General features: G+C 37.1%; 1 long non-coding RNA gene across 1 annotated transcript; it reads right to left on the reverse strand.

The window, feature by feature from the left end:
- Positions 1-840: 840 nt before the first annotated feature.
- Positions 841-73581, reverse strand: LOC131419552 (uncharacterized). Its single transcript, XR_009223279.1, has 3 exons — positions 73260-73581; positions 58284-58568; positions 841-1245 (listed from the first exon to the last, which is right to left on the reverse strand). It is a non-coding gene; the product is annotated as an uncharacterized LOC131419552 (long non-coding RNA).
- Positions 73582-144179: the final 70598 nt, after the last annotated feature.

Raw genomic sequence — 144179 nt, forward strand, 5'->3', positions numbered from 1 at the left:
GGGAGCTCTCACGAGGAAGTGAATTGGCCAGAATCTTGATCTTGAATTTCTAGCCTTCACAACTGTGAGAAAGTCCTGTTGTTTAAGCTACCCACTCAATAATACTTTGTTATGGCAGCCTGAGACGACTAATACAGAGACCGCATTTGTACTCTAAGCTAATGAAATAGGACATAATGGTCACACCAAAATAATGAAGAACTTTTTTCTTGGTTAGAGGTATAGGGTGAATTCGAGCAGGAGCAACTGTATACAATACCACGAGTAAAACCGGGAAGTTATGTAAATGCTCCCTGACACCCACATGGAAGCCAAAGAGAAGTAGGAATTTAAAGAAAAATTCTGAGTCCTGGTGACCTTGTTACTCAAAGTCAGCTTAATATTGGATACAGTAGGCCATCTGTTACCTTGGGCTAACTAATATGGCATTTTAAAAGGCCAGCCAGAAAAAGGTAGATTTTTCTTTGTGGTCTGAATATTGCCCATATGAAGTCCTAGAGTTATTTTTAAGAATCTACATCTCTCTGTGATGACATTCACACATGAGAATTTTTGTAAATGTCTTTTTTTTCTTTATTTTTAAAGGAATGGAAAGTGGAATAAAAATAATCTATTGAAATCAATGGTCTCTAGTTCAATTCTGAGATGATTAAATAACTTAAGCACATTACCTATGACCATATAAGGTGATATAATACCTCTGCTGTGGGAAACCATATATAAAATTCTATTACATTACAATGTTTCTTTTTTCTTTATAAACTAAGATGGACTCTGTCTTTCTTTACTAGTTAAAAAGGGCACTGTTGGTGACAAGGTGGTTGCACAGAGTGACAGGATCAATGCAGTGGTTCACTGATGTCTGAGCGATATTATTTCTAATTCTCTACCTCTTACCTTAGTGACAGTCTGAAAGAATACAAACATCATGAAAAGATTTACTGAGCTTAGGACACAGGCAATTTATTATTCATTTCCAGCATTGAGAGAAGGCAGTTTTGATTCAAGCCTGATTTCTCAGTCATTTGGAAATTTTAAGCACTGGAATGTATCTTTTGAGGGAGATTTTGAAAATTAGGCTTTTTGAAGAGCAAGAAAAGCAGTAATTCATTCCTCTGGATAAGTTGTAACCTGCTCGGTTCTCTCTGCTTGTAGCAAGGTCACAGGTTCTAGGTCAGCGAGGTATGGCTTTGATTCTGGGCTCCACCATAGCTATATGGCTTTGAGTATGCTTCTTTTCCTTATCTGTAAAGTAAGATAGGATGATAGTGAAGATTAAATGAGAAGATACATAGAAAAAGTTTAGCACAGGGCCTGGAACACAGCAGCCTTTCAATAAATCGTAGCTTCTGTTGTTGTAAAGATCCTGCTGATGCTGCCGATGGTGATGAGTCTGCTAAGGCAAGAGGAGAAAGAGCTTCCTTCCTGTTTTTGTCATATTCACTCATAATTGATTCTGCAAATATTCATGAAGCATCTACCATGTGTATGACTCTGGGCTAGACACCTGGTGTAAAGAAATAAACAAAATAGATGTGACTCCTGTGTTCATTGTGCTTACAGACTAGTCATGAGGCAGATATTAAACAGAGAATCAGAAACATAAATATAGAAATGCAAATAAAGATAAGCTTTCTAAAGGAAAATTCCCTGTGCTATGGGAGAATATGAACAGGGAATGAAGACTGAGGCGTGAAGAAGGGCTTCTTTGAGGAAACATGGCTGAGACCTGAAGAAATAGAATGTGATAACAGGCAAATAGCTTGGTGACGAGCACTCCAGGTGGAGGGATGTCACGTGCAAAGGCCCTCGGGTAGGCAAGAAATACGTGCGCCTGAAGAACTACAAGAAGACCAAGAGGCTGAAATTTCATTGGGGGTGGGGAGAAATGGTATGATGTGAAGAGGGAGAACTAGACAGGGGCTATGTTGCATTGCTAAAGACTAGAGATTTTCCTAAATGCAATGAAAACTCATTTTGAATAGAAGAGTGACGTGATCTAGTTTACATGTTGTAAAAAACACTTTGACCGCTTTGTGGATAATAGTAGAGAGATGCAGGGGTAGAACAGGATGATGACCAGCTAAAAGCTGTTCTATTATTCCAGAGAGGGTATAATAGCAGTTTAAGGAAAGATCATGGCAGTGGAGAAGGAGACGAATGAATATTTTATATATAAATAGGCTGGCATATTATATTATCATTATCATAATTATTGTAAATTTAATATGCAGCTGAAAATGTATGTATATACATATTTGAAGATGTATCTATACATCTTCAGCTGCATATTATATTTACAATAATTATGATGATGATAATATAATATGCCAGGCAATTTATTAAGCTCTTTCAGATGCATTATGCCACTTAATGCTTAGAACCTCTTTAAAAAATAGATATTACTTTATTAATCCTCCTGTTTTTAAATCGATAAAACTTTTAACAGAAAAGTTAAAATAACTTTCTCAAGACCACACAGGTAGAAAGTAGTCTTGTTGGGATCTGACCTTCTATCTGTCTTGATTCTAAAACCCTCAGCCTTAAGCATTACCCTAGTCTGTCCTTGCCACCTGATGTAGAGAATATGTCTAGATTCCATCCCTCTGTGCTGGTACCAAGGATTCCTTTCAGCTTCCGAACCCTCAGGCTTTGGAGTGACTGCGGGACACTGGCAGCGCCAGAAGCATTTGTCTGAGGCACCTGCAGGCAATTTTAAATCTGCTCCAACCTCAGTACCACCAGTGGCTCTAGGAGCTCTCCTCCAGAGTGCTCTAGTGTTTCAGAAAAGTGGCTTCGATAGAAAGTGAGAAGCTTTACCCTGGTACATTAGAAAAGTGGAATGGTAATTGCTTATACTGTGTGATGCTGCAGATAATCAAGCAGAGGAATTGGAATAAGTGGTTTGAAAGGAATGTGGAAGATCACCAGACCAGGAGTGTTTTAATGAGAGGAGCAGGGTACAAAGTCTGAGCGGTATCAGGTGGTGAGCCAAGATTCAGAGCAGATTGCTAAGAGGGTATGCGTTTTGTGGGGGGAAAGGGAGAGGAGAATAGACTAATAAATAAATAAAATATAAAGATCTTGACGTAATTGCAGAGAGGAAACATGGAAAAACGTCAGATATTAGAGAGTGGAAAGTACAGCAATAATTGATACCACTGTTACAAGGTTACTACATGCAATTAATTAATTAATTAAAGCTCATTTAATTCACTCTCACCATAATGCTTATTTACTGAAGTTCAAAGATATCAAGAAAACTGCCTTGCATTACACAGCTAATAAATGGTGGAGTCAGGATATTACATCTGTCTGCCTCCCATGTTGAACTTGAATACTATATTCTCCTGACACAAAGGGGAGGAGAGGGGCATGGATTTTGAATGAATCCTCTCTATGGTCCTTGTCTGTAATCCTAAAGGGGAAGAAAGCCCATAAAAGAGAGTACAGAAGAAGAGAGGAAAATACATTACCTGTATAGGCTTTAGAATGACCTCTCTGTAGCAGACAACTACTCTGGCTGAGAGATTAAAGTGAAGGCTGCAAAGCTTGACAAACAGCGCAGGCAAATCCTCAAAGGCTGTATCTTTAGTGACAGAATGAGGTTTCTTGGGAGTTATTGCAGATACCAGACAAACGATAGTGCATTCTGAATCATGCAAGGGGAATAATAAGAGTGATGAGATTTCTGTTCTTGCTGTCCCCTTTAGTTTGACATATTCTGTGGGGGGTGGGAGGGGATTTACACTAGAGCTTAGAAATATTAAAGTGTGCATGATGCCATCAGTCAGAATTTAACTGATTGCCATTTGGTCACGGGAGCCTATTTCTAGTGAGAGAATATATTATCCGGGACAGAGGGACTTTTAGATCAAAGGCCAATGCTGTTTAAGGAGGAAGATAGTGGGCTCCTGAGGTCTGTGACTTGCAATAGTCGCATAGTTAGTCGCTGGTTACAATGACAGCTGCCGTTTATTAAGCACTTCTTATGCTGGGCACTGTTCTAAGAGCCTCCCATACTTTAATATCATGTCATTCACTTCTCATAAAACCCCATATACTAGGTGCTATAATCACAATAAGTCCCATTTTACAGATAAAACAGAAGCAGAGAAAGGTTAGGAAATTTGTTTAAGATTGTACTGCTACTAGGTGTCACAGGTGGGATTTGAGCCTAGGAGATTTGTCTGTCTTTCTTGTAAGTCCCACATCTGTTTTTCTACTTTTTCTTGGTGTCTGTTTGGTTTGGGGTATATACATCTCACTTGCTCTAACATTCTAGGATTCCTAAAGGGAGTATGTAGATTAGATCTTTTTTTGAGACCCTCCTCACTTTGCCTATATTAAAAAATCATTTTTAAGCAGCATTAAAAATTGGCTCCAAAAAAACTTCTTTACTATGGAGCATTCTACAAAAGTCTTGTTCTCTCATATATGTAAAACAGAACCCTAGATAGAAACTTAGGGATTGAAGTACTTATTGCAGAATTTAATACACAAAAACACGTATTAAACTTTGTTTGAAGAGAGTAGGTGGGAATTGCCATACTTGAACATGTCTAATTCTGTAAAAGTTTTTAACTTTTCCTTTTAAAAGCTTTAGGCTTAACTTTCCCTCTATGAGTGGGTATGCTGGGGATTGGCTTGATTAAAAGTGTCTAAATGGACTGAGACTTAAAAGAGAGCCCCATCCCTCAAAGCCGTTGCCAATGATGACATGAGAAGATGAGACAGAGCCAAAGGTTAAGAGGGACATTCATTCCACTAAGCCAGAGAAGGAAGGCCAAATGTGCCACTTTGGCTCTGCACTTTAGCCAGAGACCAAAAACTAGAATGGAAAGCTGGAGTCTAGAGTCACCATGATTAGGAAGAAACCAGAGTCAAGGTAAGGAAGAATTATTTGGACCGGTTGGTGTTGTCACCAGTGCTGTTACATGGAGGCTGCTGCTCAGAGTTGCTTGGGAGAGCTGACTCTATTTAAAGGCAACAATGGGTCAAGTTGAATGTGTCTGGCTCCATGTTGAAAATAAATAAATACAAGTGGAAGAAGAACATGGAGTAGAATGACAATACACTTTCCTTTAGTCAACTGTGACAGTTTTTCCTTCAAAAATCCACTTTCGTCACTGTACAATTTCTTGCTGTCTCTTCTCTCATCACAGTCACTCTCAGTCAAGTCATCTGAATCTTCCTCCCCTACACCACACATGGCAGAAATGAAATATCTGTCTTTCTACTCTCAGAGGCATTTCTATAGCACCCTGTAGAGCCAAGTGGGAGACAAGCTTTTCTAATTTCAGCCAAAAATATATTAAATCAAATGGGAGTCAAAAGAGGGTAGTTACTGTATTGGTTAAGAGCAAAGAATTGAGATCAGACAACCTGGGCTCCACCTATGCTCTACAACTTACTTGCTACATGCTCTGCTGCTCTGACTGTGTGCCCGTGGGCAAGGTTATCTGATCTGGAAAGTTATACTCATTCCAACTTCATAAAATTGATTGGATAATTGAGTTAGAGAATACAAGTGAGGTTTGAGCCTAGTAGGCACTTAATAGATGGTGGCTCTTATTTTTATTGATATTATTGTTATCATTAAAAATGGTCAACACTTGCAGGATTCAAATGGTAGGAGAGAAAGAACTTATTTAAAGCACCTCGAGTCCCTTCTGGCACACAGCAAGCATCATTAAATGAGCATTATCAATATATTATCATGATCAATAGATTATTATTGTTCTGAAATGCCGATATTTATAGGACAGCCTAAGAAGCAGCTTAGGATCTATTTAATAAGGTTGCTTTCATCCTCACTGCACTGAAATTGTCTCTCACTCTTACATTTAACTACATTTCAAGCACAGACATTGACTATCTCTACCTTGATACAGGGCTATTTTCTAATTTAATGTGTTTGGTCCCTTAGTGGAGTAAAACAGAGAAAAAACATAATGTACAATGCTTGATTTAAGTATCATGCAACTCTGTTAATATTATTTCATCCCCCTCCTTTGGGATGTGAGGACTGGGTACTGCATTCCTCCAGCCTCTGTTAAGGGGCATCTGGCTGATTTGAATTATGCACTATGCTTTGACAATGGAAAATATGAAGCTCATCTATCTCAGTGAGCTTAGAGAAACAGATTGATAAGCTTCAGGATTAGAACGGGGCAGTGGGAATATAAAGAAGAATGAATTTATGAGAAATAGTTTGGGAAATATAAAAATTATTATATTATAAAAATAGAACCAAGACTTTTATTAATCTAAATTTGAAAAATTCCAAATAGATGATTCAACCAATTTTCCCATTCAGTCATTTATTCATTCAACAGATATTTATTCAGTGAGTGCTTACTGTGTCCTCGGTGCCTGAAATTTACCTCATCTTAATCTGCAGCAATGGATCATAGAATAGGGCTGAACAACAACAACAAAAGTCTAATGAAGTGAACAGTTTTACAATTGCCTCGGGTTATACTCCATAAGTGATATTTTTATTTAGCAAGTTTATTTCTTCTTGCCTTGTACCCCAATCCCTGCCTCCTTGCCCCATTCAACTTCTGCCCAAGATGATCAGTGGAGATTGGAGGGCAGGGGTAGAGAGGCCAAGGTGTTTCTACTCCCATCTTGCTTACCACTCTTCTTGCTCTCACCTGGCTGCAGGAGCACTATTTTCTCTTCTTGATCCTTCAGGCTTAGAGGTGGTAATGCCTTCCGCTTTTCGATAGTACATGAGTGCCTCTCCACCCTCAGCTAGTTTCCTTATCTCTGTCCACTCCTTTGTAGACCTTTCATTACGTTTTCTTACATTTCATTACATTTACTTCGAAATCCCATCTGTTTGAGCCTTCTCTTTCCTGCCTGGACTTTGATTGATAGATAAATAACTGCACCTATATAGCTGAGATAAGAATTTATTTGTTACCAACAATAAACAAAAAAAATCATCTAAAATAGTTTTAATATTTCAAAATAGATACCACTTTACCACTGAGTATCATGAGGTGAAACTACTTAGCTATTGTTGTAATTCACGTTAATATACACATATCTAGGTGTGTTTATAGGGCATTGGCCATCAGTGACTTCCACACAATTTGTCTGCTCACTTTTATTGCCCTGAGATTTTTAATTAACCCACTCATTGCTTTGTATAGGTGAGCCCTACATGCCAAAATGTGTCCAGGCGAGTACATCAAGATTTTTCCATAAGAGATTGAGTTACTCCTACTCCTTGCCTCACAATTTCTCTTGATTGTAGAGAATAGTGACAATAAACCAGAAAGGAAACACCATGTTTTACAGTTTAGCAGGAAAATCAAAAGGAACAGACAGGCAATCTGCTGCTCCTCTCCCATATGGGTGACAACAATGCAATTGGAAGAATAAGTACTAATTAGCTAAATGAAAAGCTCAAACTGTGATTGTTGAAGAGTTTAATTTTAGGGCAAACTGAGATGCTTTCTCAAATCCTTGAGAGGTAGAAACAGAGAGAAACTCGAAATGTCTCGCCTACAAAATCTCGTCAATAAAACCCTGTATATCACAGAGGGAAGTTATTTAGAGGAAATTCTAAGAAAGATTCTGGTTGAGGACTGAGTAATTTGATTATTTACACATATCTTACTCTGAAAATCAAAGTAAAAATATTGTTCTGAAAATTATTCTTTAGTTATATTCATTAAGAGCAGGTTATCAAAGTATATATTAGAATTAGGTTTGTTGAGTAAATTATTTATTGAAAACTCTATAAAACCCACCGTACAAATATATTGTTATGAGTTGAACAGTGGGAGAGCTTATTTCTGCCTGGGTCAAATGGCCATATTGAAAACCAGTGGAAGAGTATCTACAGAATATTTATTGACATATTCTGAATATTTATTCTCTCTCTGCCAGATTAGTAAACACAGTTAGAAGAAAAACAATTATGTTTTCTCTTAGGATCATCATTTCTAATCTAATAATTTGTAGCCCATTCCTTTTCTGGAATTAGGTAAGTAAATCTCACACATGGTTCCCAGAATATTCTTTCAAGACATTCACATCACCTCCGGTCTCTTGATTTACTTTCATTCTTTGTTGTAACTCAAAGACTACCAGAAGAGAATAAATAATCTAATTTGCAGTTTTTCTTGGTACCCTATGTTATAATTTGATTATGTCAGGAGACAAACTCAATTGAGACTATGTACTATCGCAAACAACTCACTTATCTTGGGATTCAATTCTCTTTTCGTCAGCATTAGATCCAGCTTTTTGTGATCTGAGGCTCTTTCTTACGGGCATTGAAAACACAATCAAGACAAAGAAAAACAAAAACAAAATCAGAGTTGGATAATTGAACGTTCCCTTTATCCTGTTGATTTTTATTCTCCTTGATTGTCTGCTTTGGGCTTCAATTAACTCCTATGAATACAAGAGACCTGACTTTTAGAAAATGAAATTTCAGCCTCCTTTCTTATTCTGCCTTCAAACAAAGTAATTTTGATAGGGACAATACTGGGCCAACCACATTTATCTTGGTAATTCCCAAATACCAGCTTTTGAGATAGTTTGTTCTTATACCAAAAACGTGTTACACCTGATATCAAGCTTACTGACTAGGCTGGCTGGTGTTTTTTAACACAGGCAATCCCTGATGCTAATGTGTGCACAGATCTGAACCAAATATAGTTTGTTAGTTGACATCACGATATTAGGAGATCCGCATGATAGAACTGGCAGTAATTCTGAAAAGGTTTATTACATTGAAAATCTCGTTTGAAAAAACTGCTTCCTACCGCTATTATAACAGGGATAACTACATTAATAAGAGATGGAAATTCTTGGTTACACTTTTGTATGATTATAATCTTCAAGTGCTAAATAGGCTTCTGGTTAAGCCTAAGTGGAATTTTACTTGCATTTCTGATTAAGGAAGAAGTACACTTGATTATTTAATGATGAACACTTTTTTTTTCTCTTTCCCTAAAGAAGATATTTTGGATTCAGGTGAGAGTCATCATTTTCCACTTCACTTTACTCTGAACTTCAATATTGTACCTGATCTGGTAAAGCATATAACTGAAACAGTGAAAGCAAAATGAGACTCTAGAATTTCATAGTGACCTTAGGAAGTTAAAAAAGGCCCAATATTCTGCTCATGATTCTTCTGAAATTTTTCCCTCTAAATACTTATCAATATATACAACCTACAGAATAGCCCAATATAGGCAACCAAGGGCTCAAAGGAGTAACAGAAAGAAAAGAAAAAAAATACTAGTAAGTCTGTGAAATTAGACCTAAGAAATAATCTCAGATAAAATTAGAATTAATATCTTATTATTTAATACATGAATTCACTAGAAGTCAAAAGAAAATTTGTCTCCAATATAAAAATCAACACAAAATTAAGATTAGGCAATAGGGTTACCCCTGTATGACTTCTGTGAAAAAAACCGTAAAAGCACAAATCCCTTTTGATGACCACATAGGATATTTACCCAAATTTATTCTTCAATTCATAGATGGTTATGTTTTGTACATTAGGCACTAAGTAACTCTACTTATTTTTCAAGATAAAATCAGTTACCTAAAAGTTTAAAGGACCCACTAGTAGATTTATTATGTTAGGAATAGTTTGAAATTTATCCTTAGTGGTAGATGGAAATCCTTACTCTTTTTTTGTGAGGAAGATCAGCCCTGAGCTAACATCCATGCTAATCCTCTTTTTTGCTGAGGAAGACCAGCTCTGAGCTAACATCTATTGCCAATCCTCCTCCTTTTTTTCCCCAAAGCCCCAATAGATAGTTGTATGTCATAGTTGCACATCCTCCTAGTTGCCTTACTCTTTATCTTAATTAATACATTGAGCATAGTTCTATACAGACAGGTATGATGTCTACTCCATCTTTAATATATACTCAAGTTATAAATCTCTTAATCTACTCACCTTAACTCTAAAATTTAATACCATCTCCCAATACAACCTATGTTTGATTCTAGCAAAGACAAAATGAGTTGGTTTTATATATTGCCCCATTTTTTTAAATTAGGATATGAGGCCTGACGTTTAAGTAATTTTCTCAATGTCTTAACAAATTTTAAGACTTACTTTTAATTGTAATATTCCATGGAGGCTAACTTCTTAGACTGTAAGCTTCATACAGGCAGAAGCTGTGTATGTTTGGTTCACTGGTAAATACACAGTACTAGCACTGTGCCTGTAGCTTGTAGGTATTTGTTGATTGTACATGTTAGTCACAGCTATCATGGAAGGACCCCTGTTTCATTTTCACCAAGAAAATAGCGTAGGATAACAAAAAAATTTTTTGCCATATTCAATGACCTTTTCCAGCTCTTTGATTTCACAGAATAATAGAATTTTTTACCCTGAGAAAGCTTCAGATTATACACTTAGTTCCCTCATCACTGAATGTTTCCCCTCTTATTTCCTACATATTTTGGTGTAGCTAATGGTTTTAGAGTTACACATCATCAGCTAGCAGGAGGAAAATCAAAGAAACTACCTTCATCAATGTCGATGACGTGAACTAGACATCTTTAACTAGTTATTGTCCCAAACCAGCTTAACGTTAATATAGTAACCACCAAGCAAGCACTTTCAATTGGTCAGAGTGTCTTGAAACACAACCAACCTTTCATACACACAATTTCTCAATTTTTACTATCTGCCTAGCACCTGAACTATTTGGTTAAGGTGTTTATTAAATGGCCTCATTTTTAATTTCAAATATAAACTTTCTATTACTATTTATTTGGAAACTCGTATCATAGATTATAAAGAGAAAGCAATCATAAAATTAATATTCTGAAAACAAAACACTGTTATCAAATTTTAGCTACCTTCTGCTCTGGGCACTCTGGATAGGAATCCAGAGTCAAGTACTAACTATCTGGGTGGTATAAGACAAGTTCCTTAACTGATCTTTTCACAAGTTACCTCATTTATAAAATGAAGATAACAATCATTCCTATCTCAGAGGATTTTAGTGAAAATTAAATGAGATAAAGGTGTCAGTTCTCCTCTAACTCATCTACCGATTCTACGTTTTTCTAGTCAAAATTTCTGCAGATTTTTTCTTTTGAGAAAATTGACAGCCTGATTTTAAAGTTTATATGAAATGCAAGGTAATTTATATGCCAAGGCAATTTTGAAGAAGCAGAACAAATTTGGAAGCTTTCCACTGATTATTATAGAGCTCTATTAGTCAAGACATTGGTGCACTGGAGAGTGATAGACAAACTGATCGATGGGACAAAGTACAGTGCCTGAAACAGACCTACGTAGATTCAGTGACCTGAAGTACAATGAAGATGGCAGTACAGTGAAGTGGGAAAGGGATGATTTTCTTATTAAATAGTGCTGCATCAGTTGTATATCTATGTGGAAAAATATGTATTGTGACCCCTACCTCCCACTATACAAAGAAAAATCAATTCCAGGTGAGTTGAAGAAGTAAATATAAAAGAGAAAACAAAGCTTATAGAAGGCCATCTTCATGACCTTGGCATAAGCAAAGATTTCTTAGGCAGAAAACAAAAAGCACTAACCATAATTTAAAAAAATTAAAATGGAATTATATTAAAATTAATAATTTTTGTCCATCAAAACACTGATAATAGTATCTAAAAGCAACCATGGATAGGAAGAAATATTTATAATTTTTTATGTGCCAAAGAACTTGAATCTGTAATGTATTAAAAAAAAACTCCTACAAATCAATAATCTCTTGCATATTTGACAAACCAATAGAAAACTGTACAAAAAGGCTTGAACTTTTCTCAAAACAGAATGTCCAAATGGCCAATAAACATGAAAAGATGTTGAACTTCATAAGCCATCAGGGAAACAAGAATTAAAATACCCACTATGGAAGATGATATATTTGTAATATAAATGCATGATGAAAGACTAGTATCCAGAATATATAAAATGTTCCTAAAAATCAAATCAATAAGACAGACCATCCAATAGAAAAATGGGCAAAAGATTTAAACAGGCCTTTCACAAAGGAGGAAATCCAAAAAGCAGATAACTTGCAAATGTGTTCAAATTCTTCAATCACCAGAGATAGATCAGTTAAAAACCACAATGAGATATCACTACCTAATGACTACTTTGCATAAAGCCTAACAATAGCAAGTGTAGACAAGAATTTGGGACAACATCTACTCTTGTAAACTGCCAGTAGAAGTTTAAATTATTGCAACCACTTCTGAAAACATTTACGCGTTAGCTCTTAAAGGTGAAGGTATGTGAACCCTATGACTATCTCCAGGTATGTATCATAAACCCATCCACATGTACAAAGAATGCATATGAATTCTTATAGCAGCATTGTTTAGGATGGGTAACAACTCGCAGCAACCCAAATGTCCTTTTATAGTAGAATGGATAATTTCTAGTATATTCACACAATGAGGTACCATAAAGCAGTGAAAATGAATGGACTACACTACATGCAACTTGTAAGAACCTCACCGAGAAGCATAAAAGAATAGATCAGCATGATTTTCTTCAAAAACAAAAAACTAACATGTTTACAAAGATGTGGTAGAGCTATTAAGAAAAACAAGGAAATTGTTACAGAACTATCATCACAAAAGTCAGAATAGCAATTACCTCTTGGATGTAGAAATTTGAGATCAGAAGGGACAGACAGGGTCTTCTAGGAGTTGAAGGCAATGTTTTCTTTCTTAACCTGAATGCTGCTGAATAATGTTCATTTTGTAGTTATTTATTAAACTGTTTACCTTTTCTATAAATATGTTAATTTTACACTTTTTAAACGTTTAAAAAAGAAAGAGAGAAAAGCTATCCATTCTGCTGGTATGGATCATAGCAAAGACACTGATCACTGGGCAATCCCTTTCTTCAGTACGGCTACATTCCTAGGAGCCAAGCCTAGCGTATGCTGTATGTTTCTCCAGCTCTTCTGGAATGGCTAAAATGAAAAAGCTGAAAAGTACCCAGTATTGAAGAGGAAATGGAATGCTCATAAACTCTGGGTGCAAAGGTAAATTGATATAACCACTTTGGAAAACTCTTCTAATGAAGCTGATTATATACATATCTATGACTCGACAATTCCACTCCTAAGCATATACACAATAGAAATGTGCTCATGTATTTATCAAAACACATGTACTAGAATATTCATAGCAGCACTATTCTTAATAGCTCCAAATTGGAAACTGTACAAATGGACAACAATGGAGTGAATGATAATGGAATGGATAAATAAATGGTGTTATAGTTATATAATGGACTACTATTCAGCAATGAAAATGAATAATCTATAATTACACATAACAATATGGATGAATCTTGTAAACATAATGTTGAGCAAAAGAAGTACACACAGATGTGTCTATTTATATAGTGCCTTAATAGGCAAAATTAATGTGTGCTGTTAGAAGTCAGGCGATAATTATCCTTGAGCATGTAGAAATTGGAAGGGGTCACAGAGGGGTGCTTGTAATATTCTGCTTCTTGATCTGAGTGCTGGTTAAAAGCGTGGGTCAGTTTTTTAAAAATCATCACGGTAAACATGATTTATGGACTTTTCTGTATAGACCCATTAAACTTCTCTAAAATGTTTTTAAAATGAGATCACATATGTGAAGTTCTTAGAAGTGTACCTGGCATGTAGTAAACTCTAAAAATCATTGGCTATTATTATTGTGTTGTTATTGTTGTTCTTGCCTACAAAAAGCAATAAGCCTAGGTCCTGCTCTTCATGTATTAAAGAAGGAAATTAGGAAATGTTAGAAAGACATGACAACAAGCACCAAACTGAGGCTATATCACTAACATAATTAGAAGAATTGAAAAATGCATAACTTTCTTCTGAAATGAGTCAATGTGTTGTAGTGCTGAGTCCATGGGCTACCTGTGGTACACATCCATCAATGTGGGAAACAGTTCAATTGACCAAATAATTTAGCTACTTTGAAGAGACTGTTGACATCTTACTTTCCCCGACATGCTCATCACAATGAGCTCCCCTCCTAACCAGTTGTTCTTTTATTTTCCCCAAGATTTATTTATGTCCACTTGATCTTAAAATTGGCCAAATAATGTTGACTTCTAGAATCTTCAATTCAATGGTTACCTGAGTACTTGAAGAGTTGCAAATTTCAATTTTAGCTCACTCTATGGCTTAATCCTATGTAGAAAGAGAATAACATTTTATCTGAAGAATATAAGGCATTCTCCTACATTTTCAGAGAAAATAGTTCTGCTGTCTGCATGCTTGGTATTTAGACAATAGAGTGTCCTTTTAAATCAACAATAGAAAATATCATTATCAATATCATATCAAAGAATATGATAAAGACATAGAATCATATCTGCTCCTTAACATTTATGGCAATATGGCTCTTCACCTAGAAACCAAAGAATTAGCTAGATCGAAAAGAGAGCTATGAAAAAATTCAATATGGCAGAGATTAGTACTAGTTTAGGACCCTATCCTCTATAAATGCATGACTTTCCATTTGTTTAGCAACTTTTCTCAAACACTGATAGTTGCACAGGAGATGACCTCAACTACTTTGGGTTTAGTTTCAGTAATAATACAAATCAGTCTTTTTAAATAGCTTTCCAAGCTAAAAATGATGCATTTTTATGGACTCAGAAACTGAAGTTATCACACACAAATCACTGTGTATCAATTCTAAAGTGGATGAAGTGGAAATCTCTGGTCAATGAGTATTTACCTAATGGCTTTCAATTATCGAGATCAATCAATGTATTATTTTCCCTCTTCTTGGTTTCTGTGTTGTTAGAAAGTCACTGAAATCTAGTGGTTAGGAGAAAGCAAAAAACAAAGGATTTGGGGCTTGTAGCTCTGCTTTGAAGTGAGGCATTTCCAAACAGTTCCAGTCATTCTAGGACCTTCCTTCTTTGCTGCTCTGGACCAGACCCTTTGATAAATGCCAGGCGATACATAAAAATGAGCAAGACTAGATTACGGTATAAAGCCTCAGATATAACTGGGTTTGAAACCAAGCCTTTCAATGTAAGAGCAATATGCAACTTCTTAACCTCTCTAAACACCAGTTTCCTCAACTACGTAATGGGGATAATAGTGGAACCTATTTCATAAGAATGTTGTAAAGATCAAACGATATGTGTAAATGCTTTTCATAGTGTTTGGCATAGTATATGCTTATTAAATAATATCTATTATTATTTTCTCTGAAAATGAATACTCTGTCAAGAACTTAAGGTGAGGTACTGGCCTTATTCTCATGTATGTGTATATGTACTCGTGTGCTTGTGTCTGTATGTTTTGTTTTTCACCTGAAGGTAAAGATGTGAGAGGGAAATCTCACCAATTTACTCATTTGAGCTGGGTATTGCCACAGCAATGAATGTTCACAGGTGTAACCTGACAGCATGATATAGCTGCCGTTTTTGACTTGCAGCAGCATGGAATGGATGTGAGCATTTATTAACACTCTAGGAGGCACATTTTGACTGATGGTGGAAGGAATCTGGTCCTTTCTCTCACTGAAATAGACATTCTGAGGCATATTCTCTATTCTGAGGCTTATTCAGGACACCTCAGAAGGTCTTGGCTGGATCGAGCTTCAGTTGCCCACTCCAGCGATCAACGTGGCATATTACCAAGGAACTGGCTCTCTCTCCCTTTCTGTTTCACTCTATCTGGTTCCTCATTCCTGTTCTCTCTTCTCATTTCCCTAATAAACTATCTGCATGAAAGCCCTTGTCTCAGTTTCTGCTTTCAAGAGGATTTTGGGCTAACACAAAAGCATAAATAGAAAAAAAATTAAAAGTTGGAAAAAAGAAAGGGTGTGAATAAGAGGAAAAAGGTATAGATATTTACCTTACATTAAAATGTATCCAAAATAGGATTTGAGATAGTTTATGATAATGGAATAGCTGTAATAAACCAAAAACCATTAATACAATCAAAAAGGCAAAACTGCATTGTAAATGAGAAGACATATACATCAAGTCTCCAAGTTTGGATAAAATTGCAGCAATTGAATGAAATATTTATATCTAGGTTTTCTAGCAGCCAGGGCAAAAGTGGAAACATGTAGCTCTTAGTGCTTAGTGGTCGGGAGCAAACCAATTAGTCAGTAGATGTAAATGTGTTCCAGATGCTGGACTCCAGGAGAAATTGTATCAACATCTTTTTTTTATAGATGGGACATTGAATAATGTAATGAATGGTGTTCTTAATAGCAGAGTTATAATAAAAATTACAGAGGTATTCCACACTTCATATATCAGTTCTTCATCAATGCCAAAGATATAATATCTAAAATCCTAGAACTTTTCTAAAAAAGTAGTCCTGGGTTATTTAAAATGCACAAAAATGTGCTCAAATGCCAGCTGACTGGAGCAAGAAAGAAATAACCATTACTTGAAAAATAATTCAGAGATCAACACCCAAACTATATAGTAGAACCAGGATATAATCCCAGTAACGGTAAATTTTGAGCAAAACTGCATCCTGATGAACTTTGAGCAAGATAAGATAGTTCAATACTACACTCTCAGATAACTAAATAAATTAACATGTTAAACAATATTTCTTAATCATGCAAATATAAGATTTCCTAGCTCAAAGTTTTCCAAACTACATTCTTTGGAGAATGGGCTCCTCAGATATGCCAGGGGTCTGCCCACACAGCTCCTCACCTCCACTTTGGCTACCCCAGTTATATTTTTTACTGCTTTATGTAGTGATATGACTTGTAAGGTTTCACTTGAAAAAAAGAATTCTGCTTCTCAAAATTGTCAGATTTTGGGTACAGTCACTGTACTCCCTCATTTTACCAATAATAATTGTAGAATTCCATGATATAAAGAGACTTCACCAAGAAGATGGCTGTTTTGGTAGTACAGCCAGATGCCAATGTCCTTTCTATTCAAGTGTGGCTCTTTTTCTCCACAAAATTTACAGAAACAGCTCCTGTTTGAAAATGTTTATAGTGTTTTTAAGTTTTAGAGCTAATAAAAGGGTGAAACTTCCAAGTTTAGGTCCAGTTTTTATGTGAGACTATTAGTTGTTTTAGAGAATAGAAATACTTGGCTATTTTGGTAAATTTGATAAGCCATCAAGTTTGAAAAGAAAAAAATGGTGTAAAACAGAAAGTAAAAGAGAGAGAGAGCGATGAGGAGGAAGGGAGGAAAGGAAAGGAAGAAGAAAGGAAGGAAGCAAGAGAGAGGGAAATGAAAAAAAAAGAAAAGAGAAAGCTAACTGTTTTGATCAATATGGCTATATTTGGGGCTGATGGCCTCAAATCTATTTTTTACATCGTTAAAATATGAAACTTACTTTACCTAACACTATATAAAAAATAAACATTTGATGACAACTTCTTTGAAATGGGCTCTGACTCTTTTACTTTTAAATTCTATGTACCTTTTCCTATGTGTGTAATGGCAAACTGAACTGCAAGTTGTCCTAAAAGAAAAAATATGAAAAGCTAATATAAACTCAAAGAAATACCCTAGATTGGACATTCTCAACAAAGAGAATGTATCTAGAGCAAAAGTAAAAAAAGAAAGTTGAAATAAAATTATCCAAGAATTTCAAGGACACTTGTTATATATTTATGAATTAAGATGTCCAGTTCCTTTGAATAGGAGAGAGGTGTTAACTTGCTCTGCAAATCAAATAACCTAATTTGTGCTTATTATAATGCGTTTTATGTTACATTGATGTAATTTCTTTACTTGTTCATCTCTCCTCTAAAGCTGCAGGTTCCTTAAGGGCAAAGATTTTACCTCTTACTAATCTATTTTTGACACCTAATAACTCTCATAGGCACATGGTAGATGTGCTATTAATGTTTATTTAGTGAATGAATGCATGAATGAATAAATATGAATGACTCTACATACTGAGCTTCTGGGTTACTTGTACTTTCTGTTTTTTCTCTAAAAGTCTGCATTGTTTAGCATATTCTCACTTCAAAGTAACTAGTGGCAAAAGTAGAACTATAAATCCAGAGTTCTTCCTCACTGCTCTTCACAGCATGTTAGCGACTTCCAAACACTATTGAAAACCAAGTTCACATTTATTCTAAATCATCTCTAATGACACAGAAGGGTAGAATTCTAGCTCAGATGAGTATATTGGTGATTTCTCTTACACATCTTCACCTTTAGTTGAAAAAAAAAACATACAGATAAAAGCACACAAGTACACATATACCTTTTTAAGTTCTTGACAGATCACTCACTTTTAAAGGAAAGTTATAATAGATATTATTTAATAAGCATATACTATGCCAAACACTATGAAAAGCATTTATACATATTGCTTGAACACAACATTCTTATGAAATAGCTTCCACTATTATCCCCATTACGTAGTTGAGGAAACTGGTGTTTAGAGAGGTTAAGTTGCATATTGCTCTTACATTCAAAGGCTTGGTTTCAAACCCAGTTGTATTTGATGCATTATACCGGAATCTAGTCTTGCTCATTTTTATGTATCGCCTGGCGTTTATCAAAGGGTCTGGTCCAGAGCAGCAAAGAAGGAAGGTCCTAGAATGACTGGAACTGTTTGGAAATGCCTCACTTCAAAGCAGAGCTACAAGCCCCAATCCTTTGTTTTTTGCTTTCTCCTAACTACTAGATTTCAGTGACTTTCTAACATATAGAAAAGAATATTTGTGTGCATTTTTAAAGTCCCCAATTGACATTTTAACCAAAGCCTGGATAAACTGGTGGTCTTCTTCCCACATATGCAGACTTTATATAACAGCCTTCTTCTTTTTAGTAGGTAATTCAGTTTAGGTTCATTTGAAACAGAGTCATCTCTTTTGTTCGTTTACAAATTTAAAAGATCAGTGAAGTGTGAGAGCTAAATGGATATAAAAATACAAGAACATATGCAGAGGGTGTTGAAAAGAGTCAGACAATACAGTGTTTCTCAGCATGAGGGCTGCTCTGTCGCATTACTACTTGGGACATCTGTGCCTGCACCAAGCTGTCTCACAGAAAGGCTGCAAGCCAAACCATCGCACAGACCTCGTCCTCCACACAGAGTCGTGGCAATCCTGCTATTCAGAAGCACCTGCCCACAAATACAATTTGCTCACTGATGCTGCAAGGGGCATCAGAATTATGCACTGTCTCCATCTAATAACACCTTTGCATTCTCTCCACAGCAGGGGCCCTACACGGCTCTTTTAATCTTCTTACCCTCTGTAGGAAATAAAAACTATGATTTCTCTTCCCCTCACAAATTAAATTGTATTACCAGGTAGCAATGGAGCAGTGCCAGCTGAATAAAATTGATGACAAAAGCAGGTAGAAGAATTCCAATGTCCTCAGCTGTGTTCAAGGGAGAGCGATTTTATTTCAAAAGCAATAACTCAATGAGGCATGAGCCCCAGTGCCATGCAAGCGCCCTGGTGTTGCTCACCAAATCTAAAGCCAGGAGTGGCACAGAGCAGACATCCCTTGCTAACAGCCGACTTATCTTAGTTGTGTCCATCAGCAACCAAGCCTTGCTTCCCTTGTCCCCTTGCGAATCTGTACAGTCACTCTCCTCCTGCATCCTTAGATTTGCACCTATAGTTTAATAAATAACTGCCTAAAATCGAGTGTTGCATTTACCTATTTAAATATTCCCAAGCACAGCCAGTAGGGCTGGCTTTCAGGTTACTAAATTCCAGCACATCAGGCAGATACATAAATGACGTATAAACGAGGCATGTTGTGAGAAACGTTTTCAAACTGCAGGAATCCTGCTGCTTGTTTCTGACAAGATGTAATAAAAGGTTGAATAATATCTTTGGGATTCATAAATTATGTGGTATGTATGTTGCTTACAGTCTTTCAATTCCCCATGACTAATGCACGTATTGCCAGCGTCATCACCACCATCTTAATTTACAGTAGGCACTAAGATAGCTTTTCCCAAAGCGCATTCCTTGGAAGACTAATACTGCATAATAGGGTTCCATGGAGACACCCAACGGAGAAATATTCCTGCAAATCTGTAGGAACAAGATATTCCCTGTTGCATTTTTCAAAATTATTTGATTAGGAATCCCTCTTTCACAAAACATTTTGAAGGATAAATACCCCATTAGAATTGCCATTTGAGGGAAGAATGGACACAAATAGTAGCGTAGATTATCACCACCCAAATGTTCATGACGGGGTATGGGGGAGAAAGAAGCACAACTTTTTCCCTGTCTGAGCATCACCTTTCCTCCATGCTGGTTAAGACCCTGTACATTGATCTTCATCACAGTTTCATTATATCATATATCAGGCATGTAGAAAAAATAGCTAAGGCTATATCTATGTTATCCACTCTTGTATTTCCAGTGTTAGGCACATAGTTGGTGCCCAGTAGGTAAATGATTGTTGAATGAATGAATGAATGGATGGATAGCTGAAAGAATGAATGAATCTGAATACGCTTCTTCATGAGTGTGGATACCTATAATAATGCACTGTCTATTTTTCAAAAGTAAGTAGGCAGAATTAAAACAGATGTTTCTAAGCCACCACACTGGCTCTGCTTTCCTCCCTATAACTTGTAAATAATGAAATCACATGTGCGTTTCAAAATGTCAGCCTCTGTTGCTGGCTGTGTTGTTGCCTTGGCAACATAGACTGTGACATTATAAGCTATGGTCTCTGCCATGGCTGCTATTTGAGAGTTACCCTGCAGAGTTCCACAAAGAGATATCATGACTATGGATCCCTAACCGCCCCCTGGTCTGAACCTTGATTGTGTGTGCCTCTGAGAATGAGGTTTACCTTATGCTAATTCCCCTTGTTATTCAGGGCCTAGTATTACAGCTGCTAAATAATCATTTTATCCTCCTCCTTCACTTGCTTCAATTATGGTCACAGTAGATGGCATATTGTTTAGAAAATATCCTCAAGAGCACTGATGATCAGACTTTGACATTTTACAGACTAGAGGAACTCAAACATCAGAGAAACGAATATGTGCTTGCCCACTGTTATTATTGCTATGTAAAGAGAAAAAAAATAGTCACACATTTTCCTAGTTTTATTAAAGAATGGACATTTTGTCCCCCAAAAGTAGGAATGACAATTTTAAAATAAGAGACGTTCTTTAATTTGAAGAGCCCTATAAAATATCAATCGTGTTGTCTTTATTTTATTAGATAGTTGAACATTTCATCATGGACATACATTGTTCCATAAACACATATTTGAAAACCTCTTCTCAAGGGGACAGTAGGAAAATAAAAATGAGTATAAAATACAAGATTTATTCTAAAGGCCAATGGTCTATACAGCCTAAACTTCTATCCTGTCAATGGCACAAAGGAACTCAGAGCAAAACTTAGCTCGCCATGCCAATCTCCAGAGTGTATGTGTTGAACCTCACAGGCATTAACCTTCTCCACCCTCCTCCAGCTGCCACTCTCTGCACTCTCCCTCTTAGCATGCAGCCTCTCTTCCTCTCTCTTGAGAAAATTGAGGTCATAAGTCTCCTAATTCCATATATACAAATTATTGAAATCCCCACCCATCTTCTCCAGCTTAGGCCTTCTATTATGTCCACTTGTCTGAATTTTCAGACTCTACCCCTTCACTGCACCTTTGCTTTAGCCTGCATCTTCTCCTTGCTCACTCATCCCTGGTAGAGTACCAAATCTTATTTGTTTTGATCCATATTAACTGTGCATATAATTACTGAGGCCCCAAAGAAGAAATCAATTCCATTGCATTTCTCACTGCAGTTCTCATGGATCTTTAAGGCCTGGGACTCTTCTCATTCCCTCTCTCATGGTGTAAGCAAATCAGGCAAGGTCTACCTCTGGTAGGCCCACCCAGGTATGCACCCTCACTGTGCCAGCTCCTCATTTACCACAGATAGAGTAAATCAGGCCAGACCAGTGCTTGTGGACCAGTGTTGTATGTGGAGGAGGTCAGAGACCCACTGTCTTTTCCAATCCAGCCGTGTCCAGTGAGCCCTGAATAAAGCTTCACTGTGATCTCCATCTTGCTGCCTGCTCTTTGTGTATGTACGGCACTGGCTAGCATCTTGGAGAGTCAGAGTTAAGTGGTAGGATTAGGACACCAGGCTCACTCCAAACTCCTAACAGTTTATACCCCTCAACTCCACCTCCTTATATATCACCCCCTGCAATCTGGTTTCCCCACCCACAGGACACCCTAACCAGTCTGGCAAAATTCACCAGTGTCTTTCTAATTGTCAAATTCAGTAACATATGTCAATCTTGAAATGTTTTTTACATCTTTAAAATCTTGAATGTTTTAAAAGTAAAATATAAAGTTTTTTACATCTTGAAATCTTGAAGTACTTTAGCTCTTATTTTATTCTTCCTTGTTCTGATACTTCCGACCATTTTCTCTTTGAAATTTGACACTGAGTCTTGTCTTCCTTAGAAAACACTCTTTCTTAAGTTTACTTTTACTTCTCTAACCACTTCTTCCCAGATTCCTTCACTAAATCCCTTAAAGGTTAACATTCTTTTAGGTTCTGATCTTGACTCTCCTCTAACTCTGTTTCTCTTCTACTGTTACTTTTACCACTAGGTTGACTTTCAAATCTACATATCCCTCTTAGGTCTGTTCCTTGACTCCAGTTCCATACATCTTTCTGCCTGTTCAAAATCTCCATCTAGATAAATGATAAACATCCCAAACTCTACATATTAAAATTAAATCAATTGTTCCATCATGAAAGCATGAGGAGCTCCACTGATATGCTCCCAAATGAAACTGGTAAAAGTTATTCTTAAAAAGAAACCATTTAAAGCCTCTGGACTCCTGGTATATATCCAAAAGAAATTAAAACATACATCCACATACATACTTGTACACAAATGTTTGTAGCCGTTCATATTGTTATTCATATTATCCAAAAGGGGGAAACAACCCAATTGTCCATAGGTGAATAAATGGATAAACAAAATGTGGTATATCTATACAATGGACTATTATTCAAGCATAAAAAGGAATGAAGTACCAATATACACTACAACATGGATGAACCTTGAAAACATTATAAGTGAAAGAAGCTACTCATAAAAGACCGTACACTATATGACTCCATTCATATGAAACTCTAGAGTCTATAGAGACAGAAAGTAGATTAGTTGTTGCTTAGCACCATAGAGGGAGGAAGAAGATATGGGGGATGATAGCTAAAGGATATGGGCTTTTAATTTTTGACAAAAATATCATAAAATTGACTGTAGTAATGGTTGCACACATCTTTGAATATACTAAAAACAGTTGAATTGTACACTTTAAATGGGTGAATTATATGGTATGTGAATTATATTTCAATAAAGCTGTTTTAAAAAATGAATCAATGATTTCCACTTGAGTCTGTTTATGCTTCTGTCTTTCCCCAAGACATCCTCTTAACCACTCAAGGCAGGAAGTTATTCTAGACTTCTCCCTTTACCTTTCCCCCAGTGTCCAATTCTTTATCAAGTCCTATCTAGTCTACTCCCTGACCAGTTCCATTCTCCCCATTCCACTGTCATCTCCTTAAATAAGGGTGTCATATGTATGATTTCTCTTGATATACATCCCTGTCTTAAAAGTTAAGTATGAAGGGAATAGTATTGGAATTGGGGGGTGGGGGGAGGATTAATTGAGGGATGCAATTACTTGTCTTCCAGTAAATTCTTTTTTTTTCTTTTGCTGTTTTACTTGAAATATTTTGTAACATGATAATAACGGCAGGGTCCTACTCCCACCTCTACACCTTTTCTCTGCTTTTGATCTCTCTCTCTCTTTGTATTTATGTTGTTTTTTTTTTCATATTGATGCATTTTAAGCCAAATGGGGGAACCATAGAGATCATCTAGCCCAACTTGGTACTTTTGATCATATACCAGGGGATCATTTTATTTCCTCCTTTTCATTTACTCACTTCCAAGCAACCAAAAATTCTTATTTATTTTACTTCATTAATAGTGCAAGAATTAGCAAAATATGTATTTCTCTACACACATACATGTATAATTATTTGGAGTTACTATATATAATAGTTTTAATTACTTGCAGAAATTATAAATCATAAGACAGGGAAATCTTGGGAATAAATAAAGTAATTTGGGGAATTTGACTTATAATTAATTTTTGGTAAAGGAGAATATTGTGAAGGTAAAGAATTTTACTAATATACGGTAATATTGCCTATGGAAAAGGAATTGTGTTTGATGATCAGACCTAATGACAATGATTCATACATTAACTGTTAAAAGACAGCTATTTTATAATGAGTATTATTGTCGACTTGTTTGGAAAGAATGTACAATGTTCAGTAGGTTGGAAAAGATAATTTGGCAAAACAGAGAGTAGCTCCAGAAAGTTCAAAATCATTAAGTACTCATTAAACAGTTTTAGGAAGAATACTGGATTCACCACATCTGAGGAACTGGGTCTTCAGTTTTGCAAATATAGTAACTAGATTTTTTTTTTCATTACCCAAACATTATATGCCACAAGAAAGACAGCTCATTCTAAATTGACAGGATTGTTCCTGTCTGCAAATATGTGCACCCTCACTGTCAATAAGCCATGTGGATAGGCAGGGTAAAATCAAAGTTTTGCCTGTTCAGTATAGAAACAGAAAAAAGGGATTTAGTGATCTTAAAAAGTCTCTCAGAGGTAAGATAACATGTTGCACTCCTTCCCACTATAGGGACAACTTGTCGAGGAGACACAGTGCCTCAGTTCATCAACCAAAGCTCTTTCCCTACATGGAGAATGGGTTTTGCTTCTTTTCAAGACTCTGTCTTCCCTATGTGGCAATATATAGCATCTATTCATATATAAAACAGCACGCAATTGAACTGATGTTGCCTCAACCTGAAAATAACAACTGATTGTGATTACTCTAGCATCATGTGTCCTGTGTCTGATTAGATTGCAGCTTGCTTTGGTTACAAAGCCAGACGTGTGGGTCTGGTACCAAGAGACTTTAGTATTATCTATTTCCTCAACCCTTAACATGTCAAATCTCTTCCATTGTGCATATGCTTTACTGGTTAAACTTTCAGAGGACACATTTTTCTCTCAGTTTTGAAGGTGTTTCACTTTAGAGCCATTAATATTCCTTTACTGTTTTTCTCTCTTTATGCAAGAAAATGCACTTTACTATATATTCCAATATATAAGAAGCATAGTTTGACCTGCACTCTTATCAAAACCTTAACACATTATTTTTCATAAAATAGGAAACTAATTTGTTTTATTTAATAACTGTAGTTATGTATTTGCAAAGAAGATTTATATTTAAATCTATATTTAATTAATAGCCATCTCCATTAAAAAAAAACATTTTGTTAAGGGCTTACCCAAGAATCTAATATCTCTGTATGATTTTTAATCATCTGTTCGTCCTTATCCATAATAGAACATTCTCAGTCTAAGGAAGCTATAACACCAATTGTCAGATCAATCAGTTATACCCAGGATGAACAATTCAGGCAATGAAAGCAATTGGCCAAACACTGCATGATTGAAATGGGTGGCTATTACAAGAGAAAGTACTCTCTAGTCCCTGCCCCCTCAAAAAAATTTTTTAGGCTAATATTGCAGGAGACAAGAAAGCTAGAGAAAACAAATCAATGTTTTGCCAAGAAGTGACTGAATGTAACCAAAGGCAGCAAATGGACAAGATTGGAAGCAAAAAATACATTCAATCCAGTTAGAATTGATTTATCTTCAAAATAGAATCAGCAGCTAAAAGATAGAGACGCCACTTTTGTTATATTCCTCTGGCACTTAGGCAAGCCTGTATAACCCAGGATGCCTAGTTCAACAATACAAATGGAAAGAATTTGCTATTTGGTAACAAAAGATCTGTGGCCATGATCAGTATTGTGAGAAAGGCAAAGAGTATAAATTGATCCACTGTGTGTGCGCATGTGTGTGTGTATGTGTGTGTGTGTGTTTTACAGTAAGACATTGGCCTCAGATCTCTGTGTGGGATTTCTGGCCCTGGCGTGTGTCTTGAGATCTCCTGTTGTCCTTTTAGCCTAACACCCAGACCAGAGTTTCCCAAACTTGGTGTCCCGTGGAATACTATTTAGCAAGAAAAAACATGAATAATAATGTTCTGTGCTCAAATAAGCTTGGGAAACTATTAAGCAAAGGTAAGGAGGCTTACTTGAGATTTTCCAAGGGCATTAAGGTGCTGTTGTACATTGTAAATACTCACAACTGATATGTTATGCTCTCCTTTATTTTAGACACCTTTAACTTGGGAATTTTCATTACTATGTAAGTAAAACATTCAGTGGAACACAGCTGGGAACATCTGACTTAGAGTAAACTGTGGGCTCTTAGAGCTTTTACCCAAATCTCACCCCCTGTCTTAGCCTTTGATATTGTGCCACTCAGGAGGCCAGAGGCACAGCATAACCAAATTCAGTTGCCCACCCTGAGGCTTTCCAGGCCTACCAGGAAGAGACAATCCCTGACCTATCTTACCATATGATGCATGGTAGGAAACCCTTCATAAGTGGAGCCAAGAGATCACGATCCCCAAATGAGAAAAGGGCTCTTCATATTGAATTTCTACCCCCCAAGTGTTGTGATGCTTGACCTTGACCCATACTCCCATCCCCCACCCCCAATCCTCCACACCTCTACTGGGAGAGAGTATAGTCTGGTCTTTTTTACATCCCCTGTTAGTCATAAGACTGTTACTACAAATGTACTCCTTCAAAAATACTGGATTACAGCTATCCTTATGGTACTATTATAACCACAGTACAATGTAACCTTTGCAATTTACAGAGAGCTTTTAATGATACTTTATTTAATTAATATTTTCTTTTAAAAAGGGATCCAAAACTAAGGCGTGGAGAGGAGCTCAGGAAATGAGTGTAGTCTAGCTGGAACACAGAAGAATGTCCCACTGGCATCAGGAATCATCTAAGGCCTCACTTACAAAGAGCGCCTGCTGGCATGAGATGTTCAAACTTCCTACAGATTGGCAGAAAAAATAATTATTGTGACTCTGCTGTGCAAGATGTGCATGGAAGCAAGGGTTCTGGTCACAGAGAACTTCGTTTTCAATAAAGTCTCCTAAAGAGATAAAAGAGGGCAGCAACTGAACACTAAATTTTATTGTTTATTCAGCTTGGTGAGTCACAAGAAATGCTTCTTTCTGGATTACTTTTTCTTGGAAAATAATAAGACCCTCAATGTGAAGCAGACTGGAAGAGTAGGAAGTACACTCATTATGGAATCAAACAGACCAAGGGTTGGATACTAGTTCTGCCACTTCCCAGCAGATTACCTTGAATAAGGTTATTTATCTTTCTCAGCTTCAGCTTGCTCCTCTATAACATGAGGATTAAAATATCTAACTCAAATGATTAATATGTGAATATTACCTTATAATGTTTCTGGCTCATAATCGGTATTCTATAAATTAGATGTCTTCCAGGCTAAAATGAAAACAAAGCAAATAAGCAAATACCAAAAGCAGAATAGCACTAACAAGAACTATCAATCTAGTGTCTATGACGGTTGTTGCTCTACAGTAAAAGTCTTTTACCTAATTTGATCATGGGTCATATCATAACTCTCATCTGATGAAGTGTAGCATTTTTATGGTTTGAAATGAGCTATGTCTCTGACAGTCAGATCTAGCATTGGCAAGAGTAGAACTAATCACTGCAGTTGGCGGACAGGAGCCTTACTCAGGCCACCTTTAGGGAGCTTTTGTAAGACAAAGGATTCACCAACTGGGTAGTAAAGTTTGGATTTATTTTAGGTTTTATTTTAAAGCCAGTCTTGAAAACAAAGTCCTTTACTATTTGGCAAATAAGAAGAAACTGATGAGATGATATTGTAAAATATGATTGAAATGATACAATCAAACATCCAGTAGCTAGTTTAAATGCTAGTGTTAATTGTTCTTTGAAAACCTCCACTTGCAAGTTTAGGACAGAATCCACCCTAAGCTTGTTCTGGCCTAGACTGCACTTTTAGTGTGGCTCAACAGTCATTAACGTGGCACACCCAACACTCAACTTTTATGAAACATAATAGTGGAGACCTACATATTAAAAATGAAATACAACCAGGCTGCCCCAAAGCAGGTGTATTTCCATGGAGGTACTTGAAGAGAATTGGAATGTGGGTTACGGAGATCCTATGTCAAATAAGCATTTGTTAGAAAACATATTAGCCAGAAAGTATAACATTAGAGTAAATGCCGGGGTACTCTGCTATATCAGTCGGAGTTTGGGTAAAAGCATTGAACCGCTGTCAGTATCGCTGGAATAAGGACAATAATAGAGGAATTGAAGTTTACACAAATGTGGAGGGAGCTAGGGAGGTGATGGTTTGGCATACGGGAGGACTGGGAAACAGTCACTGATGACTTCAGCCTGAAGCACTGGAGTAGGTGGAGATCTAGAGCTCACACAGGAGTCTGAGAAACCACTGCTTCTGGTCACCGTGACCCAGAAGAGGGCAGCACAGAGATATCTGTAGAAAGCCACCATGCCTCACTGACATGCTATTTGAGAATATGGCTTCCTCTTCATTTTTGTCTTCCAAGTCTCATCGTTCCTCTCGTTAGCGTCTCTAAGCTAAAATCACGCAGGAAAAGGGATTGGGGAAAAGTAGTTCCCAGCCTTGGAAGGGAGTGGGGATGGTGCTGAGTTGGTAAGAGACAACCTAGCTGACCTGGTTACGTTTTGTGCTGAGATGTCCTGGTTCTCCCTGGGGGCGGTGAGAGTTGCACAGAATGTTTGGAAAGATGTCAGTGCTTTGGTATCAATTTTAGCATTCTTCCCATGAGAACTTTCTACAAGAACTATGATAAAAAAATAGAAGCAAAATGAGTTAGTCAAAAGACTAAATCTAGAAAAAAGAGAAATCAGGCATTTATTGAGTACTTTTTGTGTGACAGGCATTGGGTGATTTACAGCTATTATTTCATTTACTCTGACAGTATAGATTGTTGCTTTATTTTTTAATTTTCCAGATAAGGCAACCTCATTCTAAAGATAAAATAAATGTCTCCTGAATCATTTAACTGGTAGATGATGAAGTAGATGGAACCTAGGTTTGGGTCTAAACACAGTGCTATTTCTACCACACCATAACACATCCCATGAAGAGGATAAAAAATGTTGACATTGCTTTCAGCAAAACACAAATATTTTTGATGCTAATAAAAACCTACATTGGCATTTATTTAACCCTCAATGCATATTTTGTGGCCTACCTGCATCAGAAACTAGGAGAATTTACATTTTAAACTAGTTCTGGTGGGTGATTCTTATTTACTCTATAGTTTGATAATCACTGAATTAGATATTTCCTCAATCATCTGGGTGAACACAGAATTAGTTAGGAGAAAGAGCCAATTTTGCTGCAACTGATATAGTAGGATATATTAAAATACAGAATTATGCAAAGTTTCTGTAAAATACAGAATGAGAGGCAGTTCAAATTCCTACCCTCTTTGTCAACATCGTTGCTTTACATAATTGCTTTCCTAGAATTCAATAACATGTTCTGGCTATTTTCAAATAAAAGGAATCTCAAGCAAAAAAGCATAAATGTTTACTTCTTTCTAGGAAACATCAGTACAGTTATCTAAGGGTATAACATTTTCAAATATGTATTAAAGTTGTCCATGATTATTTTCATGCCCAGCTAATTGTCACATGTTTAGCAAATAGCCACATAGTGTAGTCAAGTAGGAAGGCACTTGAATTCATTTTGATTTCCTACACAATGGCCTAGTACACTCAGCCCTCCAGTGACCCAGGAGACGCTCCAGTATTTCATAGTACTTGCAGTCATCACTCAGGAACTCAGTACATCCTGTGCCTCTGGTCTCAATTTCTAAGTAGAATGTAATGATCTTAATTGGAGAGATATCTCTTTTTGATGGGGAGATCTTTGCCAGATTGCAGTTTATGTTCTAAATGAATGCAAGAACACACGGAAAATTATATTAGGGTAACAACCATAAAACTTCAAATGTATCACCTAGAGGATTTGAACAAGGAGGAAATTCCTAATCATGCTGTTCTCTGTGGAGCTAAGCAATTGTGCTACAGATTTTCTTGTTTGGAAACCAACACATTTTAAAAACCAGTTCTTAGGCCCAGGATGTCTGCACAAAATGAAAACAAAATATTTAGACACGATAACCTAAGGGGAATATCGGTAATTTTTAGCCAATTAACTAAGCTTTATAATTGAGAAACATAGTGGATATGATTTATTTCAGGGCTTCATGAAGCAAATACAAACTAAAAGAAATTCTTATAATTATAGACCTTTCAAATTGGAAAAAAATTGATTTATCAATGCTGTTAATATTCCTCTTCCCAGAAGCCGCATCCCTGACTCATCTGTTCCCAGTTGCCTGATTCCTTCCTGCAGGATAAGTTTCTACTGCCTGGAGACTATGAAAAACCAGAACCGTGTTCCAGAACTACCTTACTGAGAAAGTCTTCTTAGGGGTGATTTGCTTTATGCTCATTGTGACCCTGTTTTCTCAGTTCCTACAGGATCTTTCTTTTTGATCATTTAATCTGGATTTCAGAGTGTGCACATCTGCTGCCTTTTTGTCTTTTGTTTTGCTGCACCCACCTCACCTGCCTCTTGATATTCTTGATCTTTCCTGCCACTCTTCCGCATGCCCCAGATGCAGACACCGGGCAGTCTGTTCTACCTGGAGGCCCCGTGGTTTCTCTAACCCATTCAATCACCTTCCCTATTGCGGTCACATGGAAGTTTACACTTGGTTCTAATAGACATTGGACTCACAATTCACTAAAGAATCAACTGAGAAAGACTGGTTAACCAGTCTTACCCCAAACCTCTATTTCCCGATGTAATGTGGGAGTTTTCATGTCTTTCTCCTAAGGTGGCTTTGAGAATTAGATGCAATGACACATGGAAAGCATCCAGTGCTCATACATGTATGGCACCTCTCCTTTAGAGAGAACTAGGCACTGAAGCTAATTTTTTTCCATTTTGTTGCTCCTATAGTGCTTTGACACGTAAATTTTTTAAAATTTTCTGTTTCATGTAATATTTCATCTGCTCTTCCCAAAATAAATACGGCATTAAAGAAATTTTTAAAATCTCCAGTGTAAGAATTCTATGCTGTCTTCATTTGAAAGCCTCATTGCCTAGCACCAGGCTGGGCATGATAGTAGGTGTATAATAAATAATTACTGAAGTGAATTAAAGTGAATGGGGAGCTGGAAGGGTTTCAATGGTAGTTGCCAGGCTGCTTGTTACATGTTATTCCTGACAGAATGTCTTCCGTGAATTAATGATTCAGAACACCAGGTGGTCAGCCACAAGCTTCCTAAAAAGGGAAAGGAGCGGGAGGAGAGGAGGCTTTTAGCATGAAAGCTTTACGGATCACCACAGTGCATTCAAAATCCGCCTTTCTCACTTCCCAAACTAGGCAGCTGGTGTCATAGCTCCATTCCAACTGTTAGGGATGGTGGCTGCGATGTTCTGGGTTGTGAGGCAGAATGTTACTGGACTCCATCTCACTCCCACACTGCTTCCAGGTTCTAAAGATCCCCAAAATTTTTTTACACTTAGATTAACCTTGATAGGTAGAATATTTGTACAGCTCCAGTTTTTTCAAAATCAAAGTTAATGAAAAGCTACGAATGATTTTAAAACTCCCTAGGAATCAAACTTGGCAAGAATACAGCCAGTTGAAAGAAAAATTTTACTGGTATCAAGAGTCTCTTTTATTTTATAGCCATACTCATTCAGAGTCCTGAGAGTCATATAAGGGCTGAGAGACCAGTTTGGCTTAAGAATTTTGGAAAACTTTATTGAACTCATGCCTGCCCTGATAATAACAAAGTCATGGCTCTCTCAAGCCTAGCTTCAAAGAATACATTTTTTGACCAAGGCTTATTTAAACATGTACATGTGCACACAAACACAAACACTTTTCTCATTGAGATAATGAATATTATTCTTACATATAAGCATCCCCTCTCATCATCATAGCAACCCATGGCCCAAGAAAATGAGCTTAAAGGGACTGCTAGTGCAACTTTTCACCCCAATTTAACTAATTTGACCTTGTAGATCTCCAGCTTTTGGAGAGCTCTTGGTATCCTATGATGTATAGCATCTGTCCATAAACATGAACATATTTTCAAATAGATTATACTCTACTCGACATCTCAACTTATATCCTCTTCTATGTCTATCAGAAGTAGATGAAACAAACGTAATGATTACACAAACTCTACACATTAACCTGATAAAGAGAGAAGATAAAATGCTACCATGTTATAGGATAAGAGAATGCACAGATTATCACTAGTCAGTCCTATTTAATAAATAAGAAATTATAGATGGAGTACAATGGGGAAAAATGCACTGACCTTATATTTGAACACAGACCCCGACCACCTAAGTGGAAGGTCCAAAGAGTTCCCCAATTCTGATATAATCATCCATTCAGTGGAAATTATCCCTGCAGCTGTGTCAGGATTTCTGCAAGTTCCTTTGTATATCTCTGTTCTGTACTGATACTGTGGTGGCATATCTTGGTAAGTGCTCTTAATGGAATGTAAGGAATAAGGTGACTCTAGTCTAAAACCTTGGTACTTGTATTTCTTGAGTGGTATTTTTACTACAAGTCTGTTTGCAATATTGATATTTCATTTTAATTCAACGGTGAGGACACCAGATAACAGCAAGGTATAATCAAGTTGGTCTTTTCCCAGAAAGTTGATGAGGATGTAGAGCAACTGGAACTCTCAAACACTGATAGTAAAAATACAAAATGGTACAGCCACTTAGGAAACAGTTTTGTAAATTTTTATGTGGTTAAATACACACTTGCCACACAACAAGAAATCATACTCCTATGTATTTACCCAGGAGGAATAAAAACATACTGTATTTTGATACAAAGACCAATGATCATAGTCCAGTGATCATAGCAACATTATTTATAATGGTAAAAAGTTAGTAATTTATATAATGGTAAAAAAATAGTTAGAAACAATACTAATATCCATTAACTGGTGAATCAATAAACAAATTGTGGCACATCCATATGATGGAATACTACCCAGGAATAAAAACAAACTGCTGATATGTGCAATAAGCTTAGATAAATCTCAAAAGCATTAAGCAAAGGAATGAAACCACACACAAAAGACTATATGCTGTATGATTCCATTTATATGAAGTTTAGAAAAGGCACAAACTACGGTGACAGAAAGCAGATCACTGGTTTATCCAGCAGACAGGATAGTGGAAAAGAGATTGACTTTAAGGAGGCACAAGGGCAGTTTTGAGGATGATGGAAATGCTCTACGATCATGATTGTAAGTGGCGGCTATATGACTATAAATATTTGTGAGAACTCATCAAATTGAGCACTTAAAATCAGTCAATTTGTTATTTATACATTATACCTTAATAAAGCCGATTTTAAAAATATATATGAAGTAGTGATTTGCAAGAAAAGGCCTGGGTTTCAAAAGTTCCATTATTGTTAAGTCTTTAAGACAGACCTCATCTTCTTATTATGTGGCACAGGGAGGATTGCTCGGGAAGTTCTTCCCAAATTCTGTCTCAATTCAGAATCTCTGACTAAAATTACAAATGGATCCGGTGTGGGTGGTAAGTATCTATATAATCCTGGGAATATGTAGAAATAAGCATAGAGATAAGGAAAAAGTATACCAAATCCATGTTACTAATAATTTTCTGTTAGGTTTCTGAAGAAAATTTTGAGATCATTATTGTCATTTTGTTATTTGTTACCTATGGCATGTGAAATATTTAAGAGGCTATGTTGCATTAGAGAATCTGGAAAGAATTAAAAGAATTTTGTTGTTATTAGACTTGTGATTTATTTTAAAATGAGTAAAAAGGTTGAATATTATTAGATTTTTTATTTTAATTTTTTATTTTAACTTAAAAAAATACATATCAATTATAAAATATAACCCAGGTCTTTGGGTACAGTCTTTAAATTTCTTTGACTAAAAATATTCTTACAATTTGGCAATATGCATTAAAGAGGGTATCAATATCAGTCTATGAGCTTAGGGTTCAAGATACATACATTTACTTTTTATTGTTCAGTGTAGCTCTATGCCAAGTCATCATTCTGATAAAGTGGCAGGATGCCCCTCCGTCTTCTTCCTCCCCATTGCCAAAAGTCATTTCAGTCCTCCCAAGGCTTCAGGCAATTAAACACCGAAGCCAGCAATCCATTTTTCCCTCTGTTTTCAGATGCAAACACATTATTTCTCTGGGTACCATAGCCAAGTTGTTTGAATGAGGTGTATAGCAGTTATGCAAGGAGGGCAAATAAATGGATTATGAGTTAAAGAATCGATCTACATTTTAAAAATATTATCCTGCTATAGCACCAAAAGCTATAAAATTTTGCTTGCTCTTGTTATTTAGTCATTCCACTTCTAGAAAGCACTTTACAGGAATTAGTTGTGAATGGAGACTATGTCTTAGCTGAAGGCTGTCCGTTGCAGATTATCCTTGATGATGAAAACTGTTAGCAATCTAAATGTCCAACAAAGGATACTTACTTAAATAACTATAGTATAATCTCTCAATGGAACATTATTTGATCATAAAAAATAATGTAAAAAATATTACAGGACATGGAAAGATATTCAGGATCTCAGATATTCGACTACTAAGCCGGAAAAAATCAGGTCACGCATAATTATATATTGAAATATGTATATATTTCATATATACATATTTCATATATACATATATATGTGTGTGTGTGAATGTGTATATATATATTGAGCCCAAGTCTGGAATATATATATTTTTAGAGATATGTATCTCCAGTTTAGATTCTCTCCTAAACTCCAGATCTATGTATCCAGTTGTCAAGTAGATATTTCTACTACGAAATATCACAGCCCCTCAAAATCAGCATGTCCAAAACTGAGCACATCTTGTTTCTCTCCAAACCTGTTCCTTTGTGGAGTTCCTTATCTCAGTTAATGGCACCACTATCCACCCAGGTATCCAAGCCAGACATCTGGGCGTCCTTGAGTCCTCCATCTGCCTCCCATATTCATGTCAACAAATATTTATTCAGCACCTGCTATATGCCAGAAACTTGCCAGGCCCTGGGTACTCCATACGGATGGAAAATAGAAATGGTACCTGCATTCATGGAGCTTCTTGTCTAGTGGGAAAAGACATTAATTATGTCATTATGAATAAATAAAATCATTACATATTTTGATAGCTCTATGAACGAATAAAATGGGTGCTCTAACGGAATAATAATGGGAGCCATTTTAAATAGGAAATTCCTCTCTGAGAAGGTAACACTAAGCTGAGACCTGAAGTTTTCACTCACGAGAAAGGCAGTGTGCGTGGAGGAATTATTGATAAAAGAAAGAGAAACAAAAGGCCTCCGGGAAGAAATACAGAATGAAATTGATTTTACCTTCCAAATATTTATTGAATCTGTCCTCTTCTCTCCATCCTCACAGCCTCGACTACTTTCTAGACCACCATTATCTCTTTGCTTGAGTTATTCAGACATCTCTAAAGCGGCATCTCTGTCCCTCTGGATTTCTCCTCATCCCATCTATCCTCCACATTGTGGCCAAAATGATTCTTTTGAAACAAATCGGATCATGTCACTCTTGTGCTTAAAATCCTTCAAGAGTGTACCTTCACTCTTGGAACTAAGACCAAACGCTACCCTGGGTTTATAAGGCTCTGCAAGATCTCACTCCAGCACTCTTCACTAGCCCAACGTTTTTCCACTAACCACCCTCCATATTATACTCCAACCATATTGAACTTTTTTTTATTTATTCACACACACTATTCTCTTTCACCTTACAGCCTTTGCCAATGCTATACCCTCTGCCTGAAACCATCTACCCACCTCCCTTTTATCTGCTTAAATCTTTTACATCCTTGAGGTCTTACCTAAGACATATTTCATTGGGGAAGCCTTCCTTGAACCCCCAAATTTGAGTAGGTGCCCTTCTTAGGCGGTCTTATAACACACTCCTCTTCCTTTTTCACTTACTGCCCTTTATTGTAATCTCCTGTTTATTGTATGGATCTCTAGACTATAAATTTCACAGGGCAGGAACTTTCCCTTCCCTGCTATATCTTGACGATCTAGAATAGGTCCTAACATACAGTGAGTGCTCAATACAATCATATTGAACTAATGAATATATGAATGAATAAATAAATGAATGAATGAACCAAAAATGTTTATGATTGGGTGATGAAAATATGGATGGCTTTTTCTTCTTTTTGAAATTCTTTATATTCTAAATTTTCTACAGAGAATTCCTATTACTGTTCTACTAAGGAAAGAATACGTGCTTTAGATGGCCCATCAATTCCTAATGTGGAGATGGCTAAGACTTCCCATGCTTTCCCTGGTCTTTCGGCTGAGTTGAGTCTAGGAACAGACTCAAAATTCAAACTCTTGAGAATGGGCAGGATCTGGTACAGGGTGTTGCATCACCTGTGTCAGTGCTGAAATGGATGAGGCTGAGATGGCAGAGTCCAAGAGGAGAGGAGTAGCCTTTAGGGAGAGGCCTTGTGCAAAGCCAGAGCAGGCCATCCAACTGAGCCATTCTCCCACAGGCACTGGGCAGATACACTGTATCCAGTTGTCAGGCAAACAGACCAATTCCTGGAAATCCATGGAAGGGAATGTGATATGAAGGGATAAGTGGGAGAAGAAACCCAGCAAACATTTCTGAAGCAAAGAAAAGATCACAGCAATTTCCTTTTTATGGGGAATTTACATCCTCAGCGTGGATGGAGAGTAAACTTTTAAGGCTATTGACAGCAAGAGGATCATTTTACGGCTCAAAGACCACTGGAGTGATTGTCATGAGACCAGTATGTAGGCTACTTTCTTTTTGTTTGAGCTCCCAAGAGAGAAATTTATCTTCTAGGTCTTGGTTTCCTCCTTTTTAAAATTAAAGGATGAACCTAGCCGATCTCTTTAGGGTTTTTTTTCTTTCAATTAAGACATTCTGTGTTCTCTCATTCTGGGCTGAATGCCCAAGACATTCAACAAAATAAATTTATTTTGAAGAGATATAGGAGGGAAGTGATTCACTTGTATTTATTTCAGAAGCACAGAGTGAATTTTCTGACTTTCAGATAATACCTTGACACATGCTTGATAGTTTCTGAGTAAACTTGCTTTATATGTGATGAAACATACTAAATTTAAATTGACTCTAGTTTAATCTAAAAGCCATAGGCATCTGACACATTCCCACCCAAAGAAAATATTAGAAAGATTTCATTTACTGTTAATGCTTGGTGATAAAATACTTGAAAATCAAACACAAGTCATTTATTTTATGAGTCATTTTTAACAACTTCGGAAAAAATTCATTTAGTGGCTCTGTGTCAGTGCTATGAAAAGAGGAAAAGTAATGTAGAAAATACTGAAATTCTCTCTATAAAGCATTAGAGAAAACCAGATCTAAAAGAATATTCTGGATGTATTTTACCTTAGCTCTTTACTCCCAAAGTCCATTTGTCCCTGAAACAATCCCATTATGAGGTTCCCTAACCCTATCTTACTTGGGGGCAGGGGAGAGAGGTTAGGTCTTTAGTTCCACCTTAAGACCATCTTGCTGTAAGACTTGCTTTGATGTTGATGATCTAGAGACACATCCTCTAACACCTGACATCTTAAAATCTGCTTTAACCTTGATTTATAATATTCAAGGCTTCCTCACTGGAATTTCCCTGACTGATAGCCCTATCCTGGATATTCTTTCTTAACTGTAATTTTCAGGATCCTTAGAGTCACAAAGACAAATTATGTACAGATTACCTTCAGTGGTGATGGTTTATGGTAGGAATTTTCCGTATAGGGTCGCACAGACAACAGAGTTACATTGCATCCGGGGTGTGCATGACTGAGATGTACCACAGCCATCGTGAGTCCCAGAACAATAACTCAGCATTGTTTAGGAAAACAACTACTCTTTTTTCTCCTCCTCCTATTTCTATTAACTTTACACTAACAAGAAGAGATGATATGATTATACCAGGTTGTTACCAACTAACTTATGTCTCAGAGGCACCCGATCTGTCTAATATTCAGACAGGAAGATACCTTCAGATCATGTACCAAAATCTGGCCAAATCAGCTAGAGCCTGGGTACTAAGGTTGGTTTCATTTGACCTACAGGCACAGTCATATCATGTGAACCAAAAGAGAGTTTGGGATCTCATACTTCAAAATGGAGCAATGTAAATGAGCAGGTACTTTGAGACTTTATAAACTTACTAATTGATTAGATTGCAGATGAATAGGAAGCACGGTTCATAAAGAAAGGAACCATGAAGACATTAAGGATCCCTGCACACTCATCCATCTGCTACAGGAGCCACTTGTAGCAGATGTAGATCCTCAGGGGATGTGAAAATCTTGCATGCTGACTCCACTCTGATATATTTAGAACGACTATCTGTAAGATCAGGTCAATTATATCTGCTTTGCAAAGAGGTCTAACTAAGGATAAGCAATTATGAAAATATGCCCGTATGTTTTAGAGTATGATTCACTCTATAAGAAATTATAGGAAATTGATATAATCCCATTTAAATCTAAACTATAAGCAAAAAATATGCATTTCACTCTTTGCCAATGAAGTATGAAAGCCTTTTAACCAGAAGCATATCCATGCCTTCCTAAATATATTCTCCAAAAAGTGAAATGCCAACTCCACAAAGTTGAGCCTGGCTTTCCACCAAAACCACCCGTTCCAACAATAAATCTATCATGTGAGTTGAGGTGGAAGTGTTGGAGAAATAGTGAGAGAAGATTTTTAATGATCTGTATATCATCTTCTATTTATATATTTAAATTTATTTTTTGTCTTGTAATATGTTTCCTATTTACTAAGAATTTTTTGTCTTCTTTTCTACTTTTTGTTGGATTTGTCAAGGTTTATTTTCCCTCCTCTTGCCTTAAAACCATATGAGAAATTATCCATGTTATTTCTATTATTTTAGGGGTGATCTGTAAATTTTTAACCTATAAACTTCGCTTAACTATGTCTTAATTTTGTCTACACTTCTACCTTCCTCCTTTAAAAAAGGACTTTGAAATGCTGTAAACATGATTACTCCTTTCTGTCTTAAACAATATTATTGTCTATTATCTTTGTTTTTAAATTGAAAAATATCACTTATTTTTTATGCTATTTAGATTTACACATATCTTTCTCAATTTCTTTACTTATCCTTGCTTTTTGCATCCAACTCCTTCATTCTTGGCTCATTCTTTCTTCCTGAAATGTATATTCCTTCGTGTTTCTTTCAGTAAGTGCATGTGAGTAGTAAAATCTCTCAATCATAGTATATCTGAAAATATCTTTAGTTTACACTCATTCTGAAATAAGAGTTCAGCATCTCATAGACTTCTACATTAATAACTATTTTGGTTCAGCAGTTTAAAAACATTCCGTTATCTTCACACTTTTATGTTGCTGATGTGAAATCTGTTGTGAAGTCTAATCATTGTTCTTTTTTTCCTCTAGTTTTCCTCAAGTTCTTTAGGTTAAATCCTCTCTGTCTACACTATAGTGTGTCTACATCTACATACAGTTTTATTGTTATATCTAGGGAGACAAGAGGTCTGTCTGAATAAAATATAATATTGGGGGTTAATTTTCTTTAATTGACAAGGATTACATCAACATCCTCCTCAATGTTTTCACTAGGTCTATATTTAACCTCTTCCCTTCATTGCTTTACAGTGTGGGGTCTACACTAAGCTAGGGTAACCATTTAAAATATAAATCTGATTATGTCACTTTCCTGCTTACAACATTAAAGACTTTCCTGTCTTCCTAGAATAAAGACCAATATCCTAAACAAGATCTAAAAGACCCTAAATGATCTCTCCAGAATTATCCTGGACTTTTTCCCCTTTGCTCTCTGATATTCCATACGATTGGCATCCTTTTAGTTCTTCACCGCTTTGGCCTAGTTAACTTCTAGTCATTCTTGAGATCTCATTTCAATATTACTCCTAAAATGAAGTCTTCTCTGACCCCTTGGAACATATCAGATCTTTCTAAGACATACTCTCATAAGTGTCTGCACTTTGTTTCAAAGGGGGATAGGACAATAAATATATGACTGTCTGATTGTCTATCTTGTCCGTTTGAGGGCAGGAATGTTTTTCTATTCTGCTTAACAGTGTTATCGTAGCACACAGCATAATTCCTGTTACTTAGTGGTTTTTTAAAAGGCTAATAATGAAGCAATACTTTTTTAACTACCGGTAAATTCTTATTTATTTCTCCTACGTGCATGGAAGGTATCTATCGTCTATTAACCTAAGAAATTGTTTATTAAGACTTAGCAGACCCGATATATCATTTCTACCAACCTTTAAGCCCTGCTAAATTTGCAAATTGTATTACGTGGAACTATGTTTTTAATGTAGCTAATCATCACTTCTCATCCTAAAAACGAGTGAAGGTCAACAACATGATATTTTGCTTTGGAAAATGCTTCCCAAAGGAGATCACTGATGCCTTTTCCTTTTTTATGTATAATTTATTAATGTTTTACTTTGTTTTTGCCGAGAAGTCATATAATTAAAAATTAATTATACACATATACATGAAAGTAAATATGCTTCAGAAAGAAAAAGAGAAACTACTACGGGGAGCATAAGCTCAGCTAAGCAGGAAGCCGCCATCTGGAGAAATGATTTTCACACTCTGATGACTAAAGTGGCCTTATATCACCAAGTGTGACATGCCTCCTTCACTTCTTTTCTAATTAAATGCAATTTTCTTTGAAGGAGCTTTTTATTAAAGATATAAGTGTAGTGATATAATCCCAGTAAAAAACAACCTGACAGATGGACAAAGAGTGGAAGGTAGTTTTAATACCACCCTTACAAAATAAAGCGTGACCAGCCAAAGACTTGGGTCATCACTAGCCCTTATTTAAATGCTGATTTTTTCCTTAGGTGACACTTGTATCAAAATTATAATTTGAAATCTCTAGCCCATATATTTAAAGAAAGAAAGAAAAGAATAGCAATCTTCAGTTTTCCACTGAACAAATGTTAGTGATTCCCCACCTTCACCTACCCCCCCACAACCCGCCCAACGCTACACACATGACAAATAAAATGGCTTTCTTTTTTTCTTCTTCTCCTCCTCCTCTGCCTCCTCTCCCTCCTCCTCCTCCTCCTCCTCGTTCTGTGAGCCTTGCTGGTGGCATCACCAGCAACTTGGGCTAGCTCTTGTCAAATCAGCACAATAAATATCCCACAGCAGTTATAATACAGTAACTAAGTCAAGTTTGTCCATGGTAACAACTTCAAGAGACATATAACATTGGATATGTGTCTGTGTGCATGTAAGACATATGTGCTGAATATACACACACTGTATGTACATATACACATACATATATGTACATGCACATACACACATGTATGCACACACATGTGTATATGTGTGAGGTGTATACTGTACACATATATGCAACCTATATACGTATACATATGTGCATATATGACATTTGCCTCCAAGTGTCCTTTTTTTTTTTTTTTTTTATTTTTGTGTGTGTGTGAGGAAGATCGGCACTGAGCTAACATCTGCCAATCCTCCTCTTTTTTTGCTGAGGAAGACTGGCCCTGGGCTAACATCCATGCCCATCTTCCTCCACTTTATATGGGACGCCGCCACAGCATGGCTCGACAAGCAGTGCGTCGTCGGTGCGCGCCCGGGATCCGAACTGGCGAACCCCGGGCAGCCACAGCAGAGCACACACACTTAACCACTTGCGCCACCAGGCCGGCCCCTGTCCTTTTTTTAATAATATGTTTGTTTGTGTCAGTTAGGATATGCATTCAGCTGCTACATCAGAAATTCAAAACAACAGTGGCATACACATGGTAGAAGTTCATTTTTCTCTTGTGTAAAAGAAGTCCAGAGGTAGGTGGTCTGGGGCTTACATGGCAGCTCCAGAGTCACCAGGGCCCTATATTTCATCTTTCTGCTCTGGCAATCTTAGCATGTGTTTCCATTTTCAGTTCTCCTCATTGACTTAGATTTCTGCTTGAGTTCCAGCAATCTCATCCGAGCTCCAGACTAGAAGCAGTTGAAAGAGGGAGGGCAATGTGAGCTTCTGGTAAGCCTCACCCCATGACTTTCATTTAATTTCCGTCTATGCAAGGAGGCTGGGAAATGTAGTTTATGTGCAGGACACTTTCCCCAGAGTTCTATAAGGAAGGAGAAAATGACTAGTGGGTGGGCATCTAGCAGTCTTTGCCACATGTGCATGTGCTCAGCTCTTCTCTAGAACTGAGGAGGGCATGTGTTTATATGCTAGCTGAACCAACTTGATTCCGTTATTGGTCTAGAAGGCAGGTTTACTGAAGGCCCATTAAATTATTTTTTTTTACCCTGAACCAGAGTACCATATATTTTATTCATTAAGTGTGGTCTCTGTTTTAAATACATTTTCTTGGCTAACTAAATCATATTTTAAATATGTGAGGAAAACTAAAAAATAAAACATATGAGAGATTCTTTTGAAAAATCCAATTCATATGCTAAATTTATTTTTAATATAAATCTTTTTTATTTTATTTTTTTCTTCATTTCAGTAAAAGTAAGGAACATCAGCTCAGCTACACCAAATCAATAGGTCATATTAATTAAATCGTTTAAAAGTCACTTTCTGCAGCTGTAACATGTGGTTAATGATACTTAACTTATGGGGTTAATATGAGGATTTTGAGCTCATATCTACAACATGTGCAGCCCAGTAAGGGGCTAATGCCAGAAACTTAGCAAATATCTATTTCACATTTCCCACATATACCCCAATAAATAAAACAAATAAAATAAAATAGGAAAAATATTAATATAATATTAAAATTCTGATTCAATATTTAGAATTTGCCAGTCTGAAAAAAGGAGACTTTCCACATCTTTGCCATGATAAAAAGCTATGTTCACATTTCTCTCCTTTTCACCAATGAATATCTATCTCCATTGACAAACAGAGTCATGACAGACCATTAGTACCAAGATAATCACTTAGATAACTGAATAAGATATAAAATACTATGTAAAATATAGGGTATAATATCAAAATGAAAATCAATAGTTCTTCTACCACCAACATAATGTACTAGAAGATGTATTAGAAGAAGATATCAACTAAAGCTATAAAAACTTTGTAATCAATTGATCGAGAAATTTGCAATACCTTTATGGGAAAAACTATAAGACTTTACTGAAGGTCAATTAAGAGGTACTAATAGAAATGATACCTGTTCAAGGATAGGTGGCATGAATATTCTAGTGATGTCAGTTCACTCTCAGATTAATATATAATCATAATTAAAATTCTGCCAGGATTTTTTATGGACCATGGCAAGTTAATTCTAAAATTTACATGGAATATTAAATATACAACAACAGCCATACCAACTTATAAAAAAGAGTTCAAAGAGACTTAAATTGCCCCACCTGTTCAGAAAATATTCTAAAGCTTTGGTAATTAAAAACACAGTATAATATGGGAATAGGTGAATAGTTCAATGGAGCAGACAAGAAAGTCCAGAAACAGAACCATGGTTCTCCTCTTGCAATTTTGGCTAATTCTGACCCCAAGAAAACATAGTAATCCCCTTTGTGCCTTAATTCATTTTATAGGAAACTAAGAGTGGGGGTATTCTCCTCGCCCTCACTGAAGTGACTCTGGCATCTTTCTGCTCTCAAGTATACCACCTCCCCCCAAGAGAGGAAATATGCCTTTATCCCATACTCTCCAAACCTTTCTACTCTCTCTCTCTACTGAAGCTGCCTTCATGTCCTCCTGTTGCAAGAGTAAAGAAGCAATTCTGCTCCATCATTTACTTCTTAAGTCAATTTGAGTAAGTTATTTAACTTCTCTATGAGTCTGATTCCTCTGCTGTTAAGTGAGGTTAATAATAGGACCTCTCCCTATAAGATTATTTTTAGGATTAAATGAGTTCCAGCCCTTACATTTAATAGCATCACTTGTGGAATGTAATCATACAGCTATGCTATTTGTTTCTCCCACTATCCCATTATTTCCATTCTCTGGGTCTAGTTTCCCTCTGTCTCTGGATGTAAACTGGAACAGGCACCACGATTTTTCTAGTAACTTTTAGATAACAGAAACAGTCTCTAACCATAAAATACTGTCTCAGGTTAAGGTTCAACATGTTCAGTCCGTGTGATAGTCAAAACTTCCATCTTGCTTTAAAGTTAAAATATGTCCCCCTCTTCCCTTTCGGTATTTCTATGGTAGGAAGGAAGGCTGTGGTTGAGGAAGTAAGAGTTTGGTCAGTTTTTTATTACTCTCATCAATTGACCTTCTACTTTGATCCTGCCTTGCAAATAGCAATGAGGAAAAGAGAAAACGTGCAAGGAGCAGAGAAGTTCCTATGTGGACAGCACTGTCATGGCAGTTCAGTGTCAGCGCATGCTGGACTTGGCAGACATTTAAAGCTGAATCTTTCTCTTGTTGGTACTTATGTGTGCTCTCTGGAGAATATCCTTGCTGGCAATCTCCTAAAAGAGTTCCCCTTGATGAGGACAAAAGCATCCCTATTTTTGCTGGTTGCTTACTCTTTTTTTCAGCCCAGAGACATTGCTTGCTTCTTTCTGTGAGGTCTGTTTTTCCTGATAGGAACTAAGCTAATGACTTCAGAACAGCTCTCTCTTACATGTGACCCATATCGGGTCCTTGAGAAACACATATTTCTTACCCCAGCAAATTCTGGGAGTCTCATCTGGTCCCAAAGCAACCATCTCTTTTCTATACATTGTCAAAGCAGCTAGACAGCATTGCCACTGGGTTTTCCGGGTGTGACTCAGACTCCTGTCCAGTATGGTCTCTGCATTGTATGTGGCACATATTGAGCCTCTCAAACTCATTTTCTTGGGCTGCATTTGACAGTGTCTTTCAGCCCTCTTCCTTAGGACTCAATATGTATTCTCCGAAGAAACTTCTCTATTCCAATTTCTACCTCTTGATACTTTTATACCATTGATTCGAGTGAAGGGATGAGTCATGTAACTTGTTTCTTGATACCTATTTATAAATTTTGCATTTGGTCCAGCACCTCCTTTGCCTTGTGGTACCTTTTGTCTTATGGTGTCTCAGCCAAATTTCCATTTAAAAACAAACAAATATTAGCTATTATTATTGCCCAAGGAAAGGGAGTATAAGTCCCTATAAGACACTGAGGATATTGGTCAAAGGAAATTTTAGTTCTATCTGTTATCTTTTTTAGAGGAATCATTAAGTCATACATTGTGTGTAAGATTAAAAATATTTTTTAAAGTATCCTTTTCATGGATAATAAGTTTTTCCAGTATTATTTATTAAGTAGGTCCTCTCTTTCTCAGAGTCTGCAATGCTACCTCTGCATATATCAAGTTTCCACAGACGTTGGTCTCTTCCTAAGCTCTCTATTCTACTACTTTAGTCAATTTGCTTATTTCTTTGCCAATATTGCACTCTCCTAGTTATCACAGCTTATCACAAACTCATTATCTAATAGAGAAAATCCCTCTCCACTATAGCCCTTTTCCTCAAGAGGGCCTTGGCATTTCTTGGACTTTTATCCTTCATAAAAATTTTAGAACCATAATGAATGATTTGAGGATCATCTCTCACTCTCAACCCCCAAAGTCTAGGATACAAGAAGAAAGACGTTTGCTGTAATTAAACATATGGATCCAACCTGTTCTCTCTTGAGGTGACTACCTCCCTCTTTATTCCCAGATAATTGATGGCAATGTTAGCTAATCACAGACTTTCTCATGGGAGACACTGAGCATAGGTTTCTCTCTAATCTGTAATAGAGATTAGTATTAAGTAGCATACATGTAAGAATGTCTCATGACTTAATGCAAGATAGATATAAAGGCTAGAGAAGGTCCCATGTTCTGTTTCATTCCCCTTGTTATATTATACATGAATTACCATATGGAAATAGAATGGCCTATATCTTACTGTATCATGCTCTTTCAGCAACAGTTTAGCAAGCCCATATCTTCACAAATGAAGAAAACGTTGTAATGTGTCAAAAGGCCAACAAAGCTCCTAATCCATTTTTAAAGAATTTGGCAATGGTTCTTGATACACTCTATCTCTCGCTTTTCTCATTTAAAATCATAGTCATATTTCCAGGTCAACATATGAAGATTCAACTCATATATTTGCATAATACTCACTACTGGGAATACTGCAATGAACAAAATAGAAAAGATCTGTGAATAGAATTTTGCATATCTTATTCTCTGTGTGGCATTACCAGAATGTCTCCTGCTTTCCCTAGGTGAAGCTGATTGCCACTTCCTTTTTGCCATCATCTTTTCTCTGAATTTAGCTCTACCCTGGTACATTTGTCTTAACACAATTACTTATTTCCATCCCTCAACGATCATTTTATTCGTTACCTCTCTGAAGCTTCCTCCTTTCTTCGTCTTCCATTGAGCTTTGAACATTAATTTCTTCATTGTGCCATACTTTTTTCCAAGTCTTTTTCTACAGCTTGTTGGGTTTATAGGGGCTTTCCTCAGGAGAATGTAAATTTAATCATTCTTCTTTGCATCCCCAGTTTCCGGCCTAATGCGAGGGACATTGAAACCCATAAGTAAGGGTTAGATGAATGAGTTCTCTCAAGTTTTCACCAATCACCTCCCTGGAGAGGACTCTACAATATTTTAAGTAGTTATTTAGATATTTCTATCTGGGTGTCATTTCATCTGCAAATATCCAATATTTTGAAAACTGAATTCATCATCTTTTCTCACCACTGCTCTTGCCTCTTCCAGATCCCTTTTCTGACTTCTTACAATGTTTAAACATCATTGTTTTGAGTCAATCCTGTTTGACTCTGTTTTCTCTCATCTTATATCTTGTCAGTCATCAAGTTCTGGGGAGATTTTTCCTAATATTTTCTACAACCATCCTTTCCTTTCTTTTCTCAAATTAACAGCCAAATTGAAGGTATGCATCTTCTCACACCTAGCCTATTGCTATAGACATTTAACATGACGCCTCATCGACACTCAAAGGATACTTATTAATAGGTGACCATATGTCCACGTGTGAACAGTAAATTATATATTCACCATAATTTTTGAAAGGATGGTAAGTTGTCATGAAGGAGTGCATGAAGAGATCCGTGGTCCACACACTTCTGTTGTCACATCTGTCAAGAGCTGGAGAACTAAAGCAAGTTGGATTCACTGGTGATGTTTTTGCCACCAGGCCGGTCTTAGAGGGAATTATAAAAGTTTATTGACAGGGGCATCGTTAGTACAGCTGGATATTGTAGTAATCCTTCAGACCTCATTTATTTACCCATATACCCTTTTTTCTTTTTTCTTTTTTTTTTTTGCTGCGGAAGATTCTCCCTGAGCTGACATCTGTTGCCGGTCTTTCTTTTCTTTTTTTTATGTGAGCTGCCACCACAGCATGGCCACTCACAGAGGAGTAGTGTGTTTCCATTCCCAGGAACCTAACCCAGGCTGCCAAAGTGGACCACGCCGAACTTTAACCACTAGGCCATTGGGGCTGGCCCCCATTTATCTTTTTTAAGAGCCTCCCCCATCCTCTCCATGCCCGCTGAGCCATCCTTCTTCTAACATACCTCCCTTTAGTTATTACTATCCTGGAGTATTGTTCAAAACTCAAGACTTCCCATTCTTCCACTGAATCCCATCCTCTTAGGTTAGTGATCTTATAAGGCAATAGCTAATCAGATTCACTCATCCATTAATTCTATAAATATTTAATGAGCACTTACTATTTCCGGGATTGTTTTAGGCACTGAAAATAAAAACTAGCCCTTACAAAGACACAGCTGGCTACTTTGCTAAGTACTCCCCCTGACCACGTCAATATGTCAGATCCTTAGAAAGGCAGTATATCATGGTTACGAGCATGATCAGAAGACATTGTCTAAGTTCAGATCTTAGCTACACCCCTCTCAGTTTGTGAGGTAGTACAATTCTTAAACTCTCTGTGTTCAGTCACATCATCCATAATAATAATAGTACTTTCCTCAGATTGTGTAGTAAGCATTATATGAGAAAATGCCTCAAACTCTTAAAATAATCCTGGCACACATTAAGCATTCAAGAAATATTGGCTATTAAGAGGAGGCCCTCAATGCTCTGGGCATTTCAGGTCTTGAGACTCATCAGGGTGGAGATAAGGAAGTCTCACCAATGTGTGCTATGCCGTTACAACTTCTTCTCTGCCTATGCATTATGTGAGGTTGATTGATATTGATTATTTGATTGATAGGTTGATGGCTTTGGGAAGTGAGTGGGTTTTAGTCATTAATTGATACAGAAGTTAAGCACAGCTGACTTTTGAAGTCAGACACCAGGTTCAAATCTCTCTTTGCCACTTATGTGCCATATGATCTTGTAAGAAATGGGATTAATGATGCTATGATCATCCTTCATTTAATCAATGTTTACTGGGCACTTACTGCATGTCAGACGCTATTCTGGGCCCTGGGGATACAGCAGTGAACCCGAGAGATGTGATCTTGGCACTAGTGGTGCCTACGGTTTGGTGAGGAGAGGAGGAGAAAACATGTAAACAAATAGACAAAGAGGTCATTTTAGCCACCTCCTGGGGTGACTGTGAAGATTTGTAAGTTCTCCAGGAATGGAAGTTGCCAGGATGAGAGGAGCTCATAGTCTATTGTGGGAACTAACCACACAATAGATATTTGTCGTACTATACAGAAAAGCAATGATAACAGTAAGCAGCACTACTATGGGGACTGGGAGAAAGTGAGATCCAGAGAGTGGTAGATTCTGAGCCATTGGTGGGAGTAGTGGAATGGTGATTGGCTCAGGGAGGAACAGCGGTAAGCTTCTTGAGACCAGCTTTGCCCTCCAAGGCCATCCATTCTGTCATTTAGGCCAAATGCTGCTCCTTGAGTTATTTTCCCAGTCAGTTTGTTTCATCACATTAGACATCTCCTAAAATATTTCATTTTCCTAGGTCTCTCTTTCCCAAATGCCTAGTGCAATATTTTTCCAGATGCTCTTTTCAACCTCTCAGAAATGGTTATTAGATTTGAGAGCCCAACCCCAAAGAGCTGGGAACTACTCATCTGCAAAATTTCCTTTTAGTTCTTGTAGTCTCAACAGGGTAAATCTTTTTTTAGGTATGCTGTCTCCTCTTCCACATCTTTCTCTGTACCTCTTCCATTTCCTGGTATCAAATTCACCTTTGGGAAATTCTACCTGGCGGGAAATTATAGCAATTCCCGACTTAAACACTTTTGGCAAAAGTCCAGCTTACTAGTGATTGACTGATCACTCTGGCCTCCAAGCTGGACAATGCAGAGCCACCTCAAAGAGCTCTTCCAGGAACCCTGGTGGATGTAAACAAAATGAGATCATTGAAAAGAGTGTGCTGCAAACACCAAAACTCATATCTGGACTTTTAAAAATGCACCATTAAGTTTTGTTCAAAGCCTCTAGGCCCCTATAAAAATCTAAAATGATTTACAGGAAAATCTTTTTTAAAAGCCTAGGAAATCTATATGGACAAACACTTGTGACTTTAAGGATCTTCTTTCTTCTTTAGGATGGATTGCAGCATAAAAGTCTATTTTGTAGAGAATTGTAACAATTTGTAATTTGACAAATATCAAACAGCAAAAAAAGGATTTCTTCCGGATATAGATGCCACAGAAACTTCTCTCATTTTGGCCCTCTCACGTTGATTTCAAGGCCTGCATGAATTTGTGGGATGGTTTTTCACTTTTTAACTCCACCCCCACCATCAGATGTTAAATTGAGCACTGCAGCCAAAGAGGAAGATAAAATTTAGACTGGAATATCTCTAGCTTGAGAAAAAGTTAGTAGTCCATATGATTGCTTGCATTTTCCATGTGACTGCAGGTATGAAAATTGTGCAGAGTGCTCCTTGAAGTTGAAATTATTGTAGACATCTGGGCTGGAAAAATGATGCCAGCTAACTCTCATTTGGTTGAGTTTTGCGATCATGTGCTCATGACATTGATGAGAGAAACAGGTAGATTTAAAGGGCTTCTCTCTGTTGTCTTCTCTTCTCTCTGCCCTCACTTGCCCTGAGAAACCCACCTACACTCCTGGCTGATGACTCCCAAATCTACAACATCTGTATCACTTGACAGATCTGTCTCTTGAGCTCCAGGCCACAACCATAACTGCTGCCATAGATCCCTGAAACTCACCACATCCAAAACTTAAATTCGTCATTTGCCTTACCAAATCATACCCAGCCCCTCATGTCTCGGATTAATGCTCTACCATTCAGACAGTTGCACAAAACTGAAATCTCTCATTGCTTCCCAGGAATTCTTGAATATATGACAATCTCCATATTCCAACACTCATACAAATGGACAATAGCAGAGGAGTAAGATTGTAGTAGAGAAGATCTAAATAACAATTTTAAGAAGTCCTTTAATTGGAGCAATACTGTCATGATTCTCTGCAGGATTTTGATAGTTTGGTAAAGAGTGTGAATAATCTAGTATAACCTATCACAATCGAAAAATCCACCCCAAGCATTTTGTCCATTTTTGGGAATTGAGGGATGCATTTTTTTTATTTTTTTTACTATTAACTAAATTCCAGATTTATTTGAATTTCACCAGTTTTCCCATTAATGTCCTCTTTCTGTTCCAGGATCCAATCCAGGTTACCGTATTACATTTGGGATGTCATGTCTCTGTAATCTCTTCTGTTCTGTGACCTTTCTCAACCTTTCCTTGTCTTTCACAACCTCAACGGTTTTGAGGGACACTGATCAGGCATCTGTATGATGTCCCTCAATTTAGGTTTATCTGATATTTTCTCATGATTACACTGGGGCTTTTGGCTTTTGGAAAGAATGCCACAGAGGTGAAATACCTTTCTCATGTAACATGAGGGGATACCTGATATCCACATGACATTGCTGTTAATGTTCACCTTCATCAATTGGTTAAGGTGGTGTCCGCCAGGATTCTACACTGGAAGGTTACCATTTTCCCTTCCCATACTCTTTCATGAAAGCATTTTTATCTTAAAAAGACTCAGGTTTTCTAACAAACTTTATTTATTTACTTTTCTCTTTTATAATTCTCTAACACATAGTACCTTCTTCCAGGAAAAAGGGAAAAACCAACTTATTTAAATTTCTTCCTGGAATCTAACATAATCTAAAGTATCTTTTCAACAAATATTTTTAAAATATTAAAATATAACTCAACCCAGTACTGACTGTTTCATATAGAACATTTACATCAATATCATGACTCATAGCTGTAATGCATTTGAACTACACTTGTCATTGACTGACTAGCTTTCCTAGAACTTATAAAATCTCACTTTTATGGACGGTTTTTATGACACTGATCAATCAAGAAAGCACTCAGAAGTAGCCCCCTTTTTATACAGAAAAGCATGTGTAATGTATTTATGTGAAGTTTTTGAAAAGTTCTAGCAAAAAGAAATATATATGATGAATTCTGATTTACTTCAGTCAGAGGAAAATATTAATATAAAAGCACAATTTCATTTAAAATTATATATAACCCCCAAAACTTCCTCCTGTCAGTGAAAAATACATATGCAATGAAACAATGACTGTAACATATTTTCTAAAGTTAAAGTGTTCATATCTATTCCCTTCTCCCTAACAGTCGTCTAGCTCAAGGTTTGTTAACCATGTTCACCCGAGCTATATCTGTGTACTACCCGGACCTCTAAAGCTGAATAGAATCTTTGCAGACAAGGCTCACACGTGACAGAAACAAGGTAAAATAATTGGAACGTTAAATTTATACTCATAATATTAGACTTGTGGCTGACCTTACATTTTGATAAGCTCCTCAGGAAAACGTAGAACCATGTCTTCTTGTATCTGTAGAATATTTGTGTAATTGCTACAACAGCAAATGATTAATTTTTGAAACCTAGAATACATGTTAAGAATGTGAAAGAGACACTGGCTTACAAGTAAGTGGTATTTACTGCTGGAATTCAGGCATGTCTGGTGACAGACTTTCAAGAGCTTGTTTCATTCAAAGTTAGTTGTTGGGGTGCAGGGCAGCACTTTGGTTATGAGACAGAGGAATGCATTAAAAAGGGGAAGGACATCCTTCAAGCTTTTGTGGGTAATAAAGCATAGCTTCTATTGGATTTGTAGTTGAAGAACAGGGAATCCGTTAGCACTAAGAAGGCTTCAAGGCATTAGCTGTAGTTATGGAGGCATTGATAGTGCCCAGGTGTGGGAGGGTCAGCCAGCAGCCGAGATGGCCTGTATATGCTGCTTTGGAATAAGTGCTCAACTGTGGCTAGAAGTGATCTCAGCTGTACAGTTGGTAGAGGCTAAAGAAAGTGGATGGACCCAGGTTCATCTAATTCTAAAGTCAGTTTTTCCTAATCGCCATGCTATAATGCTGGTTAGCTTGCTCAAAAGGGATCATACAAACCACTTAGCTCACTGTCAAGGATCTGAAAAGTGATTACACTTTCCTAAACACACATGCCAACACCAGCAACAAAACTGGAAATAAATGTCTACAGTACAGACATGAAAAACTTAATAATCACCCACTAGTATCTCTAACCATAATCTCTAGTTCTTAGTTAAATGGCAACAAAAGAAATAATGCACCTCACAATATGCATTTCTTTTGAGTTTTTTTTCCCTCCTGATAGGGCAATTAGGCTTCCAAAATGTTAAGAGCAGTACATAAAGTGGCCACAGGGTGTCAGGAGCTACATACTGTTCTTATAAAGGAATCAGAGTTTCAGTCTGGAGAAGAAACAGAAATAATATTTTTAAATGACTTGCCATCCTAATTTTCTCCAACTTTGATGCTTTGCCTAGTCAACATTTTAATACAATTCCCAACAATTTGGCTCAAGATGTTCATAATTAGAGCTGTTCTGAGTTTACTAACGTTAAGATTTATTATCTATGCTACACATTAATTGAAATTTTGTGTTGATCTGTTTGTGGAGTCTAGCTGTGATAAGGAACCACTCTAGAGATACTTGAGCATATGTCCTCCTGTACACCATGACAGGGTCAGTCTAGAAAGAGTAGGGCATAGTAGAAAGAGAAGGAGCTTTAGAGTCAAGCAACCCTAGCCTAATAGCCCAGCCAATTTTCACCTTCAAGAAAAATAACTTGAATTGAATTTTCTAGGATTTTTCTTCAGTCTTAAATCCTATTCAATGAGGAATCAAAATGTATCAATATCTGATGCTAATTTCATTGCGTTATTATTTCAGGTTTCAAAATTACTTTGAAATGTTAGGAATAAATTAATTGAATCATCTTTCATGCCCTATCATCAAGGCAATATAATACATTACTATTAGAGGTTATTGAGAGATTTTTGACCCTTTTTTCCTCTTGTATGTCATACCATCAAACTTATATATCTCAGTCTTTTTAAAATTTTACTTTGTCCTCAAATTTTTAAGGCTTTTATTTTTTCACTATCCGAGAAATTGAGAAAGATTTCCCAAAATGGAAAAAAAGAAATATATGTCATATTGGAAATTCTGAAGATAGAGAAATAAGGGAGCGTATGTAAGTACAGTGTATAAGTCCTGACAATTGTTTGTTTTGTAATACAAGTGACTGATTTAAGCTTTGATTGCCAAGGCATTCACTTCCAAGAGGCATCGTCTTCAATGATGGCTGTCTTGAATAAACATGTTGGTGTCTAGTTACACCACTAGACAGAGTCAGGCCGCCTCCCCACACTGAGGCTCCTTTGTTTTAGAGATCTTGGTTGATTTCAATAACTAACCATTTGGGCCACTTGTTTTTTCTCTCCCCAAGCTTTGAATTCCTGTTCTTATATTTTAAATTCACCGGTAAAAAGCCTGTGAAACTCTAGGCGCCCACCCTCAAGCCCAATAAAAGCAGAACCCCAGGCTCATGCACTCTCTCTTCCCACAACCTCGCTGTGTGGCCCCAGGTGTGCTGTGTAATTTCCAGGTCTCATAAGTAATAAACCTTTATTTTTTCAAAGTTTCCTTATGGTTATTGCTGAAGGGTGTCTTGCAATCATAATAAGAACCACAAGGGCTCGTCCAGCCACAAGATTGGTTATTGACAGTCTGAGACCAACACAAAACAGTAAGTTAGGCTTTCACCACTGTCACTTCACTCTGAAAGACAAGGATATACAGCCTCAGGCAGCAAAATTGTAAACTGGGAGAGAACCCAAGAGGCCTTGCAGGAAGAATTCTGTGTGCGGACTCAAAGCCAATTAAACTGGTGTTTCTTCCCTGATGGTCTGCCTAATGTCCTAGAATATGAATATGGGAGGATTTGCAGGGACTGGAATTTATAGAATGACTCATGTAACAGCTCATTAAGATGGATTATGCTAAGCATGCCCTTTGATTTCTGACTGGGAGAATCACCTCAATGTTCTGTCCACCAGGCAGCTGTGTAAAGAGGCTTGAAGGCAAAGAAACATCTAAGTAAATTTCTTGAGGAGTTGTATGGTTCAAGGGAACAATCCAAATTCTTGTTGTTTGTAAATATAATCAGGACTAAGGAAAATAGGAAGCAGTATCCAGTGATGGAAAAAAAAAAATCTGTGTGTGGGAGTGCAGAAATACCTAATGAAACTTACGATCTTGAGAGGTAGGGGTTAACTTCACAAGATGGCAATATTTTGGCAAGAAAAGTAGTCAGGCTTCACAATCCTGATCTGGACACATTTCAGGGCCAACTCAGGGATTTGGGTAGGAGACCGCAGTAGAAACAGGAAATGTGATATGGTCATAATAAGTGGCTGGGTGTTTCACAGGCCCCAGGGTAAGTGATATAAATACCAAGATGGTAGAGATTGAAGACAGTCTCAGTATTTCTTAGGTTGTGATAACAATGACCACCTAGTGGCTCTAGACCCCCAGACTTTTTTTTTCCTGCATCCCAGAAGGTACAGATTTGGAAGAAAAGGAGTTTAAACTAGGGTTATCGGATTTAGTTATTGCCCAGCTAAATTTGAATTTCAGATAAACAATGAATTTTTTTTAGTATAAGTGTGTCTCAATATTGTGTGGGATATACTTATAATGAAACATTCGTTGTTGTTTATCTGAAAGTCAAATTTAGCTAGGTGTATTGTATTTTATCTGACAACCATACCTAAGTACTTAGATTAATGTGTTTGTTTGTTTGTAAGGAATGACTATGGTGGGTTCTGTCTGGCTCTACCCAGCATCTCCTCTAGAGTACCTAAGAGGAGGTATACCCATTTCCAACAAAAGAAGATAGAGGAGATGTTCTGGGTCAATAGAAAAAGTGTATGGGCAAAACATACTATTAAATATTAAAAGCCTCTTTTATGGGCTTTGACGACAATGTGGAGGCAAAGTGTCATAAGACAAAGATAAAAATTTAGAGGACTTCTCTCACTGCTTACGACTAACAGAGAGAATGTCAGAACTACCAAAGGAGTTTAGTAATAGAATTACAAGGATTGGCTGCTGTCACTAATTTAATGAAGAATGGGGAAATAGAAGAGAAGTTTGGAATGATTCACAGGTTTCTGGTTTGGTTGGACAAATGGTATCATGAACAAGAAGAGAAAGGGAACTATTGAATACTTGAGGGAAATATTGAATTCCAATTGTGAAATGCTGATTTTGAGATGCCTTTGGTAGATATGTCTGCCATGCAGTTGAATATATGCATTTGGAACCTAAAAGAGAATCTGCATTAGAAATATGATTGGTAGGTGAAGCCATAGAAGTGGAAATAATCATGGAGGTAGGATGTACAGATAATGAATAGCACAGGGCCAATAATGGAGCCTTGGGGAACACATACATTTAAGGGGAAGATGAAAGAAAAAGAACATACAAAGTAAACTAGTAGGAAAATGTAGAAAGAAAACTAGGAGAAGTGGTGTCGCGGGGGAAAGAGGTGAGAGCTTTACAAAGGAAGTGTTCAAGAGTGCCAAATGCTGATGAGGTCAAGTAAGACGTAGTGTAAAAAAGGTCACTGAATTTGACAAACGGGGTGCCACTGGGGATGTGTTGCAAAGTATATTTACTGAAGCAGTGGGAGCCAAAGCCAGGTTACTGTGAATTGGCAAGTCACAGATGTAAGGAAGTGGAAATAGTGAATGCAGATCAATCTGTCACGGAGGTTGGCTGTGGATTAGAGGAAGCGTGGCAACATTTAAAGGGGTCATAGGATTGAAGGAGGGCTCCCTGCTCCTTTTTAAGGGGAACATGGGATTGAGGCCTTTTTTTTTTTTTGCTGGGAAAGATTCGCTCTGAGCTAACATCTGTTACCCATCCTCCTCTCTCTCTCTCTCTTTTTTCTTTCCTCCCCAAAGCCCCAGTACATAGTTATATATTCTAGTTGTAAGTCCTTCTAGTTCTTCTATGTGAGCTGCCACCATACCATGGCTACTGACTGACGAGTGGTGTGGTTCTGTGCCCAGGAACTGAACCTGGGCCACCAAAGCAGAGCATGCCGAACTTGAACCACTAGGCCATCAGGAATGGTTCGAGGCCTTTTTCTTAAAATGATGGAAACTTGATCATATTTATGAGTTGGTGAAGTTGAGAGTGAAACTGCAGAAGAGAGAATAGACAACTGAGAATGGTCCAAGTCCTGAAAATAAAAGGGGTGAGAAATAAAGGGACAGATGGAGGTTTGAGTCTTAAAGTAGAGGTAGCATGTTTTCTATGTTGTTTCCCGTACTGTGACTGAAAAGAAGCAGATGAAAGTCAGTGTATTATATAGGTAAAGGGGAGGTAGGAAGAGACAAATAACTTGGAGAAACAAATCAGGTTGTCCTTTCAGACTTAATCATAAATGAACATATCTACTAGGGTAGAAATACTCAGTCATGTTAGCAAGTTTCAGTGAAGTCTAAAGAAAGAAGATGTCAACCAGAAGGACTCAAATCAGACAGCATAGCAACTATAAAAAAGGGTGAGAGATGCAGAAACTGGCCATGCCCATTCATAAATCAAGGGAGGGGTTCTCAGTCAGATCTACCTGGAAGGTGTATAACTAGTGAAATGTAACATATAAGATCCTAGTGCCTTTAAGCAATCAAATATTTTAGCTAACTTCTCTTGTTCTTATTTTATTCTTACTATGAACCTTTTATGAACACTGCTTGCAGATGTTTATCCCACCATCAATTAACATTCTCATTTCAAATGAGTCAATTGGCATTCTGATTTTGATAATTTAGTCTCTTATGAATTAGTGTGAGTCAATTCCCTAAGCTAAATTAACAACAAAATGATCAGATCTAAATTTTCGACTTGCATATCTGATAGCTAGATGCGGGATTCTGGTGAATATAGTCATCACGTGAGGCTTTCTAGCAACAGTTGGTCCAGCTTTCCTGGAGACATCTCAGTTTAGACGCATATTTTTCATTTCTCCAATTCTGATTGGAAAAGGACTTTTAAGTCTCCAGTATATATATCTCTAGCTCCTGTGTCTTGCCTTAGCTGAGGGAGGTAGTGTAAAGCAGTGACTCTATATGAGCTCTGAAACCAGACCAACTGAATTAGAATCCAGTCTCTTCTACTTGAACTGTGTAACCTCAGGCAAGTAACTACTTGTTACCTCAATTTCCGTATCTTAAAAAATGGATATAATGCAAATATCTACCTGCTAATATTTTATTTTGTTTTATTTTTGAAGATTGAGTTAATATATGTAAAGCTCTTCATACAAGTTTTGGCACATAGTAAGTACTTAAATAATATTAACTATTAGTATTAGCTCCAAACTTGCCATTCCCACAGACATCTTAAACTGTGTCCCAAACTACAGTTATTATCTTCTTTCAATTTTTTTCTTTTCTTAACAAATATTTATTGAGTATCCTTTTTATGCTGAACATTACAGTGCTAGATGTAAGGAAACAAGGATGAATAACACAGAAAAAGGCCCATCCCCAGAGAATTTACTATCTGGTAAGGAAAGAGGGTGATGAGGAAACAGTTAATCACAACACAGTACAATATAGTGCCTGTGTTTTAATGCCATAATGAGCAACTCAGTCATCCATACAAGAAAACCACATTTTTGTTACCTCTGTCCTCTCCCTCATCCCCTATATTCAAATAACCAAATTGTTTTAATTGTGAATGTGGAAGAATGCAACTTAGCATTTTGTTTAGATTTTACTCCCTTAAAGGTATTCTTTATTTACCTGCAGTGTCTTCAGGCACCCAAGATCTTTTCATCTTTCTGTTCTGTGATCCTGTGTGTGTAGACCTTTTCCCGTATACTTTATTGCCTCATGGTCACAAGATGGGTGTTGTAGCTTCAGGCCATATGTCCACAGTCCAGTCAAAAAGAAGGGGGAAGGGAAAAGGGATGGGCTTTTCTAAGTGGGCTTTGTCTTTGTGAACAGAAAGAGAAGCCTTCCAGAGGGACTCCATCTACATCTCATTGGCCAGAATACCACCATATGGCTGCCCATAGTTGTGTCAACCTACAAAAACAGAAACCAGTTTAAGAGGCAAAGCATTTATTTGGGATCAAAGAATTGCAATTTGGGGAGCACAGATTCAGGTAGAAACTCAAATAGTGTCCTGATTACAGGAGAGGGGCTTAGGGTTTTTATAGGAAAAAGGATGAGATGAGCTGTATTAAAGAAGAGTTTACTGGTGCTAGATAAGGTAAGGCTAGGTTTGTACTTCATAGATTGGCCTGAGGTTCAATCATCAGGCAAAAGGCTCTTGTACTTCACTGATTAGTTAGTGATCCAGTCATCAGCAAAGTCCGTTTCATCAGTCCTTACAGACAAGATATTCTTGTCCTTACTGACTTCTTGGTATGTTGGTGGTTTGGTCCAGTTTGGAAGATAAAGAAAACAAGATGTGCAAGGTAATCCCCCTGAAATGGCTGCTTCGGCTCTATTTTAATATGGCTCCACTCATGTCATCTTTCATAGTTGCAAAGGAGACTGATATATTAACCATGTAATTAATAGTCATGTTGCTGCCTTAAACAAACAAAGCTTCTATTAGGAAGAGAAAAGTGTGGAAAAAATGTCATGGGGTTACTAGCAGTGCTTATCACAAAAAAAATAAGAATTAAAAAGAGTATTTGTGGTTTAATCCTAAAGGAACTTTTCTCAACCTGGTCTTTAATTTCAGCACTTCTATGTTCACTGTAACCTAAATACTCTATAATTTTCCTTTGTCTATCATTACTGAGAATGTAATGCCTAGCTCGACATTTTCCCTCACATTTTGTAACAAAAGTCAATTTAAGAACTAAAAGCCTAAATTTTTTTTATTTCTACTTTCACATTGTACTACCTTTTCTGGTACCATTTTGCTTAAATGCACCCTAGTGCATTGTAAACCTTTCTGTATTTCTTGGTGGTACAGATTAAGTAGATTTTAAAAACTGTTAGAAGATCATTATTTTAAGTATTGTCTTGATACCTTGAACAATTAAAATTGTTGGGTTTGATTACCTGGATGGTATTTTCAGTATTCTTTGTCTATGAGAGCACTTTGTGTAGCCTTTATTGGCTAGAAAAAAATTAAAATCATGTAAATTTGTAAAACTGATAGTGAACCTCTTAATCTCAAGTTAGTGTGCCCAATGCACAGTAAGCCAATCACTGAGACACTGGTGCTTGGAGGTAGAGAAAGGTTTATTCAAATTGGCCAAAACAAGAAGGCAGAAGGATAGGTTGTCTCAAATCTGCCTTAACGAAAGAAGAAAGCAGAGACTTTTTATAGAGCTAAGGGGCTGGAGGAGTAGAGTTTCAGAGAAACAAAGGGGAAGTCTGTGTTCCTTTCACTCCAGATAAGCCCTTGGCAACCAGACTTCTGGGCATCAGTGGCAACTGGGGGCTGGTTATCCGGTGGTCATAAAGGCATTCCTTTTCTTCTGCAAAACAAGCTCATAAATCCTTGTGACCCTTGAGTCACACCTCAGGTTAAACAAGAAAACACCAGATTAACAAGATTAACTTCTTTTCAATTGTGTCTATGTTGGGAACAAGGTCGAAAGGTATCATGTTCTTATTGAATATTTACAATAACCCTCAGGTACCCAGCTTCAAAACTATCATTCTAATAATCATCATTTCTATTGGAATTTGATCTAAGATGTTGGCTATATTTTTAAACCAAATTGTAGAGGGTATCAGTAATTTTTTTTTGAAGAAGGAAGTTTGGTTAATACCTTTTTCAATAGAGCTAGAGTGGTTTCTTTCCAGAGTTTTCCAGTTGTCACACATGTCATCCCCTTAAAAATAATGGCTGAAGGGGCTGCCTCTTTGAAAATGAATTTAAGCACAGATCCAGCATGTTGGGACATTTAAATGTTTAGCACAATGGTGAGCCATTGGGATAATAACAGTAATAAGAAAAAAGCTCTCTATATTGAAAATGTCCAACCTTACTCATCTGTTGTAGCCACATCATTTGTTATGAATTCCTACAGCTTTTTGTCTTAGAAGTTAAAGCCAATTATCATCTCAAATTATCCAAGAGGAATAATGTTGTGAAAGAGGGACAACCAAGGTGATTGTTGGCTAACAGCACAGCTTCAGTGACTATGAATTGGGAAGCTTCTTTTTGAACCAAAGAGCAGTTACTCTTCTCTTAAGTTTTTTGTTTGGTTTGTTTTGGCAAAGGAGAGGTTACCACTGCAAGCAGTCTGACTTTTAAAGTTGTAACCTTCTAACAGAGTAAGATTGATCAGCACTCTGCAGAGCTAATTGTGGGGCTGTCAAAAACACTCACAAGTAAGAATGCCCATAGCAGCATTATTCATAAGAGCCCAATGGGAACTAACCCTAATGCCCACCAATGACAAAAAGCATAAACAAACTGTAGATTATTTGTAAAATGCATACTATACAGCAATGAAAATAAACTACAGCTACATGCAAATATATGGATGACTCTCATAAACATTATGTTGAAGCAAGGAAGACAGACTTAAAGAAATGCTTGTTATTATGATTCCCTATATATAAAGTTAAGAAAGGGATATTACAAGTTAAAACAGTGAGGACTTGGGGGATGTCAGTGTCAGGGATCAGAATTGGCCACCCTGAAATGTGTCTCTTTGGCTTGATTATTTTTAAGGACAAAAGACTCAGAAAAAAACTTTGACCTTCCCCCTAACTGTCTAAAAGAATTTAAGACAAGAGGCCTGTCCCAGGATAAGCCTTCAGCATAGATAACTCTGGGTATGGTAGCCTGGGAGGATCCTTGTTAAGCCCATTTTTATCAAAGTTCTCTCTCGGGTCACATTGTCTATAGATGGCCCAGCAAATATTTGTTTACCAAACATTTGCTTTTCCGTCTCCATGTAAATTGCTTTCCTCTCCTTTGAAGTCCCAAACTACTACCCCCAACAGCCTCCTTTGTCTTTAGCTGAAGATGGTATTTAAGGTGTTGGTTTCATCCATTTTTGCAAATACTCAGATTTCCTGGGTTTCTCCCGTGTATACATGTTATTAAAATTTGTTTGATTTTCTCATGTCAATTTAATTCTTAGACCAGCCAGAAGGACCTAGAGGGTAAAGGAATAGTTCTTCCTCCTCTACATTGGCAATGTTCTGTTTTGGTTTGTTTTTCCTATTATCTTAATCCAGATGCTGATTATATAGGTGTTTCTACTTTGTGAAAATTCATAGAGTTGCACACATGATTTATACGTTTTTCTCTATGTATGTTATACTTCAATATTCTTTAATGGCAAAACCATCATCTATAGCATTAGGAATGAGGGTGGTGGTCATCTTTGTGTAAGAGAGAGAGGATTGTGATTGGGATAGGGCACCAGTGGGTTTTGGGAGAAGCTGATGATAATCTACTTCTTGACCTAGGAGGTGATGAAATGGTGAGTTCACTTTGTGAACACTTTGTGTGCATTCATAATTTGCACACTTTTCTATATGTAAGTTATACTAAAGCTAAAATACTAAAAACAAAATGAAACACTGAAACTGCTTGCTGTTATATTGTCACACTGTCCGGATAAATGACTCCGTATAATAGGACATATGAATCCAGGCCTAGAACCTGACATTGCAGCGGTAGTGGGAGTAGCTATCATCCCTTCTGTTGTCCTTTCCTGTGAAATGGAAGGGACATCTTTCTCCGATGAACTTTGTTGAGGATTCAGTATTCAGGCTATAAACCATGGCATAGCTTATTTGGTTAGAACCTCTCCTATGTGTGCATGGAATGCTTTTGCTTACTTCCTTAATGTTTTGTCATAATTTATCAAATTAATTACTAATATATCTTTGATTTATAAGTAGGAAACACTGGATTTTAGCAGAAAGTCTCAGATATTTTTGGAACTAGAGTGCCATATTTCTTTGGATGTTTTTTCTCCTACTTAGGAAAATTATAACAAAATATCTGGGCATTTGAGTCTAGTTTGTTTTTCAGAAATATTAAGCTGTTTAATATTTTTTAAAATCCCTTAATCCCTTAAGTAATGTCCTACTTCCCTCTGCTAATTCTCACTGATATGGGCAGTCAAATTTATAAAATTTGTAAAGTTTCATAGACTTTGTTTCAAAGGGCATGCCTACCTGTGTCATTTTGAAACCGAGCATGAAGAGGTTAAAAAAATCTTCCCTGGGCTAGAAGAAGAGAGCAAAAACTTGGAGATAAGCTTCGCTAACTGCAGCTGTGCATATTCAGCATCATCAACGGTTGTTTAAAACTAACCAGGTCTGGGGGCCGGCCCGTGGCTTAGTAGTTAAGTGCTCGAGCTCCGCCACTGGCTGCCCGGGTTCAGATCCCCGGCGCGCACCGACACACCGCTTCTCCGGCCATGTTGAGGCCGTGTCCCACATACAGCAACCAGAAGGATGTGCAACTATGACATACAACTATCTACTGGGGCTTTGGGGAAATAAAAGGAGGATTGACAATAGATGTTAGCTTAGGGCCGGTCTTCCTCAGGAAAAAGAGAGGAAGATTGGCATGGATATTAGCTCAGGGCTGATCTTCCTCACAAAAAAAAAAAAGGGGGGCCGGCCCGGTGGCGCAGCAGTTAAGTGCACGTGCTCTGCTGCTGCGGCCTGGGGTTCGCAGGTTCGGATCTGGGCACAGACCGACGCACTGTTTGTCAAGCCATGCTGTGTGGTCATGCCATACAAAGTAGAGGAAGGTGGGCATGGATGTTAGCCCAGGGCCAATCTTCCTTGGCAAAAAGAGGAGGATTGGCATTGGATGTTAGCTCAGGGCTGATCTTCCTCACCAAAAAAAAAAAACAAAACGAAAACTAACCAGGTCTTTCTGTCCCTCCTTAGTATATGAGTGAGCTGTCTTTCCCAGGAAATCAAGGTCCAGACATCAAGATTCAGCCTCACAAGGACAAACACAGGCTGAAGACGAAAACTAACCAGAAAAGTCCAGACAGTCAAGGGAAAGAAATTCAGTCTTCAAGGTCAAATGCAAGGTGGTGGGAAGGTGCCAGCCAGCACGTCCACGTGCTCCCCCTCCCTTACCTAAAACCCCAACACATGATCTCCCTCACAACCTTTAAAACCACATGCCTCCCATCTTCCGGGGAGACAGGACAAATTTGAGAGCTCTCCTCTCTCGGCTGGCATCACCCGAAATAAAAACTCTTTCCTTGCCATAAGCCTGGCTCTCTAGTTTTATTTGGCCCCTCTTGTGTGGCAGGTAAAGAACCTGGGTATGTATCCAGTGACAATTTGGAAAAGGATATTTTAAATTTGGGGAAGAACTTCTTTGAAATCCTTATTAATAGTAGCGTACTATGTCAGCACTGATAGGCTTGTATCCATCAGAAAAATAAAACACCCTAATAAATATATTCTGTTTTCATCTGAGTACACTCAAGCTAAAGATAATATTGGCTACTTGAAGAGAATAAGAAATTCTGCCATTTCATTTGTTGAATATCATGATAGATTTATGTCTTCTATAGACTTACCTTGCTCTCAGTAGCTGTAATATTTACTCTTTTTCTGGTAACCAAATTGTCACAACTTGGCTAGTAAGAATCCATTTAATCTGATTCTACTGTCTATATAACAGAGTCCCAGAAATTTAGACAACATCCTTATTTTCTTAACAACCAGATATTCAAGAACCATCTTGAATTTTTTATGTCTCAAAATATTGAATCATCTACTCTCTGTAGAGTCCTGGTTTTAGTGGAAAATAATATTAGAGATGAAAGTCTGGGTATCAGGAATTCAGAGCCTGCCAATAAGTACTGTACTTATTACAGTAAAACAGTTTTTAGGCCACACTAATAAAAGAGCTAGAAAAATATTTGAAAATCCTGTATCCAAGGAACTCTCATGCATTGCAAATTGGATTGTTCATGGAGGAGAACGGGTACTATCTATCAACATTACAAATATATATAGTTTTGGACCAGCAATCCCACTTTGGGGAATTATCATACAGATATATTTGCACAAGTATAAAATATTTTTTGTAATAAGAAAAATTTGAAGACACCCAAGTGTCTTATCAAAAGAGGATTGGTATATTCATAGAATAGACTATTTTACAATTGTTAAAAAAAAAAAAGTGGTGACATCCTTGGCACAGCTGCAGGGGGGAGGCCACTGTGGGGAAAAGAGCAGCTGGGGAGTTGGGAGAGGAGAGCCAGAGACATAACACTGAGGTGGAGCTTCCAAAGTAATGGAGAGGAAGGTTCCAGTTACAGAGCTGAGAAGCAATTGGCTCAAGAAAAAGCTGCAGACCTCCCAACAAAGCTTATAAAGATCTCCAAGTTTGGGCTTGCATAGTCAGACAACAAAGAATCCATCAAACTTGAATCAAGCAAGCCTAAAGACATTGTTCCAACTCTTGTTCCAAAAGCCCTTTCAGTAGCAGCAGCTATTAATGAAGATGAAGATGGTGAACCAGAGGAAATACCTCCAAAAACAAAGATGAGGATAGAGAATGTTGGAAGGGGTACACCAACATCAGCAAGACTGAACTCCCTCAATAAGGGAAAACATGGGTTTTCTGATAACCATAAGCTATGGGAACAAAATATAAAACCTTATCTTGGGATGTTCATGACCAATACAATGAAATGATGTGTTCTGAAATTGGAGGGTCAGGTGGGTATAAAATTAAAAGGAACAGTTTCCTTTTTAAAAAAAATGTATAAAGACTATCTGGAAAGTATAAGACTATCTTTGGAGCCAGAGCCAGGCTTTTTTGTTTGCTTTTGTTTTTTAAGAATGAGTAGTACACTAATAAATGAGAGGTTGAAATAAGAGGTAATTTCTTTTTTATACAAATTTCAAGACATTGCTAATTTTGTAATTTCATGAGATTAGTTTCCAAAAGTTACAAATAAAGAAATCAGAAATAGTATCTTTTTAAAGAATTGCATATTTTTTAGATGCAACTATTAGCACATTAAGAGAAAAGCAAAAGTTATTGTCCATTTAAACTGCAAGTAATTTCTTTCTTAGTCCCTCATTACCTAAACTGGCTCCAAGGAACAGCCTTATAGAGAGGGAATATTGTGTTGGGGGGAAAATATTACTGGACTAATGACAAAGAACACTTAGACAAAATTAAAATACAGCTCTTTTTCCTTAGGAGCATTTGTTTTGTTTCAAGTCATAAACTGGGCATTGCATTGCTATCAGTGGATACAGACACTTCTCTCTTTAAAAATAACCATTTTTTGAAACTTTATGTAAACTGTTGAGTATTTGAAATAGCCCTTCACCTTAATGGGTCTTGTCTACCTTTGTTGGTCTTTAAAGAACAACCATTTGTCATCAAAGTAAACCAGTATTTTGAATATGCTTCTCTTGATTTTTGTTATTAACTAGTTCCTGTAAGCATTTCAAAAACAAGAATGAGGAAGTTCTCTTCGTGCTGATATAAAAAATCTCCAAGATATATTGTCCAACGAAAACAAACAAACAAGGTGCACAATAGAACACTTATGCAAAATCATATGTAAGACAAGGGTGAAAACTTAACCATATTTGCTTACATTTGCAAAGGGAATCTCTGGAAAGATTGACAAGAAACTAAAAAAATAGTGTTTATTTGTTGGGGTCAGAGTTTGGAACAGGGTGATGAGGAGTATTATCAAGACTTTTCATTATATGCCATTTTCTTTAATTTTTTAAAAATGTGTTTTGAACCAGGTGTATTACCTATTCAAAAATTAAATACATTACAAATAAAATATGTACACACACTAAAAAATAACTAAATAAAATGTAAAAACTAAAAGATATGCATATGTATTGATCTTCTTAACATTTCTCTGCAACATAACCACTTAATTTTTTTAACCACTCAAAGTATAATTGTGCTCTCTTTTCTTTTATAATTTAATGAGGCATATAATTTTCCATCTAAATGAAAACTGGATGGAAACTAATATTATTACTTATTTATTTTCTATACTAGCAGAAAACAATCCAATATAACAATACTTAAAATAAATTATGGAATGAATAATATTAATATTATAGTTTATTTTGGCAACCATCTTTTGAATACGTTCCATGAATATTGCACTATCAAATTACTTTAGTCTTGAATCAACAGTAGTAATTCCTCATTCTGTTGAAGTTATGTCAAATTTCCCATTAAATATTGTGTTCCAATATTTTAGGTTCATTTTTATTTTAAAACTGCTATTGTTCCTATAATTGAAAGTTTCTACTTGATAGCAGCTTTCGCCTGCTGGCCATTACATACAGAGTTGTGGAAGCTAGTTCTACCCCTCCAAATATTTATATCCCAAGTCAATATTAAAGTATCTTTTAGCCACTGGGGCAAACAATTCCAATGATCACCAATGATTTTTTTTTTCTTCCTCTTTCTGGAAAAAAAAGCCAAATAACCTTTTTTAACCTTTCTTGCTGTGAAGTATAACCATTTGACTGAATTCTGGCCAATAAAATGAGAAGACAATGATGCTGCAACTTCTAGATCTGGTTCATAAAAACTTCCCACCTACAACGTTCATTCTTTTTCCTACCCATGGACCAAGTGAAGAGGATTTCCTGAACTTAGAAGAAGGGGATGAACAAAATGGATAAAGACTAGATCCCTGAGTATTTATTATTTATGGCATTAAGCTATGGACAATTTGTAATTGTTATAGCAATTAGTCTACCTGACTAATAGAGACAACCTTCTGGTACATCTGAAATTATTTCAAGGGATTGTTAAATATATAAGGCTTATGTTTACAAATTAATGCAATTTTGTCTTCAAATAGACATAAAAGTAGAAATTCAGGAGATTTTATTGTAATCTATATTTTAAATCAGCATTTAAAGTGAATTTTAAAATTTGAGGTATGATTAAAATTAGAAAAATGTTATAGGTCAAAGAGAACATAGTATGTTTGATTAAAGACTCAATTTTGCATGTACGATTAGAATTTAACTTCAGTAAAAATCTTGTCCTGTAAGCATAGGTTTTAATTTATCTTTTATTTCTTTTCTGAGTAATTAGCATTTTTCTCTACCTCATATTTATTTTCTCACTAACTCTACTGTATGATACTATATATTGACATAACAAACAAAATGTTTAATTAAATATATCTGACCATTTCCAAATCTTAATTTTAACATGATTTAATCTTACTCTATGTGTTAATTATCTTATTATTTAAGTTTTGGCTTTAGGATGAGTATATAGATAAGGATACAAAATGGAGCTCATATGCAAATTGTATAGTAAACTGCTCTTTTGCTTTTATTACCCTTATTAACATTATCTAGTGTTTAACAAATATTAGGTCTCTAAAAAGAAGTATCCTCTGAGGGACATAAAGGAAGAGGAACATCAGTAAAAATTAGAATATTACAATATTTGTTAGAAAAGTCTGCATTTAATAAATTAAAAAATAATATAAAATACACATTTTAATGATTTTATGTAAAATTCTCTTTTAACTCTTCATTTTTATGAACTAACCCTGTATGTGTGTGTGCATGTGTGTGTGTGTGTGTGTATGTATGTGTGTGTGTGTGTGTGTGTGTATTTACTACTTCCATTGAAGGCTTTCCATTATAAATTTAAAATGTTACCAGATTGAAAAATATTTTTATCAAATGATTTATTTCAAAGAGTGCTGAATATAGATGATATAATAAAATAAAAATTACTTTTAAGTTGGAAATTTCTGTACTTTATTATTGTAATTTGAAAATTTTACATTACCTTTTAAATTATTTTTTTGGTAAACATTGAATCTCTAAACATAATTAAAACCTCTGTGTTAAAACATCAATTTCCACAAAAATCAACATATGGGAAACAGAGGATACTTTAGTCTCCCAGATGAGAGGAGAGGGAGAAAGGGATGGAAAATATATTTAAAGAAATAATGGCTGAAAAGTCCCCAAACTTGATACAATGTATCCAAGAAGCTCAACACATTCCAAATAGGATAAACTCAAGGAGATCCACACTGAGATACATTATAAACAAACTGTCAAAAGCCAAAGACAATCTTGAAAGCAGCGAGAAGGAATGACTTTTCACATACAAGGGATCCTCAATAAGATAAATAGCTGAATTTTCATCAGAGACCATGGAGGTTAGAAGGCAGTGGGATAATATACTTAAAGTACTGAAAGAAAAATAAAACTATCTACCAAGAGTTATATATCCAACAAAGTATCCTTAATAAAAGAAAGAGAAATAAAAACATTCCCAGGTAAACAAAAGCTGAGAGAGTTCATCACTAGTAGACCTGCCCTACAAGAAATGATCAAGGGAGTGCCTCAGGTTGAAATGAAACAACAGTGGGTGGTAACTCAAAGCCATAAGAAGAAATAAAGAATACCAGTAAGAGGGATAAATATGAAAGCCAATATTACTGTATTTTTTTGGTTTGTAACTCGTCTTTCTGTTTCCTAAATGATTTAAAAAACAAATGCTTAAAGCAATAACTATAAATCCATGTTAATGGGCACACAATGTATACAGAGTTACTTTGTGACAACATCAACATACAGGACTGGGTACAGCGCTACATAGGAGCAGAGTTTTTGAAGCTATTATAGCTAAGTTGTTAATTTAAACTAGACTGTTATAAGTTTAAGATGTTAATTGAAATCTCCACAGTAATCACTAAGAAAATAATTAAAATATATACAGAAAAGGAAATGAAGAGGGATTCAAAATGGTACACTACAAAATATCAATTAAACACAAAAGAAGGCAGTAATGGAGGAATTACAGAACAAAAAAATATGACATATAGAAAACAAACAGCAAAATTTGACAGACGTAAGTCGTTTGTTATCAGTAATTACTTTAAATGTAAACTGATTAAAGTCATCATTTAAAAGGCAGAGATTGGCAGAATGTACAAAAATCATGATCCAACTCTATGTTGTATATGAGAGACTCACTTTAGATTCAAAAACACAAATAGGTTGAGAGTAAAGGATGGAAAAAGATATCCCATGCAAATAACAGAGAGCAAATCTATTTGACATGCAAATCAAAAGAGAGCTGAGGTGTCTATACAGATATCAGAACAAATAGACTTTAAGTAAAAAATTGCAACAAGAGACAATGAGGGACATTATATATTGATAAAAGAGTCAATCCTCCAAGAAGATATAAAAATTATAAATATACATGCACCTAAAAACAGAGCTGCAAAATTTGACAAAAAAGGGAGAAATAAAAAGTTCTACAGTAAGAATTGGCTACTTCAACTCTTCACTTTCAAAAATGGATAGAACAACTAGATCAAATATCAATAAGGAAATCAAGGATTTGAACAAGACAATAAACCAACTAGATCTAACAAACATATACAAAACTAGCCACCCACTAATAGATGAATACGCGTCTCCTCAAGTGTAACATTCTCCAGGATGGATCATATGTTAGGCCACAAAACCAGTCTCAAAGAATTCAAAAATAATGAAATTATACAAAGTATTTTCTCAGACCACAGTGGAATGAAATAAGAAATCAATAACAGAAGGAAAACTGGAAAATTCACAAATAGGTGGAAATTAAACACCACACTCTTAGGAGACCAAAAAGTCAAAGAAGAAATGACAAAAGAAATTAGAAAATACTTAGAGATAAATGAAAATGAAAATAAAACATACCAAAATTTATGGAATGCAACAAAAACAGTGCTCAGAAGGAAATTTATAGCTGTAAATGCATACATTGGAAAAGAAAGATTTCCAATCAAAACCTAACTTTATGTCTTAAGGAACTAGAAAAAAGATATATTTGGGGGATAAAGCACATGGAAGGTAAAATACCCACTAGGGTGCAGATCCACTTCCAAACATCAGTGGTTTACATAGATTCTTTGGCAAGATGTTTGGCCTAATATTTCCTCTCAGTGAGCTGTACTTAGGTATTTAGATTCTTTAGTATAGGTTTTTAGAATTTACAAATATTTTTTAGCTGACCTCAACAGAAGGAAACTGATCTCAATGTAACTCTTTTTTAAATTTTCATAGCTTGGAAGTGAAGAAACAATGAATCAAAATCAAACAGATGGCTAATTAACTTCTGTTTCCATGGGGAATGAAGTGAAAAGACTGCTTTGCAGAAAACAGCCCACTTAATAAACCAGCCCTCTGAGTGCACTATTGTGCTTTACAGTTAATGCTAATATTTTATATGATCCGTCAAGATATTCTGTATGATATTACTTCAAAATATCTCCAGAAACCAATTGCTTCTCACCACCTTTACTGCTACCAAGCCACTATCGTCTCTTACCTGGATTGCTGTAATAGCCTCCCGTTCTCCTATTCTCTGCTCCCATTCTTTTCTCTCCCATAGTCTCTTCTCAACACAAGTGTGAGAAGAGTGAGTCTAAATATAAGCCAGATGATGTCACTTATCAAACTCTGTAATGGTTCCCATTTCACTCACAGACTAAAAGCTAAAGTGCTAACAATGACTAACTTGGTTTGGGCTCTCTAAAAGCAGAGCCTGAGATGAGGATTCTTGTAAAAGTGATATAGGCAAGGTGTAATCCCAGATGCAACCTGTAAGGGAGAGTGTGACGCAGGATAGAGAAGGGGAAAGAGCTGAGGACGGATGTAATCTCAGAGAAAGTGTGCTTTGGCCTGATCCACAGCAACGAGTCTCTGCTGCACGAATGGATCACAGAGCTATTCCCACTTGGGGCGAAGAGACCAGCTTTTTAAACACTCGTATCTGTCAACACATTGCACATTGGCTGGGTGCAAGTGGGCAACTTCCCAGGTCATGTGGCTTCTGTCTGCTGAGCACTCATAACAGTTGGGGAGCAGTGCATGTTCCTGATAAGGGGGACCTGGGCAGGCCTTCTTCTACTACAGGGACCTATAGGGCCTCACGGGTTGTGGCACCCAGTACCTCTCTGGCCTCATCATCTGTCACTGTCCATCTCTCCCACTCCACTCCAGCCACACCAGCTCCAGCGCTGGCTCTCAACTCACAGCTATGTTTGTAGCAGCTTACTCCCTCACCTCCTTCAAGTCAATGCTCGAATGTCTCCTCAATGAGGTCAATCCTGACCCTCTTTAAAAACCCGTGCCTCCACAACCATCTCCCTTATTCTGCACTGTAATTATTTTTTCATAGTTCTTACTACCTTCTAACAAGTATATGTTTTAATTGTTTTATATTTATGGTTTTATATTATTTGTGTAACAGTTATCGTTTATAGTTTATGGTCTGCCTCCTTCCCAAAGCACATACACACTGCAGTATAAACTCCACAAAAGCAGCAATCTTTTACTGCTTTGCCTCACTGGCATATTTCAGGGCCCCAGAGAAGTGCCACAGTGCCTGGCACCCTGCAGGTGCTCAATCCATATTTTTTATATAAATAAATAAAATTCCAGAAAAACTGATAGGATTTTATAGCACTACAATTTCTACTTTTCTCTATAGGAAAAGCACTTTCCAACCAAATATATGACTTTCAGTCTAAGCCAACTAGCTGCTTAGGAGACAATATACAAAATTAAATTCTTGGCTCATAAAGGAATGTTCTAGAATGGTATGTAATTGAATAAGGTAGATTATATCAAACTGACTCATAATTTTCTGACATGACAACAATTTGACTATCTTCAGAAAGAAAGAACGATTTGAAATTATGAATAGTCTTTCAGCTTTCACTTATGATTCAGAGGCTAATTTTCAAAATGAGATAAATTCTGTCTTTTATTCTTGAGTTATTGAAAGTGTGCTTGCATTTTACAAATATTTTTAATGAATATGTCTTGCAAATCATGTTGAAAAGTGATGTTCTTAAAGTCAGATTAAAACTGAAATTTCACTCAAACAAAAAGCCTTGCATTCCTTCATTCAATAGATATTTACTGCATATAATATAAATGGCACTGCTCTAGGTCACTGTGGATTCAGTAGAACAAGACAGATTAAGATCCTTAAAGTCATGGAGCTTACATTCTAACAAGAGAGACAAACAATATCTCAAATAATAGGCAAGCATGAAAAATATCAGACAGTGGTCCATGCTAGGGAGAGATGTGATAGTTACCAAGTGGTTAGACTGGATGTTAAAGAAGGACTTTTTCCTGGAATGTTATTTAACCTTAAGTCATAAAAATTAGAAAGAGTCAGCCAGGATAAAAGCATTCCATGAGAAGGAAGAGAGAACATAAAGGATCTTAAAAAATTATTCTAGAAGGGGGAAGTCAAGATGGTGGCGTAGGCAGACTCTGAACTCACCTCCTCCCGTGGACACAGCCTATTTACAACTACTCGTGGAAAAATTACCCCTGAGACAGAACTGAAAACTGGATGAGAGGAACTCCTGCAACAACGGACAACCCTAACTGAGGTGGAAGAGGCAGAGACTCCCTTCTGGAGAGGAAAAACGCCGCCTTCACAAGCCGCCAGCTTCACGGCCGCCGGGAGCAGCTCACAGGTCCGCAGCCTCCCTGGAGGAGCGGGGTCCTGAGCCGGGGAGCGCCCCCGCTGTGGGCATTTTGTGGAACCAGCACAGTCGAGACCAGCAGCAGAATATCTGACTGTGCCTGCTACTAAAACATTGGGGAGCACCCCCAGAAAAGCTAGTTCACAAAGAAACTAAAACCAGCTCTTAAAGGGCCCGCATGCAAACTCACCCGTTTCAGAAAGCATCCTAAAATCACCAGAAAGAAAGGTGCACAGTGCTTTGGTGACAAGAGACTCACCTGATAGGCCCTGAGTGCATCTCGGTGAGAGGTGAGACCTCTCTGGTGACTGGGACACTGGCGGCGGCCATTGTTGTGGCCCGGTGTGGGCGTGCTGACACAGACGCCATTGGAGTTCTCCCTGAGGCCTGCTAGCCCAGGGTCTGCCCCACCTGCTAGAGCACCGATTTAATCCAGCTCAGCCAGGGCAGGCAGCCCACCCCAGAGACTGGCCCCACCCAACAACAAGCCCTCAGGCAACTTGTGGGCCTGCATAGATTGGTGACTGGATTCTCTGCAGCCTGGCAACTGAGCCAACTTGAGCGGGGCAGGGTGTGCACAAGGAGCGGATGGAGAGTGTGGGGCGGTGGTGGAGTGTGTGGGGCTCCCACCGTGGAGAGACTGGGTCTGCTTGGGGAGGTCGGGGCGCACACACAGGGCAGGACTGTGTTGACTGTGTGTGGACCTGTGGGTGACAGGGCTTGTCAGCTGCAGAAGACTTGTGCTTCTCAAAGACCCACATAGGGGGTTTGCCCCACCTTCCAAAGCCTGAAACAATTGGGTGCTCCTGTGCCTGAGGCCATCCCCACCCAGCTGCAATCCTCAGAGAGCTGACAAGAGACCTAATAGGCTAGAGGCTTACAGCAAATGTAAGGCCCTGAGCCTAACAACCTGCCACGCTGGGGGCCTACTCACTTAAAAGAAATACTGCAACACAAATGTGGTATTAGAACTTGCAGGCAACAGTGCTGGGGCTCCCCACACCTGATAAAGAGACTGAAGGGCCCACAACAACTACAAGCAGCTGAGCATTACAACAGCTGGCCGGGAGCATAACTCGGCCTCCCTGGGTGCCTACAGGGAGAGCAAACAGGCCACGACAGAAGGACACACGTAGCCCACATAGGGGTCACCCCTGGAATATTGAGAACTGAGGGAAGCACACTGGAAGCCTCCTAAGGCATCACTTACATAAGGTCACCTATCCAAGAGCAGGAGACGTAGCTGACCTACCTAATACATAGACACAAGCACAGGGAAAGAGGCAAAATGAGGAGGCAAAGGAATACATTCCAAGTAAGGGAACAGGACAAAACCCCAGAAAAGGAACTAAGTGAAACAGAAATGAGCAACCTACCTGACAGAGAGTTCAAACTAAGAGTGTTAAGGGTGCTCACTGATCTGGGGAGAAGAATAGATGAACTCAGTGAGAATGTCAACAAAGAAATGGAAGATATAAAAAAGAACCAATCAGAAATGAAGAATACAATACTGGAAATGAAAAATTCATTAGAGGGACTCAAAAGCAGAGTGGAGGATACAGAAGAACAGATCTGTGAGCTGGACGAAAGACTAGAAGAAATTACCCAAGGTGGACAGGTAAAAGAGAAAAGAATTAAAAAGAGTGAGGACAGTCTAAGGGACCTCTGGGACAACATCAAGCACACTAACATCCGTGTTATAGGTGTCTCGGAAGGAGTAGAGTGAGACAAGGGGGCAGAGAATCTATTTCAAGAAATAATAGATGAAAACTTCCCTAACCTAAGGAAGGAAACAGACATCCAGGTACAGGAAGCACAGAGAGCCCCAAACAAGATAAACCCAAAGAGGCCCACACCAAGACACATCATAATCAAAATGTCCAGAATTAAAGATAAAGAGAGGATCCTAAAAGCCGCAAGAGAATGTCAAGTGACATACAAAGGAAACCCCATAAGGCTATCAGCTGACTTCTCAGAGAAACCTTACACGCTAGAAGAGAATGGCACGATGTATTTAAAGTGCTAAAAGGAAAAAACTTACAGCCAAGAATACTCTACCCAGCAAGGTTATCATTCAAAATGGAAGGAGAGATCAAAAATTTCGTAGACAAGCAAAATTTAAAGGAGTTTGTCACCAAGAAACCAGTGCTACAAGAAATGTTAAAGGGACTGATTTAAGGGGAAAAGAGAAGACCACAAATAGGAAAAATTATCTATTTCCATGATAAGAATGTAATGGATACAAATGCACAAAAAAGAGGTTAGATATGATATCAAAAACATAAAAGGAGGGAGGAGGGGAGTTAAAGAGTACAGCTTTCAGACAGAGGTCAAACTAAAGTGACCATCAATTCTGTATAGAAGAAGAAAGGAACAGAGAAGGACTACTAAAACACTGAGAAAAAAAAAAGTTAAAAAATGGCAGTAAGTACATACTTATCAATAGCTACTTTAAACGTCAATGGACTAAATGCTCCAATTAAAAGCTGGATAAAAAAACAAGACCCATATATATGCTGCATACAAGAGACACACTTCAGACCTAAAGACACTCACAAACTGAAAGTGAAGGGATGGAAAAAGATACTCCACGCAAATGGCAATGAAAAGAAAGCTGGGGTAGCAGTACTCATATCAGACAAAATAGACTTTAAAACAAAAACTGTAAAAAGAGACAAAGAAGGGCATTACATAATGATCAAGGGAACAATCCAACAAGAGGCTATAACACTTGCAAATATCTATGCACCCAATGTAGGTGCACCTAAATATATAAAGCAATTATTAACAGACATAAAAACAGAAATAGACAGTAACACAATAATAGTAGGGGACTTTAACACTCCACTTACACCAATGGATAGTTCATCCAAACAGAAGATCAATAAGGAAACATTGGCCTTAAACAACACACTAGAACAGATGGACCTAGTAGATATATACAGAGCATTCCATCCAAAAACCGAAGAATACACGTTCTTTTCAAATGCACATGGAACATTCTCCAGGACTGATCACATATTAGGCCACAAAACAAGTCTCCATAAATTTAAGAAGATTGAAATAATACCAAGCATCTTTTCTGACCACAACGGTATGAAGCTAGAAATCAACTATAGGAAGAAAATCAGAAAAGCCACAAATACGTGGAGATTAAACAAAATGCTATTGAACAACAACTGGGTTAATGAAGAAATCAAAGAAGAAATCAAAAAATACCTGGATGCAAATGCAAATGAAAATACGACATGCCAGAATTTATGGGATACAGCAAAAGCGGTTCTAAGAGGGAAGTTTATAGCGATACAGGCCTATCTCAACAAACAAGAAAAATCTCAAATAAACAATCTAACAAATGCACCTAAAGGAACTGGAAAAAGAAGAACAAACACAGCCCAAAATCAGTAGAAGAAGGGAAATAATAAAAATCAGAGTAGAAATAAATGAAATAGAGACCAAAAAAACCATAGAAAAAATTAATAAAACCAAGAGCTGGTTCTTTGAAAAGATCAACAAAATTGACAAACCTTTAGCTAGACTCACCAAGAAAAAAAGAGAGAAGGCACAAATAAGTAAAATCAGAAATGAAAGAGGAGACGTTACAAAAGACACCTCAGAAATACAAAAGATTATAAGAGAATGCTATGAAAAGCTATATGCCAACCAATTCGACAATCTGGAAGAAATGGATAAATTCTTAGAATCACACAACCTTCCAAAACTGGATCAAGAAGAAGTAGAGAATTTCAATAGACCAATCACCAGTAAGGAGATTGAAACAGTAATCAAAAACCTCCCCAAACATAAAAGTCCAGGACCAGAAGGCTTCCGTGGTGAATTCTACCAAACATTCAAGGAAGACTTAGTACCTATCCTTCTCAAACTCTTCCAAAAAATTGAGGAGGGGGGGAAGCTCCCTAACTCATTCTACGATGCTGACATTACCCTGATACCAAAACCAACAAGGACAACAAAAAAAGAAAATTACAGGCCAATATCACTGATGAACATCGATGCGAAAATCCTCAACAAAATACTAGCAAATCGCATACAACAATACGTTAAAAAGATTATACACCATGATCAAGTGGGATTTATTCCAGATATGCAGGGATGGTTTAACATTCACAAATCAATCAACGTAATACACCACATTAATAAAATGAAGAATAAAAATCACATGATCATCTCAATAGATGCAGAGAAAGCATTTGACAAGATACAGCATCCATTTATGGTGATAACTCTGAATAAAATGGGTATAGAAGAAAAGTACCTCAACATAATAAAGACCATATATGAGAAACCCACAGCTAATATCATCCTCAATGGTGAAAAACTGAAAGCTATCCCTCTAAGAATAGGAACCAGACAAGGATGCCCACTGTCACCACTCCTATTTAACGTAGTACTGGAAGTCCTAGCCAGAGCAATCAGGCAAGAGAAAGAAATAAAAGGGATCCAAATTGGAAAGGAAGAATTTAAACTGTCACTATTTGCAGATGACATGATTTTACATATAGAAAACCCTAAAGAATCCACCAGAAAACTTTTAGAAGTAATAAACGAATATGGTAAAGTTGCAGCATACAAAATCAACATACAAAAATCAGTTGCATTTCTGTACACTAACAACGAAGTAGCAGAAAGAGAAATTAAGAATACCATCCCATTTACAACTGCAACAAAAAGAATAAAATACCTAGGAATAAACTTAACCAAAGAGGTGAAAGATCTGTACACCGAAAACTATAAAACATTGCTGAAAGAAATTGAAAAAGACACAAAGAAATGGAAAGATATTCCGTGCACTTGGATTGGAAGAATTAACATAGTTAAGATGTCCATACTTCCTAAAGCAATCTATAGATTCAATGCAATCCCTATCAAAGTTCCAACAACATTTTTCACAGAAATAGAACAAAGAATCCTAAAATTTATATGGAACCACAAAAGACCCCGAATAGCTAAAGGAATCCTGAGAAAAAAGAACAAAGCTGGAGGTATCACACTCCCCGATTTCAAAATATACTACAAAGCTATAGTAACCAAAACAGCATGGTACTGGCACAAAAACAGACACACAGATCAATGGAATAGAATCGAAAGCCCAGAAATAAACCCACACATCTATGGACAGCTAATCTTTGACAAAGGAGCCAAGAACATACAATGGGGAAAAGAAAGTCTCTTCAACAAATGGTGTTGGGAAAACTGGACAGCCACATGCAAAAAAATGAAAGTAGACCCTTACCTTACACCATACACAAAAATTAACTCCAAATGGATTAAAGACTTGAATGTAAGACCTGAAACTGTGAAACTTCCAAAAGAAAACATAGGCAGTACGCTCTTCGACATCAGTCTTAGCAACATCTTTTCAAACACCATGTCTGACCAGGCAAGAGAAACAAAAGAAAAAATAAACAAATGGGACTACATCAAACTAAAAAGCTTCTGTACAGCAAAGGAAACCATCAACAAAACGAAAAGACAACCTAACAATTGGGAGAAGATATTTGCAAACCATACATCTGATAAGGGCTTAATCTCCAAAATATATAAAGAACTCATGCATCTCAACAACAAAAAAAACTACCAACCCAATTAAAAAATGGGCAAAAGACCTGAACAGACATTTCTCCAAAGAAGATATACAGATGGCCAACAGACACATGAAAAGATGTTCAAAATCACTAACTATCAGGGAAATGCAAATCAAAACTACAATGAGATATCACCTCATGCCCGTCGGAATGGCTATAATTAGCAAGACAGGAAACAACATGTGTTGGAGAGGATGTGGAGAGAAGGGAACTCTCATACACTGCTGGTGGGAGTGCAAACTGGTGCAGCCACTATGGAAAACAGTATGGAGATTCCTCAAAAAATCAAGCATAGAACTACCATATGATCCAGCTATTCCACTGCTGGGTATTTATCCAAAGAACTTGAAAACACCGATTTGTAAAGGTACATGCACCCCTGTGTTCATTGCAGCGTTATTCACAATAGCCAAGACTTGGAAGCAACCTAAGCGCCCATCAAGGGACGAATGGATAAAGAAGCTGTGGTATATATACACAATGGAATACTACTCAGCCATAAGAAACGATGAAATCCAGCCATTTGTGACAACATGGATGGACATTGAGGGTATAATGCAAAGTGAAATAAGTCAGAGGGAGAGGGTCAAATACCGTATGATTTCCTTCACTAAGTAGTAGATAATAACAACAATAAACAAACACATAGGGACAGAGATTGGATTGGTGGTTACCAGAGGGGAAGGGGGAAGGGAGGAGGGTGAAAGGGATAATTCAGTACATGTGTGTGGTGATGGGTTGTAATCAGTATTTTGGTGGTGAACATGATGTAATCTATGCAGAAATAGAAGTACAATGATGTACACCTGAAATTTTTACAATGTTATAAACCAATGTTACTGCAATAAAAAAAAATTATTCTAAAACTACAGCAACGACAATAACAAAAAGGTCAGTGTTTCTAGAAAATGGAGGAAAAGGAGATGATAGTATTAGGTAAGAACAGAAGTGTAAAGAGGGACTACCTATAATTTTAAGAGTTTTGCTGTAAAGGAAAGTCAAGAAAAGAGTTGGTTGCTGGAGGAGAACTGGTCAGCTTTCCATACCCGCTGTACGATGTTGTCTGTAAGTGAATATGACAATACTTCCTTCAATGGATTGTTGTGAAGGTTAATACAACAGCACACGCGAAGTACCCATCACAGTGTCAGCTTGGAGTTGGCGTTCAATACATGTCAGGTGCTTTTTATTTTTCCCTATTTACCCATTCTTACTGATTGAACTTCTTCTGATTTGCCTCTGATTTGTTTTTTTTTCTTTTTGTTTTTGATATTTCTCCTCAGCTTAGATAATACTCTTCAGATGAGGATTTATTCAAGTGAAGTAGGAGTTCAGGGGCTTTACTATGTTTGCCTATTTCATCTCTCTACCTAAAAATAAATTTCCATTAACTACACATACAGCCATTGTATATTTAATTGCATTCTGTATTTGGTTGATGTACAGAATTATATGATTTGCTTGTTATTAGAATTCAACATAATGACTCTTACTATAACCACACTTCTTAAAGTATCTAACATTGAATTTCATTTTCGTTAATCTTTACAAATAGGGAGAATAATTACATTGCAATTGCACAATTGTTAAAAGATATCATTAAATGCATTTACACATTTTCGGTTTACATTAAATTATACATTAAACTTACTAGTTTAAAAAGATACTTGTCTTTTCAGCTAGACATATTTTTCCTTCTAAGAAAGGCTTACAAAATAGATGGCACAAAGACAGCTTGTTATCTTGAAAAGATTATACATGTTGTGCCCAGAACAAATATTGTCTTTCTAGAATTTTATTTTAAAGGGGAGCATTTATTTAACACAACTGATTTGCAAAAGTGTTTCATTAGCTTTCTGGTTCCGAAATGAATTACATTCTTTCTTTGATATCAGATTCTAAAAATACCTCCCTTTTACAACCAGAAATATATGCCAGGAATATAGCAAAACTCACTTTATCAATTTAAAAATATACTTTATATAGCAAGTAAGAGACTCTTTAAAAATTGATTTGAAAATATAGATCAAAATACAAAAGAATAAAACAATATTTATTATCAAGTGTTCAAAAAAAATCCATTTTCCTTGAAAAAAGAACTCCAGAACCCCACTCTAATTCTACCTGGTTTGTCTTGCTCTACAATTTTAGGAGACAACCTTGGCTTATTTATGTACCTCACTGTAGCTATGCACACATTCAGGGCAGATGTAGAAACAAAAAAAGGAAGACGACTCCTCAACAGATAGTTGTATAATGATATCTCTCTTGTGCACACTTAATCGAGATGCATATGTATGCACATGCACGCACCACACACTCCAACACAATTTTCCCAGGTTAGAAAAATTAAATATGCCACCCTTCCCTTTTCTGACCTTTTTCCACTTCCTTCCAGTTTCCACATTTTCTTCATTTTCCCCTTATTCTGTTATTTATCATTTTATTGTCATCTTCAAGATCCCCCCCTCCTATGACCCCCAGGAAGATGCTTTGTAAGAAGGCATCTTCAGATCCATCTTTCTCCAAGAAGACTTGAGGATTCCCTTGCTCTATTCATTCATTGATTTGGCAGGTCTGGGTACATTCTCAATGTCAGATACCGGAGAAGCAAAGATGAACAAACTTAGATTAGCCTCAACCGGCTCTAGTCAAACTAATTATGTATCCACATTGGTCATGTTTTATATATACTCTGTCTCACTTACTTTTCATAAAAGCAAAGGTATTATTTCCCCCATTTGAGGGATAAGGAAACCACTTCACAGAAGTGAAACAATTTTCCCAATGTCACCCAGCTAGTAAGTTGAAGAGCTGAATTAACCAAGTTTCTAACCCCAAAACCAAAGGTCTTTCTGCTGCACTGCTGATTGCCCTGATCAACTGACCTATCCCAATGAGCCCTGATGGCACAGTGTGGCTCCTTGGGTGACAGGTCATTAGGTCTGTGTCCTAACACACCCCACTTTATCCACGGCGTATAGGGGTTGTCGAAATTCTTCCTTCCATCAGAGACAGAAAACAGCACTAATTTCCTCGATGACCAAATCTTAGGTGCAGATCTTTTCCTCATACCTTCTGCTTCCTCCTGCTATTCAGAAGTTTTACCCATTTGACTTTTTGTCATCCCCTCCTACCCCACTCATCACAGAGCAAAGATGATCCTCATGCACTTTTCGTAAGGTGAGGAAAGTTCAACAGTGATTCTTTATAAATGTAACACAATATCAACTTCTAGTTCTAATTTTAGATTCTCAAAATTTTGTTTTATTACAGAGATAAAGAAAAGTAAACAAGAGATAAACTTGCAAACAGAGACATACGTTGGTCTCCAGTGATTTTTAAGGAGGAGACATCCTTTGTTTTTATTAAATTTAGTCCTTTCTTATGCTTATTAGGAGTAGTGGGTAGAAATATAGATCTTCTTTATGAAATCTCCCCATCTGACACCCTACAGAAACCTCTAAAAGAATCCCCAGAGTCTCTACTGTATGAGTGGACTCCTTCAGGCCCCTAGCAACTGCCCTCGATATGACATGTTTTGCTATCACTTTTGAGTTACTTTGGAAACCTCAGTTTTCAAGAAAGTTTGGTTTGGTTTGGTTTTAATCAGAAGCAACCATTGTGCTTCCTGACAGCCTGCTAAGTACTTTGGCTGAAGTCCATTTTTATCTTTTATTTGTTACCTAGATCTTAATAGGTATGCAACTTGGCATATGAGCAGAAGTTTGGAAAGAAAATGAAAGACAGCCCAGCCGAAGAGTCTCATGATATATTCTTTATTGTTAACTTGATGCTTATGGCTAGAAATATATAAAGACTTATTGTAAAAGTTAAAAAGAAGCTGAAAATACAGAAACATATAAAGAGAAAAGAAAGAGTCCCTTTATATCATATCACTGACACAACCTACTTCAAAACTTGTGTAAATGTCCTTTTAGACCTCTCTGTATTTCATTGAAATGGGAGAAAATGAACAGAAGTGATAAAAGTCATTAAAACACGTTGTCTAGTGGTACATATCTGCCTTGGCAAGGTAAGGCTATAATTAGAAATTCCTGTCCTAGCTTCTATTTAGACAAAAACTAGAAGTCTGATTTAATTAAACTAATGAGCACGCTAGGGGAATGCCAAGTTTGCCTAGATTTGGAGATGCTAGCAGAAGGAAGACAGTTATTTATTCCATGCCTAAGAATTCTTGACTCTGATTCCTCACCTAATTCTCAAATGTTGTATCTCAAAATGCCAGCTTGGATTGCTTTGCTCTCCAAAACCCTCAGCGTGAATGAGTTTATCAATCTCCATGGCTTCCCATGTATAAGATGACCCTCAAGGAAACATACTAACTGTAAACTTACTAACTGTAGTGGAAGAGAATGAAAAATATACGATAAACATACTACAAAGTGAAAGTCAGCGAGTACTATAAGAGAGGTAAAACAAAGGTAATTGTATGTTCCAAGGACGGAGAGAACACATTCAGTATTTTCTAAGAGACTAGAGAAAGAGTATAGGGATCGTTGATACAAGAAGTGCCTTTGTTGCTAGGCCTTGAAACATGAGCAGGATTGAGCCACGTGGTAATGGAGGAAAGTATTCTAGGTAGAGAATTAAACAAGAGAAAGATATAAAGGGGAAAAAACTGCAAAGAACGTTCAGGGAAATTTTTTTTCTTTTCCTGGAACATAGGTCACATTTAAGAAACTGTTAAGTGGGGCCGGCCTGGTGGTGCAAGCGAGTAAGTGTGTGTGCTCTGCTTCAGTGGCCCCGGATTTGCAGGTTCAGATCCCGGGAGTGCACCAACGCACTGCTTGTTAAGCCATGTTGTGGCGGCGTCTCATATAAAGTAGAGGAAGGTGGGCACGGATGTTACCTCAGGGCCAATCTTCCTCAAGAAAAAAAGGGGAGGATTGGCACTGGATGTTAGCTCAGGGCTAGTCCTCCTCACACACACACAAAAAAATAGAAACTATTAAGAGATAAGAATAGAAGTATAGAGATAATATTGTAAAGTGTCTTGAATTCCAAACTAAAAAATCTCTATTTTTGTTTGGTAGGAAAAATATAGAGCCTTAGAATATTCCTAAAGAAGGTGTAACAAGATCAGGACCATACTTTCGGAAATTTAAACAGCAACATCTTCAAGGAGTCTGAATAGGAATATCAGGAGGGTTGTATTCTAGGAATGTAGCCCTAGGATTTGGAAACTATTGGTTAAATATGAAGGTGTAGGTTATGGAATGGGAAAATCTAAGCTTTTAAGACTTTGTAACTGAACAGTTGATAGTATGCTAATACTAGAATTGAAAAAGTGATGGGGAACCCACTTTCTTGGGTACAATGAAAGATTCTGAGTTATATTGAGCGTATGATGCCCACAAACATTTCAAATAGAGATATATAATATTTCAAATCATCAATATAGCTAATTCCTCTGGAAAAAATGAGATCTCTGAAGCAGGGAATGCATAAACAGAAAAAGACAATAAGGGCAGAATCTTGAACAAAACAGATGACAGATTAAGCTTCATCAAGTCTGTAGAACTACCCAATCCAGTTCAGGAGCCATTAGTCAAGGTGGCTTTTGAACACTTAAAATGTGACTAGTCCAATATAAAATACAAATTAAGTTTCCAAGAGTTAGTATGAAAAGAAAATGGCTCTAAGGGGAAGGAGTTTGTCTCCCCTCCAGTGTTACATAGCATGTAAAGAAACTATCCATAGCTGAATAGACTTCAAAAAAGAAAAAGACAAAACTTTTTAACCACCCGTATTTGTTTACCTGGATGGTAAAATGTTGGTGAAGGGGAGATAATCCTATCTAAAGATAAGGGATAAATCAGCTTTCAACATTTTCCCTTGTTCTGAGAGTCATTCCTCTCCGCAAAAATCACCTACAACACACATATAATTGGAGTTCAATAAATATTTGTTAAGTGGATGAATGAATGAACATCACTGAATAATTCGGGTTCCTGGCATAAAATAGATGCCACACTCAGAGAACTGAAGAGAGTTTGATAAAAGAACTATTTATAAAGATGTGGGTGGGGTAAAAAATCAAACAAACAAGAATGACAATATTGGGACGCTAGTGCCACTCACAGGGCTGAAGAGGAAAGGAAAAGCAGTTACTCACATTTGGAACATACATAGTGGATTCCCGTGTGGGAGCTGTGACCCACGTTGGAAAGATGCAGCTGAGTAAAGATGACCTGAAAGGTAGGAGCCAGTGGAATAATGACCCTGATCTCTCTCTCTACCACACTGTTGATCTTCTGCCAGTGCCTCACATTGGCTGAAACTAACCTGAAACCAGATGGCAAGGGAGCCTTCTTGATGCAGGCCAACCTCCAAGGGTCGGGCGGAGAGTGGATCTGGAGGACCAATTACAAATTATCCAGCACAAATTCTTAGAGCTTTCATTATTATTATTTTCAATCAACCTAGAGATACTTTTCTTTTTCCCGAGGAATGCTCATAATCTGGTCCTCATCATCATTCAAATGGTGAAAAAAAAATTTTTTTTAAGCACCTAGACAGTGTCCTAGGCACTGGGAATACAACCATAAGCAAAAAAGACTAGGTTCCCATCCTGAGTGAGCAGACAGTTTAGTGGGGGAAGAGAAACATCCCAGAGCTCCATAGATCTCCTTGTGTAGAGAGAACCATAGAGTTTTGAATCAAACCAGAACATTGTTTGGTGACTAACCTATTTTTACTGAGCCTCAGCCTCATCTATTAAAAGAAAATTGTGACACATTTCTTAGAGTTCATGGGTAATTTAAAGACCCATGTATGCAGCACACAATATAGTTACCGGCACACAGGAACTAATTACAACTTTAGAAATGGCAGGATGTACCTAGACCTTATAAAGATCTCACCAAAAGGTTTATATTTCCTCCCATCCCTTCTTCTAATGCAGCTCCTGCCCGTGTCCTCCCCACTTTAGTTCTCTGCTTGCAAAGGACTGTATTAGAGTTCTCCAGAGAAACAGAGCCAATGAGATATACATAGAAAGAAATGTATTATAGGAATGGGAGTCCCATAATTATGGAGGCTGAGAAGTCCCACGATCTGCTCTCTGTAAGCTAGAGGCCCAGGGAAGCTGATGGTGTAGTTTTAGTTTAAACCTGAAGGCCTGAGAACCAGGGGAGCCAATGGTGTAAGTCCAAGTCCGAAGACCCGAGAACCAGGAGCACCAATGTTGGAGAGCAGGAGAAAATGGATGTCCCAGCTTAAGCAGAGAACAAATTCACCTTTCCTCTGCCTTTTTTTTCTATTCAGGCCCTCAATGGATTGGATGATGCCCACCCACATTGGTGTGAGGATAGTCTTCTTTATTCAGTTTACCAATTCATATGCTAATCTCTTGTGGAAACACCATTACAGACACACCCAGAAATAATGTTTTACCAGCTATCTGGGCATCCCTTAGCCCAGTCAAGTTGACATATAAAATTAACCATCATAGACTGCAAAGCACTCAACAAAAACACATTTGGCATTTGTAAAAGACCATAGCTGCAGCTCTCTCTTCCCTTCAAAGCACACAATTTCTTTTCCATTTTACCTAACATGGGAGCAGGTGGTGGGTAGTGAGGGTAGCTTCTTGTTTCCAGGGGACCCGGGAAGTGGAGATTTCCTGTTCTGAGGGTTTGGGTTGTTCCAAGTCACTGCATAATCTGCACAGGGAGGGCCTGGATTGTGTCCATGTGGAGTGTGGTCATGGAGGCAGCTGGCTCTTCCTCCGTTCACTGGACACAGCTCCCACTGGATTCTGAAATTTTCTACTTTTGGGTTGCTTATTAAATGAACTGCACGCAGAATCACAGCCTAAGGCGTTCTGAGTAATAAGCAAATAATCTTTTTTATATTTTATTAGTGGTGTGTGACCTTGTTTATGAGACTTCATGCTAAACGCCTCAAGAAAATGTTAGTTGAAGAATCAGTACAACTATGGTAGAAAAGGAAAAACTTCAAATTGTGAGGCAGAAAAAGAAAAAAAAAGAAACAACCTCAGCAACAACACATAATAAAAGTTATTTTAATGACTCGAACACCAGGTTGTTGTTTTTTTTAACTCACTGGAGAATAAGCAGAAGCTTTATTTTATTATAATAATTATAAAATAGAAATTTTCCTACACTAATATTTTTGTAAAGAAACTTAAGTCTGCTTTATATACCTTCTTTAAAATACTTTCTTAGGTGTTAGGGCCATTTATAAGATGCCAGGCCTGCAATTCTCTTGGTTTTTATTTTTCATATGGTTTTCATATAAATGGTCTTCCATTTATACACAGAGGGCTCCTCCCCACTAAATTTAACCCTAAGAAAATTTCTGACAAAAGAAACCAGATTTTCCAAAAAATTTCAGAAATGCCTGTTAGGAATTACCTACTGATTTGCAATACCCAGCAAACCCGATTCCTGCACATCTCTTTTGCATTAAAGCATGCCGGCCTCCTCTGTATAAAGTGGGTTTTGTATTTTTACCTCCTCTAGGCCTCTATGAAACGGATGACAAGTATAGCAGGTGTTTGCACTAGTTGTGAACTGATGGCTAACAAGGCTCAGGCTAATTTTGCTGAATATCTAGAAGCGGGCCAGCACACCTAAAGAAAATAAAATTGCAGCTTTCATCATTTGGCAACATTCTTCATTTATTTGTTAATTCACCATTCATTCATTCAACGCTAATGTTTTTCAGTTAACCTGTGCAAAGTAGTAAGTTAGATACAGTGAAAGGAAGAGTTCTATGGCGCGGTACCTGTTTTTAAGAAGCTCATGTTTCTGCTTAGGTGACTGTGCATGACCAAACCTTCAATTGGGTGATAGTTCAAGAGCTATTACAGAGATCCTACTGTTTCTAAATTTTTTTAAAAGGTTTGTATATGTGGTAATGTCACCCACAATGTGCAGTCAACCTCAGAGATTGAGAAAATGAGGCTCAAAATTGTCAAGTTTATTAAGTATCCTTGAATATCAGCACATCCATCTTCCCTTGCAAATCATTTCTAAAATTGTTTGCATTACATATGCAGAAAAGAATGATCAGGAAACTATCTACAGTCACAAATACTTTTTTTCTTATTCACATGTATTGCGTAGTGTGACCCTACCATATGTTATTGCGTTATATTGTCAATATTTTATTTTGCTCTGAGACTATGGGCATGTGAATTAGGTATTCTTTTTCATTTCCTCCATATCTAATATTCAATATCTTTTACACAAATAACACCGTATAACCTTTCCCTTGTTAGAAATGTGTGAGAACAGACTGCTTCGTTCTCTTATGCTATAGTGTTGACTGTTCAACAGCAATGCTATTTTTATAGAGGACAGCAAACATGGGGGTAATTTAGCAGGATATTTTCCTCTTATTAATCTCACAGGGGACCATTCAAGGTCTCTGTCCATACTGCAGCCAGACTGACATCTGTAAAAGGCAAAATTCACCTTGCTACTTCCCTGCTTAGTATCAGTCAATAGTGTCCAATTGCCATTGGGGTAAAAACTAAATTCTTGAATACGGTCACAAGGCCCAGCAGGATCTGGCCCCTTCCTACCTCTCCAACTTCAGGTTCCTCTCTCTGCCTCCTTCTCCAAAGTCCAGCCACTCTGACCTTCTTCTATGCTTTTTGCTTCCAGATTCTGGAGCTGAACTGCCCGGGTTTCAGTCCTCAGTTGGCCACTTACTGGCTCTGTGATCTTAGACAGGTACTTAATACACCTGTGCCTCAGTTTCTTCATCTGTAAAATGGATGTAATAATAGTACCCACTTGACAGTTTTGTTATTATGAGGATCAAATAATCCATGTGAAAGTGGCAGATTGTACCTGGCACACAGATAGGGCTATGGGAGGATTTCTATTATTTGCTCTTCTTGCCTTCGTGCCTTACTACATGCTTTTGTTTCTGTTTGTAATACTTCCTCCCAATCCTTTACTTTAGCTAAAGAACATTTACTCTTTAGATATCTGCTTAAATGTTCTGTGTCTGGAAAACATTTTCTTCCTCTCAGATCATGACTCCCTGTCATATATTCTCTTAGCACCGAGTATGTCTTTAGTAGCGCTTACCACAACTAGGATTAAAAATTAATTGTCAATTCTTTTAATTCTTTTGCTTGAGTGCACCTCTGCTGCTCTCTGAGGGGAGAAACCCAGTCTGTCTTGCTTACCACTTTGTCACCCTTCTGCTTTCTCACCCCCAACATACGCACAACTCTCAATATAGCGTAATAGACTGATTGATTTCACTTGTTTGCTCTGGTTTTTTTCCTGTCTTCCTTTCAGGATGGATAGTAGCAAGGAACGAACAACGTGGCTAGCAGGCAGCATCCAGGGCACTCAGGAAACATCTGTGCTCTGAAATGCGCTGTGCTCTACACCATCATGCAAGGAAAAATGAGATAGTTTGGAGAGATGGAGAACAATAAACCGGGAACAAGTTAGAAGGTCAGAAAGGATGTGAACAGCACATTTCTCATAAAAGAATGAATAATTATCCCACGGTGTTCCTGAAATTGGGGCATGGCGAGCCAATCATAAATGGCAAGGTGCAAATTGGACACTCCTACCAAGACCTCTCATATCAACCATAGCTTTGCCTCTGGACCACAGCAAAAACAATAGTCTGATTGTCGAAGTATCCCAGAACCTCTTTCATAGTTTTCCCACGTCTCTTAAAAGAACTCCAGAGCATTAGTCTTTCATCAAGAACATTTTCGATTAGTCTATTTCCTTGTGCTCACTTCCTGAACGGTCTCTTTATTTGTTTTATCTTTCTCTCACTTTCTTCCTCAAGGCTAAAATCAATTCTGGTGAACTCCACAAAATATATGGTAGGCTACATGCTCACTCTCTCTATAAAAAACAATGCATGCGTCTGAAAATAGCTTTCTGTTATTTCCATATATATTTATTTTTTTATTTCCTTTCCAATGTTTAACAGACAAACCCTGAATGACTTATTTCCCTTTCTCATGCTTCAACCTTTCTTCACTATCCAGGTTAGCCAGAAGATGTCAGCCTTACAACTGAAATGGATGCTTTTTCCCGCTCCTCAATAGCCTAAAAATAAGTCAACTTAAGATACAAAGGCAAAGAACTTTGAAATCCTCTAAAACTCCAAACAATAGGCATACAATTCCATGCACTAAGATATTCTTTATGGTACTTAAAGACATCTTGTCTATTTGGGGTTTACAGAGATGTAACTGGTAGGCAGTTACTATTCACAGCCTTTTCTAAATAGGTGAAACCAAACCGGTGTTGAGACTAGGGAATCACAGAACTGTGGAGTTAGAAGGGCCTTAAAGTTCCTTAGCTTAACCCTCTACCCTCTCCACGTGAATTTCTTTTATACAAGAGTGGAATGTGATTTCTTAGTACAAACTCATTCCCCTATTCATATATTCATTTATTCATCAATTTTTTATTTTATTTTTTATTGATGTTTTAATAGTTTTTAACATTGTGAAATTTTGGGTTGTACATTTTTGTTTGTCCCTCACCATATATATGTCTCCCTTCACCCCTTGTGACCAACCCCCACCCCCATTGCCTCTGGTAACCACAATACAGTTTTCTCTGTCCATGTGTTGTTTTCTATTCCACATATGAGTGCGATCATACAGTGTTTGTCTTTCTCTTTCTGGTTTACTTCACTTAACATAATACCCTCCAGGCCCATCCATGTTGTTGCAAATGGGACGATTTTGTCTGTTTTTATGGTTGAGCAGTATTCCATTGTATGTATATACCACATTTTCTTGATCTAATCGTCAGTCGACGATTGTCCCAATCGTCAGGGACGACGTCAGTCGACGTCAGTCCCCAGTCGAGGGACACTTAGGTTGCTTCCACTTCTTGGCTATAGTGAATAAAGCTGCAATGAACATAGGGGTGCATAAGCCTCTTTGGATTGTTAATTTCAGGTTCCTTGGATAGATTCCCAGTAGTGGGATAGCTGGATCATAGGGTATTTCTATTTTTAATTTTTTGAGGAATCTCCATACCGTTTTCCATAGAGGCTGCACCAGTTTGCATTCCCACCAGCTGTGTATGAGGGTTCCTGTTTCTCCACATCCTCTCCAACATTTGTTGTTTTTTGTCTTGGTGATTATAGCCATTCTAACGGGTGTGAGGTGATATCTTAGTGTTGTTTTGATTTGCATTTCCCTGATGATTAGTGATGTTGAACATATTTTCATGTGCCTATTGGCCATCTGTATATCTTCTTTGGAGAAGTGTCCGTTTCCTCTGCCCATTTTTTGATCAGGTTATTTGTTTTCTTGTTGTTCAGTTGTGTGAGTTCTTTATATATTATGGAGATCAACCCCTTGTCAGATATTCATCAGTTTTTTTATTGAACATGTTCTATGTGCTTGGCACATAGATAATTGCTAAGGATCCAAAAGTAAAAAAGGTGAAATAGACACAATCCTTGTCCACTGTTATGGGTTGAATTGTGCTCCCTCTCCAAAAAAAGAGAAAAAAGATATATTGAAGTCCTAGTATCTCAGAATGTGAGATATTATTTGGAAATAGAGTCATTGCAGATGTAACTAGTTAAGAAGAGGTTCTGCTGGAGTAAGGCAGGCCCTTAATTGATCACGACCAGTGTCCTTATAAGAGAGAGACACACAGGGAAAAGATCATCATGTCATGGCAAAGGAAGAGATTGGAGTGATGCATCTCCAAGCCAAGGAATGCCAATGATTTCTGGCAAACACCAGAAGCTAGAAGTGACAAGGAAAGATTCTTCCCTCTAGCTTTCAGGGAGAGCATGGCCCTGCTGACATCTTAATTTTAGACTTCTAGCCTCCAGAACTGTGAGATAATAAATTTCTGCTCTTTTAAGCTACCTGGTCTATGACAATTTGTTGTAACAACCCTAGGAAACTAATACACCCACAAAAAGATTACACAATACAAACAGGTAAATCTAATACAGCATGATAAATGCTGTTATAATTGAAGTACGGGGTGTGATGGGAAAATTTGAGAGAAATGCCTACCAGAGGAGATCAGAGGAAGGATTTCTGGAGGTAGTCCTCCATTCCAAAAACCAACAAACAAAAAAGATGTCAGAGAAATGCCCAAGTAAATTATTGTGAAGCAATTGGGCCATTTTATAAATGGAGAATAGTACCTAGTTCTCTCACCTGCCTACAGTCCTTCTTGGCCCAGCTTAAATTGTTAACAATCAAATTGTTAATAATCAAATTATTAGATGTGAATCTCAACTCAGATGTTTTGAGACTGATTGTACCGGACTTTATTTGTAATCATTTTTATTCTCCTATAATATGTCACTAAGAGAAAAATAAACCTCTTTCATACCTTTAGTGACTGGAGCAACCAATTTGCGCTAGAACACTCACAATTCCACTGAGCCTTGATCTTAACTCCCTCCCCTCTTCCTTCCAAACCTTGCCCTCTGCCCTTGCCCCTGCCCCATCAGTACTCTGGGTTCCTTCTGTTCTCTCTGCTTTTGCTCTGTATCTGATTTGACTGAATTTCTGCTGATTGACCTCCATTATTTTCTCATTGCACATGCATTTTCTAGAACCTCTCATGCGCCCACCAGAGTTTTGTTTACCCTATTCTTGCTCCAAGATTACCATCTTCCCTCTAAGCCTCTGTATTAGTCATTAGTGTTTCTCAGTTGCTGTCTGCAACCTGGAGGCCCAGGAAAGGTGGTGGTGAAATTCAGTCTGAGATCAAAGGCCTGAGAACAAGGGAAGCCAATGGTGTAAATCCCAGTCAGAGAGCAGAAGAAGATAAAATGAGTTGTTCCAGCTTGAGCAGTGAGGCGGGAAAAAAAAAAGGGGTGAAATCTTCCTTTCTTCACGTTTTGTTCTATTCAGGCCTTCAAAGTGTTGAATGTTGCCCATGAACATGGGGGAGGGCAATTGACTGAGTTCACCAGTTCAAATGCTAATCTCCTCAAGAAACACTCACACAGGCACACCCAGAACAGTGTTTAATCTAGGTACCCCATGGCCAGTCAAGTGGACATATAAAATTAACCATTACAGCCTCTAAGTCTTTCTGAGGCTTCTCATCATACATGTCACTCCAACTGTCCTTGTTAAATTCTTCAGGAGGCTGAGCTGAGGGAGGTTCCCAGTGTAGGGTTGCCCACTGTGGGATTACCCAATGCACCTCTCAGAGCCCTTCTCTTCAGCACCTCTCTCAGGCATTGAGGGAGGAAATGAGTCCACCAGCTCGCCCTTGGAGTGGGCCACTTGATTCTTTAGGTCATTAATTTCAATGGTTATTATGGTGGCCTCTATTGCCCCCAATTGGAGAAATCTTGACCCAAATGTGATTTGGGTTGGGGAGATGATCTAAGTACATAATATCTTCTTTTGCAGAGCTTTTCATATCACTCAGTGATCTGCACGGAAATTGGGAAGGTGCAAACCACACATGGCTTCCTAGGCATTGTATCAATGTGGCCCATACTGAACTATACACATGCTGCTTCTCCTTTCCCCCATCCCAGAAATGGAAAGCTACTGATAATGGATTATAATTAGATAATGATCTAATTATAACACTGAAAAAAGAGAATAATGGTTAGGTAAGTGATGAGGGAACTTAAAGTGATATTATATATCCACTTGTAAAAAAATTAAAAAGACTTTGTAGCAACCTAGAAAATATTTTTGATATACAACTAAGAGAAAAAAGTAGAATACAAAATTCATAAACAGTTAAGATTTTAAAAAAGTGAAATATTTTGCTCCCACAGATGATGTAAACCATAACTTTCACTTAAAAAAAAAACCACAGGGAAATTGCTTATAATCCCATCATCTTAAAAAACCAAATATTTTCCCTTTTTCTTTGTCATTTTTGGCTCATCACACACTAACCAGATTCTCTCTTGCTTCTTTGCCTTTGGACATGTTATTCCATCCCCTTGGAATACCTTTTATCATATTCTCTAAATAGAAAATTAATTCATTCAATCATTTGCCATATATTTATTAAGGGCCCTATCATATACACTAGGAAGATAGTAATACAATCTCTAAGGAAGTGTCTGCTCCTTCAAGGTACTCTAATTAAGACAAACTTCAAGCGGAATTCCCTTTGTGATGCCTTCTTATCTTACCCTCAGATCAATTGGGCGTTTTCTCCTCTGTATATACTACTATAGGAGTATTTATCAAATTAAATTGTAATGATTATTTATTGTATTTCTCTTTAACTAGACTCTGAGCATATTGAAAACAAAGACTGTCCTATTTCTTGTTCTAAGCTCAGGGTCTAAACATGTACCCAGTTTATAATAGAGAGGAAGTGATAGAGAAAAGGAAGAGAAAAATGGAGAGGCAGGAAGAGGATAAGGAGAATGGGAAAGATTAGTGCTGGGAGAAAATAAATGAGTTTGATATATGCAGATGTGGTTTGACTATAGTGCAGGGAACAGCAGCTTCAAACTATCAAAAAAGCAATTCTGCTGGCTTGCTAGGGGATGATATCCATGCCCTTGGTTTCATTAACTTTGAGCTTGTTAAACTGAACAGTCAACCCTATTATCCTACATTGTAAATTATATTTATTTTATGATCCATAGTTAGCCAGCACAATACAACTAGTGGAGTATCATTATGGGAATTTAATTACCTCTCATGATTAGTTAGATAGATGTTTTGAAGATAATGTTTGCCTCTTAGAATAATAAAACTAAAAATGTTTTTTCTTATTACTTTGGAGCAAATAGAAAGTATGGTTTGTTTCTTTTTGTTTGTTTGTTTAAGATTTATCCACAGACTTGGGTTTTAATAATTATTGATTTATCAGGATTACATGTGCAAGAAGATACATATGCATAGTCTCTCTCGCTGTCTCTCTTTCCTTTTCCACCCCCTGCACTCACCCCTCTCTCACACACACACCCTAGCTCAGTGCCAGAGAGAAAGCAACTTGACTTGCCTTGTCAGCCTTCCCAGGAAATCCATAATAAGGATTCAAAATCCCTTTCATAGGATAATTTATAGATCACTAAATGTTTTCTCATAAATTTACTCTAGAGGAAGGAAGGTTTAAATTGTTTATTCCTTTCTTGAAAGCAAGATTGTTTTGTCCTTGCCTATGATGATGATATGATTTTAGTAATAAATACAGTCTTTTGAGACTCTTCCTCACTAAATATTAAATATTTAAAGATCCCTATGATTTTACAGTCTTTGCACTTGTGTGGAGTCAACTATTCATTTATTTGTTTGTCCATTCATTGAATTCTTTATAAAGCAAACACTTGTTGGATGCCTATGTACATGACTGGGACTAAGATAGGTCCCAGAGATACAAATACTAACAAAATAAGATCACTTGTTCTTAAGGATCTCATAGTTTATTTATTTGTTTATTTATTTATTTTTGGTGAGGAAGATTGGCCCTGCACTAATATCTGCTGCCCATCTTCCTCTTTTTGCCCAAGGAAGATTGTCGCTGAGCTAACATCTTTGCCAATCTTCCTCCATTTTATATGTGGCATGCTGCCACAGCATGGCTGGATGACCTGTGTGTAGGTCCACACCCACGTACCCTGAGCCAAAGCAGAGTGTGTGAACTTAATCACTACACCACCAGGCCAGCCCCAAGGATCTCACAATTTAGAAGAAAAGAAAAAATAAGTAAAGTCAACTGATAATTATAATAGAGAAGTATATACAACATGGTACAGAAAAGAGAAGAATGGAGGGTCTGCTACTGCCTGTAAGGATCAGGGAGGGCATTAGTAAAGCTTTTCTGTTAAATCTAGACCTTAAAAATTTATTGTGAGTTTCAGCAGGTAGATCATGAATCACCTACCTTAAGAGAGTTAAAAGAACAAAGTTCACTTCATGTGTGAGATTAGTGTAATGACAAATGTGAAAAGTGGGCTCAGATTGCCAGAAAAGACACCAGACATGAAAAAATAAACAAGATTTACTCGTCTAGATGATACAGAAAGAAATCAGTGCAATAAGGGAGTATAAAAGGAAAAACAGGTAAAGGAATATGCTTGCAGATCCTACATTTAGAATAGTTGTAGATGACCATATGTAAGAAAGGATCAATCAGACTCTGAACTAGTTTTCTGCAAACCCATACTTATATATGTGTAGTTGGAGTGGCCCAGGGTGCAGCCTGACCTGGAAAAATGCTAGAGACCACCATTCCAGGGCCTGATGCAGTTATTCAAGTTTAAAGTAACACTATGCACATAATGAATGCCAGTGTCCCATATATAGAACACTGATGCTGGAATAAGCTCCTCATCCATCATTCTCAGTCTCACCATTCGAGACATCTTCAGACAAGTGCATTCATGAATTCATTACCGTAGAACTAGAAGAGCATCAGTTACCCAGACGTCTTTGAGATTCATGCTAAAAGGTACTTAGACATTCTTGGCAACTATCCTATAGTGTATTAATTAGATTTGCGGGGGGAGGAGAGCTAGCAAAGGAAATACTCTAGATCTGGCTGAAGCAAAAAGTGGAGGGGGTATTAAAAGAGTGCAGAGAAATCGGACAGAACACAAAGGCAGACATGTTGCTCAGCCTCATGATAAGACGAGAAGCACCAGGAGATCCCGTCATTTCTTATCTTTGCCCCCTCTCTTGATCTTTTTCATTCTTCATTCTCAGTCCAGAAACCAACTTTTTCTTCCTCCCAATCCACTTGACATATCTTGTTTTCAAGACATTTGCCAGATTGAAGCTATAATCTCTCATGATCCTTTAAAAATTCCTGGAAACAGATAAATTTGTTCTGGGTAAATTCAGATGTCTAAACCTGGCATGAGCTACTACTAATGTGGATTAGGATGTACAGTTTTTAAAAAAGGAGATTGAATGTAGAGATGTCATGACCCCTTCATTTTCCCCCAAATTTTCCATGCTCTCTTAAACATATAGAATAAATATGAAAAAGGAAATTCAAAAATGATAGTTTTATTTTTCATTAAAAAGAAATTTTCTGTTTGTTGAATCAGAAAAGTGAAATGATTTGGAAAGCAACCACAGCTTGAACAAATTTAGTGTCAATTTTACTACAGAACTTGGGAACAAATCAAACTCAAAACTGAAAATTTTTTAAATGTACGTTTAAAACCACAATCCATGTGAGAAAATGTGATTGAACAAGATGATGCCGACTGCTATGATACTGCATATTGCTACAAATATTGGTATCCTTAATCATGTATTCATTCATTCGCTTATTTTTTTCCAGGTCCGTTGAGGTATAATTGACAAATAAAATGTGTATATTTAAAGTACACAATGTTGTGATTTAATATATGTTGATTAGATCATATGGTTTTTATCCTTCATTCTGTTATTGTGTTGTATCACATGTATTTATTTGTGTATGTTAAACCATCCTTGAGTGCATGGGATTATGATCCTTTTAGTGTGTTGTTGAATTTGGTTTTCTAGTATTTTGTTGAGGGTTTTTGCATCTATGTTAACCAGGGGTATTGACCTATAATTTTCTTTTCTTGTAGTGCCCTTGTCTGGCTTTGGTGTCAAAGTAATCCTTTGGTCAAAGTAATCCTAGGTGTCAAGTAATGAGTTTGGAAGTGTTTCCTCCTCTTCAATTTTTTGGAAGAGTTTGAGAAGGATTAGAGTTAATCCTTCTTTAAATGTGTGGTAGAATTCACCAGTGAGGTCATCTAGTCCTGGGCTTTCTTTGTTGGGAGATTTTTGATTACTTATTCCATCTCCTTACTTGCTATAGGTCCAGTCAGATTTTTGATATCTGCATTATTCAGTCTTGGTACGTATGTTTCCAGGAATTTATCTACTTCTTCCAGGTTATCCAATTTATTGGCATATAAGTGTTCATAGTATTCTCTTATGATCCTTTGTATTTCTGCATTATCAGTTGTAATGTCTCCATTTTTATTTCTGATTTTATTTACTTGAGTCTTCTCTCTTTTTTTAGTTAGTTTAGCTAAGGTTTATCAATCTTGTTTATCTTTTCAAGAAACTAACTTTTAGTTTCATTGATCTTTTCTCTTGTTTTTCTAGTCTCTATTTCATTTATCTGTGCTCTGATCTTTGTTATTGCCTTCCTTCTGCTGACTTTGGGCTTAGTTGGTTCTTCTTTTTCTAGTTCCTTGAGGTGTAAAGTTAGGTTGTTTATTTGAGATCTTTCTTTTTCCTTTGTTTTTGCTGAGGAAGATTCTCCCTGAGCTAGCATCCGTTGCCAATCTTCCTCTTTTTGTATGTGAGCCACCACCACAGGATGGCCACTAGCAGATGAGTGGTGTAGGTCTATGCCTGGGAACCGAACCAGGGCTGCCAAAGCAGAGCGTGCCAAACTTAACGACTATGCCACCAGGGCTAGCCCTCTTTTTTCTTAATGTAGGCATTTGTTGCTATAAACTTCCCTCTTAGAACTGTTTTCGTTGCATCCCATAAGTTTTAATATGTTGTGTTTCCATTTTCATTTGTCTCAAGATATTTTTTGATTTCCTTTTTGATTTCTTCCTTGATCCATTGGTTGTCCAAGAGTGTGTTGTTTAATTGCCAGGTATTTGCGAATTCTTCAGCTTTTCTCTGATTTCTGGTTTCATGCCATTGTGCTCAGAAAAGATACTTAATATGATTTTAATTTTCTTAAATTTGTTAAGACTTGCTTTGTGATGTAACATGAACTATGATCTATTCTGGAGAATGTTCTGTGTGAAGAATTCTTGAGAAGAATGCGTAGTTTGCTGCTGTTGGATAGGATGTTCTGCATATATCTGTTAGGTCCATTTGATCTAATGTGTAGTTCAAATCCAATATTTTCTTATGATTTTCTGTCTAGATGATGTATCCATTGTTGAAAGTGGGACATTGAAGTCCTCTACTATTATTGCATTGTTGTCTATTTCTGTCATCAAATCTGTTAATATTTGCTTAGTATATTTAGATGTTCCACTGTTGGGTGCATATATGTTTACAATCATTATGTTCACTTGATGAATTGACCCCTTTATAATGGCCTTCTTTGTCTCTTGTTACAGTCTTTGGCTTAAAGTTTATTTTGTCTGATATAAGTATAGCTACTCCTGCTATCTCTTGGTTTCCACTTGCATGGAATATTTTTTTCCATCCCTTCACTTTTAGCCTATGCGTGTACTTAAAGCTGAAGTGAGTCTCTTGTAGGCAACATATAGTTGGGTCTTGTCTTTTTTTTTTAACCTACTCAGTCACTCTATGTCTTTTGATTGGAGAATTTAGTTCATTACACTTAAAGTAATTATTGATAGGTATGGATTTATTATGGCCATCTTGTTAACTGTTTGCTGGCTATTGTGTATTTCCTTTGTTCCTTTCTTCCTCTGGTGCTATCTTCCTTTGTAATTTGATGATTTTCCACAGTAGTATGCTTTGATTCCTTTCTCTCTATCTTTTTTGTATCACCTATAGGTTTTTGTGGTTACCACGAGGCTTACATATAATATCTTGTAGCTATAACAGTATATTTTAAGCTGAAAATAACTTCAATTGCATACAAATTGTACCCTTTTACTGTCCCTTCATACATTTTATGGTTTTGATGTCACAATTTACATATTTTTATATTGTGTATCCATTAACAAATTATTGTAGCTATAGTTATTTTTAATACTTTTGTCTTTTAACCTTTATACTGGAGTTAAGTGATTTATACACCATTACAATATTAAAGTATTCTGCATTTGACTATATACTTTACAGTGAGTTTTATACTTTCATGTGTTTTTATATTACAAATTAGTGTCCTTGCATTTCAGCTTGAAGAACTCCCTTTGTCATTTCTTGTAAGGCAGGTCTAGCCGTGATGAACTCCCTTAGCTTTTACTTGTCTTGGAATGTATTTCTTTCTCCTCGATTTATGAAGGACAACTCTTCTTGATAAAGTATTCTTGGTTGGCAGTTTTTTTCTCTCAGCACTTTGAATATATCATCCCACTGCTTCCTGCCCTGCAAAGTTTCTGTTGAGAAATTCACTGATAACCTTATGGGAGTTCTCTTGTAAGAGATGAGTTTCTCTTCTCTTTCTGCTTTTAAAATGTTTTCTTTGTATTTAATTTTTACAGATTTATTATAATGTGTCTTGGTGAAGTCATCTTTGGTTGAAGCTGTATGCAGACTTATGAATTTCATGTACCTGGTTGTCCATATCTTTCCCCAGATTTGGGAAATTTTCAGACATTATTTCTTTAAATAAGCCTTCTTCCCCTTTGTTTCTCTCTTCTCCTTCTGGAACTCCCATAATGTGAATCATTGTTCCACTTGATGGTGTCCCATAATTTATGTAGGCTTTCTTCACTTTTTAATTTTTTTTCTTTTTTCTTCTCTGACTTGATAAATCCAAATGACCTATTTTCGAGCTCACAGATTCTTTCTTCTGCCTAATCAAGTCTAATATTAATGTCCTCTACTGCATTTTTTATTTAATTCATTGTATTCTTCAGTTCCAGAATTTCTATTTGGTTCTTTCTTAAGAATCTCTCTGCTGAACTTCTCATTTTGTTCGTGTATCCTTTCCTGATTTTGTTGACTTGTCTGTTTGTGTTCTCTTGTAGCTCACGGAGCTTCCTTAAATAAATTATTTTTAATTTTTTGTCAGACAATTCATAGATCTCCATTTCTTTGGGGTCAGTTACTGCAAAATTGTGTTCGTTTGGTAGTATTGTGTTTCTTTAGTTTTTCATATTTCTTGTATCCTTGTGTTGATGTCTGTGCATTTGATGGAGCAGTCACCTCTTTCAGACTTTATAGAGTGGCTTTGGTGAGGGAAGACCTTCATCTGTGGTTGAGTGCAAAGGTGCTGGCTGGGTGGCGTATGGTAGTTCTGGCTCTGGGGCGGTGCTCAATGGTGTAATCTCCATGTAACTCCATCAGCTGAGGTCAGAGTCAGTGAACATTGCAGGAGTCCTCAGCAGCCAAGGCTGTGGGTGTCCACTGTGGCAGTGAGGTCTTCAGTGATGAACGCTGCTGGGAACCTCTTGATTATTTTTCTCCCACAGGGAGATGTCATAGCCAAGGGGATCCCTCTTGGAATCAGATCTAACTTGCCAGCACCCTCACAATGGTGGGTACCTATGAATCATCCACGGAGCTGGAGTCTGAAATGGAGGTGCTCAAAGAGCAACAGAGGCTCTGGGATCCATGTCACTAGCTAACCCACAGTGATAGTGGCTTTAGTGACTGAGATGCGGGCACTTGCAGACCAGACATGTAGCCAGGGTCAAGAGCACAGGCAGGCACCTGCCATATGGCTAATACTGATAGCCATCATCCTTTTTCTATGTTCCTAGCCATCCCCATATGTCTCTGCTCAGCCAATACCCTCAGCAATCTTTTCTGTGTCATTATTCTTCATTTTAGTCTCTACTTCGTTGCTGTACGTTCTTAGTTGGACTCTTGAGCCCTCCCAGGGCCATTTTCGTTCTTAGATAGCTGTCAAATTGTTTTTGTGGGGAGACAAAGGCTGATATCTCCTACTCTGCCATCTTGTTAATGTCACTCCTCTCACTCACTTATTTTTATCTATTGAGAGTCTATTATTGCATGTCATACCCTCTGCTAGGTGCTAGAAATACAATGAGGAACAAGTTAAAAACCTTGGTCTTACGTGGAGATGAAAGGAAATATAATTTGCCAGATAATTTTTCTCTGAAAGCATTCAGGTTTTTCTATTTATCCTTGGTATTATTTTTAATTTTAGCCATTCAAGTGACTGGTAGTGGTATTTCATTGTAGTTTATTTGGCATTTCCCTGATGACTAATGACGTTGAACACCTTTTCACGAGCTCTTTGGTCATTAGTATATCTTCTTTTGTGAATTGCCTGTTATGTTCTCATTATTGACTTGTAAAGGTTTTTGAAGTGTTCTGATACAGGTTTATTTGGTCAGATATATTGCAAATATGTTTTCCTCTTTATGGCTGGCAGTTTCATTTTATTAAAAGTATCTTTTGAAAATTAGAAATTTTTAAGTTTTATACAGTCCAGTTTACCAATTTTTGATGGTTTGTCAATTTTATGCCCCATGTATGAAATATTTACCTACTTTTGACACAATTATTTTCTCCAATGTTTTCTTCCAGAACTTTTATAATTTTAGCTTTTGTGTTTAGGTCTGTGATTAATTTAGAGTTAATTTTTATGAGTGGTGTGAAGTTTATTTTTTCCTTATGTATATCCATAGGTTCCAGGATCATTTGTTAAAAACTCTATCCTATCTCTATTAAATTCGCTTATGAGCTCTATCAAAAATAGCTTGACTATATTTTGAGTGTATATCTGGATTCTGGATTCTATTTTTTTGATTTATATGTGCATCCATTATTTCTTAAAGAAATTTTGTCTGCAATTAAAAACCTTCCCACAAGGAAATCTCCTATCCCAAATGACTTTCACTGATGAATTCTTCCAAGCACTTAATGATGAAATAATATTAATTTTATACAAATTATTTCAGAAAATAGAAAAAGAGGATACACTTCTCACCTAATTTTGTGAGGCTAGCATAACATTGATACCAAAATCTAACAAAACATTACAAGAATGGGAAATTAGAGACAAATAATTCTCATGAGTATTGTTAAAACAAAACATTAGCATTTATCATGACTAAGTGGGATTTATTCCAGAATTGTAATATTGGATTCATATTTTTAAAAAATCAATGTTCTATTTCACATTAGCTGATTTAAAGAGAAAATATGATCATAACAATAGATGCAGAAAATATACTTCATAGAATTCAATATTGAATCACGATAAAAATCCTCAGAAAAATGGGAGCAGACAGGAAATCCTTATTCTGACAAAGTTTATCTCTAAGAAATCTACAACTAACATAATACTTAATGATGAAATGTTGAACAATTTTGATCTGAATATGGGAAAAGACAATAGTGTCTAATATAACACTTCCACTCAACTTCGTACTGAAGGTTTTAGTCAGTGCAAGCAAAAGAAATAAAGACAAGAGAAAAACATGTTAAGATTGGAAAATAAGAAATTACTGTAATTATTTTTCAGGATCGCTGTATACAAAGTCAATATTAAAGAATCCTTTTTTTTTAATACCTAGCAGTAAATGAGTGGAAAAGTAAAATTCTAAATTGCCATTTACAATAGCACCAAATAATATTAAATATCTAAGAATGCATCTAATTAAAGACTTCTACACTGAAAACTATATAATATTTCTGTGAGAAATATAAAAAGATACAAATAAATGGAGTGGTATACTATGCTCATGGATTGGAATATTCAATAGGTTTTAAGATGTCTACTTGTTCCAAATTGACCTAGAGTCATTGCTACTTTGATCATAATCCAAACTGGGTTTTTTTGTGAAAATTAACAAATTCTAAAATGCATAAGGAAATGTGAGACTCAAAAGTAGCCAAGATAATCTCAAAGAAGAAGAAAATTTGTATTTTCTCTGTATTATAATGAGGCTATTTTAAGCTAAAGTAATTTATTCAATGAGGTTGATACAAGGATTAATTAAGTCCAATTGGTGCAAGAATAGACAAAGAGACTAATGGAAGAGAATAGTATCCTGAAACAAAATTTCCACATGCTTTGTTACTTGACTTAAAACAAAGGCTCCATTACCAATCATAGGAGAAAGGGCAGTCTTTTCAAAAAATTAAGCTGAGTCCACTGGATATTTATATAGAAAATAAGAAACTTGACCCCTCCCTGACACCACACACAAAAATTAATTCAAAATTGGTTATAGGTCATAAGGTAAAAGGTAAAAGAATCAACATTCTTGAAAAAACATAGGAGAATATCTTCATAACATTGGAATAGGCAAATGTTTTTTTTAATGGGACATAAAAATCACTACAAAAGAAAAAAGTTTTCATTCATTGAATCATATCACTTAATATACTAAAGAGGAAAGATTGGCAGCAGAAATTTATAACACATATATTTGTCAAAAGACGTGTATTCAGGGTATATAAATAATGCATACAAAACAATGTGAAAAGGAAAGATGCACAACTTTTTTTAAATAGGCAAAAGACTTGAACAGATACTGTACAAAAGAAGATATTAAAATCACTGGTAAAGCCAGACAAAGAAACTACAAGAAAAGAAAACTACAAGTAAATATCCTTTACGCATATTGATGAAAAATCCTCAACAAAATAGCAAACCAAATTCAACAGCATACTAAAAGGATTATACACCATGACCAAGTGGAATTTATTCCTGTGATACATGATAGTTCAACATACGAAAATTGATCAATATAATACACCACAATAACAAAATGAAGAAAAAAACAATAATCTCAGTTGACTGTAGAAAAAGCATTTCACAAAATTCAACACCCTTTCATAATAAAAAAACACTCAACAAACTACGGATAGAAGAAAACAAAATTCAACATAATAAAGTCATGTATGGAAAACTCTCAGTAAACATCCTACTCAGTGGTGAAAGACTGAAAGCTTTTCCTCTGAGATCACGAATAAGACAAGGATGCCTGCTTCCACCACTTCTATTTAACATACTATTGGAAGTTCTAGCCAGAGCAATTAGGCAAGAAAAGAAAATAAATGGTATCCAAATTGGAAAGGAAGAAATTAAATTATCTGTTTGCAGATGATGGGATAATACGTGTAGAAAATGCTAAAGATTCCACAAAAACTTGTTTGAACAATTTTTGAATAGATGAATTCAGAAAAGGAGCAGGATACAAAGTCAACGCACAAAAATCAGTTACATATCTATATACTAACAATGAACAACGTGAAAAGAAAATTAAGAAAACAGTGCCATTTTCAATATCATTGAAAAGAATAAAATTCTTAGGAATTAACCAAGGAGGTGAAAGACTTGCATAATTAAAACCACAAAACATTACTGAAAGAAACTAAAGAAGACATAAATAAGTGGAAACACATCCCATGTTCATGATTTGGAAAACTTAAGATGTCAATACTACCCAAAGTGATCTATAGGTTCAATGCAATCCCTATCAAAATCCCAATGATGTTGTTTGCAAAAATAAAAAAACTCATCCTAAAATTCATATGAAATCTCAAGGGACCCCAGATAGCCAAAGAACTCTTAAGAAAGAACAAAGCTAGAGGCATCCTATTTCCTGATTTCAAAACTATTGCAAATCCACATAATAGAAACAGTTTGGTATTGGCATAAAGACAAATATATAGACCAATGGAATAGAATAGAGAGCCCAGAAATAAATCCTTGCATATACCATCAAATGATTTTTGAAAAGAATGCCAAGACCATTTACTGGGGAAAGGACAGTCTTCTCAACAAATGGTACTGGGAAAACTGGATATCCACATGCAAAAGAATGAAGTTGGACCATCATCTAACAGTATATACAAAAATTAACTCAAAATGGACAAAAGACCTAAATGTAAGGCCTAAAACTCTTAGAAGAAAACATAGAGCAAAAACTTCAGAATATTGGATTTGCCAATGATTTCTTCAAAATGACTCCAAAGGCACAGGGAACAAAATAAAAAATAGATAAATTGGACTTAATGAAAATTTAAAAATTTTGTGCATTAAAATACTCTATCAACAGAGTAAAAAGGCAATCCACAGAATGGGAGAAAATATTTGCAAATATATCTGATAAGGAATTAATATCTATAACATAGAGAGAACTAAAACTCAGTAACAACAAAAAACAAACAACCCAATTAAAAAATGGGCAAAGGACTTGAATAGCCATTTCTCCAAAAAAAAATACAAAAATAGCTAATAAGCGCATGAAAAGATACTCAACATCACTAATCATTAGGGAAATTCAGACCAAAACTACAATGAGATACCACCTCACACCTGTCAGGATGGCTACTCTCAAAAAAGAAAATAACAAGTATTGGCAAGGAAGTAAAGAAATGGGAACCCTTGTGCACTGTTGGTGGGAATGTAAAATGATACAGCCACTGTGGAAAACAGTGTGGCAGTTCCTCAAAAAATTAAAAAATAGAATTACCATATGATCCAGAAGTTTCACTTCTGGGTGTATACTCAAAAGAATTGAAAGCAGGGTCTCAAAAAGATATATTTGTACACCCATGTTCCTAGCTGCGTTATTCATAATAGCTGAAGTGTGAAAGCAACCTAAGTGTCCACGAGGGATGAGTGGATAAACAAAATGTGATGTGTGTGTGTGTATATATATATATACATTGTGTATATACATATACACAATGAACTATTAGTCAGCCTTAAAAGGAAGGACATTCTTACATATGCTTATATATCTTTGAGAATATTACATTAAGTGAAATAAGCCAGTCACAAAACGACAAATGCTGTATGATTCCTCTTGTTTTTTTCCCTTTTCTTTTTTACTGAGATATAATTGACATGTAACATTGTGTAAGTTTAACGTGTACAGCATGTTGATTTGAATCATTTATATATTGCAATATGATTACCACTATAGCGTTAGCTAACACCTCTATCACATCATGTAATTATCACTTCTTTTTTGTAGTGAGAACAATTAAGATCTAGTCTCTTAGCAACAATGAATTTTATAATACAGTATTGTTGACTATGATCACTGTGCTGTGCGTTAGTGTTGGCTCAGAACCTCAGGTGAAACTGGCCCCTGCACACAGAGGGCAAGGAGAGACTGAAGAGAGAGGCAGACCACTCCAGATTGGTAGGTGGAAGGTTTAATAAGCAAGGGAACTTATATACAAGGCTTGTCTCGGGCGGCTGCAAGATGAGTAGATCTCCGCGCCCACCCACCAGAATCTTAAAAGTTTATATAGGGGCCTTAATTGGGTTCAGTCAAATATTCAGTCCAGATGGTCTCAACAACACCTTACTCTCTCAAGGCTACATCCTTGAAATGCTGCTAGTATGGAAACAGTAAGAGGAACATGCATTCCAAGGAGAGGAGCCTTCTATTGTTCGGGTCCAACTCGAGGGTCAACCCACAGTCACATCCTCTCAGTGACCTCCAACAATTAAATCTCCAGGACCTTTTTAATCTATTAGTTGCAAGTTTGTACCCTGCCCCCTCAGCCCCCAGCCCCTGGTAACCATCATTCTACTCCCTGTTTTTACTAGTTTGGCTTATTTAGATTCCACATATAAGTGATACCACGTGGTACTTGTCTTTCTCTGTCTGATTTATCTCACTTAGCATAATGCCCTCAGGGTCCATCCATGTTGTCACAAATGGCAGGATTCCTTTCATATGAAGTACTTTGAGTTGTCAAAATTACACAGACGGAAAGTAGAAAGGTGGTTGCCAGGAGCTTGTGGGAAGGGGACAATGAGGAATTATTGTTTATTTACAAGATGTGAAGAGTTCTGGAGATGGATGGTGGTGATGGTAGCACATTATGAATGTATTTCACACATTCACTGAACTGCACACTTAAAAATGGTTACCATGATAAACTTTTTGCTTGTGTATTTTACCACAATAAAAAAATGGGGGAAAAAAGTCACTGCAACTCAAATCAATACAAAGAAAAAATCCAATAGAAATATGGGCAAATGTTATAACCAAAGCAATTCACAGCAGAGAAAAACCAAATGTCAATTATCATATTCAAAAATGCTTAATCTCATTAGTAATCAAAGAAATGGAAATTAAATAAAAAATAGAATGTCATTTCCCTGCTTCCCACTTATACCACCACCCCCAGTATGGCAAATAATTAGTCGGTTGATGCAAATATTATCACAGACATGGAGCAATAGAAACTGTCCCATAAAGATACTGGAATTTGGAACAGGTACAGATTTTGTGGCGAACGATTTGACAATATGTAGTTAATTTAAAGATGTACCTGTCAACCCAGAAATTCTGATAGGTATGAATCCTAGAGAAATTCTCACATTTACGCACAAGGAGATATGTACAAAACTAATATTGTACAGCATTGTTTGTAATACTGAAGATTTAGGCAGCAACCTAAAGGTTCATTAAAAGGATAGATAAACATTTTTATATACTTATACAATGGAATACTATAGAGAAATTAAAATGCATGAACTATGTACTATGGATAAATCAGAGAAAAAGAATGTTAAGGGGGGAAAAAAAGCTAGTTCCAGAATCAGAGAGACTTTTGTTTTATCTAAGATGTTACCTAAAAGAATGCTTTAAAGCATGTATGGTAAAATATTAAGTTGTGATAAGATTGAGTAATAATAAATGTGTTTTCGTTACTATGACTGCCTCAATGTTTGAATAATTCATGCTTTAAATATCTTAAAATGAGCACTGGTCAGCCCCTTGGCCATTTGTAAATGTCCAATATAACTGGAAAATATCTTAAGGACTTCTCACTGATTTTTGCTAGGACTTGTTACTTTAAGAGGATTATTTCCATAGAATAAACTCATTTATATTATTCATAGTGTCTTCTTAGTTTCTTATTGAAAGTTAAGAAATATTTCATTGCTATGAAGTAAAATCAAATAAAAATGGCAGTATTGCTCAAATTCATGAAATCCATAACAAAGTTGAAACTAAATCCTCTGTATTCTCAGGTCAGTTCTCTTTCCACTGAATCACATTGTCTCTCTTTTTTTAACTTTACTTTTGAAATGTAGGAGGGGAACAAAAAAAAATCACAATAATATCACCCTTTGTGATAGTAATCACGAATTATGATAATATAAGACATTTACTGAGTGCTATGGTTTTTTCAAAGCCCTGGCACAAGTTATTTCATTTAATCATGAGACATCACTAAACATTAAAAGTATGGATAATTTAGGTCCCTTACTTCTCTTCATTTTCTCTCCTGCTGCTTCTTTTTTCACTGATGACTGGATAATAAGAAAATAATAATAATAAAACCAAAATTGGTGAACTAGATTTATGGACAATGTTGGCTTGACAAGAGAAGAGTTTGTCTGAAAATGAACATTTTAATGATATGTGCCAAATCTCTCTCTTATTACCAAGGTTTTTGTGGTTTCCAGTAGAGACTTCAAAATATGAGAGACTATGCATGAACATGAAACAATGTGAAGTTCATTAATTTCAATTTTCACTTTAAATAAAAGAGAAAATATGTTCTGCCAGGCTGTCTGAACATCTTCATTCAATCGCAGAAATATCTCCAGGGATTCTGTCTGAACCTAGTGTAGAGAAAAGCCTATTTAGTTCTTCTTTGGGTTCTTACCTTGGACATAAAAAATTTCTCACTATACAGGGAAGGAAGTGAGCACCCCCTCTGTTGAAACTGATTCACAGGTAGTCAAGAAATTGGGTGGCTTGATAACAAAGCTTTCTTTCTCTCTCTCCCTTTTTTTCCCCCTTCATTATGTTCATGAAAGGGCTTTATTTTGTGTCCTTTTGGCAGAAATCCCTGAATCACAGATCATCTGTTCTTTGTCATAGTTATAGTTTCCACACCACAGCATGACTCAGGACATTAAAGATACTAGAGACGACTTCTCAATGTGTATAAATCATAAAGACTAAATGTGGTGTTGTGAAGAGAATGTACACAGTAGCAGGAGCCTACGGGACACTGGGAGAAGACAGGAAAATGCAAAAATGAAATGAAATGAAATAAAATCTAATTGGATACCTGAAATCAGTAATGAAATTTCTGTTGTAATCTTAGGACTAACTTTCCTAACTAATCTCCAGGGTAACTCAATCCTGAATTGGGGGAATACTTTTCTGAATCAATCGGTCCTGAGGAGTGAATCGAAGGCCCACTGCCTAAACACTGGTTCCCTGCATTACAGCTTTGCTCATTGCCTCCTCCTCCAAACCCTATGAGACTCTTGACTTAGGCATCCAGGAGAAAATACTTCAGACATTTGTATGTCCCAGCATTATACTGTTTGAAATATCGCTTTCCACAGAAAAGCCTTGGAAAGCAATCAGAAAGCAAACCAGATAGGTACTGGATTAGTAACATAACATCTAGTAATTCCTTTAATGAAGAAGAAATGGTTCAGGTGTTAATAATATACATCTAGAGGCAAACTGCCTAGGTTTATATTCTGGCTCAGTCACTTTCTGGCTTTTAGGAGACTGTACTTAGTAATATGTATAGAGTAACATGTGCATAGTATAGTGACCAGTTACTTAACATCTTTATAAGAAATGCTTATTGGAAGCTGTCACATGCTTTCACTACACAAAGTACATGTTACTATGTGACAGCCTCCAATAAACATTTCCCATCTGAAAGTCCTCTGAACTTTGGCTCCCTGTCATGGGCCGCTAGTCTAGCTGGATACTTTCCAGAGTTTCTATATCTTCAGAAAAAAAAGAATAAAATATCAGGGCAGGACAGGATATTTTTTAAATAAATAGGCATTTTACATCCCCTTCACTTTGCCTTTTTATTTTTCTTGACCAATGAAGATTGATATCTGTTTGCTGGAACATAGGCTTAAATTATTCTTATTCTCTGCTTTGCGGGAAAATTTCTTTTAGTGGACCTTCCTGCAGAATTTCATGCTTTTGATGATTTCTTTTTCTTGAAGTTTTCTCCACCTTTATATCCTTGACTTTCCTAATATCCTTATGTTCTTGTTCTTCTCTTATAATTATCATTATTGCAAGTCTCCATCATGATTTCTCTTTGTCCTTCAACTCATAAAAAAAGTTAGTTTTCCTTGGGATTTATCATCGGCTGTTTTCCACTCTCATTCCACTTAATTCCTCTCAATTTTTTTGAGTCATAAACCTCTTTCAAAAATCTGTTGAAAAGTAGGCACTCTTTCAGAGGAGTTAGGGTTGGGAAGGGGGTGTGAGAAGAGACATATTCACAAATTTTGCATTTAGTTTCCAGTGATTTATGAATCCCCCTCCTTATAATTCCTGCTGGGAAAACTCACCCTACTCCCAATATCCAATCTGTGTTGATTGCCTTAAATATGCATTTTTATTCCCAGTCTCTTTCTAGTGCTCCAGACCTGTATGTACCCAACTAGTGAATGGATCCATTTGGAAATTGCATAAGCACCTCAAACTCAACTTGCCTAAACTAAACACATTTTCCCATCTAAATCTACTATTCTCTGCCTTGTTGTCTGATACAGTGAATGATGCCCCCATCCACCCAGGCATCCAAGGTTAAAATCTTGGTCACCCCAGATATTTCCTTCTCCCTCATTTCCTACAATTAATTATTTATCAAGCTCTGTCATTTTTACTTCCTACAAATCTCAAGTACGTGTTTTGTTTTCTCACTGTCATTGTCTTATTTCAGATCCTCATAACTTCTTGCCTATATTAGTAACACAGACTCCTTAAAGTAGTTTCACCTACATAATTAAAAGATCTGTTGTAAAAGATCCAAGCAATATAAAAGTATGAAAGGTAAACTGTCTCTTTCCATACCACCTCATTGCACCCCATCTCTCTCCTGCCACGAGAGATCCACTATTGAGCATTTCGTGCATATCCCTTTGGTTCCTGTTCCTTTACATTTGCACACATACGCATGTACAAATGCAAAATATAGGATTTGCTTTATTTTTTTACATAAATGGAAATGTGCTTTACATAACAGTCTCTCACTTGATTTTTTTTGTCACTTAATAAAAGATTTGGAGATATTTCCATTTCAGTACATATGGATGCATGTGATATTTTTAATGGCTGCTTAATATTCCATTATAAAGGATGTAGAATATGAGAATGTAGCTTGTTTTCACTTTTCACTATTATAAATCACCATCATCCTTGTGCATACCTCTTGTGCATGTGTGAGGATACTTTCAAAGGTGAGATTCCTAAAGTGGATGTCAGAGGCCACTATCTGCCCTCCTACTTCTAGTCTCAATCCTTGACAAACCATTTTCATTTATTTACTATCACTTAACAACAAGAAAAAAAACATCTCAGCATCTATTCTTTAGGCACTATGCTGGGCATTTGGTAATAGAACTAGTTGACATAGTTCCTGCTTGCAGGAAGTTCAAAATGAAACAGAAGAGACAGACAAGCAAACAGATGACTAAAGTGCAGTATGATGAGGACAAAACAGAAATGTGCAAAGGTGCTGTCTCAGAGAACATTAAAAAAAATCAGCTCATTCTGCAGGCAATGAGGAAGTAGGAGATACTAATGGAAAGGAAATTCCTAGATACCACTTGAAGGCGAAGTTGATACTGGCTTGATGTAGAAATGAGAGGACCTTCCAGCAGAAAAAAAAAACCCTGTGATTTATTTATTAAGTGCCAGTGTGTGCCATGCACTGTTCTATGTACCAGAATTACGGGCATGAACGAGACAGGAAAGGTTTCTACTTTCATGAAACTTTCCTTATAATGGGGGGGAGGGGATGGAGAGGAGAATTAATACCAAGATAAACAAGAAAGTGTATGATACAAATTCAAATTGTGACAAGTGTTACAAGAAAGAAAGCAGAGCAATGGGATGTGAGAGTTGTTAGGGGTAATCTATTAAGAGATAGGGGCATCAGTAAAGGCTTTTTTCAGGAGGTTACATTTGCCTTGAGACCTGAATGGTAAGAAGGAGCCAGCCACAACAAAATCTAAGAGAAGAGGCACATGAGAACCCGAAGCTCAAACAAATAAAAAAGCTGAGTTACAATGTGAACCCAGGTCAGTCTGACTGCCTCCCTTAATAAAATAACAAGGAGCTATGTCGAAAGTCAGAAAGTCTCTTCATTTTTTAAAAAAAACTTAGTAAGTATAAAATGACATTAACACAAATATTAAAACAATCTTGATATAAAGATTTCTAAGATAAAATCACTGAAAAACTAAGGAAACTTGGAAAATAATATAATCGACATATAAAGGCAAGTTATTATTCCTGTCTGAGACTATTACCATGAGTACAAACCAGAGATAAATGCCAAACTGAGGAAGAAACCATTAAAAACCAAAGGAATATTTTTCTTTTTCCACTATTCACAATAAAAAGTAAAAATGACTGTAAATATTACTCACAATGATGAGTGTTTAAGTGTTCTGTATTATACATGGAAGGAGTAGTCATCTCGATAAATGTCTAGAGTTAGACTGTATTTGAGACGTACTTCGTATTCCAGAAAAAAAAGTCTTCAATTGTCATTAGTCTTTGATCCTAAGTAACACTATAAAGGTAACATCTTACAGTTTGTTCCATTCAGACCTCTCTTTAATTACCTATGTCAGCTATCCAAGAAATTCAACATTATGTATATGTTTCGTATTTGAATGTTTAGTGTCAACTATTATCACATTACTTTTCTTCTCACAGGCTAAAGGAATGTAATGCATTGTATAATCTTAAATACACACAATCGCACATAGAAAAATCATGGAGGAAATACTCCAAAGTACTACCAAAGTTATTTCTGGGTATTACTACAGATTTAAAAATATATATTTTCTGTATTTATAATTTTATAAACAGATTTAAAAAATATTTTCCATGTTTCTAATTTTATAATCAGATAATAGCAAACATGATTTAAGCAGTAAGATAAGTATCTATCCTCAAAAATATGGCATAATAATTAAGACCTTGGACTTCAGAGACAGGAAAACCAATGTTTTAAATCTGTCCTTGCAAATTCACAGCTGTGTGATCTGTAGCAATTTCCCTTTCTAAGGGAATCTTATTTTTCCTGAATTTTAAATGGAGAAAATGTCTAGAGCATAGATTTTGTGAGGATTAGATGAGATTGTGTGTGACATGATCAGACATGTTTAATACAAATTACTAGAATTCCCTTGTTCTTAAACAAAGCAAGCCTCAATAAATTTAAGAAGATTGAAATCATATCAAGCATCTTTTCTGACCACAGTGGTACAAAACGAAAAATCAGCTACAAGAAAAAAGCTGGGAAAGTCACAAATATGTGGAGACTAAACAACATGCTACTGAACAACCATTGAATCAATGAGGAAATCAAAGGAGAAATCAAAAAATATACCCAGAGACAAATGAAAATGAAAATATAATATACCAAAACTTATAAGATGCAGCAAAAGTGGTTTGAAGAGGGAAATTTATAGTAATACAGGCTTACCTCAGTGAACAAGAAAAATCTCAAATAAACAAACTTACAATACACATAAAAGAACTAGAAAAAGAGGAACAAACAAAGCCCAAAATCAGTAGAAGGAAGGAAATAATAAAAATCAGAGCAGAAATAAATGAATAGGGACTAGAAAAACAATAGAAAGGATCAATGAAACTAAGAGCTGATTCTTTGAGAAGATAAACAAAATTGACAAACCCTTAGCCAGACTCACTAAGAAAAAAAGAGAGAAGACTCAAGTAAATAAAATCAGAAATGAAAGAGGAGAAATTACTATGGACCCCACAGAAATACAAAGAATTATAAGAGAATACTATGAAAAGCTATATGCCGGGGCCAGCCCAGTGACGTAGTGGTTAAGTTTGTGTGCTCTGCTTTGGCAGCCCAGAGTTCGCAGGTTTGGATCCTGGGAGCGGACCTGCATACTGCACATCAAGCCATGCTGAGGCGGCATCCCACATACAAAAAAATAGAGGAAGATAAGCACAGATGTTAGCTCAGGGCCAATATTTCTCACCAAAAACAAAACCACAACACAACAAGAACAAAAAAAACAAAAAGAAAAGCTATACACCAACAAATTGGATAACCTAGAAGAAATGGATAAAGTCTTAGAATCATACAACCTCCCAAAACTGAACCAAGAAGAAATAGATAATCTGAATAGACCAATCATAAGCAAAGAAATTGAAACAGTAATCAAAAACCTCCCCAAAAACAAAAGTTCAGGACTAGACGGCTTTTCTGGTGAATTCTACCAAACATTCAAAGATGATTTAATATCTATCCTTCTTAAACTATTCAAAAAATTGAAGAAGACAAGACACTTCCTAACTCATTTTATGAGGCCAGCATTACCCTGATACCAAAACCAGACAAAGACAACACAAAAAGGAAAATTACAGGCCAATATCACTGATGAACACAGATGCAAAAATCTTCAACAAAATATTAAGAAATAAAAAACAATAATACATTAAAAGGATCATTCACCAGGATCAAGTGGGATTTATTCCAGGGATGCAGGGATGGTTAAACATCTACAAATCAATCAATGTGATATAGCACATTAACAAAATGAAGAATAAAAATCACATGATCATCTAAATAGATGCAACAAGATCCAACATCCATTTATGATAAACACTCTCAATATATCGGTATAGAAGGAAAATAGCTCAACATAATAAAGGCCGTATATGACAAACCCACAGCCAACATCACACTCAATGGTGAAAAATTGAAAGCTATTCCTCTGAGAACAGGAACAAGACAAGGATGCCCACTCTCGCCACTCTTATTCAACATAGCACTGGAAGTTTTAGCCAGAGTAATTAGGCAAGAAAAGGATATAAAAGGGATCCAGATTGGAAAGGAAGAAGTAAAACTATCTCTACTTGCAGATGACATGATTCTATGTATAGAAAACCCTAAAGAATCCATCAGAAAACTCTTAGAAATAATCAACTCCTACAGCAAAGTTACTGGTAAAAAATCAACATACGAAAATCAGTTGCATTTGTATTGCACTAATAATGAACTAGGAGAAAGAGAAATCAAGAATATAATCCCATTTATAATCACAAAAAAAGAATAAAATACCTAGGAATAAATTTAACCCAGGAGGTGAAAGACCTATACACTAAGAACTATAAGACATTATTGAAAGAAATTGAGGAAGACATAAAGAAATGGAAAGATAGTCTATGCTTGTGGATTGGAAGAATAAACAGTTAAAATGTCCATATTACCTAAAGCAATCTACAGATTCAATGCAATCCCAATCAGAATCCCAAAGACATTCTTCATGAAAATAGAACAAAGAATCCTAAAATTTATATCAGACAACAAAAGACCCCAAACAGCCAAAGCAACCCTGAGAAAAAAGAACAAAGCTGGAGGCATCACAATCTCTGACTTCAAAATAAACTACAAAGCTATAATGTCATGGTACTAGCACAAAATGTCATGGTACTAGCACAAAAACAGACACACAGATCAGTGGAACAGAATTGAAAGCCCAGAAATAAAACCATACATCTATGGAGAGCTAATCTTTGACAAATGAGCTAAGAACATACAATGGAGAAAGGAAAGTCTTTTCAATACATGGTATTAGGAAAATGAGACAGCCACGTGCAAAAGAATGAAAGACCATTATCTTACACCATACACAAAAATTAACTCAATGGATTAAAGACTTGAATGTAAGATGTGAAACCATAAAACTCCTAGAAGAAAATATAGGCAGTACACTCTGACATCAGTCTTAGCAGCATCTTTTCAAATACCATCTCTACTCGGGCAAGGCAAACAAAAGAAAAAGTAAACAAATGGGACTACATAAGTCAAAAGCTTCTGCCCAGCAAAGGAAACCATCAACAAAATGAAAAGTCAATGCACCAACTGGGAGAAAATATTTGCTAATCGTATATCTGACAAGGGGTTAATCTTAAAAATATGTAAAGAATTCATACAGCTCAACAACAAAAAAACGAACAACAATCAAAAAATGGGCAGAAGACATGAACAGACACTTTTCCAAAGAATATATACAGATGGCCAACAGGCACATGCAAAGATGTTCAACATCACTAATTACTAGGGAAATACAAATCAAAACTATAATGAGATACGACCTTACACCCATCAGAATGGCAATAAGGAGCAAGACAAGAAATAAGTATTGGAAAGGATGTGGAGAAAAGGGAACTCTCATACACCACTGGTGGGAATGCAAACTGGGAAGCCACTATGGAAAACAGTATGGAGATTTCTCAAAAAGTTAAAAATAGAAATACCATATGATCCAACTATTCCACTACTGGGCGTTTATCCAAAGAACATGAAATCAATAATTTGAAAAGACATATGCACCCCTATGTTTATCACAGCATTATTCACAACAGCCAAGATGCGGAAGCAACCCAAGTGCCCATCAACAGATGAATGGATAAAGAAGATGCGGTATATATATATATAATGGAATACTACCTGGCTATAAAAAAGACAAAATTGTGCCACTTGCGACAACATGGACGGACCTTGAGGGCATTATGCTAAGCAAAGTAAGTCACACAGAGAAAGACAAATTCCATACGATTTCACTCATATGTGGAAGATAAACAAATACATAGACAAGGAGAACAGATTAGTGGTTACCAGAGGACAAGAGGGTGGGGGAGGGTGAAAGGGGTAAAGGGACACATATGTATGGTGACACATAAAAACTAGACTATTGGTTGTGAACGCGATGCAGTCCATAGAGAAACTGAAATATAATAAAGTACACCTGAAATTTACACAATGCTATAAGCCAATCTGACCTCAATAAAAAAAAAAAAAGAATTCTCCCATTCATTGCCATCAAAAGAGCATGAGTTCTGAAAAAGATCCTTTGGTTTTGTTGACCAGTATCACAAAGGCACAAATAATTTATATTCCAAACGATAATTTTGAGAATAAAAAGAGATACTAAAATAATTAAAATTATGCAGTTTTGAGTCAATATATAATTTTAATTATAAGTCAATATATATATTGACTAATAGGTTTATTATTCTAACTGGCATATAAAATAGTTCTATTCAAAACTATTTTCAAAAGTAAACTTCTTTCTAAAATATACTATGTAAAATAAATCAAAATTAAAAAAACTTTTTACAGTGATTATCTTACCAATAGAATATAAGTAAAATAATTGTGTACATATTCATCCACTTTAATCATTTTCTTAACTGTGTCCATTTTTAATACTCTTACTGGTATTTTTCTGAAGATTATATTTTTTTCATATGGTATAATTACCTTTATTTTTTAATTACCTGTAGTCGTTTTCAAATTTCCATTTTAGGATTAATAAATTTGATGCTCTTGTCTCTTGTCTGTAAAACATGAAGTTTCAGTTGAGGAAAACTCTCCCTATTTAGTGCTCTGCTATCTGACAAGCTCAGAAAAAATTCTGCAGAGTGGAGAAAATTCTCTGTTATATTTTTTTAGTGTGTAGGTATTTTAGCCCAAATGTTTTCTTAGATACTTTTTCTCTCCATTTAGAGTATCTTTCTTCAAGAAATATTCTTACAGGGGGCCAGCCCAGTGGCACAGTGGTGAAGTTCAGCACACTCGGCTTCTGCAGCCTGGGGTGTGCAGGTTCGGATCCCGGGCGTGGACCTGTACCACTCATCAAGCCATGCTGTGGCAGCATCCCACATACAAAATAGAGGAAGATGGGCACAGATGTTAGCTCAGGGCCACTCTTCCTCAAGAAAAAAGAGAAAGATTGGCACTAGATGTTAGCACAGGGCCAGTCTTCCTCACCAATAAAAAAATATTCTTACAAGATAAAACCTGTCAAGTAAATTGTCACTATTTAAGATTCTCTTGAATGTTTCACAAAATTTTGATGGTATAAAATCATATGTCTTCTGAATTTCATTCCATTTTGATGCAAAATGTACATATACCAATTAAAACTAGGAGCTCCATCAGAAGATTCTTTCTACAAGTTGAGATGCTCAAAAAGTGCAATTTTTGAGTTTCAAAATTAAATCTTACACATTGAGCTCTAAAAATTTAGTTTATTCCGTTTCTTTCTCGCTCTTACAACCTTAAATTTCAATGTCTTCCTGCTTGCAAACTTTGTTTTCAATAATTGTAATATGTTAAAAGCTTCAGAGACTGGACTTTGGCACTCCATATGTGAACATGTTAATTTAAATTTTTTTTAAATGTTTAATACCATTGTAGGACACTTAATATGCAAAATAGTTGTTCAGATGTTCAAACACATAAAATATGATTAATATCGGGTACAAAGAGAGAATATTTTAAGCCATGCTATTATACTTTTTGCATTAGACATCTACATTGCCAATGTAGACATTGGTAAACTATAGCCCTCTGGCCAAATCTGGAACTCTGCCTGTTTTTGTAAATATAGTTTTATTGGAACATAGCTGCGCTCTTTTGTTTATGGATTTTCTATGGCTGCTTTTGCACTAAATGGCAGAGTTGAGCAGTTGTGTCAAAAACCATATAGCCTACGAAGCCTAAAATGTCTACTATTTGACAATTCACAAGACACAAATTTGCAAACCCCTCAATTAGGAGTACACTACAGGGGCCTGCCAGGTGGTGTAGTGGTTCAAGTTCGCACGCTCCGCTTCGGCGGCCTTGGGTTCACAGGTTCGGATCCCGGGCGTGGACATACGCACCGCTCATCAAGCCATACTGTGGTAGCATCCCACGTACAAAAAATAGAGAAAGATGAGCACAGATGTTAGCTCAGGGTCAATCTTCCTCAAAGAAAAAAAGCGTACACTACCACGAATTCCAAGTATGTTTCTAAGTTACGAGTTTCTTAATTGAGTATTAATATTGTTTTAATATGCTGCTATGCTTCACCAAAATTTGTATTCATATTTTTCCCACAAAACAGTGATCTTTTTATCTATTTATCTATATTTTATCTATTCAGAACTTCTTAACTGAATTTACAATAGCATCTACAATACGACACAATAAACTTGCAAGAGTTTGTCTTTGATTCCATGAAATGGATGGAAAAAACGTTAACCAGTTATTGGAATTAGCTGATTTTCTGTTTAAAGCAGTAGATAACTGTCAGAAGAAGCAGACTCAGACAATTTCAGTGGTTGGGAGACTTACCAAGGGGGACACGTGTGACCTTGCCCAACCAGCTCTCTGCAGCCAAGGCGATTCCTGAAGGGACTGACAGCTGTAAACTGTCTGCCAGCAGCCTTCCCAGTAGCTATTAGCAAGTCCTTCCTTGAAAGGGGATCCAGGAGGTGCATCACCATGTTATGTTCATCCACTTCTCCCTATATGTTTGGAGAGCAGCTCCTCCAGGATTCTGGTGGGCCTTTCTTCCCAGGGAAAACTTAGAAGAAGAAGATTAATCGTGCCGGCTATAACTCCTGCAGCTATGATGTAAGGGTCACAACTGAGACTCATCATCTTTTTCCTTTACTACCCATTCCAAATTCTGCTTACCCTTAGGAAGTACCCCTGGCAGTGTTGCCTGGCTACAATATACTTTTCAGACCAAGGTTGCCTGAGAATTGTCATTTTCCATTCAAATTGGGGAAGGGAGTACCAAGGAATGCACCAATGGATAATCTAGGTTTCGATAATACTCCTCCATGTGTCACAGCAGCTCTTCCTCCTGCTAAGGATCAGAGTCAAACATCCTTGCCAAGATGGGAACTTCTCTTCTTGTTTGATGACCTCTGGATACAAGGAGCCTGAAATGCCCAGGCATCAATCATAACTTTTCTCCATTTCCTTACAGAAGTATTCTCTCTTAAGGGACCAGGACTTATAAGGCTGAAGAGCCCAGAGTTGTTGGGGCAGAAGTACAAATTCCTCCAGTTGGTTATTGGGAATGATGGTAAGAAGAGCCACTCCCGCTTCTACTCCTTAATTCCTGAACCTACCTTTTTCTTCCTGTGGAAGACGTCGTTCCATATCAAGGTCTTTGATTTAAGGTGTATACAGATACCTGGAGGATGGTGCGCCATCCTTATAAAATTATTGCCTCTGAGCTAGCACTTAGGCTGTGCCTCTAAAAGCCTGTTTCCCACACTCTATCAGGCAGCAGCTTCTGGATGGTGTGGGATATGGTATGACCAGTGGATTCCATGGTCATGGGCCTGCTTCCTTACCTCTTTTTCTCTCAAGTGAGTTCCTATTCTGATGAGATCCTATGCTGGTGTGTCAGACATACCAAACACCTTCAGAAAGTAGTGTTGGTTGAAGGCTCTGTGGGCTGAAAAGGCAAACATATACCTGTAATGTGTGTCTCTTCCTGTTTGAATGAATTACTGGCCCTTCTAAGATGGAAGGAATTCAACATAGTCACCTTGCCACCAAGTAGCCAATTGGTCTACTTGAGGAATAATGCCATATCAGGGACTTAGTGTTGGTCTCTGCAGCTAGCAGGTTAGAAATACAGCAGCAGTGGCTAGATCAGCCTTGGTAAGTTGGAGCCCATGTTGTCAGGCTCATTTACAGTCACCGTGGCTAATACATTCATGTAGACAATGACAAAGCCTAACTGACGTCAACTGGCTAGAGTGAGATAAGTGAGGTGACTGGGGTAAAAAAATTTAAGGAGTCACTCACTCTAGTGCTGGGCACATGCAGAGTCAGCACCTAAGAGTGAGTGCCTCCTTTAACTTTTGCACCCTAGGTGCCTCATTGCCCTGTGCTAGTTTCAGCCCTGCCTACCTCATTTTATTTACTTGGTTGTTTAGTGCACCTTCCACGGTGGTTACTCTCCAGTGAGCATTAATATGTGATAGACATATCGATTCACTTTGTGCTCATTTCCATATGCCCATCTACATGCTTCTACATCAGATCTCCTCATCTTCAAATTTCCAATCTTTTTCCTTCCATACTTGTCACCAATCAGCTATGACATTCTCTACTGTTTATGATCCAATGTCTGTTGATCTCCTAACCGTGGGTAAGTTCTCTGTTAAATAAAATGGGTGACCTGTGCACTATCCAGTGAAAGGACTATCCTCTCATCCCTGTCTTTCAAGGCCACCCCTGACTAAGCCTTTAGTACAGCCACTATCCATTTTAAGCTTCCATTCAAATACCAACATGACTCATCTGTGAAGAACTCAAGCTTTTCTTCCTCTATTTGCTGGTCATAAGAGATACACTATGTGACCTTAAGTGTGAGTCGAAAGATGCGTGCTAGTGCAGCAGTGTTGAATAATGTGGGAGTCTGAGCTACTTCTCACACATTTCATTTGTGCCCTCCCATCCTGCTCACACTCGATCCTGGATATATCTCTTTCGTCTTACAGTAAATTGTCACTGGGCTTGCTCAACCTTACGACTTAGCATAATGTCGTCCATATAATTGATCAATGCAGTGTTCTGAGGTATGTCCAGGTGGTCCTCATGGATGGCTGCCAGTTTTGAGTAGGGCCCACAGGAAAGGGTTTTGCAGCAGGTTCAGGTTAAGGTGCAAAAATTCCTGCCATTTGTGCCATACAGACATGACTGTATTCAAGTCATCATGCTAATTAGGCCAGATAAGCAAGAAGTGGCTAGTGCTTTGGAGGACTTGGTAAAACACATGAGATCCAGACATGGATCTGGAGGGATAAACTTAACAGAAATCTAGAGGCTTGATACATCAATAAAAGCTTTCAGGGGTTCAGGGGTCAGGAACACTCGGAGACATCTATCCAAATCAACGGACAAATTTTGCATTGTGCGCTTCCCACCAGGGGGAAAGAAACAAACCCTTTTCAGATTCTGGTGGCAAGCATATTCCACACCTGGGATATTCTGGTAGGATGTCCAGGTCATCCAGATCTCTTTAGACTATATTATGATAGAGAGCAGGAAAGTTAAGCTAGCCCAAGATCAAAACCATAGATATGTACTGTTTTCTTTTCCATTGGAACACCAACTATTTCTGATTATCTTCTCTGAGAGGAAGGCTGCAAGTACTTCAGGCCATATTAATCTGCTTAGCAAAATACCAAGTCATAGCTGCTACAGGCAGGGCTATTAATTGGTTGAGGTTTCAGTAGTCTATAGTTATTCTAGTTTCTTCATGGGCCAGACAGGAGAATTAAATGGAGCTATGATAAGGAGCATCACCTTGAGAGATGGGACTAATTTCTGCCCTCTCTCTCCTCTCCCTGATGCAATATTTATTTTCTTGGCTCCAGGTGATCAAGTTTTAGAAGCTTCCACTTTGCCTTACCCACTATGATATACTCCACCAGTCAAATACCCCATGTGGGGATTGTGCAAACTACTAAGTATTTCTATCCCAAATAAATATTAAGGAACTAGGGAAATGATTGCCAGGTGCATCTGTTGTCCCAGTGGACTATGAGACTAACCTTATATAGAACCTCATTACACGTCTGCTATAGGCTCTCACTATAGTCAGAAGGTAGGAAGGAAACTCCTTGGATGATGCTTTGGATCTCCTGGTATCAATGTGTACCAACAGTCCTCAAAATAGGTGATTATTTTCCTTCCTCTAGTATATAGTTACCTGAGTAAATGGCAATAAGTCCCTATGGGGAAGAACTGGGTTAATCATTATCATGTGCAGTTGGTGTCATTCCTTCTTCCTAGAGACCAACCTCTTTTCATTCAATGAGTTCTGAGTCAAAAACTGCCCAAGGTCTAAAAACTAGGCAAGAGATTATTACTCTTTATTTATTTATTTATTTTTGCTGAGGAAGATTCGCCTTGAGCTAACAAATTGTTGCCAATCTGCTTCTATTTTATATGTGGGTCACCCCCACAACATGGCCACTGACAGACAAGTGATATAAGTCCACACTTGGGAACCGAACCCGGGCTGCCAAAGCAGTGCACACTGAACTTTATCACTAGGCCACCGGGGCTGGCCCCTTATTACTCTTTATCAGGACAACTCCCCTCAAACTCCTGATCACCCAGCCTGATTTTTCTGTTGGTACAATTTGACTTCCAATTAAAAAAGTTAAAAGGCAAACTACAGACTGGGAGAAAATATTTACAACACATCCAACTGACAAAAGAATCTTATATATCCAGAATGCACAAAGAACTCCTGCAAATCAATAATGAAAACATGAAAAAGGAGAAAAACACTTGAGGAGGCATGTCAATAAAAATGATGTATATGTAGCCAGTAAGCATATAAAAATATGCTAAATAGAGAGGCTCCTGGCTCTGTACATATGGAAGTAACTGGTATTAGACTATCATCCTGCCATAATCAGCTCTACAACTGGAAAAAATATATAAAAAATTGCTTTCAGACATTAGATGACAGCACAGGACTGCAAACTCTGAAAGAAGAAAAAGCAACAAGATGAACCCTACAAGTACCGTGGCTTTATGATTCAAGGCAATTTCTAGACTGAGTCCCTGAAGGGAAGCCCTAATTGAGCACAACAGTCTCACTGATCTATGGAAACAACATCTGAGGTTTTGTGCTACTAACTAAGCTAGAATTTGAGAGACAGGTTACCAGAGATAGAGAGTGTTGCTGAGAAGGAGGTCCACAAATCTGCAGAGCGGTCCCCTCAGTCTTTGGCTGAACATTAAGCTCTGTATGCGTAAGGTGTGTACAACACTGGGAAAAGAAAATAACTGGGGAAAGAACAATTACCAAAGAACTGTAAGTCAAACAACTGCTAGAACTCATATCAGGCTGGGAGATATTACAGTTATAGAGTGGAGAAACCTAATTGAATACCATAACTTTTAACAGAAAACTCAGAAAATCCAGGCCTTAGCAATAGAGCTTATCTAGTCTTTGAGTAAAGCCTATTCTAGCCTCACCCTAGCAAAACTTAAAGATAGGGCTCAAAGGGATCAATCTAATCTGTAAGTAAATTAACTACCTATTGGAAAGAAACTTGATATTCTATTAAAGAAAACCAAAAAATTCAGAAACTCAACAACATAGAATTTATAATGTCCAACATACAGTAAAAATTACTAGACATGCAAAGAAGCAAGACAATGTGACTCATAACATGAGAAAAATCAGTCAAAGAAAGGGACCCAGAAATGACAGAGATGATCAAATTAGCAAATAATGACTTAAAAATAGCTAGTATAAATATGTTTAAGGCTATGCAGAAACACATGACAATAAGGAAGGAACAAATAGGGAGTTTCAATAGAGAAACTGAAATTATAAAAAAGAATAAAATGGAGTCTAGAACTGAAGAATATAATAACTGAGATGAAAAATTCACTAGACAGGTTTACTAGCAGATTAGATACTACAGAAGAAAAGATCAGTGAACATGAAAACAGGACAATAGAAACTATACAAACTGAAGCACAAGGAGAACAAAGGCTTATAAAATAAATTAAAAAGAGAAGCCACTACAAACCTACCAAAATTGTTAAAATTAAAAGATTTGCCAAGAAGAGTTGACAAGGACGGGATACAATAAAAACATTGCTGGTGTGAATATAAAATTACATTACATTCACAGTGGAAAAGTATTTGGAAGTTTCTAAATAAAGTTAAATGTATTTCTAAGATATGACCCAACAATTACAGTCCTGCATATACACCCAAGAGAAAAATTGCACATGTCCACAAAAAAATATTCAGAGTATTTTTATTTTTAATAGCTCCCAATTAGAAACAATTCAAGTATTCATCAACTGAAGAATTGATAAATAAATTGTAGTATATTCTTTCAATGGAATGAATAAAAAAGAAGAGATACTGATACACACAACGACATGACTAAATTTCAGTGACATTATGCTTAGTGAAACAAAACAGACAAAAAAAGACTATGCTAACTGATTCTTTTTCTGAAGTTCATAAAGAAGTGAAGCTAATCTATGTTGATGGAAATCAGAGTGGTTTCCTCTGGCGTAGGTATTGACTGAAAAAAAGCACGAGGGAGCTTCCTAGAGTTTTAGAAATGTTTTCAGTTTTTATCCGGGTGGTGGTAACAAGGCGTATAAATATGTAAAGTCTCATCAAGCTCCATTCAAGATTTGTGCATTTTACCAAGGCCATGGATCCTTCTAAAGGAAATAAAAAGATTCAGATTTAAAAAGAGAACAAAATGTAGGAGCAATTATTACATAGAGAGGTACATTTGTCAAAAGAAGGGATATCTCTAGAGGATTTTCAGAAATTTTGCTTGTATGTGTTGTATAATCCCCTCCTTACTGTCCTTAAGAAAATATCAGTACAGACATGCTTTTGGAGGGGGGGGTGTGGAAGGCTAGGGGAGAGTAAGATTTGCATTTCTTTTGGAAATAGCATTATACCGAGAAGCTTTAATGCACCTTCATTTTATTAAATTTCATATGTCAAGTCCTTAGCACCATTCCTACTACATATATAGTGTTCAAAAGTTACTTATAATTATTGTTATTGTTTTGTTATTTATTAATGCATTTCTAGGTAAGGGTGGTATCCTGCCTCGTTTCAGTTAAGTTGCATCATCTTCTGCACGATTATATTTGTACAGCCAATCAATGTAAAATCAAAACGTGATTGTGGACGTGTAATTTGCTTGATTTGCTGAAATGTTCAGACTAGGGTATGATAGGCCATTCTAGTTATTGCACTAACCTGCCACTCCCACCAATCTGGACCAAATTTTTGTTGATAGTTCCCTTAGGCTATGTTTTTGTTGGGGGTAAGGATGTACTTTCCATTAATCAAAAAATTCTGGCAGCACGTAAAAGCAAATGAGAGAATTTGGTGCCAAAGTCTCTTTGTATAAGCATTAAGTTAGTGTCTGTCTATTTCTCAACCAGATTGTCAGTGAAGGATACTAGACAATGTATGCTAAATCATCAGCTGGGGATGCCCTTTTCCTGCACAGAGAGGGGAATCCCTAGTGAGAGTGCAGGCATCAAAACAGAAAGAGGAGCCTCAGCCTTTGCTGGAGACACACATCCTCAGAAAGGCATAGCCTAACTTTCCAGGGTTACCCAGTAGCCTAGTCGCACTCTATCACATCATCCAGTTTTATTTTCACTATAGCGCTTGCTACTGGAATTATATTTCTTATTTACCTGGAATTTTCTTGCTTATTTATTTGTTTTTTGTTCAATGGCTGTCTCCTATCTTTGCCTCAGTTAGGGCTCCCCCACATCCTCTCATGGTTATAAGTAATCCCTACAACCATATTTAACGATTATATCCTCTTTATTATTTGTAATTGTTCCCATGTATGTTATTTATTGTGATCCTCCAAACTGGACTCTATGATCTTTAATACACCTGTATACTCCAAAATAACTATCTAGCACAGTGCTGAATACCTACAGTACAAAGATTTCATAAGCTCAGATTTTTTAAAGGATTCCTATGACTCTTCAGAGCACAGTCACATAAGGCTTTTATTTAAAGACAAATATTATATTCAGTAAGAGAAAGAGAACATCAGTATGCATTGGGAATCCAAAAGACATCAAGACACAAGTTCTTTTTCACACAGTAATGTGCTTCATCTCTGAATTGAACTGCAGGATTTGTGTGATGAATCTTAATTCAGGAAGACTCAAGGCAGAAATTCCCAGCAAGATCTTCTACGTCCCTCTGGTCACATAGCCAAATCTGACTGTCAACTGGTTAAACTAGGTTGTGTTAGATCAGGGTTCTTGAGAGAAACAGAACCAATAGGATATACATACACAAATATAGATATGTATGTTTATATTACCCATATAACCCATATATATATAAGCCAACTCCTAGAATAAATCTCATATGTATACATATATATGGTAAATCTCCTCATGTATATACATATCTATATACATATATATGTACATACATACATACATACATGTGCATATATATGTATATAGATATGTATATACATGAGGAGATTTATTGTATATACATTATCTTGCAGATCTGCCACCTGCAAGCTTGAGATCCAGGAAAGCCAGTGTTATAATTCGGTTCGAGTCTGAAGGCCTGAGAATCTGGGAACCAAGGGTGTAAGTCCCAGTCTTAGTCCAAAGACTTGAGAACCAGGACCACTGATGTCCAAGGACAGGAGAAGATGGATGTTCAGCTCAAGCAGAGAAAGCAAATTTACTTTTCTTCTTTTTTGTTCTCTCAGGCCATCAAAGAATTGGATTATAAAAGATGCAGCCCACTGACATCGATGAGGGCATATCTTCTTTACTTAGTCTACTGATTCAAACGCTAATTTCTTCCAGAAACACTCTCACAGACAAACCCAAAAATAACGTTTTACTAGCTAACTGGGCATCTCTTGACCCAGTCAAATTGACACATAAAATTTACCATCACACAGGTGAAAACCATCAGTAAACAAACCAGTTTAGCTGTCCTCAGGGGAGTTTTGGACTTTAAAGAGCACATCGTAAATCCCACTGCCCTCATCTCAGCCAAGGGCCAGTCAGACATCCAGGAAGCCTCAGAAAAGATCATAGAGCAATCTCAGTTCTCTATATATAGATTCTCAGCAAATGCTTGTTGGTTTACTAAGAAGTTCATTTAGTGAGTAATGTGATTTGGTCACATTTTGAATCCATTTATGCCTATATAAAGCTGTGCAAGATACTTTTTAGCCTCTTTATAAACCCTTAAAACAGTTTCCTCAAGTAGAAAGAAGATTGATTTCACATCCCAAATCTTGAGTTATTTCTCTGTTGGCTGCCTTCTTAGAAGAGAGTGAAATTTTAATCCTGTTACATGTATTCCAGTTCATAAGATATGATTGGCTTTGAATGCTTCATTTTAATTTAATAAGTTCTTTTTAAAGTCTTAGATTATTAAAGACATAATAAGTGAATGGCCTACATGCCAACAGCAAAGTGCCTTCACTTAGAAGCATGAAATTAATTGAAATTGCCTTTTGCCTGAAGATGGTACTACTACCAGGAACACGCCACAGAGTATATATTTAATAATGACTATAAATCCGGACATCTCATTGTTATAAATGTGGAAGCCTGGCAAATGCATGACCATTTGAGGGTTCAGGTGGCCAAGTTGATCTAATGTAACAGTTGGTGTAAAATAGTACTCTCTGAAACTGGAGGAATAATTCTAGCTACTTTGATCCTGGAACCGAATGCCCTAGAGTCATATGTAAGTCAACAGACTAAAAGTTCTGTGAGGATAGAAACCTTGTCTATCTCATTCACGGTTGTATCTCTAGCGCTTAGCATAGTAATGGCACGTAGTAGACGTTCAGTATACACTTGTTGAATGAGTGAATGAAAAAAACAAAGAACGAATAAAGCTTTGCTTACAATTGTGGCCTAAATCTTCACTTAAGTTGAACCCAGAGGTTCTAACTTTCGTTTTCTTGGAAAGAACTCAATAAGACTCAGATTGTCCTTTTTTGGGGGAATTAGAACTCACTCCAGAGGCACCCAACCAATTCCACCCCATAGATGGAGATATTTAATACCATCACCATTCCCCACTAGTGAGCGGAGCAAGTTTTCAACTTTACTCAGGTTCTGGTAAAGGCATGGTAAATGTGGGGATTAGAGAGAGAATGATTTTGGCAAAGGAAAGAGTCAAGAAAATATCCTTTTAAAATATAAATCAGAGCACATCTCTGACTGTCCTCAACTCTCCAATGGCTTCCTTTCACAGGTAGATTCAAGTCCAAAGTTCTTACCCTGATCTACAAGGCCCTCCATGGTCCAGCCTCCAGCCTCATTCTGACCTTATCTCCCAGAGCTCTTCCTCATGCTCATGCGCTTAGCCTCTCTGGCCTCCTTGCCAATTTTCAAACATACCAAGCACATTTGTAATCTTGGTGTCCTCTCTGTACGTTCTACCTCCAGGCTTCTGTGGCACTGGCTCCCTGGCTTCCTGTAAGTCCCTGTCCAAATGTAACATCCTCAGAGTGGCCTTCTCTGGACAGGCATACTATCTATGACTCCTGGGCAATATACTATGGATTTATTTACTCACTTGCTTAGTCTTTGAATTCTCCACCAAAATGTATAGTCCTCCAGGGCAGGAACTTTGTTTTTTTGGTGATGTTTTCTTTTATTTGTTTTCCTTATGCTGTTTTCCCAGTTTTTAGAACAATGGCTAGAACACACAAGCCACTCCATAAATACTTGTTGAATACATAAATGACGGAAGAGATAGATGAATAAGTACAGTGACTGCTGGGTAGGCTCTAAAACAGATAAGAGGAGATTCCCCTGATGTCACATAAGCAATATCACACTGAACTATGACACCAAATGTGAGAATGATGGGGAGAAAAAATTTAAACATTTTTCTCTAATTCCTCTTTTTCCTTCTTCTTCTTTTTTTTTTTTTTGTGAGGAAGATCAGCCCTGAGCTAACATCCATGCTAATCCTTCTCATTTTGCTGAGGAAGACTGGCTCTGAGCTAACATCTATTGCCAATCCTCCTCCTTTTTTTTCCCCTCAAAGCCCCAGTAGATAGTTGTATGTCCTAGTTGCACATCCTTCTAGTTGCTGTATGTGGGACGCGGCCTCAGCATGGCCGGAGAAGCGGTGAGTCGGTGCGCGCCCGGGATCCAAACCCGGGATGCCAGCAGCGGAGCGTGTGCACTTAACCGCTAAGTCACCAGGCCGGCCCAGCATGCCTTTTCTTGACTGATAGTATTGAAAAATTAACAACAAGACAAACAACTATTCATTTTTCTTAAAAAAAGGAAAAGAAAAATTACCCTTAGTTGATGTACTATTGTTGAATATTTTCAACAACCATTCCTTGAAGGAATCATTAAAATTTCACTAGGGAACAGAAACACATTTGCTTGGGCATTATTAGAATCACTCATAAGAGTGATTAGAATCACTAAGAAGCAACAGTAAAAAAAAAAAAAAAAAAAAAAAATCAGCATTTTTTCATACCAAAAGCAAATAACCAAAACTATTCCACATTTAGAAATCTCTTTTAGATATAACAAATACCTTGCTTTATTAAATTTAAATAACAATCTATTCCTTTAATTTTTTCCTTAATACTGAAGATAATTATATCTGAAGCAGATGTAAATAATGAGAATTAAATTTCAACAAATAGTTACTGCTACCATGAAGAAAACAGATCATACTTATCAAGTCATACTCTGGGCTGGGCATTATTCTACATTATTTTTATGCACTAATTTATTTAATCTTCACAACTATCCAGTGAGATAAGAAATATTATCATTTCTATATTAAATTTGAGGAAATGAGGTAGAAGGAAATTAAATAATTTGCGAAGACTACAAAGCTAGAAAGTGGTAGAACTGAGATTTGAACCCCGTGGTCTTAGCCAATACGCTACCTCGCCCATGATCACCACACTCTCTGCCTCTCAATGTACTTAAGGCACAGTACAAGGCATTGTTTCTGTAAATTAGAGATGAGCAAAGTAAGGCACAGGGAAGGTGTGTGATTTCTCTATAATAGATTAAGAAATAGTACATTAAGAAGATAAAAATCTATAAATGATACAAAAGGCACAACAAGAAACAACACAGAAGAATCGAAAACTGATGGATACTACAATGCTTTTCAAGTTGGTTCAGCTTATACATATTAAATATACAAATTACATTCATAAATATTCATAATTATATATATATGTAAATTATCTGGAAAAATTAAAAGCTATCTTTTTTGAGAAGGAATAATAAATATAAATAATCTATCATACAAATATTATCTTCAAATTAATAGTATACCATAGTATAATTCCAATTAGAATACTCAGGAGATTTTTTCATTTGTTTTTTTTGAGCATATATGGGATATTGGATAAAATGATTTTAAATTTTATATTGAAGAAAAATTGCCAAATGTATTTAAAAAAAATAATGAAAAGGAAGAACAATGGGGTTGAGGTCCTGCCTAACAGATATCAAAAAATAGTAGGAAGCCATTGGAATAGAATCAATATTGTATTGGCACAGTAATAGATGCTAGATTAGTAGATCAAAAAAGAGAATCTAGAAACTGTTATCAGTCTATATGATGATTAAATTGGAATATATGATTAAGTTGGTAATTCAATTCAGTGGGGGAAAAGGAATTATTAATAAATGATACTATCATCGTTAACCGTGTGAAAGAAAATAAAAATTATGCTCCAAATGCAAAAATAAATTACATATGAATTAAAAACTTATCTAAAATAATAAAACAATAGAAATCTTGCAAGAGAATAGAGTAGACTTCATATTCAATCAAGTGCTAATGAAGACCTCCTTAACCAATTCTAGAAACCCAGAAGCCATACAATATAAGACGTAGACATTTGCCTGTGAAAAATGAAAAAAATATATTGTATAGCAGAAGATAACATGAACAAAGACAAGATACAAATAATAGATATAGAAAAAATATTTGCAAACAGAGGATAGAAAGAAGTTGTGGCACAGACATCACCATGTGTACAACATTTCATTTTCTCTTCCCAAGCACATAGAAAGACTACATTCTCAATATCCCATGTAGTTCGTTGGGCCATGAGACTAAATTCTGGCCAACGAGATATGGGCAGATATGATAAAAGCCACTTGCTGGCCTTAAAAATACCCTGTTCTATTCTTGTATTAGTTATTTGTTGCTGTATAACAGATTATCCTAAAACTTAGAGGCATAAACCAACGAACATTTGCTATTTCACATTTTGTGAGTCAGGAACCTGGATGAAGCTTGGCTAGGTCCTCTGGCTCAAGATCTCTAATAGGCTGTGTGGGGGCAGAAAATTTTCCCTTCTTCCCTTCTAGGTTCTTTGGCTGGTGTAATAATTAAATTGACATAAGACAGATTAACAAGAAAAAAACAAAATTACGTACACATGGGAGCCTCATAAAGCTATTAAGACTCAGAAGACAGTGAGGTAATTGAAGCTTGTACACCATCCTGAGCTAAGGAAAGGGGTAGAATCTGGGGATAGAAAGGGAAGAAGGACCATTCATGGGAAGAGAGAGGAGATGTTTAGAAAACAAAGGTGGCCCTGTTACGCAGACAAGTTTCTTAGGTGAAAAGGTGTCTCTGTTAATGGCTCTCTTCCTGGTACAGACCCCCCTTTCAATGTAAATTGAGGCAGTTGAGGGAGAGGTAAAGAGCTTTTCCTGAATCTGCTGGGTTTTGATTGCCTTAGCTCAGAATCCTCACGCCAGAGAGGCATATTTTGGGGTGGCACAACCTGCTCGCCTTCAGCTGCAACCAAAGTGCTGGCCGGTGCTTTCAGCTGCTCTGGAGGCTCCACTGGGCAGGATCTACCTCAAAGCTGATTCACGCGTTGTTGGCAGGATTGAGTTCCTCACAGTTTGTTGGCCTGAGGGCCCAGTTCCTGGCTGGCTTTGGCTGAAGGCCGTTCTCACTTGCTTGTCAAATGGGCAGCCGGCTTCTCTCAGAGTGGGCAGAAGGAAGGCACAATTCAGAAGCCTCAGTCTTTTTGCAGCCTAGTCTGATAGTGATCTCCCATCACCTCTACTGCATTCTCTCTTTGCTAGATGCAAGTCACTAAATCCACACCCAAGGAAAGGGGATTACATAAGGGTGTGAGCACCAGACCATGGGGATTATGTGAGGTTAAAAACTGCCTACCACAGCCCTCCAAATCATTTTTTTCCTGCTACAAGGATTCTGGAAGCAACGTTTCCTGGATGTCATAGCTACAAGATGAAGGAGGACTTCTTGGCCTACAAGAGACTTTGGAAAGTTGAGAAATAAACTTTGATCGTGCTGAGCCATTGAGATTTTGTTAACATGACGTAACATAGCCTATTGTGACTAATAGCACCCAAAGAGCACTTACAATTTGATATGATGGGAATTAATAACCTAATAGAAAAACAGCCAGTGTAAATAAGATTTAATTCACAAATTTGCAATGGAAACGTAAGAAAAGATGCCATAATAATAATAGTACTGGTAGAAGTAATAATAATAAACAATATTTATTGAGGGTTTACTTTGTGCTCTGATTTACATTGTTTAACGCATTTAATATCCACAAAAAAGTAGGTGTTACTATTATCTCCTTTTGACATGTGAAGTACCTGTGGCACAGAGAGGTTAAGAGACTTGCTCAAGGACACACAGCTAGTGAGTGTTGGAACTAGAATTTAAATCCAGCAAGTCTGGCATTGAAACCAGTGCTCCTAACCACTAAGTTATGCTGCTCAAATGTACTAGTAGTCAAGAAAATACAAATTAAAGGAATGGTCACATCAGATATCAGTCTGGCAAACATTTGAAAGAGTGAAAACACCTATTGAATGCCGTAATAGAGAACATTGTTGACAAAAACACCAGTTAAGACAGGCTTTGTGGGAAGCGATCCTGAAATAGTTATCATTTAATATACATGCATCCTTGGTTCCAGCAATCCTATTCCTGGGAAACTACCCAAAAGGAATAAAAGTGGAGGGATGTTAATTCCCACATTATTCATCACAGTAAAAGAGAACTGGGTATAAAGACTTGCCCATAAAATGGGAAAACTTTAATAAATTATTGCACACCTACTCCCTGGAATATAATCCAGACATTAAGAAAAATGAATTAGAGCCTTACCAATTGACTTGAAGGGATTTCAGTGAAGCGTTGTTGCATTAACACAGCAATAAATAGAAAATTGTGAATGATATGGCCCTATTTGCATAGAACGAAAGCAAAAAATATCCTATATATTTATTCATTCTATGTGTTTCTATGCATTGAGGATGGCATAGTGACCAAAAGCCAAGCTTGAGAGGTTGGGGAGCAGCCAGCAAAGGTGGTGAGGAAGGAGGACCAGTAAGTGAAGCAGGAAGAGAAACAAGAGAGCAGGTTCTAGGAAACTGGACAAACAAAGTGGTGCACGAAGAGTTGCTGAATAGAGTAAGATGAGGTGATTGGCATTAGTAGTATGGAGATCATTTATGCGTTTATGATCCTTTCAAGACTGTTTTTTTATTGTGCTGGGAAGGACGCCTGATTGGAGGAGGTTAAGACAGAATGGGAAAATGAGGGAAATAAGAGACAACGACAGCCAAATCTTGCAAGAGAGTTTTGCTTTAAAAGGGGAAAGAGTAATCTGGTAACATAGCAGTAACTGGAAGGGGGTGCTTGGTTTTGTTTTGATTTTTTTAAGATAGTAGGTATTTCAGAACGGTTGTGTGCTAATGAAAACAATCTAGTAGAGCAAAATTGATGATGGAGAGAGGAGACAATCGCTAGAGTGAGGTTTTAGGGTAACTAAGTGGAAATGGACGTTAGTACACAGATGGAGGGCATGGTCTTAGAGGGTGCATAACAGTTCCTGTATCATAAGCAAAAAGAAAGGCAGAGTATGTGGCACAGATACTGGGTGTTGGCACGTGGGATGATGTGAGTGTGTGGAAGTCCTCTAATTCCTTATATTTTGACAGTGAAATACAGAGCAAGGTCATCAGCTGAGAGAGGAGATGAAAGGAAGTATGGGAAGTTTGAAGAGAGAGGAAAAGGTATGGAATAACCATCTAGGAAGTGGTGGAGTGAATGACTGTAGAAATGCAGTAGGATTTCCTGTCAGCGCTAATGTTCTTCTTGAAGCTATACATTTAAAGTGAGCACAGTCAGCTGAGGTTTTTCTCTACCCACATTCAGCAGTCTGGAGACACATCTGGAGCAGGCAGAACTGAACATAAACAGGGTAGGATGACACAAAGATTGACTCTGCAGGGAGAGGTCTATGACATACGGGGGTGAAGGATAATGAAGGGTCAAAGGATCAAGAGTTTATAGGTCCCAGAGCTAAGCTTTTGGAATTGGAGTATTAGAGATGTGGGGATCAGAATTTGCCACCCCAAAATGTGTCTCTTCACTTGATTATTTTTAAAAACAAAAGACTCAGGAAGAAACTTTGACCGTCTCCCACTCTGCCTAAAATATTTTTTTTTTTTTAAAGATTTTATTTATTTAATTTTCCCCCCAAAGCCCCAGTAGATAGTTGTATGTCATAGCTGCACATCCTTCTAGTTTCTGTATGTGGGACGTGGCCTCAGCATGGCCGGAGAAGCAGTGTGTCAGTGCGCGCCTGGGATCCAAACCCGGGCCGCCAGCAGCAGAACGCACGCACTTAACCGCTAAGCCACGGGGCCTGCCCTGCCTAAAAGAATTTAAGATAGAAGTCCTATTCCAGGAAGGAGGTAATACCATAAGATAACTATAGTATAATATAAACTAGGTATTATAGACAGGGAGGAACCTAGCAAGGGCCATTTAATCAAAGTCCTCTCCGTGTCTCATTGTCTTCACAAGGCATGGTCAGCATTTGTTTACCAAACATTTGCTTTTCCATCTCCATGTGAACTGCCTTTCTCCCCTTTGAAATCTCAAACCGCTACCCCAACATCTCCTTTGTCCTTAGTTGAAGATGACATTTAAGGTAGTGGCTTCTACCATTTTGGTGAGTTACCCAGTTTTCCTTGGTTTATCCCACATATACATGTTATTAAATTTTGTTTAATTTTCTCCTGTTATTCTGTCTCAAGTCAGTTTCATTCTTGGACCAGCCAGAAGGACCTAGAGAGTAGAGGAGTAGTCCTTCCTCCCCTACAGAGGGAATGAGCTGAAAAGATAGAAGGCAATGATCAAAGAATGGAGTGCATAAAATTTGAGATTGTGAAGAGGATACAGTTTTATTATTATTATTATTGACAAGATCTAGTAGATAATCATGGAACTGAAAAATTAGGATAGAGTGAAGTTTCAAGATCATTAGAGGAGAGGAGGTTAAGAGACTGAGAAACAAGGGTGTTGGAAAGATTGCATATATGGATATTGAAATCACCAAGAATTATAACAGGAATAGTGTTAGGAGGAGTGAGAGCAAGCTATGTAATAAAAGCTTCAGGAGTAGCTTGAGAGTCTGTAGCTGACTGCTAAAAGGAGGGGAAGTGGATGGTATAGTATGACAGCATGAGCTTTACAGTTAGCATTTCCTTGGAAGGAGAGAGGGACAGTGTGGTTGATGAGGAACAAGGAGGACACTTCACTTCTGGGCTGTGGGAGATTAAAAAAAAAAAAAAAAACCCAGCCACCTTTGAGGGTGCTGCAGAAGACGCAGGTTCCTTAGGGAAGAATCAGGTATGAGACAGAGCAAGAAGATTGCTGCTAGCTGAATTATGGCCTCCAAAGGTATCAGTTCCTAATTCCTGGAACCTGTAAATTTTACTTTTTTTTGAAAAAGGGTCTTTGCAAATGTGATAAGTTAAGGATCTTGAGATGAGGAGGTTATCCTGGATTGTCCAGGTGGGTCCTAAATGCAATCACATGTCTTTATAAGAGAGGCAGAGGGAGATTTAACACAGTTGGAAGAGAAAGTACCCAGAGAAGGTGATGTGAAGTTGGATCAGAGAGAGATTTGAGGATATTTCTCTTGAAGTTTGGAATGACGTGACAAGCCAAGGAATGCCAGCAGCCACTAGAAGCTTTCAGAGGCAAGGAATGCATTCTCCCCTAGAGCCTTTGGAGGGAGCACAGCCCTGCAATTAATTTCAGCCCAGTAATATTGATTTCAGACTTCTGGACTCGAGAATTGAGAGAGAGAATTTCTGTTTTAGCTCACCAAGTCTGTAGTAATTTTACAGCAGCCACAGGAAACTAATAGACAGGTGAAGGAACAATTCAAAGAGAATGAGAAGAGAGTGGACTTTGTTGATGATGGACTGTTAAGTTCCAGAGAGCACAGAGGAAGTGGGAGGACACAGAATGGTAGGGGATGTATGAAATCATATGATGATAATCCTGGGATCCTTGGGCTACTTGTGGCTACCTGTTAATTACAGATAAGGAAGTGATGGAACTAGTACTGATGATCTAAGAGGCAGACTTCAAAGGGAGGAAGGGGGTGTATCATGCCAGGACACAAGGTTTTGGAGTTCCCTTTTCATTTCCACAAACGAGCATATAGAGGATACAGAGAGACGAACTTTACTGAGAGCACAAGATATATATATTTGTGTGTGTATTTATAGATATATACATGTGCATATATTTTACTATGTATGCATAATATGTGCATATATTTATATGTGAGTTTATATGTATATTTATGTTTTTGTGAATATAAATATATTCATATATGTATATGAATGTTGTGTATTTGCATATTATTTTTAAAGCATGGAGAAAATGGGAGGATAAGAGTTTGAGGAGGATGGGAGAAATAATAGGGATAAGGAGGGAAAGAAAAATGCTGGCATTCAGAAAAGAAAAGAAAAGAAATCAAAGCAAAAAAATTATAGGATATGCAAGGGTAACATAGGTATTCATGTAAAACTGCATAGGTGTATATATGTATAAGATATTTTAAAAGATGTATCTAAAATAAATTTATAAAAACTTAGTTTGTATAGCAATAGAAGTGCCAAAAGACCTTGTTCAAAGTTAAATCTAAACATGCATGGTGCTGATTATCGGATCTTAGTTTCCCCTGCTTTGCTTTTTCTTATTTGCAGTTCACTGCCTTTATAGTTCTAACCGATCCAGTGTGTGCACACAACTCAACTTACAACAGCCCCAGCTCTCCCTCTCTGAATAGCCTCTGGACCCCTCCTTTGTGTCTATGAGAGAAGGAAAACGCCAGTACTCAGTGACATCTGTGTGCTTGAAGGAGTTTGCCTGAGATGACCTTAAGGTAAGTCTACTTTGAGAACCTGGTCTATTATGATGACACAATGAAAATGTGGCTAAGAATTTCTGGAGATGGTGTCTACTTTAAAAAATAGCCTGGCCATCCAAATTTTCTTCTTAGTAATACAATTAGCCACCAAATAGGCTTATGGTTTCAAATCTGGGTCTTTCCATGAATGAGGACTAAACAAAGCTGTTTTACTCTTATGCTGAGAAGCTAAAGGCATTTGATTTTCTAGCATCTCTCAGCCCCAAAATCTCACTCTTGTAACAGTTTAATGCAAGTCTGGGGCTATACATTCATATTCTGGATCTTCATCATTCAGAGACAGACCAAGAAAGAAAATATGCATGGAAGATTGCTAAGAAAGTTTCTATGGGGTTGTCATACATCATTTCTACTCATATTCCACTTCTGCATACTAGTCACAGACTTTGGAGCCAGACTACCTGGATTCAAATCCTGGTTTTACCACTAACTATCTGTATCCTTGGGCAAGTTACTTAACTTCTCTGTGCCTCAGAGTCCTCAACTATAAAATGTGATGAGAACAATCAATAGTAATGACCTCATGAGGTTGTTGTGAAGAGTTAATGAATTAATCCAGGCACTGCACTTGGTTCTTGGCACATAGTAAATACCAGGTAAATGTGAATTCTTATGGTGATGATAATGACGATGGTGAGAATTGATGGGTATGTGGGGAAATAATCCACCCCCCCCAAACTGGATGAATGGAGAAGGAAGAAAAGATGAGATCACAACTAAAGAGAATAAGTGAAAGAAAAACCTATGACCTTGGTTACGATTTGGGAGGCTGGAAGTATGTTGGAAGAAATGAAGCCTCCCTAAAAAGCCATACAAAAGAATAAGAGCAGAGACCTGGTAACTTGAATTGCATGGATATGCAGAGTCAGCACGTTAAACACTGAGGTTAGGAAACTCAGACAGGTAATGAATATGTGTAGACAAAGTTGTAGGGTTCTGGAAAAAATCTATCTGTAAAATCACTTTCAACAAGGCTGAACATGTATCTCTCCAGTAAAGTTAGGAAACTAAAAAAAAACCTCAAGAATACATACTTAAGGTGTGCACAATAAGAATGAATTCAGATAGGAAAATAAGTACATCTTTACACGTATTTTTCAAAAATTTATTAGGACAGCAAACTTCCATGTAACTAGCCAAGTACACACTTTCCTGGCTTACTGGCTCACCCAATAGCTTGGCAACAGAAAAATCGGCTTTCAACCTCAACTTGCCCAAGGACAACTTTCTCATTCTGAAAGGAGTTTTAGTTCTAATTCATAAATGCCTCTGCTTTTATGTATATTTTTATTTTAGAGAACACCAGTGAATCCTTGGCAGGCAATGGGCTACTAATGAGACACATTGGCTCACTATCTTTTCATCAGTCTTTTAAATTAGCAGTCAAATGAATTTGTCAAAGAACTTAGCACACCTTATACAAGAATATATCTTGTATTAATGGAATTGTTCTATTCAGATGTTACAATTGCTGGATGTTTCTGTATAAAGAGGAATCTGATCTGAGGTAATACTGTGGATTTTATATGGACTTCTAAAAGGAACTTTTCTTGTCAGCTTTACTTTTAGTCTTTTGAAACATTTTCAAAGAGCTGTTTGGGTTGCTGTAGGCATGGATTTTTAGAAGTTGGTCTGTGCGTGTGTGGATAATGGCCTATTAAAAGAGAAATGCCAAAATAGGGTAACCAAAATTGTCATTATAGTAAATGTTGATATTTATTTAATTAACTATTGCAATAAAAAATATGACTATTCTAGTTCCAACACAATTATAGAATTTTTAAAAAGAGATATATTGATTGGCACTTCAAGGTGATGTAATGTAATGGGGCAAAAGTTAAACCTGTGTAACGAATATCTTCATCTTCCAAAACCATATTCCCTGTTGAGTAACTCTGCCTTCCCCTCCCCTCAGCCCACTCCATATATATAACTTATTCATTCAGCAAGCATTTAATATTCACCTACTATTCTTTTTGGTGCTGAGGGAAGAAACTAGTAAGATATCCATGGTTGTTATCCTGGAGAAAGATTTTTGCAAAGTGGTTGGATTGGCAGCTTTGGGAAGCAGTTTCCTCTCAGAAGAGAGTGGTGGAGACAGCAACAACAAAAATAAAGATCCAGTGTTATGGGCTGAATTGTATCCCTCCCAAAACTAGCATGTTGAAGCCCTAATCCCCAGTACTTTAAAATGTGACTGTATTTGGGGATAGGGCCTTTTAAAAGGTGATCAAGTTAAAATGAGGCCATCCTAATCCAATCTGACCAGGGTCCTTATAAGAAGAGGAAATTTACACACACAGAGAAACATGGACAGAGAAAAGACCATTTGAAAACAGAGGGAGAATGTGGTCTTCTGCAAGCCAAGGAGAGAAGCCTCAGGAGAAACCAAACCTGCTGACACCTTGATCTTGGACTTCCGGCCTCTAGAACTATGAAGTTTTGTTATTTTATTATGGTATTTTGTTATGGTAGTCCCAGCAAACTCATGCACCCCATTTCTTAAGCGACTCACTCAAGATCCTCACCACCATTTTTCACATTAGACCCTTTCAAAGTGAAATTGCACTGGACAAAGTTAAATAGGGAAGGAAGGCTTTATTCAATACTATTGAAATAGAGGAGAGAGACTGAACTCAACTCCGTTGAAGCAAACGGCAGGAGAGATTTTAAGCCCTGGGCTGAGTGAGTGGAAAAGTACTGGAAGATGTTAGGAGGCAGGTTTATCAGTGGGATGTGTCCAGCATGAAGGGTTATTCCTGAGTTTGCAAATGTTTTTCTCTATAATTAGGTCATCTGTGTTTACTAATTGGTCTCCATTGAAATTAGGCTGCTACCCTGTCACAGAGACTGGGAGGCAGGGGCACTATCTCCCTCAGTGTTTACATTTCAGAGAGATGGTTCCCAGGTCATTGAGAAAGGCATTCCTAGATTGTAAAACTCAGAGAGGCTAACAGAAGATTTACATATATTTCAAAGGGCCAGAGAAAGAATTTATAATTGCAAGTTTTCTAAAGTAAATACTCTACGAAAAGGGAAGTCAGGGGCCTAGAGTCAGAAGAAACCCGTCTAAAATTTAGCCTAGCTGAGGGGAACATTTAAGTCATCGTAGTGAACCCCTTTGTTAGGGAACAGGTTGACCTCTAGTCTTGGAAGGGCATCAGGTTTCCAGCCATTGATTGGCCTTTGTGCTCTTGTAAATTGGTGTCCCTGGAAGCCATTTTTAAGGGATGGAAATGCATCCCTTAGCACTGAACTAAGAAATTCCGGTCATTTTACAGAGGCCAAGTAAGCGCAATCAGAAGGCATGAAAATCACCCCGTACTATTGCCATCCTGGGCTTCCGCGAATGGTGCTTTAGGCTGGATCTCATTAAATCTGCTTCCCATTTCCCACCTCAAATCACTCAGAGCCTAGCAATTACCCAGTAAGTGCTTTCCAAACAGCAAATGTAGGATTCATTTTCTTTTAACTTCTCCGTCTGTTTCTTTGTTTTTAAACAGCGCTGCTTTAAAATTGGTGCCACCATGGAAAACAGGTAATGCTCTGTTTTCATTCTATTTCCTCTGCCAGGAAGCGCTTAAGCATTGAGAGAAAATCCCTCTCTGCCTTGCAACCCGGGAAAGTGAGCGCTGGTGTGAAAGCATCCAGGGGCACACGGGAAATTACTGTATAACTGCCCAGTACAAAACACCAGTGGGATGCCCCCCCCAGAGAGGCACAAAATCATGGTCAGGGTTACAGACTTGAATGCCCATGCTAGAATGCAAATAAGCTGTCATGTGGTGTCTAGCAATTTTCCAATCCTCTCCTAAATAAAGATAAGTCAAGTTTTAGGTGAAATCTCTATGTTTCTCACTGAAACTTGGAGGAATGCCAGTTCTTGGTGATCCAAAGTAGCTATACAGGCAATTTCCTCTTTTTCTGGGTAAGAAAACAACTGAATTAAATAAAATGACTTATCTCTCCTGAATGTATCATTTATGGAATTATAAAGGCAAAAGATTTAATGCTGTGATCTCGGCCTCTGCCTTTAGTGGAGAAGAATATGGAGTAAAAGGTAGACACATTGGACTTCCAGAAATGTGCAGATTCCTTTCTGTTTTGTAAATACGCTCATTGTAATTGCTGGCTTCCAGTTAGGATAAATGCATGCATACTTTGCTTTGAATGGCACAAGCTGGCTTTCTGCCCTTTGGGTAGATAGAATTTTGCTATTTCCAAGTATGCTGTAAGCAGAGGAGAGAAAGAAAAGAGTGAAAGAGAAGTGATAGATACCAGGGCCTTGGCAATAGCTCTCTCCCAAGAGTTGTGTGCAGACTGATAACAACAGCTCCATGTGGGCATATACTCCCCACCATCCACCAATCATCCCCAATAACCCTTACCAGTGGCTTACACATTTTTCCTTTTCCTACCCAAATCAACTGCTATCTCCAAGTGATCCTTAATTCCTCTTTTACTCTCTCATGTATTTTTCATATTAAACGATTTTGGAGAGACAGGACTGAATGATCTGAAGCATGCATAGCCCTTCACTAATACAACTGAATCAGAGCATTTTCTAATCACGACCTAACATGTACCTCACATTGCTTCAAATCCAGATGGTGATTTTGTTCCTGTACAGAGTTGTAGGTCTAAAGGTACAACTTGAATCACAAGAATATTCATTCATTCATTCATTCATTCAAATATTCGTTGAATGCCTCTGGTGTGCTAGGTGCTGGAGACACAACCTTGAGAAGAGAGACTGGGCCCCACACAAGTAATTAAAATGAAAGTAATAAAGCTCTACAATCTCCTGATGGTAGTGATACCGGCCCTGATATCAGTTTCCCTGTAACAAACCTCAAGAACTGGTAATTAGCGGAAACATCGATGTGAACCCAACTTGAGGCCACCTGAGAAGCTAAAGCTTCTCAGACCTCAACTTCTAGGCTTCCTGGCACCAGAATCCACCGTCGACCACGGACACGGTTGAAGGACCCCCACCTGCAATTCCCTTATCTTCCCCTCCTCCTCCCTGCCAGCAGCCTCACAAGGCCAAAGGCAGGCTGATGGGAAAGCACTGACCAGCAAGGCCACATTCCTCACAACCCTTAAAACCCTTTGCCTCCCTTCTTTTGGGGAGACAGGACAAATTTGAGACCTCTCATCTCATGGCTGACATCACCCAAAATAAAAACTCTTTCCTTGCTATGAGCCTGGCATTCTAGTTTTATTTAGCCCCTCTTGTGTGGTGGGTAAAGAACTTGGGTATGTATCCGGTAACAGTAGCACCTAACCCAGTCTTGGCTGAGTGGAGTTAATAACAGATTAAGGGCTTGGAAGATTTTATCGGTGACGTTTAATCTGAAACCTAAATAGGAGTTAGCCAAATGAAGTAAAGTGGGAAAGGGATCCCAATAATGGGAATAGAATGTAAAGGTCTAGACTCTAGAGGCAAGAGAAACCTGGCTTATGGGGGAAAGGAAAGTAGTTCACCTTGGCTAGAGATTAGGAGAGAGTGACAAAGACACAGACAGGAAAAAAGAAGTAGATAATGTAAAAGAGACAAATGTGGGGTAGTTTATATACAACCACGTAAATTTGTTCAGAGTTTGGGAAATGTCCTCAGGCAATAACGACTAGCAGAAAAAAGTGATGTGCAGTAGACTGCTCACCAGGGCACATGGTGTCACCAAACAAAATGCCTCTTTCTCAGCATTGCTGGACTCTGACCCAGCATAGACCCACGTGTGATCCTCACCGTGTTTTCTCTCATTGCTATACTGCCAAGAATCCATTCTAGAGGGAAAATTAAAGTGTAACATTGAAAAATTTTATAAATTCAGAAACTAATTGGATAAAGCAGAACTGGCACCCCCAGGCTATGCTCTCCCGTACAGAGCTGGCCTCTGTACAGCTTATCCTTTGCCCAAAGTTAACTTACCCGCACATAGGGCCACTGCTAGACCTTGCGACACCTTTATACAATTAGAAAAAGTTGTCGCCTCCCATCTGAAGCCACTTAGCATGTGGGTGCAAGACTTGGCCAGGAGAACAGAGACTGGATTTCATCCCCCACTTGTACCTCCTCTGGTCTCCCCCAACCTTGAATTTGAAAGCCCTGCACACTGACACACAGCTTGTCTTTTATTTGACTTTATCTGTTACATGTCCTGAAATTCCACTAATTAGGTGTTAATTTGGGAGAATAGTTATCCTCTAAAGAAGTAAAGAACTGTTAGCTGATGAAACCATAGGTAATTCACCTTACTACAAATTTATTCCATCACCTTGCTTCTCCCTAATTGGGAATAGTGGCACTGAGGGAACCGTAGTTTGAATTGGAGATGAAGGAAAAGTGAGTCATTCTAAAGCAT

Source organism: Diceros bicornis, chromosome 21 (genome assembly GCF_020826845.1).
Source record: "Diceros bicornis minor isolate mBicDic1 chromosome 21, mDicBic1.mat.cur, whole genome shotgun sequence".
Classification (NCBI taxonomy): Eukaryota; Metazoa; Chordata; class Mammalia; order Perissodactyla; family Rhinocerotidae; genus Diceros; species Diceros bicornis.